This window comes from Dendronephthya gigantea, unplaced genomic scaffold, assembly GCF_004324835.1.
Source record: "Dendronephthya gigantea isolate DGI-Jeju-01 unplaced genomic scaffold, DenGig_1.0 000250F, whole genome shotgun sequence".
NCBI classification, from domain to species: Eukaryota; Metazoa; Cnidaria; class Anthozoa; order Malacalcyonacea; family Nephtheidae; genus Dendronephthya; species Dendronephthya gigantea.
Window position 1 is genome coordinate 87172 of NW_021163260.1, and position 128192 is coordinate 215363.

At 46.7% G+C, this 128192-nt stretch overlaps 35 non-coding genes and 8 pseudogenes across 35 annotated transcripts; all 43 read right to left on the reverse strand.

Moving 5' to 3' along the window:
- Positions 1-1354: 1354 nt before the first annotated feature.
- LOC114540867 lies at positions 1355-1535 on the reverse strand (annotated as a pseudogene).
- Positions 1536-17247: 15712 nt separating this feature from the next.
- Positions 17248-17411, reverse strand: LOC114540817. Its single transcript, XR_003689102.1, has one exon. It is a non-coding gene; the product is annotated as a U1 spliceosomal RNA (small nuclear RNA).
- Positions 17412-17866: 455 nt separating this feature from the next.
- Positions 17867-18047, reverse strand: LOC114540863 (annotated as a pseudogene).
- Positions 18048-23862: 5815 nt separating this feature from the next.
- On the reverse strand, positions 23863-24026 carry LOC114540830. The gene has a single exon (XR_003689113.1). It is a non-coding gene; the product is annotated as a U1 spliceosomal RNA (small nuclear RNA).
- Positions 24027-24451: 425 nt separating this feature from the next.
- Positions 24452-24643, reverse strand: LOC114540842. The gene has a single exon (XR_003689125.1). It is a non-coding gene; the product is annotated as a U2 spliceosomal RNA (small nuclear RNA).
- A 699-nt stretch (positions 24644-25342) lies between these two features.
- Positions 25343-25506, reverse strand: LOC114540841. Its single transcript, XR_003689124.1, has one exon. It is a non-coding gene; the product is annotated as a U1 spliceosomal RNA (small nuclear RNA).
- A 427-nt stretch (positions 25507-25933) lies between these two features.
- Positions 25934-26114, reverse strand: LOC114540860 (annotated as a pseudogene).
- Positions 26115-32175: 6061 nt separating this feature from the next.
- Positions 32176-32339, reverse strand: LOC114540853. Its single transcript, XR_003689135.1, has one exon. It is a non-coding gene; the product is annotated as a U1 spliceosomal RNA (small nuclear RNA).
- A 424-nt stretch (positions 32340-32763) lies between these two features.
- LOC114540869 lies at positions 32764-32942 on the reverse strand (annotated as a pseudogene).
- A 5756-nt stretch (positions 32943-38698) lies between these two features.
- Positions 38699-38861, reverse strand: LOC114540836. The gene has a single exon (XR_003689119.1). It is a non-coding gene; the product is annotated as a U1 spliceosomal RNA (small nuclear RNA).
- A 428-nt stretch (positions 38862-39289) lies between these two features.
- Positions 39290-39475, reverse strand: LOC114540850. Its single transcript, XR_003689133.1, has one exon. It is a non-coding gene; the product is annotated as a U2 spliceosomal RNA (small nuclear RNA).
- Positions 39476-40499: 1024 nt separating this feature from the next.
- Positions 40500-40663, reverse strand: LOC114540833. The gene has a single exon (XR_003689116.1). It is a non-coding gene; the product is annotated as a U1 spliceosomal RNA (small nuclear RNA).
- A 6610-nt stretch (positions 40664-47273) lies between these two features.
- LOC114540862 lies at positions 47274-47457 on the reverse strand. Its single transcript, XR_003689139.1, has one exon. It is a non-coding gene; the product is annotated as a U2 spliceosomal RNA (small nuclear RNA).
- A 1956-nt stretch (positions 47458-49413) lies between these two features.
- On the reverse strand, positions 49414-49577 carry LOC114540864. The gene has a single exon (XR_003689140.1). It is a non-coding gene; the product is annotated as a U1 spliceosomal RNA (small nuclear RNA).
- A 426-nt stretch (positions 49578-50003) lies between these two features.
- Positions 50004-50195, reverse strand: LOC114540843. Its single transcript, XR_003689126.1, has one exon. It is a non-coding gene; the product is annotated as a U2 spliceosomal RNA (small nuclear RNA).
- A 701-nt stretch (positions 50196-50896) lies between these two features.
- LOC114540819 lies at positions 50897-51060 on the reverse strand. Its single transcript, XR_003689103.1, has one exon. It is a non-coding gene; the product is annotated as a U1 spliceosomal RNA (small nuclear RNA).
- Positions 51061-51484: 424 nt separating this feature from the next.
- Positions 51485-51665, reverse strand: LOC114540865 (annotated as a pseudogene).
- A 5811-nt stretch (positions 51666-57476) lies between these two features.
- On the reverse strand, positions 57477-57640 carry LOC114540820. The gene has a single exon (XR_003689104.1). It is a non-coding gene; the product is annotated as a U1 spliceosomal RNA (small nuclear RNA).
- Positions 57641-58058: 418 nt separating this feature from the next.
- LOC114540858 lies at positions 58059-58240 on the reverse strand (annotated as a pseudogene).
- A 1055-nt stretch (positions 58241-59295) lies between these two features.
- LOC114540821 lies at positions 59296-59459 on the reverse strand. Its single transcript, XR_003689105.1, has one exon. It is a non-coding gene; the product is annotated as a U1 spliceosomal RNA (small nuclear RNA).
- A 424-nt stretch (positions 59460-59883) lies between these two features.
- On the reverse strand, positions 59884-60070 carry LOC114540847. Its single transcript, XR_003689130.1, has one exon. It is a non-coding gene; the product is annotated as a U2 spliceosomal RNA (small nuclear RNA).
- Positions 60071-61125: 1055 nt separating this feature from the next.
- LOC114540822 lies at positions 61126-61289 on the reverse strand. The gene has a single exon (XR_003689106.1). It is a non-coding gene; the product is annotated as a U1 spliceosomal RNA (small nuclear RNA).
- Positions 61290-61712: 423 nt separating this feature from the next.
- Positions 61713-61904, reverse strand: LOC114540844. Its single transcript, XR_003689127.1, has one exon. It is a non-coding gene; the product is annotated as a U2 spliceosomal RNA (small nuclear RNA).
- Positions 61905-62637: 733 nt separating this feature from the next.
- LOC114540823 lies at positions 62638-62801 on the reverse strand. Its single transcript, XR_003689107.1, has one exon. It is a non-coding gene; the product is annotated as a U1 spliceosomal RNA (small nuclear RNA).
- A 424-nt stretch (positions 62802-63225) lies between these two features.
- Positions 63226-63412, reverse strand: LOC114540849. Its single transcript, XR_003689132.1, has one exon. It is a non-coding gene; the product is annotated as a U2 spliceosomal RNA (small nuclear RNA).
- A 1056-nt stretch (positions 63413-64468) lies between these two features.
- Positions 64469-64632, reverse strand: LOC114540824. Its single transcript, XR_003689108.1, has one exon. It is a non-coding gene; the product is annotated as a U1 spliceosomal RNA (small nuclear RNA).
- A 425-nt stretch (positions 64633-65057) lies between these two features.
- On the reverse strand, positions 65058-65244 carry LOC114540848. Its single transcript, XR_003689131.1, has one exon. It is a non-coding gene; the product is annotated as a U2 spliceosomal RNA (small nuclear RNA).
- Positions 65245-66298: 1054 nt separating this feature from the next.
- LOC114540825 lies at positions 66299-66462 on the reverse strand. The gene has a single exon (XR_003689109.1). It is a non-coding gene; the product is annotated as a U1 spliceosomal RNA (small nuclear RNA).
- A 423-nt stretch (positions 66463-66885) lies between these two features.
- On the reverse strand, positions 66886-67066 carry LOC114540866 (annotated as a pseudogene).
- Positions 67067-72817: 5751 nt separating this feature from the next.
- On the reverse strand, positions 72818-72981 carry LOC114540827. The gene has a single exon (XR_003689110.1). It is a non-coding gene; the product is annotated as a U1 spliceosomal RNA (small nuclear RNA).
- Positions 72982-73427: 446 nt separating this feature from the next.
- On the reverse strand, positions 73428-73619 carry LOC114540845. Its single transcript, XR_003689128.1, has one exon. It is a non-coding gene; the product is annotated as a U2 spliceosomal RNA (small nuclear RNA).
- Positions 73620-74306: 687 nt separating this feature from the next.
- Positions 74307-74470, reverse strand: LOC114540828. Its single transcript, XR_003689111.1, has one exon. It is a non-coding gene; the product is annotated as a U1 spliceosomal RNA (small nuclear RNA).
- Positions 74471-74925: 455 nt separating this feature from the next.
- LOC114540851 lies at positions 74926-75108 on the reverse strand. Its single transcript, XR_003689134.1, has one exon. It is a non-coding gene; the product is annotated as a U2 spliceosomal RNA (small nuclear RNA).
- Positions 75109-81935: 6827 nt separating this feature from the next.
- On the reverse strand, positions 81936-82099 carry LOC114540829. The gene has a single exon (XR_003689112.1). It is a non-coding gene; the product is annotated as a U1 spliceosomal RNA (small nuclear RNA).
- Positions 82100-82545: 446 nt separating this feature from the next.
- On the reverse strand, positions 82546-82737 carry LOC114540846. The gene has a single exon (XR_003689129.1). It is a non-coding gene; the product is annotated as a U2 spliceosomal RNA (small nuclear RNA).
- Positions 82738-83394: 657 nt separating this feature from the next.
- On the reverse strand, positions 83395-83558 carry LOC114540831. Its single transcript, XR_003689114.1, has one exon. It is a non-coding gene; the product is annotated as a U1 spliceosomal RNA (small nuclear RNA).
- A 455-nt stretch (positions 83559-84013) lies between these two features.
- On the reverse strand, positions 84014-84196 carry LOC114540854. The gene has a single exon (XR_003689136.1). It is a non-coding gene; the product is annotated as a U2 spliceosomal RNA (small nuclear RNA).
- A 7189-nt stretch (positions 84197-91385) lies between these two features.
- LOC114540835 lies at positions 91386-91549 on the reverse strand. The gene has a single exon (XR_003689118.1). It is a non-coding gene; the product is annotated as a U1 spliceosomal RNA (small nuclear RNA).
- A 439-nt stretch (positions 91550-91988) lies between these two features.
- LOC114540857 lies at positions 91989-92168 on the reverse strand (annotated as a pseudogene).
- A 17441-nt stretch (positions 92169-109609) lies between these two features.
- Positions 109610-109773, reverse strand: LOC114540834. The gene has a single exon (XR_003689117.1). It is a non-coding gene; the product is annotated as a U1 spliceosomal RNA (small nuclear RNA).
- Positions 109774-115558: 5785 nt separating this feature from the next.
- Positions 115559-115751, reverse strand: LOC114540856. Its single transcript, XR_003689138.1, has one exon. It is a non-coding gene; the product is annotated as a U2 spliceosomal RNA (small nuclear RNA).
- A 6617-nt stretch (positions 115752-122368) lies between these two features.
- Positions 122369-122532, reverse strand: LOC114540832. Its single transcript, XR_003689115.1, has one exon. It is a non-coding gene; the product is annotated as a U1 spliceosomal RNA (small nuclear RNA).
- Positions 122533-122944: 412 nt separating this feature from the next.
- On the reverse strand, positions 122945-123127 carry LOC114540855. The gene has a single exon (XR_003689137.1). It is a non-coding gene; the product is annotated as a U2 spliceosomal RNA (small nuclear RNA).
- Positions 123128-128192: the final 5065 nt, after the last annotated feature.

A 128192-nucleotide genomic window follows, 5' to 3' on the forward strand; every position in this document is an offset into this window, starting at 1 on the left:
TCTAAGCAACCGTGGCCAAAGATGTTGCGTAAATGGTGAATTATCTGAGGCTGTTAAAATAAGTTGTGGTGTGCCTCAAGGTAGCAACTTGGGGCCACTATTGTTTTTAATTTACATTAACGATTTGCCTAATTGTCTGGAAAGAGCCTCTCCGAGAATGTTTGCTGATGCCAATATAAGTATTGCGGCAAAATCTGTAACAGAGCTTGAATCAATAATTAACTCTGAATTGAAAAATCTTAATCAATGGCTCATAGCTAACAAACTGAGTCTAAATGTCGCTAAAACGGAATTTATGATAATTGGATCTCGTCAACGGTTAATGATACACAATAATGAACAAATAAACATTGAAATTGACGGGAAGATAATCAAGAGAGTTAAAGATACGAAATCATTAGGATTACAAATTGATGAGCACCTAGTATGGGCGCGACACGTTGAAGGCATTTCCAAAAAGGTTGCGTCGGCAATTGGTGCTCTTAAAAGGATACGCCAGTTCATAGATACAAGCACTGCCCTCAAAATTTACGGAGCTTTGATTCAACCGTATTTTGTGTAGTTCAGTTTGGGATGGTTTAAATATCACGTTAAATGATAAATTGCAAAAACTGCAAAATAGAGCAGCGAGGGTAATTACCAAATCTGGATACGATGCAAGTTCCAGCGACCTTTTCACTAAACTAGGTTGGGACAATCTTTCGACACGCCGGAAAAAACACAAGGCTGTAATAATGTTCAAAATTCTTAACGATTTAACACCGAATTATCTCCGTAATTTATTTGATTCCACAGCACAGGATACAATTGAGAAACTCTAAAATGCTTTATTTGTACCAAAACCGCGAACAAATTATGCTAAACGAAGTTTTAGTTATAGTGGCGCGGTGTTGTGGAATGAGTTACCTCAAAATGTACGAGCATTATGCTCTCTTAACCAATTTAAAAGGGAGATTGACAACATTTTTTCCCTATAAAACAGACTCTCGCACGGCAATCTTGTCAATCAGTTTATATATCTGTATTTTAAATTGTATTGTATTGTGTTGTATTTAGTAATTTTGTCCCTAAATATCTAATGAATGTATATAATTATAGCCCACTTTTTATACTGTAGATTTTACCGTGCTTAAATAAAGTTTTGATTGATTGATTGAATTAAGTTATTGTATTGAATAACTTGATAATATATATAGGGCTGCATGGCTGAGTATAATAGATAGATAGCTACTATAGTGATCGGATACTATATATGATGTAATCACTATATACTGAGCGAGTTTTCATGCAGTGTTACTGAATTCATATTAATTTTTTGTTTCGATTCAAATGATTTGATTCTTCCCCCGTTGAGGGGAAGAGGGCCGTACTCAGATGTAGTGCAATACCGAGACAACCCGTGGCCAGGGCGAAGCAAGCTTCAATCCCAGGGCCGAAGGCCAAAAATCAGTTTAATATATGAGTTAGGCATTGCCTAACATATCAGATATTAAGCTGATAAGAACAGAGTTCTTATCTTGGGCCGAAACATTTATATCTGTTAAAAAGTTGTATTTTAACTTTTTGAGCCGAATGAAACATATGCCGAAAATAGGAGATATAAGCTCATAGTGCGTCTTATATTCCAGAGTGCCAATTGGGTGCCCTAGTGGCAACTTGGTGTTCATGATACTCATGTTAGTGCAGGAAAAACAAATAAGTGGGACTTAGTTGACCATGATAAATGGAAGAAAAAATACATAAAAAAGTGCCTGGGGTTGGCAAATAAAAAGTATAAACGGCTTGTCCATTAGTTGGAACGAGTATATTGTGATACAAGGTACGAACACAAGGATAAAGACGGAACATTACTAGACAGACGAAACAAAAACAGTCAAAACAGGACGATACTAAGAGGTGGGTAAACACAGAGGAGATTTAGGTTGGGATATCATCGCAGCCCAAGTGCTGACGATAGATGTCTGTGGAGCCTTGGATCACATCCGTGCAACAAAGTTTCCTGAACAGGTTCTTATATCGCCGAGACATGTTGAGAGCATTGAGGACACGTTCATTGCCAGGGAACCAGGCACCAAGAGCGCCAACAACGAAGCCGTATACATCGCATTGTTTGCCGAGGGATTCAAAGTGGGACTTTAGGTGGTCATACTTAAGTTCTTTGCGAGCAGCAGCCTCGTCGAGTGCCTCTTCACCATTCTCGAAAGGACAACAGACATCGATTATGGTGACTCTTTCGGGATGTTGGATCACAATGTCAGGGCGTACTGGCGAGTTGCTGTGTTCTACCGTGCGGTCCGTGGTAACTTCTCCTGATCTTATCGCTTTCGTGAGGCGTTCAACAATCTTATCATGGCGGGTTGTTATTGCTGGCATATTCAGTGGGCAGTGGCAGATAATGTGTGGTAGAGTTTCAGGTTGTTCGCAATGACGGCATGTGGGGTTAGTGTCTGACCATCCACTCTTCACAGCATTAGTTGGGAGGCAGTTGAGCCGGGCCTTGTGAATGAAGCGCCAATCTTTGAAACGCATGTTGAGGCCAGTGAACTGCCATGAGGATCCATTGGCATGGGAGTCGGTAGACAGAGCACGGGCGACTTTGCCTTGGTCACGAAGTTCGCACAGTTTCTTTGCGGAGTTGGAACGAGCGACGTTGTGGAGGAAACGGCATGCGTCTTTCGCTTTGACAGGTTCAGCATAGTCAGGGTTTGAGACTCTTGGAGGGCCTTGGTCTGGGACATCGATTGAGACGTTGACATGTTTTGTTGCACGTCGTGCTCTGGTCCACAAGGGACCCGTTCGATACCGAAGGGTGTCGAGACGGCGGTCCTGAGTATTCGAGAGGAAAGAAGATACAAGAGCGGGTGTGGGGTTTGACTGGGTTGAGAAGCGCACAGTTTGACGGAGTTCGCTCTTAGCTATGGCAGCAACAGTTGGATCGGCAGAGGCTAGCATTTTTACAGCTTGGACGATCGTTTGTAGGTGGTTTTCGTGGCAAGGATCAGTAACGCCTAGACCTCCGGCTTGTTTTGCACCAAAGATGTAGTGGGTGGTAGCTCGGGTCGGGAGGGAGCATATCGAACGGACTGTCCGTAGAAGTTGAGCTCTGTAACCTTCGAGCGATTTTGTGGTCGGGTCGGTGGACCGAAGAGCGTAGGTAAGGCATGGTTCTACGAAGGTGCGGATGGCATCCAGTTTTTGCCATGGGGCGAGGTAGGATTGTTCGATTCGCAGAAGTTCATCGGTCAGCTCATCCACTAGGGTCTCAATCTGGGTGATATCATGTAGCAGGCCGATAGGGATTGGTTGGTGTTATTCTGGACCAGGAAAGCATGATCTTCGACTCGTGGGTTTCGTTTAGCTAGGCTAAGAGAAGCTCACTTATCGGGGCGGAATTGGAGACCAAGAACATTCGCGGCAGAGGATACTGCATGAAGCAGCTCTTGCAGGGTCTCAGGACTGCGGGCCATAATTACAATGTCATCTGCATAGGCCAATACCGATAGGGCGATGCCATGGTGTTTGAGGGGTCCTCGTCGTGTGGATAGAGCTTTACTGGAACACTTGCGTAGTATGAGTTCTAATGCAAGGTTGAAAAGGATTGCGCTAAGAGGGCAGCCTTGTTTCACTCCGGAATGGATTGGAATAGGTGGTGTTTTGCCGAGGGGTGTTAGGATCTCAGTGGTGGCATTGGTGTAGACATTGCCGATCATGTCTACTAGCGGTTTTGGGAATCCCATGTGTGTTAATGTGGTGAGGAGGGCCGAGTGTGGGATGCTGCCGAACGCATTTCGGATGTCTAACCATGCAAGGTAGAGTGGTCGAGGTTGCCGTCGGGCATCGTTTACGATCGAGTCAAGCAGAAACGCATGTTCATAGCACCCTTCGCTTAAGCGGGCACTCTTTTGCTCGGCTGAGAGGAGGTTGTTGCGAATGGAGAAGTTGGTCATTCTTCTGGCTAGGATAGCCATTAGCAGTTTATACAAACAAGACATCAGTGCGATTGGGCGGAAATTGCTAGGGTCTTTGGTGGTATCCTTCTTGTGGATAAGGATCGTTGTAGCAGTCTTCCAATCTGGTGGGACATCACGGTGGGAGAAACAGTGACCATATATCTTAGCAAGCACTTCACATTTGGGGTCGAGTAGGCGTAAGTGGCGATATTCGATGCGGTCTTTTCCTGGTGCAGAGTTCGCCATGGATTTTAATCGTTGTGACAACTCGTCGGGTGATGGCGGGGAGAAGAGGCTATCATCTATGTCGGCAGAGGGAACAAATGCATTCAATTGTTCAGTAAGCTGGTCTAGGTTGCAATCTTTGGGACCAAAGCAGGTAGTGAAATAGTTGGTGGCTTCTTCAAGGGTCCCATCAAAGCCAGGGCTTGTGTTGCCAAAGATTGTACGTGCGGCGCGTTTTTTGGAAATTCGGTACAGGTGTTGCAGTCTCCTGGCAGCTGAAGGATCAGAGGATGAGGGTCGGCGACGGTCAATGGGGGGTCGGGCGCTTGGACGGTCTGGCCGACGTGGTGCAGGACGTGTTCGATGTTGGGAGGAGATTTCCCTGGCGGAGTTTAGCCCATCCGACGCAAATTTTTCAGTCAGGTGAGAGAAAGCTGTGAAATCCATCTCTTGGCTGAATTCATTCGACCAGTGCTGGCGGAAATCATGTAGCGAGGTAGATATATGTGGGGATGGGAAGTTTTCTGAAGATGGGTCTTCTCCAAGTGGACTGGGGCAGTGGGTTTCGGTCGGTTGTGGGGGTGGACACATCTCGGTCGGACTACCGATAGCATCATGTTGGATAGGAGCTCGAGGGTTGTGGACGGTTGGCAGATGTTGTGGCCGTGGTGGAGCTGTTGGGGGTTCATCATCGGGAGGGAGATCTTGTAAGGAGGGTGGTGGAGTGTTAGGAGCCGGTGTTGACTTTCGTGGTGGCTGGGTTTTGGGCTTTAATCCAGTGAAGAAATCAACAGCTCGGGGGCGTTGTTGTGGTTGGCAAGGTTGGCGAGTAAGTGGGGTGTCCACATCAGGTGTGGTGATAATGTTGGCCATCAAGGCAGGGATAGCTGGCGATGGTGTGGCAATTGGCCTTGTAGCAAGTGACTGCGATGAAGGGGGGGAGGTGGTGAGTGAGGGATTCTCCAGGAGGGACAACTGATCGCTTGAGGTCAGGTGGAGATCTGTTGGCTCAGGTGGAGGTGAGTCGTGGCATGCTTCCAGGAAGCGGCTAATTATTGACCTGCTATCTTCTGATGTTTGGGACAGGAAGTTCGGGGAGGAAGTGATTTGGGTTAAGAAAATGTCTGAATCTGGACTGGGTTGGGAAAGGTCAATGGTGAGGGAGGGTTGGGAGGAGGTGGATTCACCTGGGGAAGATGTGTTGGCATCGGAAGGTGAGGAGAGGGAAGGGGGGCTTGCGGGACTTCTGGGGCGGTTCACAGGGGGCGATTGGACTGGGGTAAGCGGTTGCTGGTCTTGGCGGTGCTTGTCTAAGTGCCCTTGCTTCTCGGCAGCAGAAAGGGAAAGATCACAAACAGCGCAATGGTAGACCATCTCTAGGGCATACTCGGGGTGTTGGCGTTTAAAATGGGTGAGAAAACCACGTTCTGTCATCACATGCTTCGAATGATGCTTGCAGAGAGGGCATTTAAGGTTTTGATGCCGGAGGTGTAGTTCGAAGGAAACAGTGACAAGATCCTGGTCCAATGGGACAATGTGGTTGAAACTCTCGATGTGAATCCGTTGGTTGCGCAGGGATGCGAAGGTGTTGGCGCATGTTCCACAGCCCAGCTTGCACTTCTTAGTTGGTTTACTTGCCGAGGGGTTATCTTTAGGATCCATCGTTGCCATAGAGCAAAAGGAAACTCAAGGAGAAAGGCTCTTAAAGGTTGGGACAGCTTGTCCGATAAAGATACTTAAAAGGGGATAAACATACACGTCTGGTGAAACCAATGGGCATGAAATGTTGTGTTTTAGTGGCAGAGAAACCGAAAAGCCAAATCCAAGCTAGGAGCGACCCCTATTCACAACAAATAGTGTCCCTCTAGAATTTCCTCAAACTCTGCAAGCGCAGAGGAGACCTAGCTTGGCAACTATTTTGCCCGATATTTGTGAACACCGTAGTCGAGGCACGGATGTACTAGTCCGGGTCACAAATATCGCGAATATAGCTTTGTGGGTCGAGGTCACAGGTATAGTTGACTGCCACTCGGAGATATTCGAAAAGGCACGGCAAAATAGTTGGTTCCGAACTCTCAAACGCGGCGTGAGCCGGGGAGAAACATACTGCTAAAGAGCCGAAAATCAAAACAAACCAAATTTTGAATAAATTAAGACCTTGAACTCGGAGCGAACCTACCGCAGTAGAAGTAGGTTGACTATATTTAACTCAAACCTTCGGATAAGGGAAACCGAGAACAAGAAATTGTATAGAAAGTATCGTTTGAATAGCCTCGCGGGAAAAAACCTTGCGGATCAAGGGAAAAACACGGCACTAAACGAACCTCACAAACTATACAATTTAGCCGGAAAATGCTCAAACAATTTAGATAAACACAACACAAGGCGGGAAAGCGTTCCTAAAGAAACGACCAAGTGTTATGAGGAGACCAAAAGGCGAACTGAGTGTCTCTAAAAGACCTCTCAGTATACTTGCACAATAATGTTAAGTATCTCTAAAAGACCACTTAACTGTGGCTGTGCCGATGGCTGAGTAGCGTTTTTTAGGCGTTCAAATAAATTGAACCGGACAGTAAACAAACTGTGCCCTAAATTTGCCAGCGATCACTAAAGAACAAATGCGGCTACACTTGATCTTATTTTGATTTATTTACGTTTAGAACATTACATAAAAGTGCAAGATGTAAGTTTTAAGTACAGGAAATAATAAGACCGACAGTTTATATATATACATAGTATCAGATCGAATGTAACTGGCTAGACTTGACCAGCAAGTCAATTGTCCGTTACTTTTTTCAGAACCCTAAATTACCGGAAATAAAATAATGTTCTACATTAATAAGTCAGAGCGTTCCCATTTGCTACGAGAGCAAAGAGAGAATCCTTGATATCAGGGTGAATGTCTTCAATATCGTTGATATACTCAGGATGTAAATAGGCGAAAAAGGTCAGGTAAGCAATCCGTGTTAATGGCTCAATCTGGTTGACGGTCTTCAGGTCGTCTGGCGGAGGAGGCTCCAACAACTCTGGCAATGCTTTTGCAGCGAAAAACCAAGCAGTGAACAACTCAAATTGAACATATGAGATCGCGGGATCTGGAGTTACATCGACCGGCACCGGTGCTTGGGTTAAACATTCGTCTGATAGGAAATCCAACTCTGGAGGGACAAAAGGCGATTTAATCGCCTCAATAACTGAGGGAAGGAGATCTTTCTCTTCTGAGGATAGTAGCGTTGGGTGGCGGAAAGCAAAAGCTTTCTTAAATAAGGGTAAATCTGTCAATAACACAAGTTCTTCCAGATTTGTCACCTTCTGCCTGTCTTCATCTGTAACCGTTTCGAGTGCTTCAAGGCGTAAACGGGAATGCTCGTATTCAAAATAGTCTACAGGACCATCATCTGACATATCTTCCTCAACAAACCCATCTGATGGAAGGGGAGGTAGAACAGAATCAGTATCTTCAGTGACTGGTTGATCTACGGGGGTGGCACGTTTTTGTTGTTTGGTGGGCTCGGACGAAACATCTACAAGTAAACGTTTCCCAGAATCGATATTTCGAGGAGTTTCTTCCGAAGTACCAGATGGTTGCAACGAGATACTATCATTCGGGAGAACATCAGTGGAAGCAGGTGGAGGAAGGACGACTTTTTGTGGTCCTGCAATCGGTAGAGGCAGGGTTGGCGTTTTCTTTTGGGGACAGTTGTTCGAGATATGCCCCGTTTGTTCGCAACGAAAGCATTGTTGGTTTTGGCCTCGGTAAAAAACGTTAACCGGGTAGTGGTTAATCGTAATGCGAGAAGGAATGGGCCGCTTTATGTCCATCTTAACGGTAAAGACAGAAATGCCAATACCCTTGACAAGTTCGCGACGAATTTTCAATACAGTTCCGAATTCGGAAAGGCGGGATTTCACGGAGTTATCAGTTGTACCAAACATCACTCTAGTCAACTTTACCCACTGGATACTCGGAACTGGCGATAACTTAATGGGATGACCTCGAAAAGTCAAACCATTGGCACTGAGTTCGGTGACAGCTTGAGAAGTCCGACAGTGAATTAGAAGGGACTTAGCGCCCGTCTGCATCACATTTTCGATCAATGCCGAAATATCCTCAACTTGACCACAAAAGTCATCAATCAACTCTTGTAAAGTAATCGATTTCTCAGGAACCAGCGACAGTTCAGCTAGAGTCCCGGCGAGAGCCCGATCGGCATGTGGTATAGAGGCCATTCTTGAGACACGAGAAACGCCTCTCCAACAAAGTCCCTGCAGCCAGCCAACCAATCACCAACGGAGATCAGCAACGACCAGAGGAACGATAGAACACCGGCAGACCACCAGACGAGACCAATGGACCACCAGAGAACACGACCAATAATGAACCAAACAGCAAATCTTGATCTTGCATCAAACTTGATTAACAACGAGATTATTCTTTTCAAGAATACCGGAATCACTTCTCCTACACTTGATCTTATTTCAATTTATTATACGTTTAAAAAATTACATTAAAGTGCAATATGTAAATTTTAAGCACTGGTAATAATAAGACCTGCGAGTATATATGTACATAGTATTCAAAAGAAAAAATTAGCTAGACTTGGCCAGCAAGTCAATTGTCCATCAATTCTTAAGAAATCTTAAAAAGTTCGAGAAATAAAAACAATGATCAACAAGTGTAACAGAGATCAGAGGAACTGGCTACTAGCTCGTATAACCGGAGTTTCATATCGTCATCCAGAGCATCAATGTCCATTATGTACTCTGGGTGCATATAAGCAAAAAAAGTCAAATAGCCTGATAAGGTTTCAGGATCTAAGTCTCGAAGGCATGACAGGTCCTCTTCGGTGGGCGGATTCAGTCTCTCTGGCAACATCAACGCAGCATAAAACCACGACATATAGAACTCGTATTGAGTATACGTAACATGATGGTTAGGATTCGAGCAGGGCGGCAAGGTAGGGTTCGTAAAATGTGGAGACCCTAGGAAATCAAGGGTCGGGGGTAACGCCAGGGTACGGAGTGCATCAAGAGCAGCAGGGTAGAAGTTTTCTTCATCAGGTGTCAAGAGGGTAGGATGGCGGTAAGCGAAGGCTTTTTTAAAGCGAAGCAAATTGGCCACAGGAATAAGTTCGGTGAGATCCTCAAGAGCTTTTAGGTCATCACTAGTCACATCATCAAGGGCTTCGAGCTTTAACCGGGTTTGTTCATAAGCAATATAATCAACGGGAGGATCTTCATCCATATCTGTCGAAGACTCCAAGGGTAAAGGCAATTTTTCAGGAGCATCTTTGGGAACCGTGTCAGGGGAGTCTTTAGGTAGTTCAACCGGGAGAGATTTTTGTTGTTTTTTCAGCTGAGTCGTGGATTCGGGATGCAAACGTTTCCCAGTATCGACGTGACGGAGGGTTTCCTCGGAAACCGTGGATTCCGCTGGAGCGTCAATCGGAGGGATAACCAATGAGGGGTCCTCAACGGGTACTGGTTCATGAACAATTACTTTGCTTGGGCCTGAAATCGGACCGACGGGAGGGGGAGTCTTCTTACGCGGGCAGTGTTTTGAAACATGCCCAGTCTGCTCGCAGCGAAAGCACTGTTGAGCCTGGCCACGATAAAAAACGTTTACCGGATGGTGGTCTAGGGTAATTCTGGAAGGAATTGGTTTCTTAAGATCCATTTTTACTGTATAGACCGAGATTCCAATACCGTTCACCAGCTCACGGCGAATTTTTCACACGTTACCGTAATCGGAAAGACGAGACTTGATCGTGTTCTCAGTTGTCCCGTACATTACTCGAGTCAGCTTCACCCATTGTACACTTGGGGCTGGCGAGAGTTTTAGCGGATGACCCCGAAAGGTCAAACCTGCTGCACGAAGCTCAGTGGCAGCCTGAGCCGAACGACAATGTATGAGCACGGACATAGCACCAGTCTGCATGACATTCTCGATAAATGCCGGAGCATTTTCGCACTGCTGACAGAAATCATCGACTAATTCCTGCAGCGTGATCGATTTGCCAGGTAACAGCGACAGATCCGCTAGATAACCGACAAGAGCACGTTCCGCATGTGGTATTGAGGCCATCTCAATAACCAATATGCACCACCACGGCCGAGCCAACCACCAAAGGAGACCAGCACGGACCAGAGGACACCAGCAGACCACCAGAAGAATGGACCACCAGCTGACAACCAAGACCAAGACAAACAACACACCAGAACTTGATCTTGAACAAATTTCTTTTACCAAATATTCTTTTCGAGATTAACCGGAACGAACAATCACTTCTACACTTGATCTTATTTTGAGTTGAACGACGATGGGCTTATCGACTCCGACGGTGCAATGGAGCCTGAACCCGTGATATCGCCGCACCCAAGGGGGTCACTACTTAGTGACGCAGATCGTCAGAGGATGTGAACCTCTCCCCTGTGCCATGATGCAACACACGAATGGTATTCTAATGATGATGAATGGCAGTAATGATGGTAAATTACACGATCAACGCGAGTAACCCCGAACACCGGGCCAAAAATTCATCCAAAAGGATGGTTACCTGTGCAACTCATCCTAACCAAAGTTAGAACAAACCACAGGCCAAAATTCAAAAGGACATTTAGACACAACATAAGTACAAGACATAACAAAAATAAAGGATTAGAGACAACAGCAGTACTTTCCCATAAGGCGACCGCTGCGTCTCAATCCAACACAAAAAAAGGATACTGTTTCACGTGATGAAGTCACGAGTAAAGTGGACCCAATTCTTATCGGTGACGGAACCAATATGTCCATCTGCCAACCATTCATGTTGAAAACGAGACGGAAGACAACGACGTTTCTGCATACGGACCAGAAAACGAAAGGTGGAACGAGTTTTCCGTAGGGTAGCAGGAACATCAGGAATAGTATGATCAAAGCGATGGGCATTTCGGGTAAGCCAGATCTGATGGCGAAGAATTCCCAACAAGGCTGAATAGGCAACGGGAAGGTCAGCTCCAGAAGGAAACCCAAACAGGATTATGCTTGAAGTTAAGGGACTGATGGATGGTCGAAACTGCTGGATGCGATGGAAAAACCATTCCATAACTTCCACAGCAAAAGGACACAAAGTAAAAAGGTGGATTAAATCCTCTACTTGACCACAGAAACAATTCGGATCAACACGCATACCAAAACGGACAAGACGATCTGCGGTAGGAAGAATGCCGTGAAAGGATAACCAGGAAGTATCTTGTACTGACCGAACAAAACGCCACAGAAAAAGGCTGGACCAAGCTTCTTTCCATTGTACAGGAATACCCCAATTCTGGAATTTGGCAAGACAACGGTGAGCCACCAGCTGCGCACAAGAGATGGAACGGTAGGAAAATGAAGACGTCAATTCATGTATAGGCAGAGGGACACCAGAGGGACGAGGAATAACCCAAATTCCTTGTTCGCGAGTACCATGAAGTGTGATCCAGGCACGAACAATGGAGGCGTAAAAAGGTGGTAATCTTTTAACAAGGTATTCCGGTATGTGTTGACGTATAAACAATTCGGATGGTGATGAGTCGAATACAGATCTCACATAATATTCGAAAAACACGGACCAAAGAGATGGCTGAGGGACAAAATAACGGCGGATCCAAACGACACGAAGGGAAGAAAGTTTACGGGCTACATCGACAACGCCAAGCCCACCAGAGGTGAGAGGATGGGTGAGGGAAGAACGAGCCAGCCATTCTCGCTTTTTCTGCCATATGAACGGGAAAAGAATCTTGTTGATTTGAAAGATAACAGTTTTTGGAATATCAAAAATGGTAGCCTGGTACCAGAACAGTGATAAGCCAAGAACATTGACAATCATAGCACGGCCGCGAAATGACAACTGGCGATGTTTCCACAAGTTCAGCTGGCTTTCAAATCGATCGAGAAGAGAACGCCAATCGACGGTATTGTCATTTGCCAAGCGACAACCAAGGACGATAATTTCTTCCTGAGACCATTTTAAAGGGACAGGAGGCTGGCGATCTTTCCAAGGGCCAAAAAGCAACCCATTACTCTTGGTGACATTGAGTTTAGCACCAGAAGCTTTTTCGTAACGTGCGAACAAGAAAAACAAGGCTTGAAGAGCTGCGTCAGATCGAACCAGTACGGTAGTGTCGTCAGCATATTGGAATAACTTGACCCGGTGACCATTTGGAAGGATAAAACCATCTATGTCTGTAGATTTCTGGATGGCACTTGAAATAGTCTTCGCAACAAGGATATACAAAAGCGGAGACAGGGGACATCCTTGGCGGACACCACGAGTTACACGGAAAGCCTCACTAGTAAAGCCATTGACGAGAACACGTGAAAAAATATCGGTATAAAGTAAGCGCACCCACGACCGAAAAACAGGGCCAAAGTTCATACGTTCTAAAACTTTTTGTAAAAAAGACCAATCCACACGGTCGAAAGCCTTTTCTTGATCCAAGGATAAAAGAGCACCACCAGTATTCGTAGCGTTTGCATAATTGATAATGTCTTGAAGGAGGCGGACATTCTCACCAGAAAAACGGCCTGGAACACCGCAACTTTGAACCGGAGAGATAACTGATGCAAGGACACCTTTGAGACGATTGGTCAGAACTTTAGACAGGATCTTGTAATCTGTACATAGTAAGGATATGGGGCGCCAATTCTTGGTATCCATACGATCATTCTTTTTATATAGCAAAGTAATTAGGCCAGTCCGCTGGGAGTATGAGAGAAAGCCAGATGACAAAGAATAATTATATACATTGACTAGATCAGTTCCGAGTATGTCCCAAAAATGTTTATAAAATTCATAAGGTAAACCATCAATACCAGGTGACTTGTTGGAATGAAAACTGTCAAGGGCAGCTCGACATTCAGCAAGAGTGATCTCTCTTTCACACAAGGCAGAATCACTATCGGAAAGACGGCGGTCCAAGGCATTGATAAAGTATTCTTGATCAAGCGGACACAGGAATGCGGCGGTAAATAACTGAACATAAAAAAGGCACCACACGCGAATTATGGCAGATATGGAATGGACGATCACACCATGGGCATTTCGGATACCAGTGAACAAACGGCGTGAAGCGCGAGATTTTTCCAATCGAAAAAAGTACGAAGACGACGTCTCACCTTCCTCAGCCCACTGCTCCCGAGCACGAATCTTAGCACCTTGAGCTGAGTGTTCATGTTCCAGGTCAAGAAGAACTTTCGTTTCTGTGATGAATTGACTAACATCATCCCCATTGTTCTCACGGCGAGTCAGATGATATAAGGTATTTTCCAACGACAAAATACGGGCTCGACGAGCGGCAGCTGCACGGCGAGAGTAACGTTGCATTAATTTCTTTAGTCTATGCTTGCCTTCATCCCACCATAGATCAGTATCCTCAAAAGAATCTTTTTTGGATTGCCATGAAGACCAGAATTCACGAACTTGAGCAGAAAAAGTTTCATCTGACAGCATAGAAGTGTTCAGTTTCCAAACACCAGGACCGCGGTCAGGAAGGCCTGGTAACTTCAGGCGGAGGAATACATATGAATGATCCGAACGAAAGAAAGGGAAGATGCCAATATCTAGCACGCTGTCAATAAGACAGGAGGAGATCCAAATCATATCCAAACGTGATGCTTGAGCACCATTAGCACGACGCCAAGTGTACTCTCGAGCAACTGGATGTTTAGTTCGCCAAACATCTTGTACGTCCAATTGGGTTGTAAGTGTTTCTAAGGAACGTGGCCAATTGTAAGCCCAAAGGGATGAGATATTGCAGCCACGACGATCCATGGACGCATCGACTACGGTATTGAAATCACCAGCAAGGAAAAGGGGAATAGAGTTGTCTATACTGGGGAGTATATCAGTAAAAAATTGTTCACCCTCCACTTTTTGTTTGGGCCATATAAGCATACCACTTGAAACTTAGTATCTTCTTTGGAGAATGTAGCAATGCAAAAACGACCATTGTTATCAACAGAGTGATTGACCAAGCTGAGGCTGGGTTTGAAGAGGACAGCAACTCCACGACTACGAACAGAACCAGGCGAAGAAAGAACAGAATAACACTGTGAATTATTGGCCTGATTATCTTCAGTTTTAAGCCAGTCTTCAAATTCAGCCGACGACGTAGAATGGGTTTCTTGAAGACACACAATTTCAGCTTTAACACAGTTCAACCAAGAGAAAAGGACTGCACGATTGGTAGAATCACGAAGACCTTGTACATTTAATGTGATTAAGGATATAGAATTATTAGACATAGTATAAAGTAAAATTAATACGACATTATAGTTAACAATTAATTTATAAGATTATAATCTACTTCAAGACCTCTCCTTTCGCAAAGGAGGGGATTCCTCAAAGAGGCGATGAACGAACAAAGATTCTTCAGATACCTGCGAAGGCACTGGTGCAGGAGAACGGGGAACATATGATTTACCAGGGAGGTTTGGAGGGAAATCCGATTCATATCCAGGATGCGAAGCAAAGAATTCAGTTACAGGGTCTTCATCAATTCCAGAAGTTGCAGTACGAGAAGTGTCCGACGCTACAACATCAGAATCACCATTTATGGTGACTACTGAGGATTCCGAATCCGACCCCGAAGCGGTACTGCCAGGAGTAGATCGTAAGGGCGACCTCGAACGACGACGAGAACGTGTTGGTGATAGCGATTTTGAACGCCTAGGTACCTATCAGCAGGTACTTATCTCGAGAAGGTCTTTTTGGAGGAACTTGCCGTTTTTCACGAGGTTTTATTGCGGGTTTCTTAGGAGGAAGTTTATCTTTTTCTGCAGACTCACCATCCACAGCTACTTCAGACGAAAGGGATTCCATCTCAGAGGAAAGGGTGGCAACCCCAGGAGTATTTTCACTGCTCGCATCTCCAGGAGGATCTGGCAAATTTTCCTTATTCTGGTCTGGCAAATTTTCCTTATTTGGGTCTTCAGCTTCAGGAGGAACTTCGTTATCGACAGTTGGGTCAACAACTTCCATATTGACCTTATCAGGACATCGACGACTAAAATGACCCTCCTGACCACAATTAAAACACTTCCGTGGTTGTCCTTTATAATAAATTGCGCACCAATGGTTAGAAATTCGTAAACGAGCTGGAATTTCATGATTAATTTCCATTAATACATTGCGAACTCCTGTGTAAACCCTTGAGTATGTTGCACTTTTTATTTGCTTTATGATACCAAATGGGGACAAAACTGTATGAATTTCGGCATCAGCGACACCATACGATAATCGCGTGATATTTACCCACTGATACTGGGAAACATGTTTAAAGATCACAGGGTGACCGCGAACACAATATGGAGTTTCTTCAACTGTACTTAGTTTTCGAGCACTTTTGCAGGTAACACGGAAACGCCCAGGCGCCATATAAACAATAGCTTCAAAAATGTCAAAAAAATTGTCACACTGACTGCGGAACTCGTCAATAACTTCCCGAACAGATACATCTCGAGCTTCCACAGCATCAGCTAATATAATATCTACCGTACGATTTATAAACGGAATCATTGTATATGTAGCAATGGAGCTGCCAGCTCCCACCAACTACCAAAAGAGACCAGCAAACGTCGAACCAAGGATTCGGGACCACCCGACTAACCGGACGTACAAATAAGAAAAGAAAAAAGTCCCCTCCTTTGAGGTACCTATAAGGTCCCTCGACAGGAACAACACGACACGTCAGGAATATGTATAAGAGTAGATATAACACAATTATTGTGGTGCACACCAATAAGCGCGAACAAATTAAATCGGTAAACAAAATCCGTCTAAAACGGTATAATATGATGTTCAATATAATGCACAATTTAGTATGAGACAAGGCTCTTCAATTGGCACTTAAACACTCACAAGTGTGAATATAACAAATCTATTTCAATGATGATAAAATAACCACCAATACACACAATTAATACCAAAAGCAGGTAAGAAAACACCCAGAAATAAACTCACGCAGTCCTTAAGCAACTGTTGTTGAATCAGCAATGCAGCTGTTCGTAGAATCCGGCGGTGGCGGTTCGTCAGTGAGCGACACTGAATTAGCACACCAAGGAACCACTGGACCAGGAGACTAGTACCAGGAACCACAGGAACACCAGGAACAACAGGAACAACAGGAACAACAGGAACAACAGGAACAACAGGAACAACAGGAACACCAGGAACAACAGGAACAACAGGAACAACAGGAACAAGAGGAACAACAGGAACACCAGGAACAACAGGAACACTTGCAAAATTCCACCAAAATCACTTCGGAAAATACTTGCTTCAAATAATCGAGAAATAAAATATTCTTTTCTTAGCCAAAAGGCCGAGAAGCGATAACCCGTTTTCGCCTCGCCACCAAGACTTTATTGCGCATCGGCGAGCCCGCTCGACCCGGTGGCGGGTGTGCGATCGAGTGAGCAGAATTGGCCGGCACGAGGAAGCCAACAAGCAATGTCGCTGCTGCTCGTTATTTGGTGAACGGGTTCGATGCAAGGCCGGCGGGCCGCCTACGCTTGCCGGGACGTCCTCGCGGTCACGCTTTGCTGCTGCCGCCGAGCCATTACTGTCGACAGTTAGGGTTAGGGGAGCTGTTTTTTCAGTTGCGGTTTTCGGTCATTTGCTTTCACAACAGTTCCGATAGATAGTTGGTTATTTATTTATCTACGTCGATTTGTTGCCTCGCAAGAGTTGTGGTGCATGGTGCCATATGCACAGTACTGCCGGCATATGTGCTATCCGAGACGTTGTTATATATAGTGTGACGAACCTCTCGACGCTGCGGTAGCGGTGGTAGTATAATGTATATGTATGTAGTACCGGCACGCCATCCGTCGATCGGTAGCAAGAGCTGATCAATAGGTGTCGAATTTCCAACGATTTTCCGAGATTCGGTTACACTTAATGATAACTTGTGACAACCGGCCGCCGTTGTTAAGAAATCAAGTTCTTATTGGCGTAATTCACACGCACGCTTGTGAGTGTTAAACTTGTTTTTCGATTTTTTTTTTGAATCATGAATATGATGAGGTGGCCGAACTGAATGGAGAAGGGGACAAGCGCGAACGCAGGTCCCCACTACCAGAAATTATACGCTCGAGTTACCCACATTAGGGGTAATCGCAGGAGTCAACCCAGTCGAAGTGCAATGAAAGGGCCTCATCCTGAGAGGACCTCCTAGTTGATCAAGGTGCCTCTCGCGTCAGGTAAGTATGCTTTTGTGGCAGCGCCGTTGACTTATAATTGTGGCGACGAAGCGTTTCGATCGCGGTCGTTCACCGCCGCCGCGTTACAGTAGTGAATAATATTCATACGTACGTACGGCGTTTGTTATATCAATGTGGCTGTTCGTAACTGGTTTCCCGATCGATCGAGGAGTCCGGCGACTGCGGTGGTTCGTCTGAAAATGGAAAGCCAGAGTTGATGTGAGGTTTAACTCTAACGAAACAGAATTTTAGAAAGAACAATGCCAATTAAGTTATTGCATTGAATAACTTGATAATATATATAGGGCTGCATGGCTGAGTATAATAGATAGATAGCTACTATAGTGATCGGATACTATATATGATAGAATCACTATATACTGAGCGAGTTTTCATGCAGTGTTACTGAATTCATATTAATTTTTTGTTTCGATTCAAATGATTTGATTCTTCCCCCGTTGAGGGGAAGAGGGCCGTACTCGGATGTAGTGCAATACCGAGACAACCCGTGGCCAGGGCGAAGCAAGCTTCAATCCCAGGGCCGAAGGCCAAAAATCAGTTTAATATATGAGTTAGGCATTGCCTAACATATCAGATATTAAGCTGATAAGAACAGAGTTCTTATCTTGGGCCGAAACATTCATATCTACGAAAATTTGTTGTTTTGAAATTTGAAAATTAATCGAAAATAGGAGATACAGGCTTATAGTGCGTCCTATATTCCAAGTGCCAAATGGTTTGCCTTAATGGCATCTCAGTGTTCATGTGACCTAATTTAGTGCAGTCAAAAGGATAAGATTGAGGGGACTCAGTTAACCATGAGATATGCAAAAGAAAAATTAGATAAAAAAGTGCCTGGGGATGGCAAAATAAAAGTATAAATGAAACTCTTCCGATAATCGGAAAAAACCATAAGCGTGAGGTGAGTAAAGGGGGTCAATCAAAGGTATAAAAGTGAAAATAACAGATATTTAAGGAAGGACATCATCGCAGCCGAGGTGCTGGCGATATATGTCGGTTGACCCTTGGATGACGTCGGAGCAGCATAATTTGCGAAAGAGGTTTTTGTAGCGTGGGGTCATCTTGAGGGCAGACAGGACACGTTCATTGCCAGGATGCCATGCACCGAGTGCGCCAACTGCGAAACCAAAGACATCGCAGGTTTTGCCTTGAGATTCGAAGAAGGTTTTAAGATGGTCATATTTGAGTTCTTTGCGTGAAACAGCTTCTTCGAGGGCTTCTTGACCGTTTTCGAAAGGGCAGCAGACATCGATTATGGTGACGTGGTTGTTGGAATCAATGACGATGTCAGGGCGAACTGAAGAGCCACTGTCTTGGACGGTTTTATCAGTGGAGATGGAGCCCGATCGGACAGCGTTGGTGAGGCGGTCAACGATTCTATTGTGCCGGGTGGTTATGGCGACCATGTTGGTTGGGCAGTGGCAGAGAACGTGAGGCAGGGTTTCGTCAGCATCACAGTGGCGGGCAGGTTTTCGAACAGTCGGACCATCGACTTTTGATGCTGTTGGTAGGGAGGCAGTTAAGGCGCGCACGGTGGATAAATCTCCAATCTTTAAAGCGGATGTTTAATCCGGTGTATAGCCAGTTGGAGCCATTGGCAAATTTATCAGTGGTGAGGGTGCGAGAGACTTTGCCTTGGTCGCGGAGATCCTGGAGGTTATGGGCGGCATGATCACGATCTAGGTTGTGTAGGAACCGACAAACATCTTTTGCTTGGATATGGTCAGGATAATCTGGCGCAGTGATGGTTGGGGGACCCACATCGGGCACGTGGATTGTGATGGGGATGGATTTCGTAGCCTGACGTGTTCGGGTCCAAAGGGAACCAGTTCGGGATCGAATTGTTTCAAGGCGACGATCGGGGGTGTTTGATAGGAAACAGGAGATTAGTGCTGGGGTAGGATCTGACTGAGATGCAAACCTAACAGTTTGGCGGAGTTCTCTCTTGGCAACAGCAGCTACCGTGGGATCATCAGAGGCGAGCATTCGAGTTGCTTGAACAATCGTTTGGATGTGGTTCTCACGAATAGGGTCGACAAGGGCAAGGCCACCCGCTTGCTTCGAGGCAAAGATGTAATGGGGTGATGCACGGTTTGGCAGGGAGCATATGGCTTTGACAGTTTTCGTGAGTTGGGATCGGTAGGCTTGAAGAGCTTTGGTGGGGGGATCGGTGGAACGTAGGACATAGGTGAGGCAGGGTTGAATAAAAGTTCTTATGGCATCCAGCTTCTGCCAAGGGGATAGCAAAGAGAGTTCGATTTTCTCCAGTTTGGATGTGAGTTTATCGACGAGGGTATGGAGGTCGGCGATGTTGGGGATAAGTCCAATGGGAACACCCAGGTAACGGTAGTGGTCTTCACGTTGCAAGGCAGGGATTTGTGTTCCATGAACTCGGAAGGTATTGCTCTGAACGCGAGGGGTAGTTTTGGCGAGCGAGAGGCTGGCACATTTGTCTGGTCGGAACTCCAGAGAGAGGCTATCAGCAGCTGATGTGACAGTATCTAGGAGGATTTGTAGGGTTTCCTTGTTTCGGGCGAGGATTACAATGTCATCCGCATAGGCTAGGATTGAGATAGGGCAGCCATTGTGTTTGAGAGGGCCGCGAGGAAGGGAGGAAGCTTTGGCAACACATTTCCGGAGGATTAGCTCGACGGCGAGGTTAAAGAGTATTGCGCTGAGGGGACAGCCTTGCTTTACGCCAGAGTGGATGTGGATTGGAGCTGTTTTGCCAAGAGGGGTGACGACTTCGGTTGTGGCGCCGGTGTACGCATTTTGTATCATTGATACAAGGTCAGAGGGGAAGCCCATGTGTGTGAGAGTGGTGAGTAAAGCTGAGTGGGGGATACTGCCGAAGGCATTGCGGATATCCAACCAGGCGAGACAGAGGGGTCGAGGTTGTCTGCGAGCATCGTTCACAATGGACTCAAGAAGAAAGGCATGTTCATAGCATCCTTCGCTTGGGCGGGCACTCTTCTGTTGTGGCGATAGGAGGTTGTTGGAAATGGCGAATGAGGTCATGCGTTTGGCAAGGATGGCCATTAATAATTTGTACAGGCATGACATGAGGGCAATTGGTCGGAAATTGCTGGGGTCTGAGGTGCTCTCCTTTTTGTGTATGAGTATGGTGGTGGCAGTTTTCCATGCCTGAGGGACGTCCTTGGCGAGGAAGCAATGTCGAAACATTTTGGCCAAGATTTCACATTTTGGGTCTAGGAGGCGTAGATGGCGATATTCAAGGCGGTCTTTGCCAGGTGCAGAGTTTGCCATCGATCGAAGTTTGGTGGCGAGTTCCTCAGGTGATGGTGGTGTGAAGAGGGATTCATCCGTGTCTGCAGTGGGTACGAAGGCAGCGAGTTCTTCTCGGAGTTTGGCAATGTTGCAATTTCGGGGGCCAAAAGTTTGGGTGAAAAAGGCTGTGGCTTCATCAAGGGTGCCATCAAAGCCTGGACTTTCATCTCCGAACACTTGTCGGGCAGCTCGTTTTTTAGAGATGCGGTAGAGGTGTTGCAGGCGTTTTGCCGCCGTGGGATCGCCTGGCAACGGACGCCGGCGGTCGATGGGAGGTCTGGCACTTGGTCGGTCAGGTCGTCTCTGGGTCGGACGTCGTCGCTGTTGGGAAGAGATGTTCCGAGCAAGGTCAACAGCTTCCGAGGTGAATTGCCGCGTAAGTTGTTCGAAATCATCGAAGGCTAGTTCCTGATCGAATTCTAGGGAGAATCGGTTTCGGAAATCGTGGAGGGATGTGGTAGTATTGGTGGATGGGAAGGAGGCGGTTGTGGGATCTTCGATGAGTGGACTGGGGTCAGGTGGAGGGTTGACTGGTGGAGGGATTACTGGTGGTTGGGTTGTTGGAAGAGAGCTGGGTCGGGGTGGGGGAGTTTGAGGTTCATCAGTGATCGGGAGGTCTTCAATGGTGGGTTGGGTGGGTTCAAAGTAATCCATTGCTCGTGGACGGTGGTTGAGGGGGGAAGGTTGGCGTGTGCTAGGGTAGTGAGGTGATTGCGATGTGCTGATGTTTGCCATCTGCGGTGGGGTAGCAGGGGAAGGGGTTGATGGATTGGCTTGTGGAAGAGGGGTGGGTTCAGGGATATCTTCACAAGCATCGAGAAACCGTTGGAGCAAGGCAGCATTGGTTTCAGGGGAAGGGGAAAGGAAAATAGGGGAAGGGAATGACGGGGAGAACGGTTGTTGCGTGTTCGGTAGCTCTTGGGTGGATTGGGATTCTGAGGGCTCGGAGGGTTGGGGGATAATGGGGAGGGAGGATGGTGGTGATGCGGGGGAGGAAACCGACGAGGAACCAGACGATGAGGAGCTCGACGGCGAGTTGCCAGCTGGTGCAGAAGGTAAGGCAGCAGAAGGTGTCAGTGGAAGCTTGTTGGTTCGGTGAGCTTCAAAATGTTTGGGAATTCACTTTCGTCCATCACTTCCATGCATACAGAGCACGTGTAGGCAATCGTAAGTTTATATGTAGGCAGATGCCGGGTGAAGTGGGTTATGAGACTTCGCGGTGACTTGGTTCTTTTCGCTTTGAAGGGACACAATGGACATCTGAGAGACTGCTGTCGGAGATGTAGCAGAAACGGGACTGTGATTTCAGCGGTTTCAGTCAGTTCGTGCTTATATCTCATCAGGTGGATATGTCGGGTCCGTTGGTTCGCGAAGGTTTTTTCGCAAGTGCCGCAACTAAGTCGATCCAATAGGGGTCGATTGCCGGGAAGAGTTGGCAAAGTATCATGTGGGGTTGCCATCATGATAGGACTTTACTTTCTTACGTAACCGAACAAAGAATTGTAGCCGAGGGGGGTATATAAAAAGTAAGCCAGGGATTCAAAAACGTCTGGTGAAACCAATGGGCATGAAATGTTGTGTTTTAGTGGCAGAAAATCGAAAAGCCAAAACCAAGCTAGGAGCGACCCCTATTCACAACAAATAGTGTCCCTCTAGAATTTCCTCAAACTCTGCAAGCGCAGAGGAGACCTAGCTTGGCAACTATTTTGCCCGATATTCGTGAACACCGTAGTCGAGGCACGGATGTACTAGTCCGGGTCACAAATATCGCGAATATAGCTTTGTGGGTCGAGGTCACACGTATAGTTGACTGCCACTCGGAGATATTCGAAAAGGCACGGCAAAATAGTTGGTTCCGAACTCTCAAACGCGGCGTGAGCCGGGGAGAAACATACTGCTAAAGAGCCGAAAATCAAAACAAACAAACCAAATTTTGAATAAATTAAGACCTTGAACTCGGAGCGAACCTACCGCAGTAGAAGTAGGTTGACTATATTTAACTCAAACCTTCGGATAAGGGAAACCGAGAACAAGAAATTGTATAGAAAGTATCGCTTGAATAGCCTCGCGGGAAAAAACCTTGCGGATCAAGGGAAAAACACGGCACTAAACGAACCTCACAAACTATACAATTTAGCCGGAAAATGCTCAAACAATTTAGATAAACACAACACAAGGCGGGAAAGCGTTCCTAAAGAAACGACCAAGTGTTATGAGGAGACCAAAAGGCGAACTGAGTGTCTCTAAAAGACCTCTCAGTATACTTGCACAATAATGTTAAGTATCTCTAAAAGACCACTTAACTGTGGCTGCGCCGATGGCTGAGTAGCGTTTTTTAGGCGTTCAAATAAATTGAACCGGACAGTAAACAAACTGTGCCCTAAATTTGCCAGCGATCACTAAAGAACAAATGCGGCTACACTTGATCTTAGCCAAAAGGCCGAGAAGCGATAACCCGTCTTCGCCTCGCCACCAAGACTTTATTGCGCGTCGGCGAGCCCGCTCGACCCGGTGGCCGCTGCTGGTGTGCGATCGAGCGAGCTGAATCAGTCGCCGGCACGAAGAAGAAGCGAAGCAATGTCGCTGCAGCTCTCGTTATTTCGTGAACGGGTACGATGCGAGGCCGGCGGGCCGCCTACGCTTGCCGAGACGTCCTCGCGGTCACGCTTTGCTGCTGCCGCCGAGCCATTACCGTCGAGAGTTGGGTTAGGGTTAGGGGAGCTGTTTTTTGCGGTTTTTTTCGGTCATTTGCTTTCACAACAGTTCCGAAAGGTAGTTGGTTATTTATTCATCTACGTCGATGTGTTGCCTCGCAAGAGTTGTGGTGCTGTGGTATGTGCTGATATCCGAGACGTTGTTATATATAGTGTGACGAACCTCTCGACGCTGCGGTAGCGGTGGTAGTATATGTATATACAGTAATGGCACGCCATCCGTCGATCGGTAGCGAGAGTTGATCAATGGGTGTCGAATTTCAAACGATTTTCCGAGATTCCGATTTTCCGAGTTATAAAATCAAGTCAAGTTGTTATTATCTTTCACACGCACGCACGCACGCGGCGGCGGCGGCACATTAATAATTGTCGCTGCTTCGCCGTTTTAGACTTGTTGTTTTTCGATTTTTCACTTTTGAATTACGAAGAAGGGAGAAGGGGACGAGCGCGAACGCAGGTCCCCACTACCAGAAATTATACGCTCGAGTTACCCACATTAGGGGTAATCGCAGGAGTCAACCCAGTCGAAGTGCAATGAAAGGGCCTCATCCTGAGAGGACCTCCTAGTTGATCAAGGTGCCTCTCGCGTCAGGTAAGTATGCTTTTGCGGCAGCGCCGTTGACTTATAATTGTGGCGACGAAGCGTTTCGATCGCGGTCGTTAACGTTACAGTAGTGAATAATATTCATACAAGTACGTACGTTCGCCGTTTCGGTTATCAATGCGGTGGCTGTTCGTAACTGGTTTCCCGATCGATCGAGGAGTCCGGCTTCGGCGGCGGCGGTTCGTCTGAAATGGAAAGCGGCCATGAGTTGATATGTGAGGTTTAACTGTAGCGAAACAGAATTTTAGAAAGAACAATGCGAATTAAGTTATTGCATTGAATAATAATAATAGAACCGGTTGCATGACTGAATATGAGATAGATAGTTACTAGATCGGATACTATAGATGATAAAATCACTTATACCGAGCGAGTTTTTTGTTTCGATTCAAATTGTGGTTATTATTCTTCCCCCGTTGAGGGGAAGAGGGCCGTACTCGGATGTAGTGCAATACCGAGACAACCCGTGGCCAGGGCGAAGCAAGCTTCAATCCCAGGGCCGAAGGCCAAAAATCAGTTTAATATATGAGTTAGGCATTGCCTAACATATCAGATATTAAGCTGATAAGAACAGATACTACACTTGATCTTAGCCAAAAGGCCGAGAAGCGATAACCCGTCTTCGCCTTGCCACCAAGACTTTATTGCGCGTCGGCGAGCCCGCTCGACCCGGTGGCCGCTGCTGGTGTGCGATCGAGCGAGCTGAATCAGTCGCCGGCACGAAGAAGAAGCGAAGCAATGTCGCTGCAGCTCTCGTTATTTCGTGAACGGGTACGATGCGAGGCCGGCGGGCCGCCTACGCTTGCCGAGACGTCCTCGCGGTCACGCTTTGCTGCTGCCGCCGAGCCATTACCGTCGAGAGTTGGGGTTAGGGTTAGGGGAGCTGTTTTTTGCGGTTTTTTTCGGTCATTTGCTTTCACAACAGTTCCGAAAGGTAGTTGGTTATTTATTCATCTACGTCGATGTGTTGCCTCGCAAGAGTTGTGGTGCTGTGGTATGTGCTGATATCCGAGACGTTGTTATATATAGTGTGACGAACCTCTCGACGCTGCGGTAGCGGTGGTAGTATATGTATATACAGTAATGGCACGCCATCCGTCGATCGGTAGCGAGAGTTGATCAATGGGTGTCGAATTTCAAACGATTTTCCGAGATTCCGATTTTCCGAGTTATAAAATCAAGTCAAGTTGTTATTATCTTTCACACGCACGCACGCACGCGGCGGCGGCGGCACATTAATAATTGTCGCTGCTTCGCCGTTTTAGACTTGTTGTTTTTCGATTTTTCACTTTTGAATTACGAAGAAGGGAGAAGGGGACGAGCGCGAACGCAGGTCCCCACTACCAGAAATTATACGCTCGAGTTACCCACATTAGGGGTAATCGCAGGAGTCAACCCAGTCGAAGTGCAATGAAAGGGCCTCATCCTGAGAGGACCTCCTAGTTGATCAAGGTGCCTCTCGCGTCAGGTAAGTATGCTTTTGCGGCAGCGCCGTTGACTTATAATTGTGGCGACGAAGCGTTTCGATCGCGGTCGTTAACGTTACAGTAGTGAATAATATTCATACAAGTACGTACGTTCGCCGTTTCGGTTATCAATGCGGTGGCTGTTCGTAACTGGTTTCCCGATCGATCGAGGAGTCCGGCTTCGGCGGCGGCGGTTCGTCTGAAATGGAAAGCGGCCATGAGTTGATATGTGAGGTTTAACTGTAGCGAAACAGAATTTTAGAAAGAACAATGCGAATTAAGTTATTGCATTGAATAATAATAATATAGAACCGGTTGCATGACTGAATATGAGATAGATAGTTACTAGATCGGATACTATAGATGATAAAATCACTTATACCGAGCGAGTTTTTTGTTTCGATTCAAATTGTGGTTATTATTCTTCCCCCGTTGAGGGGAAGAGGGCCGTACTCGGATGTAGTGCAATACCGAGACAACCCGTGGCCAGGGCGAAGCAAGCTTCAATCCCAGGGCCGAAGGCCAAAAATCAGTTTAATATATGAGTTAGGCATTGCCTAACATATCAGATATTAAGCTGATAAGAACAGAGTTCTTATCTTGGGCCGAAACATTTATATCTGTTAAAAAGTTGTATTTTAACTTTTTGAGCCGAATGAAACATATGCCGAAAATAGGAGATATAAGCTCATAGTGCGTCTTATATTCCAGAGTGCCAATTGGGTGCCCTAGTGGCAACTTGGTGTTCATGAGACTCTTGTTAGTGTAGGAAAACAAATAAGTGGGGACTTAGTTGACCATGATAAATGGAAGAAAAATACATAAAAAAAGTGCCTGGGGTTGGCAAATAAAAAGTATAAACGGCTTGTCCATTAGTTGGAACGAGTATAGTGTGATATAAGGTACGAACACAAGGATAAAGACGGAACATTACTAGACAGACGAAACATAACAGTCAAAACAGGACAATATTAAGAGGTGGGTAAACACAGAGGAGATTTAGGTTGGGACATCATCGCAGCCCAAGTGCTGACGATAGATGTCGGTGGAGCCTTGGATCACATCCGTGCAACAAAGTTTCCTGAACAGGTTCTTATATCGCCGAGACATGTTGAGAGCATTGAGGACACGTTCATTGCCAGGGAACCAGGCACCAAGAGCGCCAACAACGAAGCCGTATACATCACATTGTTTGCCGAGGGATTCAAAGTGGGACTTTAGGTGGTCATACTTAAGTTCTTTGCGAGCAGCAGCCTCGTCGAGTGCCTCTTCACCGTTCTCGAAAGGGCAACAGACATCGATTATGGTGACTCTTTCGGGATGTTGGATCACAATGTCAGGGCGTACTGGCGAGTTGCTGTGTTCTACCGTGCGGTCCGTGGTAACTTCTCCTGATCTTATCGCTTTCGTGAGGCGTTCAACAATCTTATCGTGGCGGGTTGTTATTGCTGGCATATTCAGGGGGCAGTGGCAGATAATGTGTGGTAGAGTTTCAGGTTGTTCGCAATGACGGCATGTGGGGTTAGTGTCTGACCATCCACTCTTCACAGCATTAGTTGGGAGGCAGTTGAGCCGGGCTTTGTGAATGAAGCGCCAATCTTTGAAACGCATATTGAGGCCAGTGAACTGCCATGAGGATCCATTGGCATGGGAGTCGGTAGACAGAGCACGGGCGACTTTGCCTTGGTCACGAAGTTCACACAGTTTCTTTGCGGAGTTGGAACGAGCGACGTTGTGGAGGAAACGGCATGCGTCTTTCGCTTCGACAGGTTCAGCATAGTCAGGGTTCGAGACTGTTGGAGGGCCTTGGTCTGGGACATCGATTGAGACGTTGACATGTTTTGTTGCACGTCGTGCTCTGGTCCACAAGGAACCCGTTCGATACCGAAGGGTGTCGAGACGGCGGTCCTGAGTATTCGAGAGGAAAGCAGATACAAGAGCGGGTGTGGGGTTTGCCTGGGTTGAGAAGCGCACAGTTTGACGGAGTTCGCTCTTAGCTATGGCAGCAACAGTTGGATCGGCAGAGGCTAGCATTTTTACAGCTTGGACGATCGTTTGTAGGTGGTTTTCGTGGCAAGGATCAGTAAAGCCTAGACCTCCGGCTTGTTTTGCACCAAAGATGTAGTGGGTGGTAGCTCGGGTCGGGAGGGAGCATATCGAACGGACTGTCCGTAGAAGTTGAGCTCTGTAGCCTTCGAGCGATTTTGTGGTCGGGTCGGTGGACCGAAGAGCGTAGGTAAGGCATGGTTCTACGAAGGTGCGGATGGCATCCAGTTTTTGCCATGGGGCGAGGTGGGATTGTTCGATTCGCAGAAGTTTATCGGTCAGCTCATCCACTAGGGTCTCAATCTGGGTGATATCATGTAGCAGGCCGATAGGGACACCAAGGTAGCGGTAGTGCTCTTCGCGTTTGAGTGAAGGGATGGTGTTATTCTGGACCAGGAAAGCATGGTCTTCGATTCGTGGGTTTCGTTTAGCTAGGCTAAGAGAAGCACACTTATCGGGGCGGAATTGGAGACCAAGAACATTCGCGGCAGAGGATACTGCATGAAGCAGCTCTTGCAGGGTCTCAGGACTGCGGGCCATAATTACAATGTCATCTGCATAGGCCAATACCGATAGGGCGATGCCATGGTGTTTGAGGGGTCCTCGTCGTGTGGATAGAGCTTTACTGGAACACTTGCGTAGTATGAGTTCTAATGCAAGGTTGAAAAGGATTGCGCTAAGAGGGCAGCCTTGTTTCACTCCGGAATGGATTGGGATAGGTGGTGTTTTGCCGAGGGGTGTTAGGATCTCAGTGGTGGCATTAGTGTAGACATTGCCGATCATGTCCACGAGCGGTTTTGGGAATCCCATGTGTGTTAATGTGGTGAGGAGGGCCGAGTGTGGGATGCTGCCGAACGCATTTCGGATGTCTAACCATGCAAGGTAGAGTGGTCGAGGTTGCCGTCGGGCATCGTTTACGATCGAGTCAAGCAGAAACGCATGTTCATAGCACCCTTCGCTTGGGCGGGCACTCTTTTGCTCGGCTGAGAGGAGGTTGTTGCGAATGGAGAAGTTGGTCATTCTTCTGGCTAGGATAGCCATTAGCAGTTTATACAAACAAGACATCAGTGCGATTGGGCGGAAATTGCTAGGGTCTTTGGTTGTATCCTTCTTGTGGATAAGGATCGTTGTGGCAGTCTTCCAATCTGGTGGGACATCGCGGTGGGAGAAACAGTGACCATATATCTTAGCAAGCACTTCACATTTGGGGTCGAGTAGGCGTAGGTGGCGATATTCGATGCGGTCTTTTCCTGGTGCAGAGTTCGCCATGGATTTCAATCGTTGTGACAACTCGTCGGGTGATGGCGGGGAGAAGAGGCTATCATCTATGTCGGCAGAGGGAACAAATGCATTCAATTGTTCAGCAAGCTGGTCTAGGTTGCAATCTTTGGGACCAAAGCAGGTGGTGAAATAGTTGATGGCTTCTTCAAGGGTCCCATCAAAGCCAGGGCTTGTGTTTCCAAAGATTGTACGTGCAGCGCGTTTTTTGGAAACTCGGTACAGGTGTTGTAGTCTTCTGGCAGCTGAAGGATCAGAGGATGAGGGTCGGCGACGGTCAATGGGGGGTCGGGCGCTTGGACGGTCTGGCCGGCGTGGTGCAGGACGTGGTCGATGTTGGGAGGAGATTTCCCTGGCGAGGTTTAGCCCATCAGACGCAAATTTTTCAGTCAGGTGAGAGAAAGCTGTGAAATCCATCTCTTGGCTGAATTCATTCGACCAGTGCTGGCGGAAATCGTGTAGCGAGGTAGATGTATGTGGGGATGGGAAGTTTTCTGAAGATGGGTCTTCACCCAGTGGACTGGGGCAGTGGGTTTCGGTCGGGTGTGGGGGTGGACACATCTCGGTCGGACTACCGATAGCATCATGTTGGATAGGAGCTCGAGGGTTGTGGACGGTTGGCAGATGTTGTGGCCGTGGTGGAGCTGTTTGGGGTTCTTCATCGGGAGGGAGATCTTGTAAGGAGGGTGGTGGAGTGTTAGGAGCCGGTGTTGACTTTCGTGGTGGCTGGGGATTGGGCTTGGATCCAGTGAAGAAATCAACAGCTCGGGGACGTTGTTGTGGTTGGCAAGGTTGGCGAGTGGTTGGTAAGCCAGCATCGGGAGTTGTAATAATGTTGGCCATCAGGGCTGGAATGGCCGGTGATGGTGTGGCTATTGGCCGGTTGGTAGGCAGGTCACATAATTGGGGGGAGTTGAGTAGTGAGGTATCCTCGAGCAGAGACAGCTGGTCAGCAGCAGTAGGTTCAGAGGAAGGTTCAGGTGATGGTTTACACGCTTCTAAAAACCGGCTGATGATCGATTGGCTATCTTCTTGCGAGGGTGACAGTAGGTTTGGGGTGGAATCAATTTGGGTCATGGGATGGTCAGAATCCGGGCTGGGTTGGGAAAGGTCAATGGTGAGGGAAGGTTGGGAGGGGGTGGATTCAACTGAGGAAGATGTGTTAGCATCGGAGGGTGAGGAGCGGGTCGAGGAAGGGGGGCTTGCGGGACTTCTGGGGCGGTTCACAGGGGGCGATTGGACTGGGGTAAGCGGTTGCTGGTCATGGCGGTGCTTGTCTAAGTGCCCTTGCTTCTCGGCAGCAGAAAGGGAAAGATCACAAACAGCGCAATGGTAGACCATCTCTAGGGCATACTCGGGGTGTTGGCGTTTAAAATGGGTGAGAAAACCACGTTCTGTCATCACATGTTTTGAATGATGCTTGCAGAGAGGGCATTTAAGGTTTTGATGCCGGAGGTGTAGTTCAAAGGAAACAGTGACGGGATCCTGGTCCAATGGGACAATGTGGTTGAAACTCTCGATGTGAATCCGTTGGTTGCGCAGGGATGCGAAGGTGTTGGCGCATGTTCCACAGCCCAGCTTGCACTTCTTAGTTGGTTTACTTGCCGAGGGGTTATCTTTAGGATCCATCGATGCCATAGAGCAAAAGGAAACTCAAGGAGAAAGGCTCTTAAAGGTTGGGACAGTTTGTCCGATAAAGATACTTAAAAGGGGATAAACATACACGTCTGGTGAAACCAATGGGCATGAAATGTTGTGTTTTTGTGGCAGAGAAACCGAAAAGCCAAATCCAAGCTAGGAGCGACCCCTATTCACAACAAATAGTGTCCCTCTAGAATTTCCTCAAACTCTGCAAGCGCAGAGGAGACCTAGCTTGGCAACTATTTTGCCCGATATTCGTGAACACCGTAGTCGAGGCACGGATGTACTAGTCCGGGTCACAAATATCGCGAATATAGCTTTGTGGGTCGAGGTCACACGTATAGTTGACTGCCACTCGGAGATATTCGAAAAGGCACGGCAAAATAGTTGGTTCCGAACTCTCAAACGCGGCGTGAGCCGGGGAGAAACATACTGCTAAAGAGCCGAAAATCAAAACAAACAAACCAAATTTTGAATAAATTAAGACCTTGAACTCGGAGCGAACCTACCGCAGTAGAAGTAGGTTAACTAACTATAACTCAAACCTTCGGATAAGGGAAGCCGAGAACAAGAAATTATATAGAAAGTAGCGTTTGAATAGCCTCGCGGGAAAAAAAAACCTTGCGGATCAAGGGAAAAACACGGCACTAAACAAACCTCACAAACTATACAATTTAGCCGGAAATACTCAAACTCGGACAGGAGCTCCGAGGAATTAAAAATTTAGATAAACACAACACGAGGCGGGAAAGCGTTCCTAAAGAAACGACCAAGTGTTATGAGGAGACCAAAAGGCGAACTGAGTGTCTCTAAAAGACCTCTCAGTTAACTTGCACAATAATGTTAAGTATCTCTAAAAGACCACTTAACTGTGGCTGCGCCGATGGTTGAGTAGCGTTTTTTAGGCGTTCAAATGAATTGAACCGGACAGTAAACAAACTGTGCCCTAAATTTGCCAGCGATCACTAAAGAACAAATGCGGCTACACTTGATCTTAGCCAAAAGGCCGAGAAGCGATAACCCGTCTTCGCCTCGCCACCAAGACTTTATTGCGCGTCGGCGAGCCCGCTCGACCCGGTGGCCGCTGCTGGTGTGCGATCGAGCGAGCTGAATCAGTCGCCGGCACGAAGAAGAAGCGAAGCAATGTCGCTGCAGCTCTCGTTATTTCGTGAACGGGTACGATGCGAGGCCGGCGGGCCGCCTACGCTTGCCGAGACGTCCTCGCGGTCACGCTTTGCTGCTGCCGCCGAGCCATTACCGTCGAGAGTTGGGGTTAGGGTTAGGGGAGCTGTTTTTTGCGGTTTTTTCGGTCATTTGCTTTCACAACAGTTCCGAAAGGTAGTTGGTTATTTATTCATCTACGTCGATGTGTTGCCTCGCAAGAGTTGTGGTGCTGTGGTATGTGCTGATATCCGAGACGTTGTTATATATAGTGTGACGAACCTCTCGACGCTGCGGTAGCGGTGTAGTAATGTATATACAGTAATGGCACGCCATCCGTCGATCGGTAGCGAGAGTTGATCAATGGGTGTCGAATTTCAAACGATTTTCCGAGATTCCGATTTTCCGAGTTATAAAATCAAGTCAAGTTGTATTATCTTTCACACGCACGCACGCACGCGGCGGCGGCGGCACATTAATAATTGTCGCTGCTTCGCCGTTTTAGACTTGTTGTTTTTTCGATTTTTCACTTTTGAATTACGAAGAAGGGAGAAGGGGACGAGCGCGAACGCAGGTCCCCACTACCAGAAATTATACGCTCGAGTTACCCACATTAGGGGTAATCGCAGGAGTCAACCCAGTCGAAGTGCAATGAAAGGGCCTCATCCTGAGAGGACCTCCTAGTTGATCAAGGTGCCTCTCGCGTCAGGTAAGTATGCTTTTGCGGCAGCGCCGTTGACTTATAATTGTGGCGACGAAGCGTTTCGATCGCGGTCGTTAACGTTACAGTAGTGAATAATATTCATACAAGTACGTACGTTCGCCGTTTCGGTTATCAATGCGGTGGCTGTTCGTAACTGGTTTCCCGATCGATCGAGGAGTCCGGCTTCGGCGGCGGCGGTTCGTCTGAAATGGAAAGCGGCCATGAGTTGATATGTGAGGTTTAACTGTAGCGAAACAGAATTTTAGAAAGAACAATGCGAATTAAGTTATTGCATTGAATAATAATAATAGAACCGGTTGCATGACTGAATATGAGATAGATAGTTACTAGATCGGATACTATAGATGATAAAATCACTTATACCGAGCGAGTTTTTTGTTTCGATTCAAATTGTGGTTATTATTCTTCCCCCGTTGAGGGAAGAGGGCCGTACTCGGATGTAGTGCAATACCGAGACAACCCGTGGCCAGGGGAAGCAAGCTTCAATCCAGGGCCGAAGGCCAAAAATCAGTTTAATATATGAGTTAGGCATTGCCTAACATATCAGATATTAAGCTGATAAGAACAGAGTTCTTATCTTGGGCCGAAACATTCATATCTACGAAAATTTGTTGTTTTGAAATTTGAAAATTAATCGAAAATAAGAGATACAGGCTCATAGTGCGTCCTATATTCAAGTGCCAAATGGTTTGCCTTAATGGCATCTCAGTGTTCATGTGACCTAATTAGTGCAGTCAAACGGATAGAGAGGGGACTCAGTTAACCATGAGATATGCAAAAGAAAAATTAGATAAAAAAGTGCCTGGGGATGGCAAAATAAGTAAAATGAAACTTGTCCGATAATCGGAAAAACCATAAGCGTGAGGTGAGTAAAGGGGGCAATCAAAGGTTAAAAGTGAAAATAACAGATATTTAAGGAAGGACATCATCGCAGCCGAGGTGCTGGCGATAGATGTCGTTGACCCTTGGATGACGTCGGAGCAGCATAATTGCGAAAGAGGTTAGCGTGGGGTCATCTTGAGGGCAGACAGGACACGTTCATGCCAGGATGCCATGCACCGAGTGCGCCAACTGCGAAACCAAAGACATCGCAGGTTTGCCTTGAGATTCGAAGAAGGTTTAAGATGGTCAATTTGAGTTCTTTGCGTGAAACAGCTTCTTCGAGGGCTTCTGACCGTTTCGAAAGGGCAGCAGACATCGATTATGGTGACGGGTTGTTGGAACAATGACGATGTCAGGCGAACTGAAGAGCCACTGTCTTGGACGGTTTATCAGTGGAGATGGAGCCCGATCGGACAGCGTGGTGAGGCGGTCAACGATTCTATTGTGCCGGGTGGTTATGGCGACCAGGGTGGCAATGGCAGAGAACGTGAGGCAGGGTTTCGTCAGCATCACAGTGGCGGCAGGTTTTCGAACAGTCGGACCATCGACTTTTGATGCTGGTTGAGGAGGCAGTTAGGCGCGCACGGTGGATAAATCTCCAATCTTTAAAGCGGATGTTAATCCGGTGTATAGCCAGTTGGAGCCAGGCAAATTTATCATGGTGAGGGTGCGAGACTTTGCCTTGGTCGCGGAGATCCTGGAGGATGGGCGGCATGAACGACTAGGTGTAGGAACCGACAAACATCTTTTGCTTGGATATGGTCAGGATAATCTGGCGCAGTGATGGTGGGGACCCACATCGGGCACGTGGATTGTGATGGGGATGGATTCGTAGCCTGACGTGTTCGGGTCCAAAGGGACCAGTTCGGGATCGAATTTTCAAGGCGACGATCGGGGGTGTTTGATAGGAAACAGGAGATTAGTGCTGGGGTAGGATCTGACTGAGATGCAAACCTAACAGTTTGGCGGAGTTCTCTCTGGCAACAGCAGCTACCGTGGGATCATCAGAGGCGAGCATTCGAGTTGCTTGAACAATCGTTTGGATGTGGTTCTCACGAAGGGTCGACAAGGGCAAGGCCACCCGCTTGCTTCGAGGCAAAGATGTAATGGGGTGATGCACGGTTTGGCAGGGAGCATATGGCTTTGACAGTTTTCGTGAGTTGGGATCGGTAGGCTTGAAGAGCTTTGGTGGGGGGATCGGTGGAACGTAGGACATAGGTGAGGCAGGGTTGAATAAAAGTTCTTATGGCATCCAGCTTCTGCCAAGGGGATAGCAAAGAGAGTTCGATTTTCTCCAGTTTGGATGTGAGTTTATCGACGAGGGTATGGAGGTCGGCGATGTTGGGGATAAGTCCAATGGGAACACCCAGGTAACGGTAGTGGTCTTCACGTTGCAAGGCAGGGATTTGTGTTCCATGAACTCGGAAGGTATTGCTCTGAACGCGAGGGGTAGTTTTGGCGAGCGAGAGGCTGGCACATTTGTCTGGTCGGAACTCCAGAGAGAGGCTATCAGCAGCTGATGTGACAGTATCTAGGAGGATTTGTAGGGTTTCCTTGTTTCGGGCGAGGATTACAATGTCATCCGCATAGGCTAGGATTGAGATAGGGCAGCCATTGTGTTTGAGAGGGCCGCGAGGAAGGGAGGAAGCTTTGGCAACACATTTCCGGAGGATTAGCTCGACGGCGAGGTTAAAGAGTATTGCGCTGAGGGGACAGCCTTGCTTTACGCCAGAGTGGATGTGGATTGGAGCTGTTTTGCCAAGAGGGGTGACGACTTCGGTTGTGGCGCCGGTGTACGCATTTTGTATCATTGATACAAGGTCAGAGGGGAAGCCCATGTGTGTGAGAGTGGTGAGTAAAGCTGAGTGGGGGATACTGCCGAAGGCATTGCGGATATCCAACCAGGCGAGACAGAGGGGTCGAGGTTGTCTGCGAGCATCGTTCACAATGGACTCAAGAAGAAAGGCATGTTCATAGCATCCTTCGCTTGGGCGGGCACTCTTCTGTTGTGGCGATAGGAGGTTGTTGGAAATGGCGAATGAGGTCATGCGTTTGGCAAGGATGGCCATTAATAATTTGTACAGGCATGGACATGAGGGCAATTGGTCGGAAATTGCTGGGGTCTGAGGTGCTCTCCTTTTTGTGTATGAGTATGGTGGTGGCAGTTTTCCATGCCTGAGGGACGTCCTTGGCGAGGAAGCAATGTCGAAACATTTTGGCCAAGATTTCACATTTTGGGTCTAGGAGGCGTAGATGGCGATATTCAAGGCGGTCTTTGCCAGGTGCAGAGTTTGCCATCGATCGAAGTTTGGTGGCGAGTTCCTCAGGTGATGGTGGTGTGAAGAGGGATTCATCCGTGTCTGCAGTGGGTACGAAGGCAGCGAGTTCTTCTCGGAGTTTGGCAATGTTGCAATTTCGGGGGCCAAAAGTTTGGGTGAAAAAGGCTGTGGCTTCATCAAGGGTGCCATCAAAGCCTGGACTTTCATCTCCGAACACTTGTCGGGCAGCTCGTTTTTTAGAGATGCGGTAGAGGTGTTGCAGGCGTTTTGCCGCCGTGGGATCGCCTGGCAACGGACGCCGGCGGTCGATGGGAGGTCTGGCACTTGGTCGGTCAGGTCGTCTCTGGGTCGGACGTCGTCGCTGTTGGGAAGAGATGTTCCGAGCAAGGTCAACAGCTTCCGAGGTGAATTGCCGCGTAAGTTGTTCGAAATCATCGAAGGCTAGTTCCTGATCGAATTCTAGGGAGAATCGGTTTCGGAAATCGTGGAGGGATGTGGTAGTATTGGTGGATGGGAAGGAGGCGGTTGTGGGATCTTCGATGAGTGGACTGGGGTCAGGTGGAGGGTTGACTGGTGGAGGGATTACTGGTGGTTGGGTTGTTGGAAGAGAGCTGGGTCGGGGTGGGGGAGTTTGAGGTTCATCAGTGATCGGGAGGTCTTCAATGGTGGGTTGGGTGGGTTCAAAGTAATCCATTGCTCGTGGACGGTGGTTGAGGGGGGAAGGTTGGCGTGTGCTAGGGTAGTGAGGTGATTGCGATGTGCTGATGTTTGCCATCTGCGGTGGGGTAGCAGGGGAAGGGGTTGATGGATTGGCTTGTGGAAGAGGGGTGGGTTCAGGGATATCTTCACAAGCATCGAGAAACCGTTGGAGCAAGGCAGCATTGGTTTCAGGGGAAGGGGAAAGGAAAATAGGGGAAGGGAATGACGGGGAGAACGGTTGTTGCGTGTTCGGTAGCTCTTGGGTGGATTGGGATTCTGAGGGCTCGGAGGGTTGGGGGATAATGGGGAGGGAGGATGGTGGTGATGCGGGGGAGGAAACCGACGAGGAACCAGACGATGAGGAGCTCGACGGCGAGTTGCCAGCTGGTGCAGAAGGTAAGGCAGCAGAAGGTGTCAGTGGAAGCTTGTTGGTTCGGTGAGCTTCAAAATGTTTGGGGACTTCACTTTCGTCCATCACTTCCATGCATACAGAGCACGTGTAGGCAATCGTAAGTTTATATGTAGGCAGATGCCGGGTGAAGTGGGTTATGAGACTTCGCGGTGACTTGGTTCTTTTCGCTTTGAAGGGACACAATGGACATCTGAGAGACTGCTGTCGGAGATGTAGCAGAAACGGGACTGTGATTTCAGCGGTTTCAGTCAGTTCGTGCTTATATCTCATCAGGTGGATATGTCGGGTCCGTTGGTTCGCGAAGGTTTTTTCGCAAGTGCCGCAACTAAGTCGATCCAATAGGGGTCGATTGCCGGGAAGAGTTGGCAAAGTATCATGTGGGGTTGCCATCATGATAGGACTTTACTTTCTTACGTAACCGAACAAAGAATTGTAGCCGAGGGGGGTATATAAAAAGTAAGCCAGGGATTCAAAAACGTCTGGTGAAACCAATGGGCATGAAATGTTGTGTTTTAGTGGCAGAAAATCGAAAAGCCAAAACCAAGCTAGGAGCGACCCCTATTCACAACAAATAGTGTCCCTCTAGAATTTCCTCAAACTCTGCAAGCGCAGAGGAGACCTAGCTTGGCAACTATTTTGCCCGATATTCGTGAACACCGTAGTCGAGGCACGGATGTACTAGTCCGGGTCACAAATATCGCGAATATAGCTTTGTGGGTCGAGGTCACACGTATAGTTGACTGCCACTCGGAGATATTCGAAAAGGCACGGCAAAATAGTTGGTTCCGAACTCTCAAACGCGGCGTGAGCCGGGGAGAAACATACTGCTAAAGAGCCGAAAATCAAAACAAACAAACCAAATTTTGAATAAATTAAGACCTTGAACTCGGAGCGAACCTACCGCAGTAGAAGTAGGTTGACTATATTTAACTCAAACCTTCGGATAAGGGAAACCGAGAACAAGAAATTGTATAGAAAGTATCGCTTGAATAGCCTCGCGGGAAAAAACCTTGCGGATCAAGGGAAAAACACGGCACTAAACGAACCTCACAAACTATACAATTTAGCCGGAAAATGCTCAAACAATTTAGATAAACACAACACAAGGCGGGAAAGCGTTCCTAAAGAAACGACCAAGTGTTATGAGGAGACCAAAAGGCGAACTGAGTGTCTCTAAAAGACCTCTCAGTATACTTGCACAATAATGTTAAGTATCTCTAAAAGACCACTTAACTGTGGCTGCGCCGATGGCTGAGTAGCGTTTTTTAGGCGTTCAAATAAATTGAACCGGACAGTAAACAAACTGTGCCCTAAATTTGCCAGCGATCACTAAAGAACAAATGCGGCTACACTTGATCTTAGCCAAAAGGCCGAGAAGCGATAACCCGTCTTCGCCTCGCCACCAAGACTTTATTGCGCGTCGGCGAGCCCGCTCGACCCGGTGGCCGCTGCTGGTGTGCGATCGAGCGAGCTGAATCAGTCGCCGGCACGAAGAAGAAGCGAAGCAATGTCGCTGCAGCTCTCGTTATTTCGTGAACGGGTACGATGCGAGGCCGGCGGGCCGCCTACGCTTGCCGAGACGTCCTCGCGGTCACGCTTTGCTGCTGCCGCCGAGCCATTACCGTCGAGAGTTGGGGTTAGGGTTAGGGGAGCTGTTTTTTGCGGTTTTTTTCGGTCATTTGCTTTCACAACAGTTCCGAAAGGTAGTTGGTTATTTATTCATCTACGTCGATGTGTTGCCTCGCAAGAGTTGTGGTGCTGTGGTATGTGCTGATATCCGAGACGTTGTTATATATAGTGTGACGAACCTCTCGACGCTGCGGTAGCGGTGGTAGTATATGTATATACAGTAATGGCACGCCATCCGTCGATCGGTAGCGAGAGTTGATCAATGGGTGTCGAATTTCAAACGATTTTCCGAGATTCCGATTTTCCGAGTTATAAAATCAAGTCAAGTTGTTATTATCTTTCACACGCACGCACGCACGCGGCGGCGGCGGCACATTAATAATTGTCGCTGCTTCGCCGTTTTAGACTTGTTGTTTTTCGATTTTTCACTTTTGAATTACGAAGAAGGGAGAAGGGACGAGCGCGAACGCAGGTCCCCACTACCAGAAATTATACGCTCGAGTTACCCACATTAGGGGTAATCGCAGGAGTCAACCCAGTCGAAGTGCAATGAAAGGGCCTCATCCTGAGAGGACCTCCTAGTGATCAAGGTGCCTCTCGCGTCAGGTAAGTATGCTTTTGCGGCAGCGCCGTTGACTTATTAATTGTGGCGACGAAGCGTTTCGATCGCGGTCGTTAACGTTACAGTAGTGAATAATATTCATACAAGTACGTACGTTCGCCGTTTCGGTTATCAATGCGGTGGCTGTTCGTAACTGGTTTCCCGATCGATCGAGGAGTCCGGCTTCGGCGGCGGCGGTTCGTCTGAAATGGAAAGCGGCCATGAGTTGATATGTGAGGTTTAACTGTAGCGAAACAGAATTTTAGAAAGAACAATGCGAATTAAGTTATTGCATTGAATAATAATAATATAGAACCGGTTGCATGACTGAATATGAGATAGATAGTTACTAGATCGGATACTATAGATGATAAAATCACTTATACCGAGCGAGTTTTTTGTTTCGATTCAAATTGTGGTTATTATTCTTCCCCCGTTGAGGGGAAGAGGGCCGTACTCGGATGTAGTGCAATACCGAGACAACCCGTGGCCAGGGCGAAGCAAGCTTCAATCCCAGGGCCGAAGGCCAAAAATCAGTTTAATATATGAGTTAGGCATTGCCTAACATATCAGATATTAAGCTGATAAGAACAGATACTACACTTGATCTCTTTTTGTGAAATCGAATCGGCTACTAGGATCTGCCACGGGCATATGGCGATGCAATGATCCCATACCGATCAGTGCTGATTCACTTGACCTCGTAAGTGCACTGAGGACCAAGATTTGATACGCCACGTGCAAACTCGTTTACATCACAAAGCCCGTGATTGCCCTCTGTCATCCATTGCTATCAGATTAGGCGCATCAGTTGAGTCATCTGCAAATTGTCAGATTCCACTTCCTTTGCTACCTTAACCATCAGCAACTTCCGAGTCCTAAGATCAACACTAGTAACTTGTGGTACCACAAGCACTACACTTGATCTTAGCCAAAAGGCCGAGAAGCGATAACCCGTCTTCGGCTCGCCACCAAGACTTTATTGCACGTCGGCGAGCCCGCTCGACCCGGTGGCCGCTGCTGGTGTGCGATCGAGCGAGCTGAATCAGTCGCCGGCACGAAGAAGAAGCGAAGCAATGTCGCCGCAGCTCTCGTTATTTCGTGAACGGGTTCGATGCGAGGCCGGCGGGCCGCCTACGCTTGCCGAGACGTCCTCGCGGTCACGCTTTGCTGCTGCTGCCGCCGCCGAGCCATTCTATATTGTCGAGAGTTGGTTAACAACGATGATCGTGAAGCTGTTTTTTGCGGTTTTTTTATCAGTTCCGATAGATAGTTGCTTATTCATTTATCTACGTCGATGTGTTGCCTCGCAAGAGTTGTGGTGCTGTGGTATGTGCTGATATCCGAGACGTTGTTATATATAGTGTGACGAACCTCTCGACGCTGCGGTAGCGGTGGTAGTATATGTATATGTATGTAGTACCGGCACGCCATCCGTCGATCGGTAGCGAGAGCTAATCAATAGGTGTCAAATTTCAAACGATTTTCCGAAATTCGGTTACACTTAATAACTTGTGACAACCCGGCGGCGGCACCGTTGTTAAAAAATCAAGTTGTTATTAGCTTTCACACGACGCACGCTTCTGAGTTTTAGATTTGTTTTTCTTTTTTGTTTGAATCATGAATAAGATGTGGTTGACGAAGGGGGAGAAGGGGACGAGCGCGAACGCAGGTCCCCACTACCAGAAATTATACGCTCGAGTTACCCACATTAGGGGTAATCGCAGGAGTCAACCCAGTCGAAGTGCAATGAAAGGGCCTCATCCTGAGAGGACCTCCTAGTTGATCAAGGTGCCTCTCGCGTCAGGTAAGTTTTATTTTGAACTTGGTAAATCCTTTCCTACTGAGGAAAGTGCAATGGATTTAACCAAAATCGAGGAGGGTGCGACCGGCACGCAAACGAGCTAGGGGGACGATCCCTACCACCTCTTTAAATACACCCGCTATTATTTATTGACGCGGTGGGCATATTTAAACCTATTGGTAAAAATAAGAAAAAATATGAAGAGTTAAGATATTAATATATAGAGTTAAAAAAGAAGACCAGCTTCTCGCCTTCAAAGTGCCCAAAAGTTTTCTTTGCAAGCCATTCCATCTCAAAGGTCTTAAAATCATTAACAGAACGGCAACGGCGAGCAAGGACACGAAGAAGAAATTTGATTCTCTCTATCACAGCTTGTAAAATCTCTGCCTCCGTCCGCACGATGTTCCGAAATCGAAAATCGCACCTTGAAACCCATAAGTGATGTTTGACCACCTGAAGCATCCACTTGATGACGATAGGGACGTCGGGACGACTCTGCTTACAGAGGCCAAACAACAACTCTTTGACGGTGAACGGTTCCGCATTCTTGTCGACCAGCAACAGATGGTAATGTACCCATCCCAGCAGAATTTGGGCATACGAGCACTCGAAGAAAAGATGTTCCGGAGTTTCGTCAGCTGCACGGCAATGGCATTGGAGGTCTATGTTGGCCATCCCGAAAGAAGTAACGAGACGGGAGGCCGTGTACAGAACTCCGTGCGCGATCTTCCAGTTCACATCAACTATGGGCCGGTCCAGGGATGTAGCATGGATTTGATTCCATGTCTCAGACCAGTAAAGGTGGCCATAGGATGGTAAGAACTTGCCGATACAGTGAGGCTCGTGCTGAATTCTGTTTCGACCGATGACGTAGGTCGAACGGGAGGTGACATCAAACAGGACGCGAGGTCTTGGAGTAGAGACCCTAAGTGATGGAACGCCCGATATAGTTCCACCGTCGAAAGTGGACCAGGCACGTGCGATTTGTTGATAGTATGGAGGGAGGAGAGAAAGTAACTGACGAGTGTGGTTACTCGTAGCGAAAAATTGTGCTGGATAGAGAGAAGTACAAGAAATCAGAAAGAAACTAAAAAAGGCCTTCCAATTGCCAGGGGTGAGCATGAAATAGCGGCGGACCCATTGAACAGAGAACGCCAGCGCTTTCAGTTCAAAGTCTATTACTCCAAACCCACCCTGACTCTTGGGAAGACAAACGGTTTTCCTGGCCACAAGCTCCTTGCGACCAGACCAAAAGAAACCCCAGACTGCCTTTTTCAAGCGGCGACAAGCCCAATCTGGGATCACAAAGTTATGACAAAGATGCCAAATTTGGCTGAGAGCAAGGGTATTTATAACAGTTGCCTTGCCCTGCAAGGTCAATTGACGACCCTTCCATGAGGCCAGGCGAGACTCGACTTTCGCAACCGGAGCTTCCCAGGTGGCGACGGAATAGTCACCAGCGCTGAAGGTTGCTCCAAGAAGTGGGAGTTCTTTAACCCACTGGATACCCCATGGAGAGTCTTGGCGATCCTTCCAAGCTCCCAACCAAAGACCCTTAGATTTTGTGCGGTTTAGCTTTGCACCGGAGGCGAGCTCGTACTGTGCATAGACTCCGAAAGCAGCCTCGAAAGAACCGTCCGTCGTGATGGCAATTGACGTGTCGTCGGCATAGCCGGAACACTTGAAGAAAGTATCACGCCCCGGCAAGGCTACTCCCGGAATATCTGGGCAAGCACGGATGGCAACAGCTAAAACCTCGATGCAAAGCACGTAAAGAAGGGGTGATAACGGACACCCTTGTCGAACACCCCTAGAGGGGGAGAAAAAAGAAGAAGTCCAACCATTGATGACAACGGCAGACTCAATGTTTGTATAAAAAAGGTTGATCCATCGCCGGAAGGACTCGCCAAAACCGAAGCGCTCCAGAACCCGCTGGAGGAAAGCCCAGTTAACGCGATCAAAGGCCTTCTCTTGGTCTAGAGAGAGAATGGCCAAGGGCATGTCGGATCGGTCGGCGTACTCGATAAGGTCTCTCACCAGCGAGAGATTTTCCGAGATTGTGCGGCCAGGAATGCCACACGTTTGATCCGAACCGACGATGGATCCTAAAACACGCAACAGCCTACCACTCAAAGCTCTGGTGGCAATCTTATAATCCACGTTGAGGAGGCTGATGGGACGATAGTTCTTTGTTTCCAAATGGTCACCTTTTTTATATAGCACTATGATGAGGCCACGTTTCTGAGATGTAGATAAGCAGCCCTCATCATAGGCAATATTCAAAACACGGACAAGATCTGCTCCGAGGTCATCCCAAAAGTGGAGGAAAAACTCCATCGGGAAGCCATCCGAACCTGGGGTCTTGCCACGTGACATGCCAGAGAGAGCCCGAAAACACTCCTGGCTTGATAATTTTCCCTCGCAAGACTCCATGTCTGCCTTGCTGAGGGAGCGTTTCAAATTTCTCAACATTTCCTCCTGCGCGGTGGTGTCACACACCTCGGTGGTAAAGAGCCGCTCGTAGTACCGCTGCCACGTACCCAAAATGTCAAAAGGGTCGTGATGAATGATGCCAGAGTCGGGGTCACGTATCTTGGCGATGGATTGCTTAGCCCTGTGCTTCTTCTCCAAACTGAGAAAGAAGCTGGACGACGTCTCCCCCTCCTCTGCCCAGCGTACACGAGAGCGAACTTGGGAGGCCTTTGCCTCCCTGAGGTGAATGGCACGCAGCTGCTCTTGCAGCGAGCAAAGTTGGGCAAAAGCAGAAGAATCACCCGCATCGAAAAGAGACTGTAGGCTCTTGATTTGCCTCTCTAAATGCTTCTTCTCCTTCGACTGACCGGCAGCCTTGGAGCGAGCGAAGGAACGAGTGATCTCCCGCAGATAAAACTTCCCCTGATCCCACCAATCACGGGAGGAACTATAGATAGAAGGGTTTTCCTGGCCCTGCCAAAAAGACCAAAAGGATCGCACAAGCTTGCCATAGTCTGGATCCTCCAATAGGGAAGTATTAAATTTCCAAACCCCTGGACCACGAACAAAAAAGTCACCGACGTTAAAATTAACCAATAGATAACGGTGGTCAGAAAAGAAACAGGGTTGATATTCGCAGCTAACAATGGACTGCTCAAAAATAGTGGGAGCCCACACCATGTCAATACGGGAGGAGAATTCTCCTGAAGCATGGTCCCAAGAAAAGGTGGTGTCTGAAGGGTGAAGGGTCCTCCACACAGGATATGTTTGCGTGGCAGATAGCAGAGACTGTAAGGCTGCAACACTCTCCTGCCTCAGCGAGTTCTTTGATGTTCCAGTATAGGACCTGCGACGCCGGCGATCCAAATTCGGATCAAGCACGGCGTTAAAATCGCCACCAATATACGTTGGTGATGAGAGGTCCATCAGATCGGCAACTGAAGCAAAGAAGGTGTTGCGCGCCGGGTTTGTGTTCGGCGCATATAGCGAGACGAAACGAATCTTATTATCATCTAGCGTAATTTCTGCCTGAACAAAACGACCCTGGTCATCCCTACGGACTTCACAAATCGAAAACTTTTTGTTTACTATAACAGCAACCCCACAACGTTTCGTTGAAATGGAAGATGAGGCTACTGAGAAATCGGTATTGCGGAACCAACTCTTAATGACGGCATGAGAGGCGGCATGAGTTTCCTGCAAACATACCACATCAACTCTCATGCATTTCAACCAGTCAATAAAAGCGGTCCGCTTCAAATGGTCATTAAGACCATTAATGTTCAGGCTCAGCAGCCTGTACATTAGAAAATGAAGATAAAACACCAGACTCCTGCGAAGAAGCAGGAAGTGCTGGGAAAGCAGAGGGGGGAGAAACGAACTCCGCCTCAGAAAAATAATGGTCGCTGGCCTCCTGATGGAAAAGAAGGTTCAGCGACGACTCCTCAGTAGAGGAGAGGGAACGAATTGAGCCTGGGTGGAAAGAAGGCGTCGATAAAGGTCCTTCGGAATGAACACTCCGAGGACCGGAAACTATAAAAGGAGACTCGACCTGCGAGTCAAGGCCACGCAATGATGGCACGGAAGAAGATGCTGCAGATGATGCCCCGGCAACAGGAGCAGAAGAACGAACCAGCATTCCCCCCACTGATTTCGGAGTACCGTCCTCATCAGAGAAACGGTAATCCAAGGGGACAATTGCCGATTCGGCGTCAACCACTCGAGGTGTAGCTGGGGGTGAGGAAAACTCTCCCTCTGAAGCCTGCGAGGATGATTCCGAGAGCACTGGCTGAGGTGTTGAGACAACCGGTGTTCTCTTTGGAGAAGGCAAGGCTTTCAACTCCGCGGATTGAACAGTCGGAGAGACGACCAATATGGTGTCAACGACCGACTGTCCAAGGACATCCAAATCGTTTAGGTCCTCCAGACGGTCTTGGAGGGCCTGAAAACGATTAGCTGTTGGAATAGCTGGGATGTCCAACGTAGCAGGAAGAGGAAGAGAAACAGCACTATTTGTGGCCGTAGATGGAGCAGCAGGTGAAGCACGCTTTGTCTCAATAAGAGAAGAGCGATTGATTTTACGCCGCTTAGTGATCCCTTTATGGATAAGGTTATCCTTCTTAGGGGGGCGAGGCTTAACAACCCTATGCTCCACTATAGATACCTGACGTACACAGGTAAAAGAGCCATCGAGGGTGACCGACTCTGAGCTGGAGAACTGGCTGATGCAGATTGATAGCCCCGACCTATTATCCGATGGAGCTTCCGAAGAAAACTCCATCGGCACAGCGGAAGTCTGAGATGGAGTTGCAGACTCTACCACACGTAAAGGTACGGGGTGGGCTTGAGCATCAGCCACAATAGCGTCCTCGCGGTCACAAGCATCCATCGCCCGACCGGCGGACAAGGAAGATTTTGCACGCTTGGAGCGAGGAGGAAGAGACAATCCCTTGGAGGCAGGCCTATCGGATTTGTCTTTAACAACTGGACACTGACGAGGCAAGTGTCCAAAAGACTTGCAGCCAAAACAGTACTTTGGCTGGCCACGATACTTCACTGCACAGGAAAAGTTAGCAATTTGAAGCACGGGCGGGATAGGCTTTAATACAGACATTGTCACCATACGGGTCCCTGTTTTGATATTCGGATATTTGCGAACAGCAAGGTGCTGAACGCGAGAGACACGACCGAATGGTGACAACGCATTAACAAAATAATTGTCCGGCATATGGATTGGCGCACGGTCAACAATGACACGTGTTAGTGTTTCATATGCCGGTGTGGGTGTGATGGTAACGCCACGAAAACTTAAACCATTAATTTGGTAGTTTGAATTAACAGACTCTGCCTTAAAATCAACGCGGAAACAATGTTCCGGCAGAGCCTGCACACACAAAACCTTGTTTGCACCAATGGCATCAATCAAGGCCACTCTAACATCTTTAATGCCCTCCTTTGATATTAAACGGGCCGGGATTTTGAAAATGGATGATGTTTTATTCCACTTTGCAAAATCCTCGGCGGTGAAATTAGGGCAAGACATTTTAAAAATTATTAAACAAACAACGGCCACAGACAAAAACAGAAATACCAGAAACTGGTGTAGTAAAAGGCCGAGAAAAGAACAAACGGTGTTTAAAACAAAAGAGGCTTTAAAACAACCTCAAAAAAACGCAAGGCAGTCCGGCAAAGGCAAGGACTTTGCCACCCAAATGGACACAGAAAAGGAGGTCCAGCAAAGGCTAGTCCTTTGCCCCCCTTGAAAATAGAAAACGAAAGGAGGTCCAGCAAAGGCTAGTCCTTTGCCCCCCTTGAAAAAAGACACGAAAGGAGGTCCAGCAAAGGCAGTCCTTTGCCCCCCAAGAAAAACCACACAGAAATAAGGGAGTCCAGCAAAGGCTAGTCCTTTGCCCCCCCTGGAAAACACAGAAAGGGAGTCCAGCAAAGGCAGTCCTTTGCCCCCCCAAAAAGAAACAACAAAGAAAGGGGTCCAGCAAAGGCTAGTCCTTTGCCCCCCAAATAAAATAAAATAAAATACAATAAAATTAACGAAAAGACCTACAGGGAGTCCAGCAAAGGCCGTCCTTTGCCCCCCCTGAATAAATAATCAAAGAAGAGAAAACAAGGGCCAGTAAACCTAGTGTTCACCCCCTTGGGAAAAGATACTCACTAGACTAGACACCCTAAAATTACAAGGTGCCTCTCGCGTCAGGTAAGTATGCTTTTGCGGCAGCGCCGTTGACTTATAATTGTGGCGACGAAGCGTTTCGATCGCGGTCGTTAACCGCCGCCGCGTTACAGCAGTGAATAATATTCATACAAGTACGTACGTACGCCGTTTCGGTTATCAATGCGGCTGTTCGTAACTGGTTTCCCGATCGATCGAGGAGTCCGGCGACTGCGGCTGTTCGTCTGAAAATGGAGAGCGGCATGAGTTGATGTGAGGTTTAACTCTACCGTAACGGAATTCTAGAAAGAACAATGATGCATTACATTAAGTTATTGCATTGAATAATAAATAATATAAGGGTGCATGGCTGAATATAATAGATAGATAGCTACTAGATCGGATGCTATAGATGATAAAATTACTTATACCGAGCGAGTTTTTTGTTTCGATTCAAATGATTTGATTCTTCCCCCGTTGAGGGGAAGAGGGCCGTACTCGGATGTAGTGCAATACCGAGACAACCCGTGGCCAGGGCGAAGCAAGCTTCAATCCCAGGGCCGAAGGCCAAAAATCAGTTTAATATATGAGTTAGGCATTGCCTAACATATCAGATATTAAGCTGATAAGAACAGAGTGTTTCTTATCAGTTAAAAACTTTAATGTCCAATTGGTCCGTGTGGTCCTAAGTTTTGGAAAAAAGGTCATAACAAAAAATAAAATAAAAATTGAAAAGGGATATATAGGCTCATGGTGCGTCCTATTATCCGTGAGCTAGATTCATGTTAGAAAACTGAATTTGGTTGCCGAAAAAGGATCAAACGCACCGTGTATATATGCTCGCAGTCATGGACGTGTGGCCATATATACAAGGGGATTGTAATGGTAGTGAGTTAATCGAGTGGACAAACATACAAAGATTGAGAACTAACATGTGACAAGACGTTACGGAGACATTACAACATAAGACGATTTAGGGGAGAGCATCATCGCAGCCAAGGTGCTGGCGATAGATGTCTGTGGAGCCCTGAATAACGTCAGTGCAACAAAGTTTTCGGAAAAGATTCTTGTAGCGACGTGACATGCCAAGAGCAGAGAGGACTTTCTCGTTACGAGGGTGCCAAGAGCCGAGTGCACCAACAGCAAAGCCAAAGATTTCGCAAGAGAGGCCTTGTGCCGTGAAAAACTCGCGAAGGTGCTCGTACTTGAGTTCCTTTCGGTCTATGGCATCGTCAAGGGCTTCGGCTCCATTGTCAAAGGGACAACACACATCAATGATGGTAGCACAAGTGTTGGCAGGGTCGGTAATGACGATATCCGGGCGAACGTTGGAGCCAGAGTCTGCGACTGTCTTGTCAGTGGTGACATTACCTGCGCGAACAGCATTGACAAGGCGGGAGACGATTTTATCGTGACGAGTGGTGATCGCAGGCATGTTCTGGGTACAGTGGCATAGGATATGTGGGAGTGTTTCATCCTCATTGCAATGGCGGCAGGAGGGATCGGTGTTAGACCAACGGCTTTTGACTGAGTTTGTTGGGCAGCAGTTGAGTCGGGCACGATGGATGAAACGCCAATCTTTGAACCGGACATTAAGGCCTGAGAAATGCCAAGAGGAACCATTGCCATATTGGTCGTTCTGAAGGGAGCGAGCAAGTTTGCCTTGATCGGGGAGGTCTCTGAGGATGGTAGCAGCTTTATCACGGGTTATGTTATGGAGAAAACGGCAGGCATCACGTGCTGAAACTGGCTCGGTGTATTCAGGAGTGGTTATGGTGGGAGCGCCGACATTTGGGAGGTTGATTTTGACTTGCAGACGCTTAGTGGTGGTGCGGGTACGAGTCCATAAGGAGCCGGTTCGGTACCGTAGGGAGTCAAGGCGCCGGTCTGGAGAGTTTGATCTTAGCCAAAAGGCCGAGAAGCGATAACCCGTCTTCGCCTCGCCACCAAGACTTTATTGCGCGTCGGCGAGCCCGCTCGACCCGGTGGCGGGTGTGCGATCGAGTGAGCAGAATTGGCCGGCACGAAGAAGGCAACAAGCAATGTCGCTGCAGCTCGTTATTTCGTGAACGGGTTCGATGCGAGGCCGGCGGGCCGCCTACGCTTGCCGAGACGTCCTCGCGGTCACGCTTTGCTGCTGCCGCCGAGCCATTCATTACTGTCGACAGTTAGGGTTAGGGTTAGGGGAGCTGTTTTTTGCGGTTTTCGCTCATTTGCTTTCACAACAGTTTCGATAGATAGTTGGTTATTTATTTATCTACGTCGATGTGTTGCCTCGCAAGAGTTGTGGTGCTGTGGTATGTGCTGATATCCGAGACGTTGTTATATATAGTGTGACGAACCTCTCGACGCTGCGGTAGCGGTGGTAGTATATGTATATGTATGTAGTACCGGCACGCCATCCGTCGATCGGTAGCGAGAGCTAATCAATAGGTGTCGAATTTCAAACGATTTTCCGAGATTCGGTTACGCTTAATAACTTGTGACAACCCGGCGGCGGCACCGTTGTTAAAAAATCAAGTTGTTATTAGCTTTCACACGACGCACGCTTCTGAGTTTTAGATTTGTTTTTCGATTTTTTTGTTTGAATCATGAATAAGATGTGGTTGACGAAGGGGGAGAAGGGGACGAGCGCGAACGCAGGTCCCCACTACCAGAAATTATACGCTCGAGTTACCCACATTAGGGGTAATCGCAGGAGTCAACCCAGTCGAAGTGCAATGAAAGGGCCTCATCCTGAGAGGACCTCCTAGTTGATCAAGGTGCCTCTCGCGTCAGGTAAGTATGCTTTTGCGGCAGCGCCGTTGACTTATAATTGTGGCGACGAAGCGTTTCGATCGCGGTCGTTAACGTTACAGTAGTGAATAATATTCATACAAGTACGTACGTTCGCCGTTTCGGTTATCAATGCGGTGGCTGTTCGTAACTGGTTTCCCGATCGATCGAGGAGTCCGGCTTCGGCGGCGGCGGTTCGTCTGAAATGGAAAGCGGCCATGAGTTGATATGTGAGGTTTAACTGTAGCGAAACAGAATTTTAGAAAGAACAATGCGAATTAAGTTATTGCATTGAATAATAATAATATAGAACCGGTTGCATGACTGAATATGAGATAGATAGTTACTAGATCGGATACTATAGATGATAAAATCACTTATACCGAGCGAGTTTTTGTTTCGATTCAAATTGTGGTTATTATTCTTCCCCCGTTGAGGGGAAGAGGGCCGTACTCGGATGTAGTGCAATACCGAGACAACCCGTGGCCAGGGCGAAGCAAGCTTCAATCCCAGGGCCGAAGGCCAAAAATCAGTTTAATATATGAGTTAGGCATTGCCTAACATATCAGATATTAAGCTGATAAGAACAGATACTACACTTGATCTTAGCCAAAAGGCCGAGAAGCGATAACCCGTCTTCGCCTCGCCACCAAGACTTTATTGCGCGTCGGCGAGCCCGCTCGACCCGGTGGCCGCTGCTGGTGTGCGATCGAGCGAGCTGAATCAGTCGCCGGCACGAAGAAGAAGCGAAGCAATGTCGCTGCAGCTCTCGTTATTTCGTGAACGGGTACGATGCGAGGCCGGCGGGCCGCCTACGCTTGCCGAGACGTCCTCGCGGTCACGCTTTGCTGCTGCCGCCGAGCCATTACCGTCGAGAGTTGGGGTTAGGGTTAGGGGAGCTGTTTTTTGCGGTTTTTTTCGGTCATTTGCTTTCACAACAGTTCCGAAAGGTAGTTGGTTAAATAAATCTACGTCGATGTGTTGCCTCGCAAGAGTTGTTTGTGGTGCTGTGGTATGTGCTGATATCCGAGACGTTGTTATATATAGTGTGACGAACCTCTCGACGCTGCGGTAGCGGTGGTAGTATATGTATATACAGTAATGGCACGCCATCCGTCGATCGGTAGCGAGAGTTGATCAATGGGTGTCGAATTTCAAACGATTTTCCGAGATTCCGATTTTCCGAGTTATAAAATCAAGTCAAGTTGTTATTATCTTTCACACGCACGCACGCACGCGGCGGCGGCGGCACATTAATAATTGTCGCTGCTTCGCCGTTTTAGACTTGTTGTTTTTCGATTTTTCACTTTTGAATTACGAAGAAGGGAGAAGGGGACGAGCGCGAACGCAGGTCCCCACTACCAGAAATTATACGCTCGAGTTACCCACATTAGGGGTAATCGCAGGAGTCAACCCAGTCGAAGTGCAATGAAAGGGCCTCATCCTGAGAGGACCTCCTAGTTGATCAAGGTGCCTCTCGCGTCAGGTAAGTATGCTTTTGTGGCAGCGCCGTTGACTTATAACTGTGGCGACGAAGCGTTTCGATCGCGGTCGTTCACGTTACTACATTGAATAATATTCATACAAGTACGTACGTTCGCCGTTTCGGTTATCAATGCGGCGGCTGTTCGTAACTGGTTTCCCGATCGATCGAGGAGTCCGGCGACTGCGGCGGTTCGTCTGAAATGGAAAGCGGCCGTGAGTTGATATGTGAGGTTTAACTCTACCGAAACAGAATTTTAGAAAGAACAATGCCAATTAAGTTATTGCATTGAATAATAATAATATAGAACCGGTTGCATGACTGAATATGAGATAGATAGCTACTAGATCGGATACTATAGATGATAAAATTACTTATACCGAGCGAGTTTTTTGTTTCGATTCAAATTGTGGTTATTATTCTTCCCCCGTTGAGGGGAAGAGGGCCGTACTCGGATGTAGTGCAATACCGAGACAACCCGTGGCCAGGGCGAAGCAAGCTTCAATCCCAGGGCCGAAGGCCAAAAATCAGTTTAATATATGAGTTAGGCATTGCCTAACATATCAGATATTAAGCTGATAAGAACAGAGTTCTTATCTTGGGCCGAAACATTCATATCTACGAAAATTTGTTGTTTTGAAATTTGAAAATTAATCGAAAATAAGAGATACAGGCTCATAGTGCGTCCTATATTCCAAGTGCCAAATGGTTTGCCTTAATGGCATCTCAGTGTTCATGTGACCTAATTTAGTGCAGTCAAACGGATAAGATTGAGGGGACTCAGTTAACCATGAGATATGCAAAAGAAAAATTAGATAAAAAAGTGCCTGGGGATGGCAAAATAAAAGTATAAATGAAACTTGTCCGATAATCGGAAAAAATAAGCGTGAGGTGAGTAAAGGGGGTCAATCAAAGGTATAAAAGTGAAAATAACAGATATTTAAGGAAGGACATCATCGCAGCCGAGGTGCTGGCGATAGATGTCGGTTGACCCTTGGATGACGTCGGAGCAGCATAATTTGCGAAAGAGGTTTTTGTAGCGTGGGGTCATCTTGAGGGCAGACAGGACACGTTCATTGCCAGGATGCCATGCACCGAGTGCGCCAACTGCGAAACCAAAGACATCGCAGGTTTTGCCTTGAGATTCGAAGAAGGTTTTAAGATGGTCATATTTGAGTTCTTTGCGTGAAACAGCTTCTTCGAGGGCTTCTTGACCGTTTTCGAAAGGGCAGCAGACATCGATTATGGTGACGTGGTTGTTGGAATCAATGACGATGTCAGGGCGAACTGAAGAGCCACTGTCTTGGACGGTTTTATCAGTGGAGATGGAGCCCGATCGGACAGCGTTGGTGAGGCGGTCAACGATTCTATTGTGCCGGGTGGTTATGGCGACCATGTTGGTTGGGCAGTGGCAGAGAACGTGAGGCAGGGTTTCGTCAGCATCACAGTGGCGGCAGGTTTTCGAACAGTCGGACCATCGACTTTTGATGCTGTTGGTAGGGAGGCAGTTAAGGCGCGCACGGTGGATAAATCTCCAATCTTTAAAGCGGATGTTTAATCCGGTGTATAGCCAGTTGGAGCCATTGGCAAATTTATCAGTGGTGAGGGTGCGAGAGACTTTGCCTTGGTCGCGGAGATCCTGGAGGTTATGGGCGGCATGATCACGATCTAGGTTGTGTAGGAACCGACAAACATCTTTTGCTTGGATATGGTCAGGATAATCTGGCGCAGTGATGGTTGGGGGACCCACATCGGGCACGTGGATTGTGATGGGGATGGATTTCGTAGCCTGACGTGTTCGGGTCCAAAGGGAACCAGTTCGGGATCGAATTGTTTCAAGGCGACGATCGGGGGTGTTTGATAGGAAACAGGAGATTAGTGCTGGGGTAGGATCTGACTGAGATGCAAACCTAACAGTTTGGCGGAGTTCTCTCTTGGCAACAGCAGCTACCGTGGGATCATCAGAGGCGAGCATTCGAGTTGCTTGAACAATCGTTTGGATGTGGTTCTCACGAATAGGGTCGACAAGGGCAAGGCCACCCGCTTGCTTCGAGGCAAAGATGTAATGGGGTGATGCACGGTTTGGCAGGGAGCATATGGCTTTGACAGTTTTCGTGAGTTGGGATCGGTAGGCTTGAAGAGCTTTGGTGGGGGGATCGGTGGAACGTAGGACATAGGTGAGGCAGGGTTGAATAAAAGTTCTTATGGCATCCAGCTTCTGCCAAGGGGATAGCAAAGAGAGTTCGATTTTCTCCAGTTTGGATGTGAGTTTATCGACGAGGGTATGGAGGTCGGCGATGTTGGGGATAAGTCCAATGGGAACACCCAGGTAACGGTAGTGGTCTTCACGTTGCAAGGCAGGGATTTGTGTTCCATGAACTCGGAAGGTATTGCTCTGAACGCGAGGGGTAGTTTTGGCGAGCGAGAGGCTGGCACATTTGTCTGGTCGGAACTCCAGAGAGAGGCTATCAGCAGCTGATGTGACAGTATCTAGGAGGATTTGTAGGGTTTCCTTGTTTCGGGCGAGGATTACAATGTCATCCGCATAGGCTAGGATTGAGATAGGGCAGCCATTGTGTTTGAGAGGGCCGCGAGGAAGGGAGGAAGCTTTGGCAACACATTTCCGGAGGATTAGCTCGACGGCGAGGTTAAAGAGTATTGCGCTGAGGGGACAGCCTTGCTTTACGCCAGAGTGGATGTGGATTGGAGCTGTTTTGCCAAGAGGGGTGACGACTTCGGTTGTGGCGCCGGTGTACGCATTTTGTATCATTGATACAAGGTCAGAGGGGAAGCCCATGTGTGTGAGAGTGGTGAGTAAAGCTGAGTGGGGGATACTGCCGAAGGCATTGCGGATATCCAACCAGGCGAGACAGAGGGGTCGAGGTTGTCTGCGAGCATCGTTCACAATGGACTCAAGAAGAAAGGCATGTTCATAGCATCCTTCGCTTGGGCGGGCACTCTTCTGTTGTGGCGATAGGAGGTTGTTGGAAATGGCGAATGAGGTCATGCGTTTGGCAAGGATGGCCATTAATAATTTGTACAGGCATGACATGAGGGCAATTGGTCGGAAATTGCTGGGGTCTGAGGTGCTCTCCTTTTTGTGTATGAGTATGGTGGTGGCAGTTTTCCATGCCTGAGGGACGTCCTTGGCGAGGAAGCAATGTCGAAACATTTTGGCCAAGATTTCACATTTTGGGTCTAGGAGGCGTAGATGGCGATATTCAAGGCGGTCTTTGCCAGGTGCAGAGTTTGCCATCGATCGAAGTTTGGTGGCGAGTTCCTCAGGTGATGGTGGTGTGAAGAGGGATTCATCCGTGTCTGCAGTGGGTACGAAGGCAGCGAGTTCTTCTCGGAGTTTGGCAATGTTGCAATTTCGGGGGCCAAAAGTTTGGGTGAAAAAGGCTGTGGCTTCATCAAGGGTGCCATCAAAGCCTGGACTTTCATCTCCGAACACTTGTCGGGCAGCTCGTTTTTTAGAGATGCGGTAGAGGTGTTGCAGGCGTTTTGCCGCCGTGGGATCGCCTGGCAACGGACGCCGGCGGTCGATGGGAGGTCTGGCACTTGGTCGGTCAGGTCGTCTCTGGGTCGGACGTGTCGCTGTTGGGAAGAGATGTTCCGAGCAAGGTCAACAGCTTCCGAGGTGAATTGCCGCGTAAGTTGTTCGAAATCATCGAAGGCTAGTTCCTGATCGAATTCTAGGGAGAATCGGTTTCGGAAATCGTGGAGGGATGTGGTAGTATTGGTGGATGGGAAGGAGGCGGTTGTGGGATCTTCGATGAGTGGACTGGGGTCAGGTGGAGGGTTGACTGGTGGAGGGATTACTGGTGGTTGGGTTGTTGGAAGAGAGCTGGGTCGGGGTGGGGGAGTTTGAGGTTCATCAGTGATCGGGAGGTCTTCAATGGTGGGTTGGGTGGGTTCAAAGTAATCCATTGCTCGTGGACGGTGGTTGAGGGGGGAAGGTTGGCGTGTGCTAGGGTAGTGAGGTGATTGCGATGTGCTGATGTTTGCCATCTGCGGTGGGGTAGCAGGGGAAGGGGTTGATGGATTGGCTTGTGGAAGAGGGGTGGGTTCAGGGATATCTTCACAAGCATCGAGAAACCGTTGGAGCAAGGCAGCATTGGTTTCAGGGGAAGGGGAAAGGAAAATAGGGGAAGGGAATGACGGGGAGAACGGTTGTTGCGTGTTCGGTAGCTCTTGGGTGGATTGGGATTCTGAGGGCTCGGAGGGTTGGGGGATAATGGGGAGGGAGGATGGTGGTGATGCGGGGGAGGAAACCGACGAGGAACCAGACGATGAGGAGCTCGACGGCGAGTTGCCAGCTGGTGCAGAAGGTAAGGCAGCAGAAGGTGTCAGTGGAAGCTTGTTGGTTCGGTGAGCTTCAAAATGTTTGGGGACTTCACTTTCGTCCATCACTTCCATGCATACAGAGCACGTGTAGGCAATCGTAAGTTTATATGTAGGCAGATGCCGGGTGAAGTGGGTTATGAGACTTCGCGGTGACTTGGTTCTTTTCGCTTTGAAGGGACACAATGGACATCTGAGAGACTGCTGTCGGAGATGTAGCAGAAACGGGACTGTGATTTCAGCGGTTTCAGTCAGTTCGTGCTTATATCTCATCAGGTGGATATGTCGGGTCCGTTGGTTCGCGAAGGTTTTTTCGCAAGTGCCGCAACTAAGTCGATCCAATAGGGGTCGATTGCCGGGAAGAGTTGGCAAAGTATCATGTGGGGTTGCCATCATGATAGGACTTTACTTTCTTACGTAACCGAACAAAGAATTGTAGCCGAGGGGGGTATATAAAAAGTAAGCCAGGGATTCAAAAACGTCTGGTGAAACCAATGGGCATGAAATGTTGTGTTTTAGTGGCAGAAAATCGAAAAGCCAAAACCAAGCTAGGAGCGACCCCTATTCACAACAAATAGTGTCCCTCTAGAATTTCCTCAAACTCTGCAAGCGCAGAGGAGACCTAGCTTGGCAACTATTTTGCCCGATATTCGTGAACACCGTAGTCGAGGCACGGATGTACTAGTCCGGGTCACAAATATCGCGAATATAGCTTTGTGGGTCGAGGTCACACGTATAGTTGACTGCCACTCGGAGATATTCGAAAAGGCACGGCAAAATAGTTGGTTCCGAACTCTCAAACGCGGCGTGAGCCGGGGAGAAACATACTGCTAAAGAGCCGAAAATCAAAACAAACAAACCAAATTTTGAATAAATTAAGACCTTGAACTCGGAGCGAACCTACCGCAGTAGAAGTAGGTTGACTATATTTAACTCAAACCTTCGGATAAGGGAAACCGAGAACAAGAAATTGTATAGAAAGTATCGCTTGAATAGCCTCGCGGGAAAAAACCTTGCGGATCAAGGGAAAAACACGGCACTAAACGAACCTCACAAACTATACAATTTAGCCGGAAAATGCTCAAACAATTTAGATAAACACAACACAAGGCGGGAAAGCGTTCCTAAAGAAACGACCAAGTGTTATGAGGAGACCAAAAGGCGAACTGAGTGTCTCTAAAAGACCTCTCAGTATACTTGCACAATAATGTTAAGTATCTCTAAAAGACCACTTAACTGTGGCTGCGCCGATGGCTGAGTAGCGTTTTTTAGGCGTTCAAATAAATTGAACCGGACAGTAAACAAACTGTGCCCTAAATTTGCCAGCGATCACTAAAGAACAAATGCGGCTACACTTGATCTTAGCCAAAAGGCCGAGAAGCGATAACCCGTCTTCGCCTCGCCACCAAGACTTTATTGCGCGTCGGCGAGCCCGCTCGACCCGGTGGCCGCTGCTGGTGTGCGATCGAGCGAGCTGAATCAGTCGCCGGCACGAAGAAGAAGCGAAGCAATGTCGCTGCAGCTCTCGTTATTTCGTGAACGGGTACGATGCGAGGCCGGCGGGCCGCCTACGCTTGCCGAGACGTCCTCGCGGTCACGCTTTGCTGCTGCCGCCGAGCCATTACCGTCGAGAGTTGGGGTTAGGGTTAGGGGAGCTGTTTTTTCGGTTTTTTTCGGTCATTTGCTTTCACAACAGTTCCGAAAGGTAGTTGGTTATTTATTCATCTACGTCGATGTGTTGCCTCGCAAGAGTTGTGGTGCTGTGGTATGTGCTGATATCCGAGACGTTGTTATATATAGTGTGACGAACCTCTCGACGCTGCGGTAGCGGTGGTAGTATATGTATATACAGTAATGGCACGCCATCCGTCGATCGGTAGCGAGAGTTGATCAATGGGTGTCGAATTTCAAACGATTTTCCGAGATTCCGATTTTCCGAGTTATAAAATCAAGTCAAGTTGTTATTATCTTTCACACGCACGCACGCACGCGGCGGCGGCGGCACATTAATAATTGTCGCTGCTTCGCCGTTTTAGACTTGTTGTTTTTCGATTTTTCACTTTTGAATTACGAAGAAGGGAGAAGGGGACGAGCGCGAACGCAGGTCCCCACTACCAGAAATTATACGCTCGAGTTACCCACATTAGGGGTAATCGCAGGAGTCAACCCAGTCGAAGTGCAATGAAAGGGCCTCATCCTGAGAGGACCTCCTAGTTGATCAAGGTGCCTCTCGCGTCAGGTAAGTATGCTTTTGCAGCGCCGTTGACTTATAACTGTGGCGACGAAGCGTTTCGATCGCGGTCGTTACGTTACTAATTGAATAATATTCATACAAGTACGTACGTTCGCCGTTTCGGTTATCAATGCGGCGGCTGTTCGTAACTGGTTTCCCGATCGATCGAGGAGTCCGGCGACTTGCGGCGGTTCGTCTGAAATGGAAAGCGGCCGTGAGTTGATATGTGAGGTTTAACTCTACCGAAACAGAATTTTAGAAAGAACAATGCCAATTAAGTTATTGCATTGAATAATAATAATATAGAACCGGTTGCATGACTGAATATGAGATAGATAGCTACTAGATCGGATACTATATGATAAAATTACTTATACCGAGCGAGTTTTTTGTTTCGATTCAAATTGTGGTTATTATTCTTCCCCCGTTGAGGGGAAGAGGGCCGTACTCGTAGTGCAATACCGAGACAACCCGTGGCCAGGGCGAAGCAAGCTTCAATCCCAGGGCCGAAGGCCAAAAATCAGTTTAATATATGAGTTAGGCATTGCCTAACATATCAGATATTAAGCTGATAAGAACAGATACTACACTTGATCTCTTTTGTGAGATCGAATCGGCTACTAGGATCTGCCACGGGCATATGGCGATGCAATGATCCCATACCGATCAGTGCTGATTCACTTGACCTCGTAAGTGCACTGAGGACCAAGATTTGATACGCCACGTGCAAACTCGTTTACATCACAAAGCCCGTGATTGCCCTCTGTCATCCATTGCTATCAGATTAGGCGCATCAGTTGAGTCATCTGCAAATTGTCAGATTCCACTTCCTTTGCTACCTTAACCATCAGCAACTTCCGAGTCCTAAGATCAACACTAGTAACTTGTGGTACCACAAGCACTACACTTGATCTTAGCCAAAAGGCCGAGAAGCGATAACCCGTCTTCGGCTCGCCACCAAGACTTTATTGCGCATCGGCGAGCCCGCTCGACCCGGTGGCGGGTGTGCGATCGAGTGAGCAGAATTGGCCGGCACGAGGAAGCCAACAAGCAATGTCGCTGCTGCTCGTTATTTCGTGAACGGGTTCGATGCGAGGCCGGCGGGCCGCCTACGCTTGCCGAGACGTCCTCGCGGTCACGCTTTGCTGCTGCCGCCGAGCCATTCATTACTGTCGACAGTTAGGGTTAGGGTTAGGGGAGCTGTTTTTTGCGGTTTTAGCCGGTCATTTGCTTTCACAACAGTTCCGATAGATAGTTGGTTGGTTATTTATTTATCTACGTCGATGTGTTGCCTCGCAAGAGTTGTGGTGCATGGTGCCATATGCACAGTACTGCCGGCATATGTGCTGATATCCGAGACGTTGTTATATATAGCCTGACGAACCTCTCGACGCTGCGGTAGCGGTGGTAGTATGTATAAATAGTACCGGCACGCGATCCGTCGATCGGTAGCGAGAAGTGATCAATAGGTGTCAAATTTCAAACGATTTTCCGAAATTCGGTCACACTTAATAACTTGCGACAACCCGGCGGCGGCACCGTTGTTAAAAATCAAGTTCTTATTTATTAGCTTTCACACGCAGCACGCACGCTTCTGAGTTTTAGACCTGTTGTTTTTCGATTTTTCAGTTTTGAATTATGAATAGGAGGTCGCCGAAGGGAAGGGAGAAGGGGACGAGCGCGAACGCAGGTCCCCACTACCAGAAATTATACGCTCGAGTTACCCACATTAGGGGTAATCGCAGGAGTCAACCCAGTCGAAGTGCAATGAAAGGGCCTCATCCTGAGAGGACCTCCTAGTTGATCAAGGTGCCTCTCGCGTCAGGTAAGTATGCTTTTGTGGCAGCGCCGTTGACTTATAACTGTGGCGACGAAGCGTTTCGATCGCGGTCGTTCACGTTACTACATTGAATAATATTCATACAAGTACGTACGTTCGCCGTTTCGGTTATCAATGCGGCGGCTGTTCGTAACTGGTTTCCCGATCGATCGAGGAGTCCGGCGACTGCGGCGGTTCGTCTGAAATGGAAAGCGGCCGTGAGTTGATATGTGAGGTTTAACTCTACCGAAACAGAATTTTAGAAAGAACAATGCCAATTAAGTTATTGCATTGAATAATAATAATATAGAACCGGTTGCATGACTGAATATGAGATAGATAGCTACTAGATCGGATACTATAGATGATAAAATTACTTATACCGAGCGAGTTTTTTGTTTCGATTCAAATTGTGGTTATTATTCTTCCCCCGTTGAGGGGAAGAGGGCCGTACTCGGATGTAGTGCAATACCGAGACAACCCGTGGCCAGGGCGAAGCAAGCTTCAATCCCAGGGCCGAAGGCCAAAAATCAGTTTAATATATGAGTTAGGCATTGCCTAACATATCAGATATTAAGCTGATAAGAACAGATACTACACTTGATCTCATTTTGTGAGATCGAATCGGCTACTAGGATCTGCCACGGGCATATGGCGATGCAATGATCCCATACCGATCAGTGCTGATTCACTTGACCTCGTAAGTGCACTGAGGACCAAGATTTGATACGCCACGTGCAAACTCGTTTACATCACAAAGCCCGTGATTGCCCTCTGTCATCCATTGCTATCAGATTAGGCGCATCAGTTGAGTCATCTGCAAATTGTCAGATTCCACTTCCTTTGCTACCTTAACCATCAGCAACTTCCGAGTCCTAAGATCAACACTAGTAACTTGTGGTACCACAAGCACTACACTTGATCTTAGCCAAAAGGCCGAGAAGCGATAACCCGTCTTCGGCTCGCCACCAAGACTTTATTGCGCATCGGCGAGCCCGCTCGACCCGGTGGCGGGTGTGCGATCGAGTGAGCAGAATTGGCCGGCACGAGGAAGCCAACAAGCAATGTCGCTGCTGCTCGTTATTTCGTGAACGGGTTCGATGCGAGGCCGGCGGGCCGCCTACGCTTGCCGAGACGTCCTCGCGGTCACGCTTTGCTGCTGCCGCCGAGCCATTCATTACTGTCGACAGTTAGGGTTAGGTTAGGGGAGCTGTTTTTTGCGGTTTTAGCCGGTCATTTGCTTTCACAACAGTTCCGATAGATAGTTGGTTGGTTATTTATTTATCTACGTCGATGTGTTGCCTCGCAAGAGTTGTGGTGCATGGTGCCATATGCACAGTACTGCCGGCATATGTGCTGATATCCGAGACGTTGTTATATATAGCCTGACGAACCTCTCGACGCTGCGGTAGCGGTGGTAGTATGTATAAATAGTACCGGCACGCGATCCGTCGATCGGTAGCGAGAAGTGATCAATAGGTGTCAAATTTCAAACGATTTTCCGAAATTCGGTCACACTTAATAACTTGCGACAACCCGGCGGCGGCACCGTTGTTAAAAAATCAAGTTCTTATTTATTAGCTTTCACACGCAGCACGCACGCTTCTGAGTTTTAGACCTGTTGTTTTTCGATTTTTCAGTTTTGAATTATGAATAGGAGGTCGCCGAAGGGAAGGGAGAAGGGGACGAGCGCGAACGCAGGTCCCCACTACCAGAAATTATACGCTCGAGTTACCCACATTAGGGGTAATCGCAGGAGTCAACCCAGTCGAAGTGCAATGAAAGGGCCTCATCCTGAGAGGACCTCCTAGTTGATCAAGGTGCCTCTCGCGTCAGGTAAGTATGCTTTTGTGGCAGCGCCGTTGACTTATAACTGTGGCGACGAAGCGTTTCGATCGCGGTCGTTCACGTTACTACATTGAATAATATTCATACAAGTACGTACGTTCGCCGTTTCGGTTATCAATGCGGCGGCTGTTCGTAACTGGTTTCCCGATCGATCGAGGAGTCCGGCGACTGCGGCGGTTCGTCTGAAATGGAAAGCGGCCGTGAGTTGATATGTGAGGTTTAACTCTACCGAAACAGAATTTTAGAAAGAACAATGCCAATTAAGTTATTGCATTGAATAATAATAATATAGAACCGGTTGCATGACTGAATATGAGATAGATAGCTACTAGATCGGATACTATAGATGATAAAATTACTTATACCGAGCGAGTTTTTTGTTTCGATTCAAATTGTGGTTATTATTCTTCCCCGTTGAGGGGAAGAGGGCCGTACTCGGATGTAGTGCAATACCGAGACAACCCGTGGCCAGGGCGAAGCAAGCTTCAATCCCAGGGCCGAAGGCCAAAAATCAGTTTAATATATGAGTTAGGCATTGCCTAACATATCAGATATTAAGCTGATAAGAACAGATACTACACTTGATCTTAGCCAAAAGGCCGAGAAGCGATAACCCGTCTTCGGCTCGCCACCAAGACTTTATTGCGCATCGGCGAGCCCGCTCGACCCGGTGGCGGGTGTGCGATCGAGTGAGCAGAATTGGCCGGCACGAGGAAGCCAACAAGCAATGTCGCTGCTGCTCGTTATTTCGTGAACGGGTTCGATGCGAGGCCGGCGGGCCGCCTACGCTTGCCGAGACGTCCTCGCGGTCACGCTTTGCTGCTGCCGCCGAGCCATTCATTACTGTCGACAGTTAGGGTTAGGGTTAGGGGAGCTGTTTTTTGCGGTTTTAGCCGGTCATTTGCTTTCACAACAGTTCCGATAGATAGTTGGTTGGTTATTTATTTATCTACGTCGATGTGTTGCCTCGCAAGAGTTGTGGTGCATGGTGCCATATGCACAGTACTGCCGGCATATGTGCTGATATCCGAGACGTTGTTATATATAGCCTGACGAACCTCTCGACGCTGCGGTAGCGGTGGTAGTATGTATAAATAGTACCGGCACGCGATCCGTCGATCGGTAGCGAGAAGTGATCAATAGGTGTCAAATTTCAAACGATTTTCCGAAATTCGGTCACACTTAATAACTTGCGACAACCCGGCGGCGGCACCGTTGTTAAAAAATCAAGTTCTTATTTATTAGCTTTCACACGCAGCACGCACGCTTCTGAGTTTTAGACCTGTTGTTTTTCGATTTTTCAGTTTTGAATTATGAATAGGAGGTCGCCGAAGGGAAGGGAGAAGGGGACGAGCGCGAACGCAGGTCCCCACTACCAGAAATTATACGCTCGAGTTACCCACATTAGGGGTAATCGCAGGAGTCAACCCAGTCGAAGTGCAATGAAAGGGCCTCATCCTGAGAGGACCTCCTAGTTGATCAAGGTGCCTCTCGCGTCAGGTAAGTATGCTTTTGTGGCAGCGCCGTTGACTTATAACTGTGGCGACGAAGCGTTTCGATCGCGGTCGTTCACGTTACTACATTGAATAATATTCATACAAGTACGTACGTTCGCCGTTTCGGTTATCAATGCGGCGGCTGTTCGTAACTGGTTTCCCGATCGATCGAGGAGTCCGGCGACTGCGGCGGTTCGTCTGAAATGGAAAGCGGCCGTGAGTTGATATGTGAGGTTTAACTCTACCGAAACAGAATTTTAGAAAGAACAATGCCAATTAAGTTATTGCATTGAATAATAATAATATAGAACCGGTTGCATGACTGAATATGAGATAGATAGCTACTAGATCGGATACTATAGATGATAAAATTACTTATACCGAGCGAGTTTTTTGTTTCGATTCAAATTGTGGTTATTATTCTTCCCCCGTTGAGGGGAAGAGGGCCGTACTCGGATGTAGTGCAATACCGAGACAACCCGTGGCCAGGGCGAAGCAAGCTTCAATCCCAGGGCCGAAGGCCAAAAATCAGTTTAATATATGAGTTAGGCATTGCCTAACATATCAGATATTAAGCTGATAAGAACAGATACTACACTTGATCTCTTTTTGTGAGATCGAATCGGCTACTAGGATCTGCCACGGGCATATGGCGATGCAATGATCCCATACCGATCAGTGCTGATTCACTTGACCTCGTAAGTGCACTGAGGACCAAGATTTGATACGCCACGTGCAAACTCGTTTACATCACAAAGCCCGTGATTGCCCTCTGTCATCCATTGCTATCAGATTAGGCGCATCAGTTGAGTCATCTGCAAATTGTCAGATTCCACTTCCTTTGCTACCTTAACCATCAGCAACTTCCGAGTCCTAAGATCAACACTAGTAACTTGTGGTACCACAAGCACTACACTTGATCTTAGCCAAAAGGCCGAGAAGCGATAACCCGTCTTCGGCTCGCCACCAAGACTTTATTGCGCATCGGCGAGCCCGCTCGACCCGGTGGCGGGTGTGCGATCGAGTGAGCAGAATTGGCCGGCACGAGGAAGCCAACAAGCAATGTCGCTGCTGCTCGTTATTTCGTGAACGGGTTCGATGCGAGGCCGGCGGGCCGCCTACGCTTGCCGAGACGTCCTCGCGGTCACGCTTTGCTGCTGCCGCCGAGCCATTCATTACTGTCGACAGTTAGGGTTAGGGTTAGGGGAGCTGTTTTTTGCGGTTTTAGCCGGTCATTTGCTTTCACAACAGTTCCGATAGATAGTTGGTTGGTTATTTATTTATCTACGTCGATGTGTTGCCTCGCAAGAGTTGTGGTGCATGGTGCCATATGCACAGTACTGCCGGCATATGTGCTGATATCCGAGACGTTGTTATATATAGCCTGACGAACCTCTCGACGCTGCGGTAGCGGTGGTAGTATGTATAAATAGTACCGGCACGCGATCCGTCGATCGGTAGCGAGAAGTGATCAATAGGTGTCAAATTTCAAACGATTTTCCGAAATTCGGTCACACTTAATAACTTGCGACAACCCGGCGGCGGCACCGTTGTTAAAAAATCAAGTTCTTATTTATTAGCTTTCACACGCAGCACGCACGCTTCTGAGTTTTAGACCTGTTGTTTTTCGATTTTTCAGTTTTGAATTATGAATAGGAGGTCGCCGAAGGGAAGGGAGAAGGGGACGAGCGCGAACGCAGGTCCCCACTACCAGAAATTATACGCTCGAGTTACCCACATTAGGGGTAATCGCAGGAGTCAACCCAGTCGAAGTGCAATGAAAGGGCCTCATCCTGAGAGGACCTCCTAGTTGATCAAGGTGCCTCTCGCGTCAGGTAAGTATGCTTTTGTGGCAGCGCCGTTGACTTATAACTGTGGCGACGAAGCGTTTCGATCGCGGTCGTTCACGTTACTACATTGAATAATATTCATACAAGTACGTACGTTCGCCCCGTTTGGTTATCAATGCGGCGGCTGTTCGTAACTGGTTTCCCGATCGATCGAGGAGTCCGGCGACTGCGGCGGTTCGTCTGAAATGGAAAGCGGCCGTGAGTTGATATGTGAGGTTTAACTCTACCGAAACAGAATTTTAGAAAGAACAATGCCAATTAAGTTATTGCATTGAATAATAATAATATAGAACCGGTTGCATGACTGAATATGAGATAGATAGCTACTAGATCGGATACTATAGATGATAAAATTACTTATACCGAGCGAGTTTTTTGTTTCGATTCAAATTGTGGTTATTATTCTTCCCCCGTTGAGGGGAAGAGGGCCGTACTCGGATGTAGTGCAATACCGAGACAACCCGTGGCCAGGGCGAAGCAAGCTTCAATCCCAGGGCCGAAGGCCAAAAATCAGTTTAATATATGAGTTAGGCATTGCCTAACATATCAGATATTAAGCTGATAAGAACAGATACTACACTTGATCTCATTTTGTGAGATCGAATCGGCTACTAGGATCTGCCACGGGCATATGGCGATGCAATGATCCCATACCGATCAGTGCTGATTCACTTGACCTCGTAAGTGCACTGAGGACCAAGATTTGATACGCCACGTGCAAACTCGTTTACATCACAAAGCCCGTGATTGCCCTCTGTCATCCATTGCTATCAGATTAGGCGCATCAGTTGAGTCATCTGCAAATTGTCAGATTCCACTTCCTTTGCTACCTTAACCATCAGCAACTTCCGAGTCCTAAGATCAACACTAGTAACTTGTGGTACCACAAGCACTACACTTGATCTTAGCCAAAAGGCCGAGAAGCGATAACCCGTCTTCGGCTCGCCACCAAGACTTTATTGCGCATCGGCGAGCCCGCTCGACCCGGTGGCGGGTGTGCGATCGAGTGAGCAGAATTGGCCGGCACGAGGAAGCCAACAAGCAATGTCGCTGCTGCTCGTTATTTCGTGAACGGGTTCGATGCGAGGCCGGCGGGCCGCCTACGCTTGCCGAGACGTCCTCGCGGTCACGCTTTGCTGCTGCCGCCGAGCCATTCATTACTGTCGACAGTTAGGGTTAGGGTTAGGGGAGCTGTTTTTTGCGGTTTTAGCCGGTCATTTGCTTTCACAACAGTTCCGATAGATAGTTGGTTGGTTATTTATTTATCTACGTCGATGTGTTGCCTCGCAAGAGTTGTGGTGCATGGTGCCATATGCACAGTACTGCCGGCATATGTGCTGATATCCGAGACGTTGTTATATATAGCCTGACGAACCTCTCGACGCTGCGGTAGCGGTGGTAGTATGTATAAAAGTACCGGCACGCGATCCGTCGATCGGTAGCGAGAAGTGATCAATAGGTGTCAAATTTCAAACGATTTTCCGAAATTCGGTCACACTTAATAACTTGCGACAACCCGGCGGCGGCACCGTTGTTAAAAAATCAAGTTCTTATTTATTAGCTTTCACACGCAGCACGCACGCTTCTGAGTTTTAGACCTGTTGTTTTTCGATTTTCAGTTTTGAATTATGAATAGGAGGTCGCCGAAGGGAAGGGAGAAGGGGACGAGCGCGAACGCAGGTCCCCACTACCAGAAATTATACGCTCGAGTTACCCACATTAGGGGTAATCGCAGGAGTCAACCCAGTCGAAGTGCAATGAAAGGGCCTCATCCTGAGAGGACCTCCTAGTTGATCAAGGTGCCTCTCGCGTCAGGTAAGTATGCTTTTGTGGCAGCGCCGTTGACTTATAACTGTGGCGACGAAGCGTTTCGATCGCGGTCGTTCACGTTACTACATTGAATAATATTCATACAAGTACGTACGTTCGCCGTTTCGGTTATCAATGCGGCGGCTGTTCGTAACTGGTTTCCCGATCGATCGAGGAGTCCGGCGACTGCGGCGGTTCGTCTGAAATGGAAAGCGGCCGTGAGTTGATATGTGAGGTTTAACTCTACCGAAACAGAATTTTAGAAAGAACAATGCGAATTAAGTTATTGCATTGAATAATAATAATATAGAACCGGTTGCATGACTGAATATGAGATAGATAGCTACTAGATCGGATACTATAGATGATAAAATTACTTATACCGAGCGAGTTTTTTGTTTCGATTCAAATTGTGGTTATTATTCTTCCCCGTTGAGGGGAAGAGGGCCGTACTCGGATGTAGTGCAATACCGAGACAACCCGTGGCCAGGGCGAAGCAAGCTTCAATCCCAGGGCCGAAGGCCAAAAATCAGTTTAATATATGAGTTAGGCATTGCCTAACATATCAGATATTAAGCTGATAAGAACAGAGTTCTTATCTTGGGCCGAAACATTCATATCTACGAAAATTTGTTGTTTTGAAATTTGAAAATTAATCGAAAATAAGAGATACAGGCTCATAGTGCGTCCTATATTCCAAGTGCCAAATGGTTGCCTTAATGGCATCTCAGTGTTCATGTGACCTAATTTAGTGCAGTCAAACGGATAAGATTGAGGGGACTCAGTTAACCATGAGATATGCAAAAGAAAAATTAGATAAAAAAGTGCCTGGGGATGGCAAAATAAAAGTATAAATGAAACTTGTCCGATAATCGGAAAAACCATAAGCGTGAGGTGAGTAAAGGGGGTCAATCAAAGGTATAAAAGTGAAAATAACAGATATTTAAGGAAGGACATCATCGCAGCCGAGGTGCTGGCGATAGATGTCGGTTGACCCTTGGATGACGTCGGAGCAGCATAATTTGCGAAAGAGGTTTTTGTAGCGTGGGGTCATCTTGAGGGCAGACAGGACACGTTCATTGCCAGGATGCCATGCACCGAGTGCGCCAACTGCGAAACCAAAGACATCGCAGGTTTTGCCTTGAGATTCGAAGAAGGTTTTAAGATGGTCATATTTGAGTTCTTTGCGTGAAACAGCTTCTTCGAGGGCTTCTTGACCGTTTTCGAAAGGGCAGCAGACATCGATTATGGTGACGTGGTTGTTGGAATCAATGACGATGTCAGGGCGAACTGAAGAGCCACTGTCTTGGACGGTTTTATCAGTGGAGATGGAGCCCGATCGGACAGCGTTGGTGAGGCGGTCAACGATTCTATTGTGCCGGGTGGTTATGGCGACCATGTTGGTTGGGCAGTGGCAGAGAACGTGAGGCAGGGTTTCGCAGCATCACAGTGGCGGCACGGATCGACTTTTGATGCTGGGTAGGGAGGTTAAGGCGCGCACGGTGGCTCCAATCTTTAAAGCGGATGTTTACCGGTGTATAGGGGAGCTTGGCAAATTTTCAGTGGTGAGGGTGCGAGAGACTTTGCCTTGGTCGCGGAGATCCTGGAGGTTGGGCGGCATGATCACGATCTAGGTTGTGTAGGAACCGACAAACATCTTTTGCTTGGATATGGTCAGGATAATCTGGCGCAGTGATGGTTGGGGGACCCACATCGGGCACGTGGATTGTGATGGGATGGATTTCGTAGCCTGACGTGTTCGGGTCCAAAGGGAACCAGTTCGGGATCGAATTGTTTCAAGGCGACGATCGGGGGTGTTTGATAGGAAACAGGAGATTAGTGCTGGGGTAGGATCTGACTGAGATGCAAACCTAACAGTTTGGCGGAGTTCTCTTGGCAACAGCAGCTACCGTGGGATCATCAGAGGCGAGCATTCGAGTTGCTTGAACAATCGTTTGGATGTGGTTCTCACGAATAGGTCGACAAGGGCAAGGCCACCCGCTTGCTTCGAGGCAAAGATGTAATGGGGTGATGCACGGTTTGGCAGGGAGCATATGGCTTTGACAGTTTTCGTGAGTTGGGATCGGTAGCTTGAAGAGCTTTGGTGGGGGATCGGTGGAACGTAGGACATAGGTGAGGCAGGGTTGAATAAAAGTTCTTATGGCATCCAGCTTCTGCCAAGGGATAGCAAAGAGAGTTCGATTTTCTCCAGTTTGGATGTGAGTTTATCGACGAGGGTATGGAGGTCGGCGATGTTGGGGATAAGTCCAATGGGAACACCCAGGTAACGGTAGTGGTCTTCACGTTGCAAGGCAGGGATTTGTGTTCCATGAACTCGGAAGGTATTGCTCTGAACGCGAGGGGTAGTTTTGGCGAGCGAGAGGCTGGCACATTTGTCTGGTCGGAACTCCAGAGAGAGGCTATCAGCAGCTGATGTGACAGTATCTAGGAGGATTTGTAGGTTTCCTTGTTTCGGGCGAGGATTACAATGTCATCCGCATAGGCTAGGATTGAGATAGGGCAGCCATTGTGTTTGAGAGGGCCGCGAGGAAGGGAGGAAGCTTTGGCAACACATTTCCGGAGGATTAGCTCGACGGCGAGGTTAAAGAGTATTGCGCTGAGGGGACAGCCTTGCTTTACGCCAGAGTGGATGTGGATTGGAGCTGTTTTGCCAAGAGGGGTGACGACTTCGGTTGTGGCGCCGTGTACGCATTTTGTATCATTGATACAAGGTCAGAGGGAAGCCCATGTTGTGAGAGTGGTGAGTAAAGCTGAGTGGGGGATACTGCCGAAGGCATTGCGGATATCCAACCAGGCGAGACAGAGGGGTCGAGGTGTCTGCGAGCATCGTTCACAATGGACTCAAGAAGAAAGGCATGTTCATAGCATCCTTCGCTTGGGCGGGCACTCTTCTGTTGTGGCGATAGGAGGTTGTTGGAAATGGCGAATGAGGTCATGCGTTTGGCAAGGATGGCCATTAATAATTTGTACAGGCATGACATGAGGGCAATTGGTCGGAAATTGCTGGGGTCTGAGGTGCTCTCTTTTTGTGTATGAGTATGGTGGGGCAGTTTTCCATGCCTGAGGGACGTCCTTGGCGAGGAAGCAATGTCGAAACATTTTGGCCAAGATTTCACATTTTGGGTCTAGGAGGCGTAGATGGCGATATTCAAGGCGGTCTTTGCCAGGTGCAGAGTTTGCCATCGATCGAAGTTTGGTGGCGAGTTCCTCAGGTGAGGTGGTGTGAAGAGGGATTCATCCGTGTCTGCAGTGGGTACGAAGGCAGCGAGTTCTTCTCGGAGTTTGGCAATGTTGCAATTTCGGGGGCCAAAAGTTTGGGTGAAAAAGGCTGTGGCTCATCAGGGTGCCATCAAAGCCTGGACTTTCATCTCGAACACTTGTCGGCAGCTCGTTTTTAGAGATGCGGTAGAGGTGTTGCAGGCGTTTTGCGCCGTGGGATCGCCTGGCAACGGACGCCGGCGGTCGATGGAGGTCTGGCACTTGGTCGGTCAGGTCGTCTCTGGGTCGGACGTCGGTCGCTGTTGGGAAGAGATGTTCCGAGCAAGGTCAACAGCTTCCGAGGTGAATTGCCGCGTAAGTTGTTCGAAATCATCGAAGGCTAGTTCCTGATCGAATTCTAGGGAGAATCGGTTTCGGAAATCGTGGAGGATGTGGTAGTATTGGTGGATGGGAAGGAGGCGGTTGTGGGATCTTCGATGAGTGGACTGGGGTCAGGTGGAGGGTTGACTGGTGGAGGGATTACTGGTGGTTGGGTTGTTGGAAGAGAGCTGGGTCGGGGTGGGGGAGTTTGAGGTTCATCAGTGATCGGGAGGTCTTCAATGGTGGGTTGGGTGGGTTCAAAGTAATCCATTGCTCGTGGACGGTGGTTGAGGGGGAAGGTTGGCGTGTGCTAGGGTAGTGAGGTGATTGCGATGTGCTGATGTTTGCCATCTGCGGTGGGGTAGCAGGGGAAGGGGTTGATGGATTGGCTTGTGGAAGAGGGGTGGGTTCAGGGATATCTTCACAAGCATCGAGAAAACCGTTGGAGCAAGGCAGCATTGGTTCAGGGGAAGGGAAAGGAAAATAGGGGAAGGGAATGACGGGGAGAACGGTTGTTGCGTGTTCGGTAGCTCTTGGGTGGATTGGGATTGAGGGCTCGGAGGGTTGGGGGATAATGGGGAGGGAGGATGGTGGTGATGCGGGGGAGGAAACCGACGAGGAACCAGACGATGAGGAGCTCGACGGCGAGTTGCCAGCTGGTGCAGAAGGTAAGGCAGCAGAAGGTGTCAGTGGAAGCTTGTTGGTTCGGTGAGCTCAAATGTTTGGGGACTTCACTTTCGTCCATCACTTCCATGCATACAGAGCACGTGTAGGCAATCGTAAGTTTATATGTAGGCAGATGCCGGGTGAAGTGGGTTATGAGACTTCGCGGTGACTTGGTTCTTTTCGCTTTGAAGGGACACAATGGACATCTGAGAGACTGCTGTCGGAGATGTAGCAGAAACGGGACTGTGATTTCAGCGGTTTCAGTCAGTTCGTGCTTATATCTCATCAGGTGGATATGTCGGGTCCGTTGGTTCGCGAAGGTTTTTTCGCAAGTGCCGCAACTAAGTCGATCCAATAGGGGTCGATTGCCGGGAAGAGTTGGCAAAGTATCATGTGGGGTTGCCATCATGATAGGACTTTACTTTCTTACGTAACCGAACAAAGAATTGTAGCCGAGGGGGGTATATAAAAAGTAAGCCAGGGATTCAAAAACGTCTGGTGAAACCAATGGGCATGAAATGTTGTGTTTTAGTGGCAGAAAATCGAAAAGCCAAAACCAAGCTAGGAGCGACCCCTATTCACAACAAATAGTGTCCCTCTAGAATTTCCTCAAACTCTGCAAGCGCAGAGGAGACCTAGCTTGGCAACTATTTTGCCCGATATTCGTGAACACCGTAGTCGAGGCACGGATGTACTAGTCCGGGTCACAAATATCGCGAATATAGCTTTGTGGGTCGAGGTCACACGTATAGTTGACTGCCACTCGGAGATATTCGAAAAGGCACGGCAAAATAGTTGGTTCCGAACTCTCAAACGCGGCGTGAGCCGGGGAGAAACATACTGCTAAAGAGCCGAAAATCAAAACAAACAAACCAAATTTTGAATAAATTAAGACCTTGAACTCGGAGCGAACCTACCGCAGTAGAAGTAGGTTGACTATATTTAACTCAAACCTTCGGATAAGGGAAACCGAGAACAAGAAATTGTATAGAAAGTATCGCTTGAATAGCCTCGCGGGAAAAACCTTGCGGATCAAGGGAAAAACACGGCACTAAACGAACCTCACAAACTATACAATTTAGCCGGAAAATGCTCAAACAATTTAGATAAACACAACACAAGGCGGGAAAGCGTTCCTAAAGAAACGACCAAGTGTTATGAGGAGACCAAAAGGCGAACTGAGTGTCTCTAAAAGACCTCTCAGTATACTTGCACAATAATGTTAAGTATCTCTAAAAGACCACTTAACTGTGGCTGCGCCGATGGCTGAGTAGCGTTTTTTAGGCGTTCAAATAAATTGAACCGGACAGTAAACAAACTGTGCCCTAAATTTGCCAGCGATCACTAAAGAACAAATGCGGCTACACTTGATCTTAGCCAAAAGGCCGAGAAGCGATAACCCGTCTTCGGCTCGCCACCAAGACTTTATTGCGCATCGGCGAGCCCGCTCGACCCGGTGGCGGGTGTGCGATCGAGTGAGCAGAATTGGCCGGCACGAGGAAGCCAACAAGCAATGTCGCTGCTGCTCGTTATTTCGTGAACGGGTTCGATGCGAGGCCGGCGGGCCGCCTACGCTTGCCGAGACGTCCTCGCGGTCACGCTTTGCTGCTGCCGCCGAGCCATTCATTACTGTCGACAGTTAGGGTTAGGGTTAGGGGAGCTGTTTTTTGCGGTTTTTTTCGGTCATTTGCTTTCACAACAGTTCCGAAGGTAGTTGGTTGGTTATTTATTATCTACGTCGATGTGTTGCCTCGCAAGAGTTGGGTGCATGGTGCCATATGCACCAGTACTGGCATATGTGCTGATATCCGAGACGTTGTTATATATAGCCGAACCTCTCGACGCTGCGGTAGCGGTGGTAGTATGTATAATAGTACCGGCACGCATCCGTCGATCGGTAGCGAGAGCTAATCAATAGGTGTCGAATTTCAAACGATTTTCCGAGATTCGGTTACACTAATAACTTGTGACAACCCGGCGGCGGCACCGTTGTTAAAAAATGAAGTTCTTATTTATTAGCTTTCACACGCGACGCACGCTTCTGAGTTTTAGATTTGTTTTTCGATTTTTGTTTGAATCATGAATAGAGGTGGGGAAGGGAGAAGGGGACGAGCGCGAACGCAGGTCCCCACTACCAGAAATTATACGCTCGAGTTACCCACATTAGGGGTAATCGCAGGAGTCAACCCAGTCGAAGTGCAATGAAAGGGCCTCATCCTGAGAGGACCTCCTAGTTGATCAAGGTGCCTCTCGCGTCAGGTAAGTATGCTTTTGTGGCAGCGCCGTTGACTTATAATTGTGGCGACGAAGCGTTTCGATCGCGGTCGTTCACGTTACAGTTGAATAATATTCATACGTACGTACGCGGCGTTTGTTATCAATGTGGCTGTTCGTAACTGGTTTCCCGATCGATCGAGGAGTCCGGCGACTGCGGCGGTTCGTCTGAAAATGGAAAGTGGCATGAGTTGATGTGAGGTTTAAGTCTACCGAAACAGAATTTTAGAAAGAACAATGCCAATTAAGTTATTGCATTGAATAATAATATATATAGGGCTGCATGGCTGAGTATAATAGATAGATAGATAGCTACTATAGTGATCGGATACTATATATGATAGAATCACTATATACTGAGCGAGTTTTCATGCAGTGTTACTGAATTCATATTAATTTTTTGTTTCGATTCAAATGATTTGATTCTTCCCCCGTTGAGGGGAAGAGGGCCGTACTCGGATGTAGTGCAATACCGAGACAACCCGTGGCCAGGGCGAAGCAAGCTTCAATCCCAGGGCCGAAGGCCAAAAATCAGTTTAATATATGAGTTAGGCATTGCCTAACATATCAGATATTAAGCTGATAAGAACAGATACTACACTTGATCTTAGCCAAAAGGCCGAGAAGCGATAACCCGTTTTCGGCTCGCCACCAAGACTTTATTGCGCATCGGCGAGCCCGCTCGACCCGGTGGCGGGTGTGCGATCGAGTGAGCAGAATTGGCCGGCACGAGGAAGCCAACAAGCAATGTCGCTGCTGCTCGTTATTTCGTGAACGGGTTCGATGCGAGGCCGGCGGGCCGCCTACGCTTGCCGGGACGTCCTCGCGGTCACGCTTTGCTGCTGCCGCCGCCGAGCCATTCTATATTGTCGAGAGTTGGTGAACAACGATGATCGTGAAGCTGTTTTTTGCGGGTTTTTTATCAGTTCCGATAGATAGTTGGTTATTCATTTATCTACGTCGATGTGTTGCCTCGCAAGAGTTGTGCTGCTGTGGTATGTGCTGATATCCGAGACGTTGTTACATATAGTGTGACGAAGCTCTCGACGCTGCGGTAGCGGTGGTAGTACATGTATATGTATGTAGTACCGGCACGCCATCCGTCGATCGGTAGCGAGAGCTAATCAATAGGTGTCGAATTTCAAACGATTTTCCGAGATTCGGTTACACCTAATAACTTGTGACAACCCGGCGGCGGCACCGTTGTTAAAAAATGAAGTTGTTATTAGCTTTCACACGACGCACGCTTCTGAGTTTTAGATTTGTTTTGCGATGTTTTTGTTTGAATCATGAATAAGATGTGGTTGACGAAGGGAGAAGGGGACGAGCGCGAACGCAGGTCCCCACTACCAGAAATTATACGCTCGAGTTACCCACATTAGGGGTAATCGCAGGAGTCAACCCAGTCGAAGTGCAATGAAAGGGCCTCATCCTGAGAGGACCTCCTAGTTGATCAAGGTGCCTCTCGCGTCAGGTAAGTATGCTTTTGTGGCAGCGCCGTTGACTTATAATTGTGGCGACGAAGCGTTTCGATCGCGGTCGTTCACCGCCGCCGCGTTACAGTAGTGAATAATATTCATACGTACGTACGGCGTTTGTTATCAATGTGGCTGTTCGTAACTGGTTTCCCGATCGATCGAGGAGTCCGGCGACTGCGGCGGTTCGTCTGAAAATGGAAAGTGGCATGAGTTGATGTGAGGTTTAAGTCTACCGAAACAGAATTTTAGAAAGAACAATGCCAATTAAGTTATTGCATTGAATAATAATATATATAGGGCTGCATGGCTGAGTATAATAGATAGATAGATAGCTACTATAGTGATCGGATACTATATATGATAGAATCACTATATACTGAGCGAGTTTTCATGCAGTGTTACTGAATTCATATTAATTTTTTGTTTCGATTCAAATGATTTGATTCTTCCCCCGTTGAGGGGAAGAGGGCCGTACTCGGATGTAGTGCAATACCGAGACAACCCGTGGCCAGGGCGAAGCAAGCTTCAATCCCAGGGCCGAAGGCCAAAAATCAGTTTAATATATGAGTTAGGCATTGCCTAACATATCAGATATTAAGCTGATAAGAACAGATACTACACTTGATCTTATTTTGAGTTGAACGACGATGGGCTTATCGACTCCGACGGTGCAATGGAGCCTGGACCCGTGCAATCGCCGCACCCAAGGGGGCCACTACTTAGTGACGCAGATCGTCAGAGGGTGTGAACCTCTCCCCTGTGCCATGAAACAACACGTGAGTGATATTCTAATGATGGTGAATGGCAGTAAATGATGGTAAGTTACACGATCAACGCGAGCAACCCTAAAAACACCAGCGCAACTCATTCAAACCGAAGTCGAAATGAGCCACACAAAAATTCACCTAACGGTGGTCACCTGTGCAGCCCAGCCGAACCGAAGCTCGACTAAACCACAGGCCAAAATTAAAAGGACAATTACGTACAAAGTACACAACATACCACATGACAAAACAAATTACGTAGCAACACAACTTCGAAGACAACGGCAGTACTTTCCCATAAGGCGACCGCCGCGTCAACGAAGAACAAATAAAGACAAGGAAGATACAATAGAACTAAGAGATGAAATCACGAGAAAATTGAATCCAGTTCAAGTCATTTACGGAACCAATGTGGCCGTCTGCTAGCCAATCATGTTCAAAACGAGTCGGACGACAATGACGCTTCTGCATGCGAACCAAAAAACGGAAGGTGGACCGAGCTTCCCGTAAAGAGATTATAACATCAGGAGCAATGTGCTCAAAACGGTAAGCATTTCGAGCAATCCAGATACGATGACGAAGGATCCCCAACAAGGCCGAATATGCTACCGGAACATTTGCTCCTGAGGAAAAACCAAATAAAATAACATTTGGAGACAATGGAGAAATGGATCGTCTAAATTTGCAAAGGCATTGAAAAAACCAATCAAAAACGGCTATAGCAAAAGGACATGTCGTGAAAAGATGTAACAAAGTTTCTTGTTGGCCACAAAAACAATTGGGATCAACTTGCATTCCAAAGCGAACGAGACGGTCTGCAGTGGGTAGAATGCCATGAAAAGATAACCAAGAACTATCTTGCACCGATCTAACAAAACGCCAAAGATTAAGACTCGACCAGGCATCGTTCCAGTGAACAGTAACCCCCCAGTCTTGAAATTTTGCAAAGGCACGATGAGGCACTAGCTGGCCACGAGAAAAGGAACGATAAGCAAACGAAGCGGTTAATTCACTGATAGGTAAAGGAGGACCAAAAGGACGAGGAATCACCCAAACACTTTGCACACGAGTGCAGTGGAGCTCAACCCACGCTCGAACAATGGAGGCATAAAAGGATGGTAACCTCTTAATGAGATATACAGGTATATGATCACGTGAAAAAAGATCATGTACAGAAGAACCAAATATAGAACTGATGTGATAATCAAAAAAAGTAGACCAATGCGAGGGATGAGGCACTAAGTAACGACGAATCCAGACTGCTCGTAAAGACAGGAGCTTACGTGCAACATCTACCACCCCGAGGCCCCCTGAGGACACTAGTTGAGTAACCGAAGAACGAGCTAACCATTCGCGCTTCTTCTGCCATACAAAATGGAAGAGGATCTTGTTAATCTGGAAAATAATTGTCTTTGGGATGTCAAAAATAGTAGCTTGATACCAAAATAAAGAAAGACCAAGGGTATTAGCAATCAAAGCTCTACCTCGAAACGACAGTTGTCTGTGTTTCCACAGGGTTAATTGATCTTCGAATTTATCTAGAAGAGATTGCCAATCAACTTGATCATCATTAGCCAGACGACAACCCAGAACAATGACTGATTCATTTGACCACTTTAAGGGGACAGCAGGACGATGATTTTTCCAAGGACCAAAAAGGAGCCCATGACTCTTAGAAATATTCAATTTGGCACCCGACGCGTTCTCATATCTGGCAAAAAGGGAAAAAAGTGCTTGAAGGGCCGAGTCGGATCTCACCAGCACAGTAGTGTCATCCGCATACTGGAATAACTTTACACATCGGCCGTCTGGAAGTATGAAACCATCAATATCAGAAGCTTTCTGAATTGCGCTCGAGATTGTCTCAGCAACAAGTATATATAAAAGTGGCGATAACGGACAACCTTGACGAACACCGCGGGTTACACGAAAAGCTTCGCTGGTAAAACCATTGACAAGCACACGTGAAAAAATACTAGAATAAAGTAAGCGAACCCAGGAACGAAAAACCGGACCAAAATTCATCCGAACCAAAACTCTTTCAAGAAATGACCATTCAACCCTATCAAATGCTTTTTCTTGGTCTAACGAAATCAATGCCCCACCAATATTAGTTTTATTTGCATGATTAATAATATCCTGTAGCAAACGAACATTCTCTCCAGAAAAACGACCAGGAATCCCGCAAGTTTGAACAGGGGATATCACAGATGCAAGAACAACTTTAAGACGATTTGTCAATACTTTGGAGAGGATCTTATAGTCGGCACAGAGCAGCGAGATGGGACGCCAATTCCGAGTATCCATGCGATCATTCTTTTTATATAATAAAGTAATTAAACCAGTCCGTTGAGTATATGAGAGAAAACCAGACGATAGAGAAGAGTTATAAACATCAACCAAATCAGAACCGAGAATGCTCCAAAATTTCTTATAGAATTCATATGGTAAACCATCTATCCCAGGAGACTTATTAGATTTAAAACTATCAAGAGCAACACGACATTCCTCAAGAGTAACTTCTCCTTCGCACAATGCGGAATCACGATCAGAAAGACGACGATCTAGAGAATTTATAAAGAAATCTTGATCAGATGAACACAGCACTGCAGCAGTGAACAACTGTACATAGAAAAGGCACCAAACCCGAATGATAGCAGAAACCGAGTGAACAATAACACCTTGAGCGTTCCGAATACCTGTAAAAAGGCGACGGACGGCACGGGATTTTTCTAACCGAAAAAAGTATGATGACGACGTTTCACCCTCTTCTGCCCACTGTTCTCGAGCACGAATCTTGGCTCCCTGAGCCGAATGTAAATGCTCCTGGTCAAGAAGATCCTTTGTCTCTTTAATAAACCGCCCAACATCATCTCCGCTATTCTCACGGCGAGTAAGATGATAAAGAGTATGCTCCAACGACGAAATGCGGGCACGACGGGCAGCAGCTAAATGACGAGAATAACGGCGAATTAATTTCTTAAGGCGGTGTTTTCCTTCGTCCCACCAAAGGTCAATATAGTCAAAAGATTCTTTTTTAGATTGCCAAAAGCACCAAAATTCGCGAACTTTGATAGAAAGGTTCTCATCGGACAACAAAGATGCATTCATTTTCCAGACACCAGGGCCGCGATCTGGTAAACCAGGAAGTTTCAGACGAAGAAAAACATACGAATGGTCTGAACGAAAAAAAGGATATATATCAATGTCAAATACTTTGTCTACCAGAAAGGAAGATATCCAAACCATATCTAGGCGAGAAGCTTGAGCCCCATTAGTGCGACGCCAAGTGAATTCACGAGCTGTTGGGTGTTTAAAACGCCAAATATCTGTGACATTCAATTCAGAAGTAAGAAGCTGTAAAGAACGTGGCCAATTATAAGCCCAAGGGGACGAAGTATTGCAACCACGACGATCTATTGATGCATCAACAACTGTATTAAAATCACCAGCCAAAAAAAGAGGAAGAGATGCATCGATGCAAGGCATTAAATCAGCAAAAAATTTTTCCCCCTCCACCTTCTTATTCGGACCATAAAGACAAACGACTTGAAATTCGGTGTTATCTTTAGAAAATGTAACAATACACCATCGACCAAAATCATCGGAAGAAGATGAAACCAAACGAAAGCTAGGTTTGAACAAAATAGCCACACCTCGACTGCGAATTGAACCAGGAGATGAAAAAACCGAGTAAGATTGCAAATTATTACCATTATCTTCTTCAGATTTTATCCATTTAGTAAACTCAACTGATGACGAAGAATGAGTTTCTTGGAGGCAAACAATGTCTGCTTTAACACAATTAAGCCAAGAAAATAAAACAGAACGATTCGTCGAATCGCGAAAACCTTGTACATTCAATGTAATTAGGGATATAGTATTCTCAGCCATAATAAATTTAGAATAAAACAACAATTAATTAAACAATATTATTGGTAACAATTAAATTATAAGATTAATTAATCTATTCAAGACTGCTCTTCCCCAAAAGGAGAAGATTGTTGAAAGATTCGATGAATAAATAAAGATTCTTCAGAAGCCTGGGATGGCTCTGGTACAGTAGGAGGGGGAGCATAAGTTTTCGTAACCCGAGGAACATTTGGGGGAAAGTCTAATTCAAGAGAGCCAGATTCGTGTCCAGGATGACTAGCAAAAAAGGAAGTCATAGAATTCTCATCTTCCACGCCAGAAGTTACTGTACGGGAAGTATCAGAACACCAAGTATCCGACTCGCCATTGGTCATATCATCAGAAGGTTCAGAATCCGACACTGAACCAGGACCAGTTGAAAAATCAGTACGTAAAGGTGACCGGGAACGACGACGCGATAAGCGTACTGGAGATACTGACTTTGAACGGACAGATTTTCCAGAATTGTCATTTCGAGAAGGCCTTCGCTTACGAGTCTTTACTGAAGACTTAGCAGTAGCTAAAAGAAGCTGTTTGGAGGATTCAACTCCCACAGGAGGATCTGCTGCATCAACCGAATGTTCTTCACTAGATTTTTCCTTAATTTCAACTTGATCAGGATTTTTATGAGAATCATCCACATTAGGAGGATCATCATTATTAGAAGGGTCATCATTAAGATCATTAGGAGGATCTTCAGGATGTGGATCAACCACTTCCATACGAGATGGTGGCCTATCAGGGCAACTACGACTAAAATGACCTTCGTTACCACAAATGAAACACTTCCGAACCTGACCTTTATAATAGACAGCGCACCAATGATCTGCAATGCGTAGTCTGGCCGGGATCTCAGTCGTGATATCCATTAAGACATTTCTAGCACCTGTGTATATTTTAGAATACGTCGCACTTTTAATTAATTTTATGGAACCATAAGGGGATAAAGCAGTTTGAATTTTATCATCCGGGATACCATAAGACAGACGGGTAATATTCACCCATTTGTATTGCGACACAGGTTTAAATGTTACAGGAAAACCTCGAACCAAATGATTGTTTACGAGAACTTTTGCAAGTTATGCGAAAACGGCCAGGCGCCATATAAACAATCGCCTCAAAGGTTTCAAAAAAATTTTCACATTGTCCACGGAATTCATCTATTACCTCGCGAACATTAACGTTGCGAGCTTCGATTTCCTTGGACAAAACAATGTCAACAGTACGGTTTATGAACGGAATCATATCCAAAATACCCACTGTTTGTGGCAGATTACCAATATATAACAATTATACAAAACTTGTTCAAACAGTAATAATATATTTGAACAGAATAAAGCTCAGACAAAAAATACAATCAAATAGTATACACTTAATTCACCTCAGCTCAAACTACAGCCAAAAGACAGTAAAAGCAAAGGCGAGACCCTTGCCCAAAAGAAAGACAGAGAGTCCAGCAAACTTCACACTCTCAAAATACAGAAAAAAATGCAGTCCAGCAAAGAGGCTAACCCTTTGCCGTCCAAAAGACAAAGAAAGAGAGTTAAGCAAAGACTGAGCTTTGCCTCCCAAAAACACACAGAAAAAGGAAAGCAAAAAGCTTTACCGCCCCGAAAGAGAAAGGGGAGTCCAGCAAAGGCTGAGCTTTGCCCCCGTAAAAACACACAGAGAATAGGGAGTCTAGCAAAGGCTGAGCCCTGCCCCCCCTAAAGATACACAGAGAATAGGGAGTCCAGCAAAGGCTAAGCCTTGCCCCCCCAAAAGAAGAAGAAGAAGGGAGTCCAGCAAAGTCCCAGCTTTGCCCTCCCAAGAGAAGAAAAAGGGAGTCCAGCAAAATCCCAGTTTTGCCCTCCCAAGAGAAGAAGAAGGGAGTCCAGCAAAATCCCAGTTTTGCCCTCCCAAGAGAAGAAGAAGGGAGTCCAGCAAAATCCCAGTTTTGCCCTCCCAAGAGTAAAGAAAGAGTATAGTAAATAAATATCACGGAGAACCAGAAAAGGCAGACTATTCCTTTTCCCTCCACTAACAAAATAAAGAAGGACCAGCAATTAATTGCCCCTTCACCAAAATTCTCGACCAATTGATCTTAGCCAAAAGGCCGAGAAGCGATAACCCGTTTTCGGCTCGCCACCAAGACTTTATTGCGCATCGGCGAGCCCGCTCGACCCGGTGGCGGGTGTGCGATCGAGTGAGCAGAATTGGCCGGCACGAGGAAGCCAACAAGCAATGTCGCTGCTGCTCGTTATTTCGTGAACGGGTTCGATGCGAGGCCGGCGGGCCGCCTACGCTTGCCGGGACGTCCTCGCGGTCACGCTTTGCTGCTGCCGCCGCCGAGCCATTCTATATTGTCGAGAGTTGGTGAACAACGATGATCGTGAAGCTGTTTTTTGCGGGTTTTTTATCAGTTCCGATAGATAGTTGGTTATTCATTTATCTACGTCGATGTGTTGCCTCGCAAGAGTTGTGCTGCTGTGGTATGTGCTGATATCCGAGACGTTGTTACATATAGTGTGACGAAGCTCTCGACGCTGCGGTAGCGGTGGTAGTACATGTATATGTATGTAGTACCGGCACGCCATCCGTCGATCGGTAGCGAGAGCTAATCAATAGGTGTCGAATTTCAAACGATTTTCCGAGATTCGGTTACACCTAATAACTTGTGACAACCCGGCGGCGGCACCGTTGTTAAAAATGAAGTTGTTATTAGCTTTCACACGACGCACGCTTCTGAGTTTTAGATTTGTTTTGCGATGTTTTTGTTTGAATCATGAATAAGATGTGGTTGACGAAGGGAGAAGGGGACGAGCGCGAACGCAGGTCCCCACTACCAGAAATTATACGCTCGAGTTACCCACATTAGGGGTAATCGCAGGAGTCAACCCAGTCGAAGTGCAATGAAAGGGCCTCATCCTGAGAGGACCTCCTAGTTGATCAAGGTGCCTCTCGCGTCAGGTAAGTATGCTTTTGTGGCAGCGCCGTTGACTTATAATTGTGGCGACGAAGCGTTTCGATCGCGGTCGTTCACCGCCGCCGCGTTACAGTAGTGAATAATATTCATACGTACGTACGGCGTTTGTTATCAATGTGGCTGTTCGTAACTGGTTTCCCGATCGATCGAGGAGTCCGGCGACTGCGGCGGTTCGTCTGAAAATGGAAAGTGGCATGAGTTGATGTGAGGTTTAAGTCTACCGAAACAGAATTTTAGAAAGAACAATGCCAATTAAGTTATTGCATTGAAAATATATAGGCTGCATGGCTGAGTATAATAGATAGATAGATAGCTACTATAGTGATCGGATACTATATATGATAGAACACATATACTGAGCGAGTTTTCATGCAGTGTTACTGAATTCATATTAATTTTTTGTTTCGATTCAAATGATTTGATTCTTCCCCCGTTGAGGGGAAGAGGGCCGTACTCGGATGTAGTGCAATACCGAGACAACCCGTGGCCAGGGCGAAGCAAGCTTCAATCCCAGGGCCGAAGGCCAAAAATCAGTTTAATATATGAGTTAGGCATTGCCTAACATATCAGATATTAAGCTGATAAGAACAGATACTACACTTGATCTTAGCCAAAAGGCCGAGAAGCGATAACCCGTTTTCGGCTCGCCACCAAGACTTTATTGCGCATCGGCGAGCCCGCTCGACCCGGTGGCGGGTGTGCGATCGAGTGAGCAGAATTGGCCGGCACGAGGAAGCCAACAAGCAATGTCGCTGCTGCTCGTTATTTCGTGAACGGGTTCGATGCGAGGCCGGCGGGCCGCCTACGCTTGCCGGGACGTCCTCGCGGTCACGCTTTGCTGCTGCCGCCGCCGAGCCATTCTATATTGATCGTGAAGCTGTTTTTGCGGGTTTTTTATCAGTTCCGATAGATAGTTGGTTATTCATTTATCTACGTCGATGTGTTGCCTCGCAAGACTGCTGTGGTATGTGCTGATATCCGAGACGTTGTTACATATAGTGTGACGAAGCTCTCGACGCTGCGGTAGCGGTGGTAGTACATGTATATGTATGTAGTACCGGCACGCCATCCGTCGATCGGTAGCGAGAGCTAATCAATAGGTGTCGAATTTCAAACGATTTTCCGAGATTCGGTTACACCTAATAACTTGTGACAACCCGGCGGCGGCACCGTTGTTAAAAAATGAAGTTGTTATTAGCTTTCACACGACGCACGCTTCTGAGTTTTAGATTTGTTTTGCGATGTTTTTGTTTGAATCATGAATAAGATGTGGTTGACGAAGGGAGAAGGGGACGAGCGCGAACGCAGGTCCCCACTACCAGAAATTATACGCTCGAGTTACCCACATTAGGGGTAATCGCAGGAGTCAACCCAGTCGAAGTGCAATGAAAGGGCCTCATCCTGAGAGGACCTCCTAGTTGATCAAGGTGCCTCTCGCGTCAGGTAAGTATGCTTTTGTGGCAGCGCCGTTGACTTATAATTGTGGCGACGAAGCGTTTCGATCGCGGTCGTTCACCGCCGCCGCGTTACAGTAGTGAATAATATTCATACGTACGTACGGCGTTTGTTATCAATGTGGCTGTTCGTAACTGGTTTCCCGATCGATCGAGGAGTCCGGCGACTGCGGCGGTTCGTCTGAAAATGGAAAGTGGCATGAGTTGATGTGAGGTTTAAGTCTACCGAAACAGAATTTTAGAAAGAACAATGCCAATTAAGTTATTGCATTGAATAATAATATATATAGGGCTGCATGGCTGAGTATAATAGATAGATAGATAGCTACTATAGTGATCGGATACTATATATGATAGAATCACTATATACTGAGCGAGTTTTCATGCAGTGTTACTGAATTCATATTAATTTTTTGTTTCGATTCAAATGATTTGATTCTTCCCCCGTTGAGGGGAAGAGGGCCGTACTCGGATGTAGTGCAATACCGAGACAACCCGTGGCCAGGGCGAAGCAAGCTTCAATCCCAGGGCCGAAGGCCAAAAATCAGTTTAATATATGAGTTAGGCATTGCCTAACATATCAGATATTAAGCTGATAAGAACAGATACTACACTTGATCTTATTTTGAGTTGAACGACGATGGGCTTATCGACTCCGACGGTGCAATGGAGCCTGGACCCGTGCAATCGCCGCACCCAAGGGGGCCACTACTTAGTGACGCAGATCGTCAGAGGGTGTGAACCTCTCCCCTATGCCATGATACAACGCGTGAATGGTACGATGAATGACAGTGATGATGGTGAATCACACGATCAACGCGAGCAACCCTGAAAGATCAGTGCAGCTTGTCCGCAAACAAGCTACACTCTAAAAATTCACCGTAAAGGTGGTCACCTGTGCAGTCCAGTCGAACCGAAGTCCAACCGAACCACAGGCCAAAATTAATTGGACAGGACTGTCCACGAGACAGATTACAAGACAATACATCTTCGAGGCCGACGGCAGTACTTTCCCATAAGGCGACCCCCGTGACCACGAAGAACAAAAAATAAAAAATTATTTGATCAAGCTATGAAATTCGATGGAATCAACTGGAGTAATGAAGCCAAATACTTCACCAGCGAGCCATTGTTCAGAAAAATGTTGTGCTAAACAATGACGACGTTGAATTTTCAAAGTGAAGCGAAGGGTGGATTTAACCTTGTCCCGTGAAGCGATAAAGTCAGGATTTATGCGATTGAAACGAAAGGAGTTTCTAGCAAGCCATATTTGATGTCGTATGACTCCTAGGAGACAAGAAAAGACCAATGGGATATGTCTGGAGTCAACATATCCAAGTAGGATCTCACTAGAAGATGGCAATGCAGATAATGGATTATATCGCTTGATGATAGAGTGGTACCAACGTATTAACTTTAGAGCAAAGGGACAGGCTGTAAAGAGGTGAACTAATGTCTCTTCTTTGCCACAATGACAACGAGCGTTGACGTTTATACCGAAACGGATCAAACGGTCAGCAGTTGGAAGGATGCCGTGAGCAATAAGCCATGATGTGTTTCGGACGTTTCTAATAAAACGCCATAGAAGTAAGTTACGCCAAACTGTAGGCCAATCACATGACAGACCCCAGTTGCGATATTTCTCAACACAACGATGTTGTGTGCGTTCGCTCATTGATAGAATGTCATAAACGTATTTGGCAGATAATGATGATAACTTACAAGAATTGTTTTTGCGTCCTTCTATAATAAATTCTCCGTCGACATATTTTCTTGGCAATCTAAACCATGATTCTAATACGGAGCGATAAAAAGTTGGTAAAGCATCCATAGCATACTTAGGTGGAGATGGTAGAGATAAAACCTGAACAACAGTGCGACCCGGAAAGGCTCGACGTAAATACATACGGAAAAAGGTAGCCCATGGCAGGTTCTGGTGTAAGAAATATCTTTTAATCCATAATACGTGTAAAGATGATATTTTCCATTTGATGTCAACTACGCCGAGTCCCCCTAGGGTAGAAACGTTGGGTGACTGAAGCCCGGGCAAGCCATTCTCGTTTTTTCTGCCATATAAAGTTAAAGACTTTTGAATTAATCGCTTTGATAGTATTTGCGGGAACGGTGGAAAAGGATGCTAAATACCAAAAGATGCTTAAGCCTAACATGTTGGAGATCAACGCTCGACCATGGTATGAAAGCTTCCTGGTTTGCCATGTGGAGAAGATGGAATCAAGGCTCTGAATTTTGGAAGTCCAATCTTGTGACTCCAAATTACTCAGTTTGGAACCTAGTACTGTAATGGAGGTACTTGACCAATCTAATGGTATTGGTAAGTCATTTCGGTGTTTCCAGGAACCAAATAGTAAACCATGCGATTTTTTGGTATTAAGCTTGGCTCCAGAGGCCAGTTCGTAGCGATTAAAAAGGGAAAACAAAGCTTGTAAGGCACGGAAAGAACAAACGATAACGGAAGTATCGTCGGCATATTGGCATAATTTAACCTTTTGACTATTTGGCAAAGAATAGCCATCAATAGCAGGATCCTTCCGAATTGCGCATGCAATCGTTTCAGCCACAATGACATATAGCAATGGAGATAGAGGGCATCCTTGACGAACACCTCTGGAAACAGGAAAGAGAGCGGATTGTTCGCCATTAATGAGGACACTAGAGAATATATTGGTATAGAGTAATGCGACCCAACTACGAAAAGAAGGGCCGAAATTCATATTTTCCAAGACACGGGCGAGGTACGACCACTCAACCCGGTCAAAGGCTTTCTCTTGATCTAAGGATATGACTGCTCCTCCAGCATTCCTCACATTTGCATGCGCTACAACATCGTGCAGCAGGCGAACATTCTCGGCACAATTTCTACCAGGAACTCCACAAGATTGGTCGAAATGAATGACCGAGTCAAGAACTCCAAGAAGACGATTTGCGAGGGATTTTGCGACAATCTTATAGTCTACGCATAATAAAGTTATCGGCCTCCAATTTTTCATATCCTCTCGATCTCCTCGTTTGTGCAAAAGAGTGATTACACCTGACCGTTGGCTTATAGAGAGACTTTTTTGTTGAAAACAAAAATTAATGACTTCAACAAAGTCGTCACCAAGAATTGGCCAAAAACGCTTATAAAATTCAGCCGGAAAGCCATCAAGGCCAGGAGACTTGCCAGAGGCCATGCCATCTAAAGCTCGTTTACATTCGGCATTTGTAAGCGGCCCTTCGCACTGTGATTTCTCATCATCAGACAGACGCATATTAATGTTCTTTAGAAAAAAGTCTTGATGTTCGCGATCTAGAGGCTGTGCAGTGAAAAGGAGTGCATAGAATTGAATCCATGCTAGAGCGATGGATTTTGCAGTGGAGACTACAACTCCTGCTAAGTTGCGCACAGAAGAAATAATTCGTCTTCGTGCTCGTTTTTTTTCCAAACGAAAAAAATATGCGGTAGAGGCTTCTCCCTCTTCAGCCCATTGAATGTTGGATCGGATACGGGCACCTCTGGCTCTCTTTAAGTGGGCTTCTTCTAACTCAGATTTTGTGTCAGCAATGTCTGACTTTACATCTTCACCGGCTGCAGCACGGCGATCGAGATGGAATAGAGTTTTCTCTAATGAGGAAATTGCATGTCGATCATTGATAGCTTTTGAACGGGAAAATTTGGCTATGAGGTGACGAAGACGGGATTTACCGGCATCCCACCAAGCACTCATAGAATGGAAGGAAGCCTTATATGTTCGCCAAGATGTCCAGAAATCTTGTACTAGCTCATTAAGAGCCGGGTCACTTAAATGAGACGTGTTGAATTTCCAGAGACCTCTACCTCGATTGACGCTGGAAGGTATGCCTAGTTCTAGATACACATAAGAATGGTCAGAACGAAAAAAGGGTAAAATATTAACTTCCAAAACCATAGGGAGAAAAAAGGAAGAGAGCCAATACATGTCAAGTCTGGATGCTTGTTGTCCGTTAGGACGACGCCAAGTATACTCATTCTTATTAGGGTGATGAAGTCGCCACACATCATGCAGATCATAAGAGGTCATCAGATCTGTAAGAGTGTCGACCAATTATATGCCCAAATGGAGGTTGGATTACAACCCAATCGATCTTTGGAAGCATCAACAACCGTATTAAAATCCCCACAAAGAACAATGGGTGTATCTCGATCGAGAATAGTATATAGCGATTCAAAGAAATCAATACCCGGAGCTTTTTTATTTGGACCATACACGTTACAAAGCTGTATTGAAAAATTCTCCTGTTCGAACTCTGCACATATTAACCTGCCAGATTGATTTTTAAAGGAATGGACTATAGAGTAATCAGGTTTGTAAAGAATAGCGACACCTGAGCTACGATTAGTGCCAGGAGAGGAAATTGCTTTGTAACCTATTTTGTTAAGACCACTTGAGGTGGCGTCAGAAAGCCATTTTGAAAATTCGGCTTCCGAGATTGAATGGGTCTCTTGCAGACAAATAAAGCTGGCCTTACAACAATTGATCCAAGAAAAAAGTGTGTCTCGATGGTCAGAGGTCCGTAGACCCTGGCAGTTCAATGTAATAAAGGATACTTTAGCTGCCATTATAAAAAGCAAAAAAGAAGCCATTGTTCATTTCTTCTTTGTGGAACCAACAACTGGAGCAGGTGCCGTTTTTCGTGAACATAGGAAGGAGGCGAGAACGTCAGAACTCTCTAGAGAACTTTTACTTTTTGATCGATTTGTTCGTGGGAGATTAGGGGTAAAGGGGGTAAGCCGAGTCTCTACTTCTGAAGGTAATATTTGGGAAGTAGAGGAAGACAGATTTCCTTCATCACCAGCCTCATAAGAGGAATCAAGAGAGCTTGAAGCGTGTTTAGCTGCTTTTAGCTGTGCACGGACGCTTAGTGGAATGCTATCACCATTGCTCTCCTCAACATCATCTACAACCTCTTCAATTTCGTTATTATCAACTTCCTCAGTAGCATCGACGTATTCTTGATCAACCTCATCATCGTAATCATCATCATCATCGTTATCATCATCATCATTATCATCATCATCAGCATCCTCATCATCCTTATCAACATCGCTATCGTCGTCATCATTATCCTTATCATCATCAACTCGCTCATTATTTTGATCATCCTTAGTGTTGTTATCGTTGGTTTCAAGTTGAGTGTTGATAGGTAAATCATTTTCGACACCAACTTCCATATTATTATTTTCCATCTCAGCAGCCTCATCTTCTAATGTCGAGAAGAGATTCGGCGAGGCCAAGTCGGAAAGGGGTTTTCCGCGTTTGCCATCGTGTGAAGCAGAACCTGCAGATGACTCGTCATCAGATCGAGTGCGTTTTTTTGCGCGGTTAACCTTCACGGGTTGGAAAGGAACATCATCATGCTCCATAACACTGTCATTTACAACAGCTGCAAAGGTCTTACAAGCAGTTGCTGTTGTGATAGTGTTATCCGTTACAACGGCTGCAGAGGTCTTAGGAGCAGCTGCTTTCGTTGTAGTATTTTGTGTTATAACAGCTGCAGAGGTCTTAGGAGCAACTGTTGTCGAGGTAGTTTCAGTTGGGAGGGGAACGTTTGAATTATCAACCTCAGGAGGATCAATTATTTCAATTTCCTGTTCGTCTTGAATAACGGGATGTCTTGCTGGACAATCCTTAACAGCATGACCAGGCTTATGACAATGAAAACATGTTTGAACCTGACCAACATGAAAAACATTACACCAGTGCCCTGCTATGTGCACTCGTGATGGTATTGACTGACGTATTTCCATCAATACGTTTCGTACGCCAGTATAAACATTATAAAGGGTATCCATCTTCACATGAAGAATGGTACCATAGGGGCGTAAGGCCTCCCGAATGGCATCATCCGGGATACCATAGCTCAATCGAGTAACATTTACCCATTTGGCTGTTTTACACGGCTTGATTGTTAAAGGCTTTCCCCGAAAGGTCAAGCCAGAGTGAGAGAATTCCTCACATGCAACCTCCGAGCGACAAGTCACTCGAACAAGACGCAACGATAGGAGAACACATGCTTCACAAAGACCCGAGAAATTGTCTTTCAGTTGCTCTCGGAATTCCGTCATCACACTCTTGACGGTAATTCTCACTTCACCTGCATCAGCAGGCAAGCCAACATCAACCGTTCGATTCGCAAAAGGAATCTTCATGGTTTGAAACAAAACAAAAACAAAGAGAAGAAAAGGGGTCCAGCAGAGGCTAAACCTCTGCCCCCCGAGAAAATATAGAAAAGGGGTCCAGCAGAGACCAATGCTCTGCCCCCTGAGAAAATATATAAAAGGGGACCAGCAGAGACTAAACCTCTGCCCCTCGAGAAAATATAGAAAAGATGTCCAGCAGAGACCAATGCTCTGCCCCCTGAGAAAATATATAAAAGGGGACCAGCAGAGACTAAACCTCTCCCTCCGAGAAAATATAGAAAAGAGTTTCAGCAGAGATCAATGCTCTGCCCCCCGAGAAAAAATATAAAGGGGACCAGCAGAGACTAAACCTCTGCCCCCCAAGAAAATATGGAAAATATAGAAGGGGGTCCAGCAGAGACCAATGCTCTGCCCCCCGAGAAAATATAGAAAAGGGGTCCTGCAGAGACCAATGCTCTGCACCCCAAGGAAAGAAGGAATACAAATAAGGAGTCCAGCAAAGACAATCCTTTGCCCTCCAAATTAATTAGAAAAGAGAATAATAAAAAAATTTTAACCTACAGGAAGTCCAGCAAGGCTAGCCCTTGCCCTTCCTGATAAATGTCAAAAAACACTTTAGGGCACCAGCCCGAACACCAGCTAACAACACGAGCCACGAGCCACGAGACGCAAGCCACGAGACACCAATGAGACACCAGACACCAACGAGACACCAGGGCTCCCAAGAGCCGACTGGCCCCAAGGCCACGACACCACCAAGCCAACCACGAGGGAGACCAGCAGCGGAGGCAGGAGACAAGCCAGAGACCAGAGACACCAGAGCCAAGACCTCCTCTTCTTTGCTTCCTCTTCTGTGCTTCCTCTTCTTAGCTTCCTCTTCTTTGCGTCTACTTGCAATCGAGATTTCGGAATTCTTCTCTTAGCCAAAAGGCCGAGAAGCGATAACCCGTTTTCGCCTCGCCACCAAGACTTTATTGCACATCGGCGAGCCCGCTCGACCCGGTGGTGTGCGATTGAGTGAGCATGCAGGATTCGCGGCACGAAGGAGCCAAGCACCGATGTCGCCGCAGCTCGTTATTTCGTGAACGGGTTCGATGCGAGGCCGGCGGGCCGCCTACGCTTGCCGAGATGTCCTCGCGGTCACGCTTTGCTGCTGCCGCCGAGCCATTCTATATTGTCGAGAGTTGGTGAACAACGATGATCGTGAAGCTGTTTTTTGTGGTTTTCGGTCACTTTTGCTTTCACACAGTTCCGATAGATAGTTGGTTATTCATTTATCTACGTCGATGTGTTGCCTCGCAAGAGTTGTGGTGCTGTGGTATGTGCTGATATCCAAGACGTTGTTATATATCGTGTGACGAACCTCTCGACGCTGCGGTAGCGGTGGTAGTATATTTATATGTATGTAGTACCGGCACGCCATCCGTCGATCGGTAGCGAGAGCTGATCAATAGGTGTCGAATTTCAAACGATTTTCTGAGATTCGGTTACACTTGATAACTTGTGACACAACCCGACGGCGTACCGTTGTTAAAAAATCAAGTTGTTATTAGCTTTCACACGCACGCACGCACTCTTCTGAGTTTTAGATTTGTTTTTCGATTTTTTGTTTGAATCATGAATAAGATGTGGTTGACGAAGGGAGAAGGGGACGAGCGCGAACGCAGGTCCCCACTACCAGAAATTATACGCTCGAGTTACCCACATTAGGGGTAATCGCAGGAGTCAACCCAGTCGAAGTGCAATGAAAGGGCCTCATCTTGAGAGGACCTCCTAGTTGATCAAGGTGCCTCTCGCGTCAGGTAAGTATGCTTTTGTGGCAGCGCCGTTGACTTATAATTGTGGCGACGAAGCGTTTCGATCGCGGTCGTTCACGTTACAGTAGTGAATAATATTCATACGTACGTACGGCGTTTGTTATCAATATGGCTGTTCGTAACTGGTTTCCCGATCACTCGAGGAGTCCGGCGACTGCGGCGGTTCGTCTGAAAATGGAAAGTGGCATGAGTTGATGTGAGGTTTAACTCTACCGAAACAGAATTTTAGAAAGAACAATGCCAATTAAGTTATTGCATTGAATAATAATATATATAGGGCTGCATGGCTGAGTATAACAAATAGATAGCTACTAGATCGGATACTATATATGATAGAATCACAATATACTGAGCGAGTTTTCATGCAGTGTTACTGAATTCATATTAATTTTTTGTTTCGATTCAAATGGTGGTTATTCTTCCCCCGTTGAGGGGAAGAGGGCCGTACTCGGATGTACTGCAATACCGAGACAACCCGTGGCCAGGGCGAAGCAAGGTTCAATCCCAGGGCCGAAGGCCAAAAATCAGTTTAATATATGAGTTAGGCATTGCCTAACATATCAGATATTAAGCTGATAAGAACAGATACTACACTTGATCTTATTTTGATATATTTACGTTTAAAACATTACATCATAGTGCAATATGCAAGTTCTAAGCACCGGAAAAGACCTTCATGTAATTATGTACATAGTGTCTAATCGAGATAGTTAGCTAGGCTTGACCAGCAAGCTATTTGTCCACGTAAAACAATTAGAACCTGAAAACAACAGGAATAAAAATAATGATCTACATTAATAGGAGAGAGCAGACCCATTTGCGACAAGCACATAAAGGGACTCCTTGACCTCAGGTTCAATATCTGGAATATCGTCAATGTACTCTGGGTGCATATAAGCAAAAAAGGTGAGATAAGCTTTTTGAGCAACAGGTTCTATATTATCAATAAATGAAAGCGCTTCATCAGAAGAAGGTTCCAACAAGTCAGGCATCGCTGCCGCCGCATACTCCCAAAAGCGAAACAGTTCATAATGAGCGTAAGTCACATTAGGGTCTTGGTTCACATTCTCAGGAACTGGAGCTTGAGTGAAACAAGGATCTTCTAAAAACTCGAGACCTGTCGGTCTTACAGGAGAAAGGATATCATCGAGGACTGTAGGAAGGAGGTGTTGCTCCGCAGGGTTTAACAAGGTGGGATGCCTGAAGGCAAAAGCTTTTTTGAAGCTTGGCAAATCAGACAACAGGATAAGTTCTTCCGTATCTTCTATCTCTTTTAAAACTTCATTGGTTAGTTCTGCAACACATTCTGCTTTCAACCGTACATGTTCGTAATCAAAATAATCAATCGGGGCATCATCCTCCATAGTCTCAACTGACGTATCAGAAGGGAGGGAGGGCAAGGTTTCAACAGGAGGGACATTGTTAGCTTGATCTTCGATCGATCGTTGTTGTTTATCAACAGGAGGGGCATTTTTAGTGTTATCAACAGGAGGGACATCTTTAGTTTGATCTTCTTTGGTGGCTCGTTGTTGCTTATCAACAGGAGGGACATCCTTAATTTGATCTTCTTCAATTGTTCGTTGTTGCTTAGGCAGCGGGAGAGAAGCAGCTGATGGCAAACGCTTCCCTGAATCAATATGACGGGGAGTTTCTTCCGACGTAACAGATGGAGGTACGGTATGCTGAGACTGAGCATCAATGGCGATAGATTGGACATCAACACTCGAATCCAGTACAGGATTTTGTAGAGGTACATCCACTTTCTGCGGGCCAACAATTGTGTTAGACTCAACTAGAAATTTCTTACCTGGGCAATTCTTCGAAATGTGTCCTGTCTGTTCACACCGGAAGCACTGTTGTGCCTGTCCCCGGTAAAACACATTAACCGGATGATGGTTAATGGTGAGGCGTGAAGGAATCGGTTTTTTGAGATCCATTTTCACCGAGTAAACGGAAATACTGATACCTTTAACCAACTCGCAACGCATTTGCAAAACGTTTCCATATTCTGTTAGACGAGATTTTATCGAGTTTTCAGTTGTACCAAACATTACTCGTGTTAATTTCACCCACTGAACACTCGGTGCAGAGGACAGCTTAATGAGATGACTTCGGAATGTTAATCCCTCCGCTCGTAACTCGGTAGCAGCTTGTGCAGATCGACAGTGAACGAGTATGGACATTGCGCCCGACTGCATAACATTTTCTATGAACGCTGAAGCATTCTTGGATTGTTCGCAAAAATCATCGACTAATTCTTGCAACGTGATCGGATGACCAGGTGACAAAGAAAGCTCAGCTAAAAGACCAACCAGGGCACGTTCAGCATGTGGGATGGCAGACATCTCGGGGACGCACGCGCACCAACGGACACGGAGACCACAAGACACTGCTCGACGGACAGTCCCAAGGCCAGCCAACCACCAAAGGAGACCAGCAAGCCAGAAACAGGAAAGAACACCAGCAGAACACCAGAAGGACCAATGGACCACCAGTACAGATTGCAAAACCAAGATAAAACCAATTGATCTTGCACCACAATATCAACAATTCTTTTCAACAATAATACTTCTTCGAGATTTCAAAAACTTCTACACTTGATCTTATTTTGATTTATTATACGTTTGAAATTATGTACATGAGAGTGCTATATGTAACATTCCAAGAACTGGATACAATAAGACCTGCAGGTATAATTACATAGTCGCGATCAAATTTAAAAGCTACACTTGACCAGCAAATGATTTGTCCTCTAAATTATCAAGAGACCGAGATAACGTTCAGCAATAAAAATGAATGATCAACATTCATAATTAAAATCGAGATTTTTAGCAACTAAATCATAAAGTTCGCATTTTAGATCCAAGTCAATAGCATCTATATCATCAATGTATTCCGGGTGCCTTAAGGCGAAAAAGTTCAGGTAACCCCTCAGGGTCTCAGTGTCCAGGTCTTTTAATACTGATAAATCATTCTCCGTTGGAGGGTCCAGAAGTTCCGGCAGAACCAAAGCGGCGTAGAACCAGGACATAAACAGCTCGTATTGAGCATAGGTAACAGGATGGTCGGCTTTAGCCTTAGAAGGTAATGGAGGTTCAACAAAGAAAGGATCGTTAAGTAAATCTAGGTCAGGAGGCAATGCAGGGGTACGTATAGCAGCGAGTGCAGCTGGACGAAGGTCACTTTCTTCCGGGGATAATAAGGTTGGATGACGGAAAGCAAAAGCTTTCTTAAAACGGGGCAGGTTTATCAAAGGAATCGATTCGGTCATATCTTCAATAGCTTTCTTGTCATCGGCAGTCACTTCTTCCAAAGCGACAAGTCTGACGCGAGCTTGTTCATAATCGATATACTCCACTGGAGCATCATCAGTCATGCTGGAATCATCACGGTCAGGTGGAGGCAAGTCTTTGACTTGCTCCTCAGGAGACTTGTCGTCCACGGGAGCATCATCAACATCAGGCAAAATTAGAGGCAAGTCAATGCCTTGCTCCTCAGGAGAAGTTCGCTGCTGTTTTGTCAACTGGTCATTTAATTCTGGACCCAAACGTTTCCCAGAATCCACATGACGTGGGGTTTCTTCAGAAACGTTCGAAAGGGTGGAATCGTCGGATGGCTTTGTCACTGTCACCTCTGTCGAGGGCAAATCTGGCGTAGGCAGAACCATTTCCATCGGTCCCGTAATTGGGTTTGGGAGAGTGGGACCTCTTTTGCGAGGGCAGTTTTTAGAAACATGCCCCGTCTGTTCACACCTAAAACACTGTTGAATCTGACCGCGATAGAAAACATTCACAGGATGATGATCGATGGTTATACGAGAGGGTATTGGCCTTTTCAAATCCATCTTAACGGTAAACACTGAGATACCGATACCGTTCACGTCGTATCTTCAGCACATTACCATAATCTGATAACCGAGATTTTATCGTATTCTCAGTCGTGCCAAACATGACACGAGTCAGCTTTACCCATTGAAGACTAGGAGCTTGAGAAAGCTTGATCGGGTGACCTCGAAACGTCAACCCCTGAGTTCCAAGCTCGACAGCAGCCTGAGCCGTACGACGGTGGATGAGCACTGATGCAGCACCTGACTGCATTACATTTTCAATCCAAGATGGAATACTCTCTGATTGATGACAAAAGTCATCAACCAACTCTTGTAACGTGATGGACTTGCCAGCGACCAGCGACAGATCAGCCAGAACACCAACAAGAGCCCGTTCAGCATGGGGAACAGAAACCATCCTGAAACACCGGTAGACCACCAGAAAGACACCAATGGACCACCAGCACACAACACCAACTTGATTTTGGACAGATTATCGAGAATTCTTTTCAATACACTTCTTTCACGAGTACGAAAACTAAATCACTTGATCTTATTTTAATTTATTAAACGTTTAGAAATTACAATAAGTGCAATTTGTACTATCTAAGCTCAGGAAATAATAAGATCGACAGGTATATGTACATAGTTTCTAATGAAAATTAACTAGCTAGACTTGGCCAGCAAGTCATTTGTCCGTCAATTCTCGCAGAACCAAACAAAATCCGGTACTAAAAATAATGATCAACACTAATAAGTTAAAGCGTTCCCATTTGCTATAAGAGCAAAGATAGAGTCCTTGAGCTCGAAATCAATGTCATCTATGTCATTGATGTATTCCGGATGAAGATATGAAAAAATTTAGGTAAGCTTTGCGAGTAAGAGGATCCAGATTATTTACAAGCTTCATGTCAGCTGCAGGAGGAGGTTCAAACAGGTCAGGCAACAGTTGTGCAGCATAAAACCAGGCAGAAAACAATTCGAATCGAGTATACGAGATGATGGGATCCGGCTGTGCATCTTCAGGTAGCGGAACTTGCGTTAACCAGTGCTCGGACAGGAATTCCAAATCCGGTGGAACATAAGGTGATTTAATCGCTTCCATAACGGAAGGAATGAGGTCTTTCTCTTTAGAGGTTAACAACGTGGGATGTCGGAAAGCAAATGCTTTTTTGAAACGTGGCAGATCTGACACTACCACAAGCTCAGCGATGTCTTCTACTTCTTTTCGATCTTCATCGGTAACCATGGAAAGGGCTTCGACACGTAAACGAGAATGTTCATAATCGAAATAATCAACAGGACCATCATCAGACATATCCTCCACGACAACGTCAGACTCACTCGACGGGAGGGGAGGTAAGTCAGAAGGGATTTTGGAGACGGAATTGTCATCAGGGGTGGTTTTTTGTTGTTTGACGGACTGAGTAGAAACATCTATATGTAGACGTTTCCCAGAGTCAGCATGTCGAGGGGTTTCTTTAGAAGCGGTCGATGACTGCGTTTGAACACCGTCTTTAGGGAGATCCGCAGCAGGCACGTCAGTAGAAACTGGTGGAATGTCACTGGAAACAGGTGGAGGCAAGACCACTTTCTGTGGCCCTACGATCGACATTGTTTCAATTGGTTGTTTCTTGCGAGGACAACTCTTAGAGATATGTCCCGTCTGCTCACAACGGAAGCATTGCTGGTTTTGACCACGGTAAAAAACATTAACTGGGTGGTGATTGATCGTAATACGGGAAGGAATCGGCTTTTTCAGGTCCATTTTAACAGTATAGACAGAGATGCCTATACCATTAACTAGTTCACGACGAACTTTCATCACGTCGCTGTACTCAGAAAGACGGGACTTTATCGAATTTTCGGTTGTACCATACATGACTCTGGTCAGCTTTACCCACTGGACGCTTGGGGCTGGCGACAACTTGATGGGATGGCCCCTAAAGGTCAAACCCTGGGCACGGAGTTCGACGACAGCTTGCGTAGTACGACAGTGAATCAGGACAGACCTGGCTCCTGTCTGCATTACATTTTCTATAAACTCTGGAGTACTCTCTGATTGATGACAAAAGTCATCAACAAGCTCTTGCAACGTGATCAATTTGCCAGGAACCAAAGACAACTCAGCTAAGAGCCCAACTAGGGCTCGATCAGCATACGGTATGGAGGCCATTCTCCAACGGAAAACAACACCCCACGAAAAGTTCTAAGGCCAGCCAACCACCAATGGAAAAAAGTTCTAAGGCCAGCCTTCGCCTGTCTTCGCCTGTGGGTCTATTCTTTTCAAATGTCGATATTCGACTCGATCACAGCCCGGGGAGGTGTTGGCGGCGGATCAAAGTTTCTGCGAGATTTCTTGTTGGGTCATCTCGTCATATAGAGCTTCGTTGTCGGAGTCAGTGATTGGGAAAGTCTCTTTCAGGGCGGTGGTGAGGGCATCTTGGTTGCAATCTTTGGCAGAGAACACATCTGTGAAGAAGGACTGGGCTTCATCCCGTGAGCCAGTGTAGGTCACATTGTTGGTGGATAGGATCTTTCGGGCTGCGCGTTTCTTCGAGTGGCGGTAGAGGCCTTGGATCTTACGGGCTTCGGTAGGGTTGAAGTTTGCGATTCGTCTGCCGTGAGGGGGCGACGTGGGTCTTGTGCTTGTGGAGGATTAGTTGCTCGTGCTGGCCGGTTGCGGGAGTTAATTTCGGAAGCTAGTGTGCGACATGAGTCAGCAAACAGGTCCGGTGAGGTCGGGGGTATTACATCATTAGTTGAGAGGTGGTTGGTACGAGGGACTTGGGGGGAAGGTTGTTGCGGAGGTGAGGGTTGTGATGGGGTGAAAAGGGTTGGTGATGGATTATTAGGGGACATAGGGTTGTCGGTTGATGGTATCGGGGAGTCGCTGAGGGGTTCAGGGATAGGGACCTGTTGGGTCTGGGAGGGGTTTGGGAAGAAAGGTCATCTGAGTCAACATCCTGTAGGGTAGCTCGTAAGCGATCGAGGTTGGTGTTGATATTCTGGAGGGTGTCGGAGGGAAGGTGGTTCGTGGTGGGGGTAGGAGGCGGTGAGGGCGAAGTGGGAGATGGCATTGAACTTTTCGAGGGCTTTCGCCGATAGTGTCGAATCAGTTGTCTCACTTCTCTCTCGGGATGGGGACATATTGTGGAGCGACGGTTAACTGGGATGGGGGGAGGGAATTCTGGTGAGGGAGGTCTTGGGGATGAGGTCGAGGATGTAGGAGTGGGTTCAGCACTTGTTGAGGAGATGTATTTCGAGGAGATTGTGGGGGAGCGTTGTTTTCCAATATCTGCCGGATGAGTTTCCTTGTTGATGCTGGGGTAGCCTTGGCCGGTTGATTTGGGTGGTCATGCGTGTTGATGATACTGGCTACGACTTTGGCTACTTCGGGAGTTTTAGCTGGCGGCGGTGTTTTGAGGGTTTGTTGGGGAACCGTCAGGCGTTGAGGAAGCATCGAAGTGTTTTCGAGAGTAGTGCGCCGATCCAGCACGGAAAGAATCGCGTTGGGTTTTGTGGCAAATAGGACAGGGAAGGCCGGTGATCGGAAACGGCACAACACACTCTAGTTTCGCCGTTCGCGGGCAAGCCATCTTGCTAGGAAGCTGGCGGCTAAGAGGAGAGCCCAACAACTCCTCAGGACCTTCAGTGGTTTTGGTTCAACTCGCAGAGTCTATGAACTGAGCAAGAGGTTCCCCAGAGTTGAAGATCCTCAAGCCCAGAACATATCCTCTTTGAGAGGAAGGCCATGAAGCCACTTACCAGCACGCGGATCTTCTTCTTGCTGCCAAAAACTTGCTTGAAACTTGCTTAGTATTGTTCTTCGGTCGACGATTAAGCTGATAAGAACAGATACTACACTTGATCTTATTTTGAGTTGAACGATGATGGGCTTACGACTCCGACGGTGCAATGGAGCCTGGACCCGTGCAATCGCCATACCCAAGGGGGCCACTACTTAGTGACGCAGATCGTCAGAGGGTATGAACCTCTCCCCTGTGCCATGAAACAACACGTGAGTGGTAGACTAATGATGGTGAATGACAGTAAACGATGATTAATTACACGACCAACGCGAGCAACCCTAGAAACACCAATGAAAAATTCATCCAAAAGGACGGTTACCTGTGCAACCCAGCTGGCCCAAAAGCCAGCTAAACCACAGGCCAAAATTGAAAGGACAATCCTATACAAATTACAAAACAAACAAAATAAACAATATTACAACAAAGAAGACAAGTTACTAGTCTCAACCAACAAAAGGCAGAAGAGACTCGCAATTACATAACAATACATCTTCAAGGACAACGGCAGTACTTTCCCATAAGGCGAACCCCGTGCTCTCGAAGAAACAAAAAACACACTAAAGGCAAAATTTACACAATAAAATCCCGAGAGAAACGAATCCAATTCGCATCAGTGATTGAACCAACTATCCCATCTGCCAACCAGTCATGCTGAAAACAACCAGAAGGAACATGCCGCTTTTGTAGGCGAACCAAGAAACGAAAGGTAGATTTTGCTAATCTAAGGGTGTTTTGAGCATCGGGAGGAACTCGCTCAAACCGATGCTTGTTTCTGGCTAACCATAGATGATGACGAAGGATACCCAAAAGGGCATTAAAAACGATTGGCAACCTTGAAGTCGAAGGGAGACCAAAGTAAATGATATCGTTCGTGAGAGTTAATCCAGGATCAGCTTTATGTAACTGAGAAGAGAACCAATTCCAAATTTCCCAAGCAAAAGGGCATAAGATAAATATATGTACGGTTGATTCCGCTTGACCACAGTGGCACAAGGGATCCATGTTCATTCCAAAACAGATCAAACGATCCGCAAGAGGAAGAATTCCATGAAAAGACAACCATGATGTATCTTGGACTGAACGCGTAAACCTCCACAAGCGACGGCTTGCCCAGACATGACTCCACTCTACATTAAAGCCAAGGTCAGAAAACTTGGCATTTGCTCTATGGTCACGTCGAGTGGAGACCAATAATAAACAGTAAGCAATTTGAGCAGTCAATTGGTCAATGGGAAGTGGATCTAGTGGAGGACGGGGAATAGACCAACCTTGGTCCATTCTTTCTCCTTTTAGAGAAATCCAAGCACGAACCACCGATGCATAAAACGAAGGTAGGCGCTTAACTCGATAAGCAGGGATTGATGCCCTTGCAAGAAGGGAATGTGCATCACAGTCAAAAACTGCAGACACATGAAAATTGAAAAAGGCTACCCACGGAACTGTATATTCTTCCATTAGAAAGCGACGAAGCCAAATGACTCGTAAGGATAAAAGTTTCTGAGCAACGTCGACAACAGCTAATCCTCCAAGCGACAAAGGCTGGACCAAAGAAGACCGAGCTAGCCACTCTCGTTTTTTTCCCCATATAAAGGAGAAGAGAATTTTGTTGATTTGTGCTATAACCGTTTTAGGAATATCAAAAATGGTTGCCTGATACCAGAAGATCGATAAGCACAGGGTATTAGCAATAAAAGCTCGACCACGGAAGGACAACTGTCGTTGCTTCCACAAAGTCAACTTCTCCTCAAAACGTTTTATCAACTCAGACCAATCAACTTGGTTATTATTACTCAGACGACAACCCAGTACCGTGATAAAAGAATTCGTCCATTTTAAGGAAACCGGCAAATCTATTCGATTCTGCCAAGTGCCGAATAGCAAACCATAACTTTTACTAACGTTGAGCCTTGCACCTGATGCTTGTTCATATTGATTAAATAAAGAAAAAACAGCCAGTAATGCTTTGTCCGAACGAACAAGTATACTGGTGTCATCAGCATATTGGAAAATCTTTACTTGTTGTCCATCAGGAAGGACAAAACCATCAATATCTGACGCTTTCCGGACTGCACAAGAGATTGTCTCTGCAACCAAAATGTACAATAAAGGCGATAAAGGGCAACCTTGACGAACTCCACGCGACACACGAAAAGCATCACTAACATGACCATTTACCAAAACTTGCGAAAAGATGTTTGCATATAAAAGAGCCACCCAAGCTCGAAAGGATCGACCAAAATTCATTTTCTCTAGCACTTGTTGAAGAAAATGCCAATCTACACGATCAAAAGCTTTTTCCTGATCTAAGGAGATTAAAGCACCTCCTATGTTATTATCATTAGAATGATTGATGATGTCTTGAAGCAAACGAACTCCCTCACTTGAGAACCGTCCAGGAACACCACCACATTGGACAGGAGACACAACTTTGCTAATGACCAGCTTTAAACGATTCGTAAGTACTTTTGACAAGATCTTATAGTCCGTACAAAGTAAGGAGATCGGCCTCCAATTTTTTGGGTCCATTCTATCATTCTTTTTATAAAGCAGAGTAATCAAGCCAGTGCGTTGCGAAAATGAAAATGATAATGATCCAGACAGTCATTAAAAACATCGACTAAGTCATTACCCAAAAGATTCCAAAAGCATTTGTAAAACTCGTAAGATAAACCATCTATCCCTGGGGATTTGTTAGATTGAAAACTTTTCAAGGCTACCGAACACTCTTCGAAGGATACATTACCATAACATAGAGCAGAATCTAGATCACTCAGAGAAAATTTAAGAGCATTAATAAAACGATCTTGTGCTGTTGAAGATAACACATCAGCAGTGAAAAGTTGAACATAAAACAAACACCAAACTCTAAGAATAGCCGATATGGACCTAACAATTAAACCATTGACATCTTTAATCCCCGTACATAATTTTCGCACCGCTCGCGATTTCTCTAATCTCAAAAAGAATGATGTAGATTGTTCTCCTTCTTCCGCCCATTGTTTCTTTGCCCTCGTTCTTGCTCCATCCGCCGCATGGATATGCTCCAATCGAATGTTCGATTTTGTCTCAGCAATTAAGGACTCAACATCATCACCATTACGGCGACGACGATCCAAATGTAATAAAGTACGTTCTAAGGATTTTAGACGATTTCTCTGCAAACGAGCTTCCCAAGAACAAAAGGAACGTGTTAGATATTTAATACGCTTCTTTCCGGAATCCCACCATACCGCAAGAGAAGGAAAAGAATCCCTTTCCTTTTGCCACATTTTCCAAAAAGACTTAATTTCTTCATTGTACGCCTCATTTGCTAAAATTGACAAATTCAACTTCCATACTCCCGGACCACGCTGTGGTATTGAAGAAACAGAAAAACGCATATAAACATACGAATGATCCGAGCGAAAAAAAGGAAATATGTCTACCTCGCGAATAGATTCTAAAAGACAAGAAGAGACCCAAAACATGTCCAAACGCGATGCCTGTAGGCCATTTGGACGACGCCAAGTAAAATTAAGTTCAGTTGGATGACGATCCCTCCACACATCTACTAAATTTAAGTTTGTGGTAAGTAAAGAAAGGGAGCGAGGCCAATTATATGCCCAAGGAGACAAAGGATTACATCCCATCCGGTCGATAAAGGGATCCACTACCGTATTGAAATCTCCACATAAAATGGTAGAGGGAGCAGGATCAATCGCCTGCATCAAGGCAGAAAAGAAATCTTCACCAGGCTGCTTTTGATTAGGACCATACACATTTATTACACAAACCAAAAGTGTATCAGAGGACGCATCCACCACATCTGCAATAACAAAACGACCCTCTGCATCTGTAACTACCGACTCCATTTTTAAGAAAGGCTTAAAAAGAATTGCCACACCACGACTACGCTCAGAACCAGGAGAAGACACAACTCCATATCGCTGGATATTGTTACCGGCCTCAGATTCTGCAAAGACCCAATCCTCAAACTCCTTTTCACTAGTCGAGTGTGTCTCTTGCAAACACACGATATCTGCCTTGACACAATTGAGCCAAGCAAACAAAGTGGCACAATTTTCATGAGACCGTAAACCTTGTACATTTAAAGTTGAAATTGATATTTCTTTGTACGCCATTTTTTAGGTTTAAGATAAAATCTACACATTTAAATTATAAGATCAAAAAGAAGATCCACTACACAAAGCTCTCCCCCTTTTTAGCGGGATCGTTTGACTCTTGAAAAAAAGCAGCAATAAAATTTGATTCATCAGATGCTTGGGAATCATCTGGTCCAGAGGGAAAATGAACTCTCTCTTGAGTATCACAAGGGAGATTCGGAGGAAATTGAGATGAACTATTATCTTGTCCGGAAAAATTAGCGAAAAAATTGTCAGCCAGATTATCAGTACTGTCTCCCGAGGTGTATCCATGTGACACATCCTCAGATTCGAGAGAGAACCCTTCCGACTCTACAGATTCTTCGGATTCCGAAGGCAAAGGAATCGATTTACCATCTATAGCACGTAAAGGAGATCGAGATTTTTCTCTCAAAGACGAACTGTTCCGCCTAGAGGACCTATGAGGACGAGGAGGAACAATTTTACTGAGATTACTCTCATTTGGAGCTGATTTCTCAGCCTCATCAACTGGCTCTAAAGTAACCGGAGGTAAGATTTCTTGTTCAGAAGCCTCCAAAACATCAGACGGCAACTGAGAATCAGAAACTTCTTGAGCAACCATTTCCTGATCATTAGATGTTTGGACATCTTGACCAACTTGAGTGGTAACCACTATCTGAGGGTCAGAAACGTCTTGAACAACCATTTCCTGATTGCTAGATGATAAGACTTGTTGATCAACCACTTCTTGATTTTTAGATGTTTGGACATGTGTATCAACTGGAGTGGCAATCACTGTCTGAGGATGTTTGGGCATCTTTAACAACTTCAGTGCCAACCACCGTCTGCTTATCTGGACATTTATTACTGAAATGTCCTTCCTTACCACAAGTAAAACACATGCGCTTTTGACCCTTGTAGTATACCCCACACCAATGATTACTAATGCGAAGGCAGGCAGGTATCTCGGTTAAAACTTCCATCAACACGTGCCGTACTCCAGTATAGACCTGAAGATATTGCTCCGATTTAAAAAGTTTAATATTCCCGTATGGATTAAGCGCATTTCGAATTTCCTCATCAGGAACACCATATGAAAGACGAGAAATATTAACCCACTTAAAATCGGACACAGGTTTAAAATTAACTGGTAACCCACGAACAGTGTAACCAAAATTTTCGGCTATTTCTAGCTTCCTGGCACTTTTACAAGTTACCCGAAAGCGGCCAGGAGCCATGTACACAAAAGCTTCAAAAACCTCAGGGAATTTATCAATCTGGCTCCGAAATTCTTCAATAACTTCCCTAACATTAACATCTTTCACATCCAAATGGTCTGAAAGCAAAATATCAGACGTCCTATTAATAAAAGGGATCATACCTTAACTCAAAAGGTATCCACCCCTACACTACCGAAAAAAACCAAAGAACGTAAAAACGCACAAAGAATCCAGCAAAGACCAAAGGCTTTGCCCCCCACACGAGAGAAAAAAAGAAAAGAGAAAAGGCTAATCCTTTTCCCCCACACACGCGGAAAGTGGAGACCAGAAAGGCTAATCCTTTCCCCCCACAAGAAAAAGGGAGTCCAGCAAAGACCAAAAGCTTTGCCCCCCCCGGAAAACACACGGAAAGTGGAGTCCAGAAAGGCTAGTCCTTTCCATCCACAAGAAAGAAAGAAAAGGGGGTCCAGCAAAGACCAAAAGCTTTGCCCCCCCGGAAAACACACGGAAAGTGGAGTCCAGAAAGGCTAATCCTTTCCCCCCACAAGAAAAAAGAAAACGGACTCAAGCAAAGGCTGAGCTTTGCCCTCCAAAAAAGGAGAAGAAGAGAGTCCAGCAAAGACTAAGCTTTGCACTCAAAAGAGTAAAGAAAGAGAATAATATAATAAATAATCCGGAGAACCAGAAAAGACAGACTATTCCTTTTCCCTCCACTAACAAAAAAAGAAGGACCAGCAATTAAATTGCCCCTTCACCAAAATTCTCGACCAATTGATCTTATTTTGATTTATTATACGTTTGAAATTATATACATGAGAGTGCTATATGTAACATTCCAAGAACTGGATACAATAAGACCTGCAGGTATAATTACATAGTTGCGATCAAATTTAAAAGCTACACTTGACCAGCAAATGATTTGTCCTCTAAATTATCAAGAGACCGAGATAACGTTCAGCAATAAAAATGAATGATCAACATTCATAATTAAAATCGAGATTTTTAGCAACTAAATCATAAAGTTCGCATTTTAGATCCAAGTCAATAGCATCTATATCATCAATGTATTCCGGGTGCCTTAAGGCGAAAAAGTTCAGGTAACCCCTCAGGGTCTCAGTGTCCAGGTCTTTTAATACGGATAAATCATTCTCCGTTGGAGGGTCCAGAAGTTCCGGCAGAACCAAAGCGGCGTAGAACCAGGACATAAACAGCTCGTATTGGGCATAGGTAACAGGATGGTCGGCTTTAGCCTTAGAAGGTAATGGAGGTTCAACAAAGAAGGGATCGTTAAGGAAATCTAGGTCAGGAGGCAATACAGGGGTACGTATAGCAGCGAGTGCAGCTGGACGAAGGTCACTTTCTTCCGGGGATAATAAGGTTGGATGACGGAAAGCAAAAGCTTTCTTAAAACGGGGCAGGTTTATCAAAGGAATCGATTCGGTCATATCTTCAATAGCTTTCTTGTCATCGGCAGTCACTTCTTCAAAAGCGACAAGTCTGACGCGAGCTTGTTCATAATCGATATACTCCACTGGAGCATCATCAGTCATGCTGGAATCATCACAGTCAGGTGAAGGCAAGTCTTTGACTTGCTCCTCAGGAGATGACTTGTCGTCCACGGGAGCATCATCAACATCAGGCAAATTGGAGGCAAGTCAATGCCTTGCTCCTCAGGGAAGTTCCTGCTGTTTTGTCAACTGGTCATTTAATTCTGGACCCAAACGTTTCCCAGAATCCACATGACGTGGGGTTTCTTCAGAAACGTTCGAAAGGGTAGAATCGTCAGAAGGCTTTGTCACTGTCACCTCTGTCGAGGGCAAATCTGGCGTAGGCAGAACCACTTCCATCGGTCCCGTAATTGGGTTTGGGAGAGTGGGACCTCTTTTGCGAGGGCAGTTTTTAGTAACATGCCCCGTCTGTTCACACCTAAAACACTGTTGAATCTGGCCGCGATAGAAAACATTCACAGGATGATGATCCATGGTTATACGAGAGGGTATTGGCCTCTTCAAATCCATCTTAACGGTAAACACCGAGATACCAATACCGTTCACAAGTTCACGTCGTATCTTCAGCACATTACCATAATCTGATAACCGAGATTTTATCGTATTCTCAGTCGTGCCAAACATGACACGAGTCAGCTTTACCCATTGGAGACTAGGAGCTGGAGAAAGCTTGATCGGGTGACCTCGAAACGTCAACCCCTGAGCTCGAAGCTCGACAGCAGCCTGAGCCGTACGACAGTGGATGAGCACTGATGCAGCACCTGACTGCATGACATTTTCAATCCAAGATGGAATACTCTCTGATTGATGACAAAAGTCATCAACCAACTCTTGTAACGTGATGGACCTGCCAGCGACCAGCGACAGATCAGCCAGAACACCAACAAGAGCCCGTTCAGCATGGGGAATAGAAACCATCCTGAAACACCGGTAGACCACCAGAAAGACACCAATGGACCACCAGCACACAACACCAACTTGATTTTGGACAGATTATCGAGAATTCTTTTCAATACACTTCTTTCACGAGTACGAAAACTAAAACACTTGATCTTATTTTGATATATTTTCGTTTAAAACATTTACAAAAAAGTGCAATATGTAAAGTCTAAGGTCTGGAGAAATAAGATCAGCAGGTTAATATTTACAAATTACCCAATTGAATTAGCCAGCTAGGTTTGACCCGCAAACCATTTTTCCATTTAAAACAATTAGGACCAAGAAGAAACCGGAATAAAAATTAATGATCTACATTAATAACAAAAAGCGTTACCCTTTGCAACCAAGGCAAAGAGTGCATCTTTCAAGTCATCATCAATGTCTTCAATAGCGTTTATATATTCAGGATGAGTATACGCAAAAAAGTTTATGTATGCAGAGTGAATAGTTGGATCTAGCTCTCTAATAAACAAAAGATCTTCCTGAGTTGGACTATCCAAAAGCTTGGGCATTGCCTTCGCGGCATAATACCAGGAGAAAAATAATTCAAACTGAGTATAAGGAACATTAGGGTCAGGTTGTAGATCTGCTGGAAACGGTGGTTGCGTGAGAGCCTTATCATCAAGGAACTCAAAATCAGGGGGTGATGTCAAAGGAATTGCCTCAAGGGCCTCAGAGAGATATGCATCTTCTTTCGAAGTTGTCAACGTGGGATGACGAAAAGCAAAGGCTTTTTTGAAACGCGGCAAGTCAGCCAATACCACCAGTTCGTTCAACTCTTCAATCTCTTTACGACATCTTCGGTCACCTCAGCAAGAGCTTCAAGTTTCAGCTGAGCTTGCTCGAAGTCAACATAATCAACAGGACCATCCTCGTCCATATCATCAGCAGACGCATCGAAAGGAAGCGGAGGCAAGGGATCATCAGATTGTTTGTCAGTTCTTTGTTGCTTAGCAAGCTGTGAGGAAGCGGTGACATGCAAACGCTTCCCAGACTCGACGTTGCGTGGAGTTTCTTCAGAGGAAAGAGACGGAGATAGGTCTACTTGTGTTGAAACCACATCATCAGGAATCGGATCTTTTTGGATCACATCTATTTGTAGCGGACCAACGAAAGGGGGAGGCAGGGACGCTGACTTCTTACGTGGACAGTTTCTTGAAATGTGCCCGGTTTGTTCACAGCGGAAACATTGCTGTATCTGGCCCCGGTAAAAAATATTTACTGGATGGTGGTTTAACGTGATGCGGGAAGGTATTGGTTTTTTGGGGTCCATCTTAACTGTGTAGACGGAGATGCCAATACCTCTTACACTCTCTCGACGCATTTTCAGAACATTGCCATATTCTGAGAGACGAGATTTGATCGAATTTTCCGTCGTGCCGTACATAACCCTCGTCAGTTTTACCCATTGAATACTTGGTACAGGCATCAGCTTAATGGGATGGCCTCTAAAAGCCAAACCCTCAGCACGTAGTTCGACAGCAGCTTGAGCTGAACGACAGTGGATAAGTAACGATGATGCACCAGTTTGCATGACATTTTCAATCCACGTAGAGGCGTTTTCCGATTGCTGGCAGAAGTCATAAACGAGTTCTTGTAAAGTGATCGATTTCCCCTCCAGTAGGGACAATTCTGCTAAAAGCCCCACCAAAGCACGATCGGCATGCGGTATAGCGGCCATCCCAATGAAGCGTGCGCACTGATGCACACCAGGACACCACACCAGAACAGCCCGAGACCAGTCAACCACGCAAGGCGATCGATACCAGAGGACTACGAAACAACAGTGAACCACCAGAGGACCAATGGACCACCAATAGAAACCAAGACCAAGACAAAAACAAGCCCAATCTTGATCTTGCACCACAACAATAATTCTTTTCAAAACAGATATATTCTTTTCGAGTAAACACCGAATTCCTTCAAAACTTAGCCAAAAAACCGAGAAGCGATAACCCGTCTTCGCCTCGCCACCAAGACTTTATTGGCGTCGACGAGCCCGCTCGACCCGGTGGCCGCTGCTGGTGTGCGATCGAGCGAGCTGAATCAGTCGCCGGCACGAAGAAGAAGCAAAGCAATGTCGCTGCAGCTCTCGTTATTTTGTGAACGGGTACGATGCGAGGCCGGCGGGCCGCCTGCGCTTGCCAAGATGTCCTCGCGGTCACGCTTTGCTGCTGCCGAGCCATTACCGTCGAGAGTTGGGGTTAGGGTTAGGGGAGCTGTTTTTTGTGGTTTTCGGTCATTTGCTTTCACAACAGTTCCGAAAGGTAGTTGGTTATTTATTTATCTACGTCGATGTGTTGTCTCGCAAGAGTTGTGGTGCTGTGGTATGTGCTGATATCTGAGACGTTGTTATATATAGTGTGACGAACCTCTCGACGCTGCGGTAGCGGTGGTAGTATATGTATATACAGTAATGGCACGCCCTCTGTCGATCGGTAGCGAGAGCTGATCAATAGGTGTCGAATTTCAAACGATTTTCCGAGATTCCGATTTTCCGAGTTATAAAATCAAGTTGTTATTATCTTTCACACGCACGCACGCACGCGGCGGCACATTAATAATTGTCGCTGCTTCGCCGTTTTAGACTTGTTGTTTTTCGATTTTTCAGTTTTGAATTATGAGGCTGAACCTCCTAAGGGAGAAGGGGACGAGCGCGAACGCAGGTCCCCACTACCAGAAATTATACGCTCGAGTTACCCACATTAGGGATAATCGCAGGAGTCAACCCAGTCGAAGTGCAATGAAAGGGCCTCATCCTGAGAGGACCTCCTAGTTGATCAAGGTGCCTCTCGCGTCAGGTAAGTTTTATTTTGAACTTGGTAAATCCTTTCCTACTGAGGAAAGTGCAATGGATTTAACCAAAATCGAGGAGGGTGCGACCGGCACGCAAACGAGCTAGGGGGACGATCCCTACCACCTCTTTAAATACACCCGCTATTATTTATTGACGCGGTGGGTATATTTAAACCTATTAATAAAAATAGAAATAATAAAAATAGAAATAAATTTAATTAATTAATTAAAAGAGAAGACCAGCTTCTCGCCTTCAAAGTGTCCTAAGGTTTTCTTTGCTAGCCATTCTTTCTCGAAAGTTTGAGAATCCGTAACAGAACGGCAACGGCGAGCAAGGACACCAAGAAGAAATTTGATTCTCTCAATCACAGCCTGTAAGATCTCTGCCTCCGTCCGCAAAACATCCCGGAATCGATAGTCGCACCTAGAAACCCATAAGTGATGTTTGACCACCTGAAGCATCCACTTGATGACGATAGGGACGTCGGGACGACGCTGCTTGCAGAGGCCAAACAACAACTCTTCAACGGTGAAGGGTTCCGCATTCTTGTCAACCTGCACGAGATGGTAATGCACCCATCCCAACAGAATTTGAGCGTACGAGCACTCGAAGAAGAGATGCTCCGGAGTTTCATCAGCTGCACGGCAATGGCATTGGAGATCTATATTTGCCATCCCAAAAGAAGTAACGAGACGGGAGGCGGTGTAGAGAACTCCATGCGCGATCTTCCAGTTCACATCAACTATGGGTCGGTCCAGGGATGTTGAATGGATCTGATTCCATGTTTCGGACCAGTACAGGACCATATGTTGGTAAGAACTTGCCAATGCAGTGAGGCTCATGCTTAATTCTGTTTCGACCGATGACGTAGGCCGAACGGGAGGTGACATCGAAAAGAGTGCGTGGTCGTGGAGTGGATACCTGAAGAGATGGAACGCCTGATATAGTTCCACCGTCAAAAGTGAACCAGGCGCGTGCGATTTGTTGGTAGTACGGAGGGAGGAGAGACAGTAACTGACGAGTATGGTTACTCGTAGCAAAGAATTGTGCTGGATAGAGAGAAGTACAAGAAATAATATAAAAGCTAAAAAAGGCCTTCCAATTGCCAGCGGTGAGCATGAAGTAGCGGCGGACCCATTGAACGGAGAACGCCAGCGCTTTCAGTTCAAAGTCTATAACTCCAAACCCACCCTGACTCTTGGGAAGACAAACGGTTTTCCTGGCCACAAGCTCTTTCGGCCAGACCAAAAGAAACCCCAGACTGCCTTCTTCAGCGACGACAAGCCCAATCTGGGATTACAAAGTTGTGACAAAATGCCAAATTTGGCTGAGAGCAAGGGTATTTATAACAGTTGCCTTGCCCTGCAAGGTCAACTGACGACCTTTCCATGAGGCCAGGCGAGACTCAACCTTTGCGACCGGAGCTTCCCAGGTGGCAACAGAATAGTCTCCAGCGCTAAAGGTGGCTCCAAGAAGTGGGAGTTCTTTGACCCACTGGATACCCCATGGCGAGTCTTGGCGATCTTTCCAAGCTCCCAACCAAAGGCCCTTCGATTTTGTACGGTTAGCTTTGCACCAGAGGCAGCTCGTACTGTCCATAGACCTTGAAAGCAGCCTGAAAGAGCCGTCCGTCGTGATAGCAATCGACGTGTCATCGGCATAGCCGGAACACTTGAAGAAAGTGTCACGGCCCGGCAAGGCTACTCCTGGAATATCTGGACAGGCACGGATGGCAACAGCTAAGACCTCGATGCAAAGCACGTAGAGAAGGGGTGATAATGGACATCCTTGTCGAACTCCCCTGGAGGGAGAGAAAAAGGAAGAAGTCCAACCATTTATGACAACGGCAGACTCAATGTTGTATAAAAAAGGTTGATCCATCGCCGGAAGGAATCGCCAAACCGAAACGCTCCAGAACCCGCTGGAGGAAAGCCCAGTTAACGCGATCAAAGGCCTTCTCTTGATCTAATGAGAGAATGGCCAAGGGCATGTCTAATCGGTCGGCGTACTCGATGAGATCTCTCACCAGCGAGAGATTTTCCGAGATCGTGCGGCCAGGAATGCCACACGTTTGATCCGAACCGACGATGGATCCCAAAACGCAACAGCCTACCGCTCAAAGCTCTTGTGGCGATCTTATAGTCCACATTGAGCAGGCTGATGGGACGATAATTTTTGGTTTCCAGATGGTCACCTTTTTTATATAAAACTATGATGAGGCCACGTCTCTGAGACACGATAAGCAGCCCTCATCATAGCAATGTTCAAAACACGGACAAGATCAGCTCCGAGGTCATCCCAAAAGTGGAGGAAAAACTCCATGGGGAAGCCATCCGAACCCGGCGTCTTGCCACGTGCCATTCCAGAGAGAGCCCGAAAGCACTCTTGGCTGGATAATTTTCCCTCGCAAGATTCCTGTCCGCCTCGCTGAGGGAGCGTTTAAGGTTACCCAACATTTGCTCCTGTGCGGTGGTGTCACACACCTCGGTGGTAAAGAGCCGCTCGTAGTATCGCTGCCACGTACCCAAGATGTCAAAAGGGTCGTGATGGATAATGCCAGAGTCGGGGTCACGATCTTTGTTATAGACTGTTTAGCCCTGTGCTTCTTCTCCAAACTGAGAAAGAAGCTGGACGATCTCCCCCTCCTCGGCCCAGCGGACACGAGAGCGAACTTGAGAGGCCTTTGCCTCCCTGAGGTGAATGCCACGCAGCTGCTCTGCAGCGAGCAAAGTTGGGCAAAAGCAGAAGAATCACCCGCATCAAAGAGAGACTGTAGATCTTTAATTTTCTCTCTAAATTTCTTCTCCTTCGACTGACCCGCAGCCTTGGAGCGAGCAAAAGAACGAGTGATCTCCCGCAGATAAAACTTTCCCTGATCCCACCAATCACGGGAAGAACTATATATAGAGAGATCTTCCTGGCCTTGCCAGAAAGACCAAAAGGACCGCACTAGCTTGCCATACTCTGGATCCTCTAAAGAGAAGTGTTAAACTTCCAAACCTGGACCACGAACAAAAAAGTCACCAATGTTAAAGTTAACTAGGAGGTAACGGTGGTCAGAAAAGAAAGAGGGGTGATATTCGCAGCTAACAATAGACTGCTCAAAAATAGTGGGAGCCCACACCATATCAATACGGGAGGAGAACTCTCCCGAAGCATGGTCCCAAGAAAAGGTGATGTCTGAAGGGTGAAGGGTCCGCCAAACAGGGTATGTTTGCGTGGCAGAAAGCAGAGACTGTAAAGCTGTAACACTCTCCTGCCTCAGCGAGTTCCTTGATGTTCCAGTGTAGGACCTGCGACGCCAGCGATCTAAATTAGGATCAAGCACGGCGTTAAAATCGCCACCAATGTATGTTGGTGCGAGTCTAGGCCACGCAAGGATGGCACGGAAGAAGATGCCGCTGAGGATGTCCCAGCAGCAGGAGCAGAAGAGCAGAGTAGCATTCCCCCCATTGATTTAGGAGTACCATCCTCATCAGGGAATCGATAATCAATGGGGACAATTGCTGTTTCAGCGGCAGTCACCCGAGGTGTAGCAGGAGGCGATGAGAACTCTCCCTCTGAATCCTGCGAAGAAGATTCTGAGAGAGCCGGTCGAGGTGTAGAGGCAACCGGTGTTCGCTCCGGAGAAGGCAAAGCCTCCGCCTCCGCAGAATGAACAGTGGGGGAAACAACCAACTCGGTGTCTACCACCGACTGTCCAAGGACGTCCAAATCGTTAAGGTCCTCCAGATGGTCTTTGAGGGCCTGAAAACGATTAGCTACTGGAATAGAAGGGACATCCAAAGTAGCAGGAGGAGGAAGAGGAACGGATAGAGCAACGGGTGAAACACGCTTCGTCTCTATAAGGGTAGAGCGGTTGATCTTACGCCTCTTATTGATCCCCTTCCGGATAAAGTTATCCTTCTTTGGGGGACGAGGCTTAACCACTCTATGCTCCATGACAGTAACTTCTCTCGAGCAAGAGAAAGTGCCATTGAAGGAGACAGACTCCGAAATTTTGGAAAACTGGCTGATGCATATGGACAGCCCAACCCTACTATCCCTAGATACCTCTGAAGATACCGTAGAAGATATCTCCATTGGCACACCGGAGGTCTGAGGTGGAAAAATAGACTTTGGTAGAGATAGCTTTGCGTTTTGGGCTGGTACATCAACCACAGCAACCCGCTCATTACTTTCAGAGCCAACTGTCTTGCCAGCAGTCTCAGAAGGCTTGACCGAAGATGAACGGTTTGGGACCTTACGCCCTTTATCCTTATGATTTGGGCACTGACGAGGCACATGCCCAAAGGACTTGCAGCCAAAGCAGTAATTTGGCTAGCCCCGGTACTTCACTGCACAAGAAAAGTTTGCAAGTTGAAGCACTGGCGGGATAGGCTTGTTAATGGACATTATCACCATGCGGGTCCCGGTTTTAATATGGGGGTATTTTCGAACAGACAAGTGCTGAACGCTAACCACACGACCATATGGTGACAATGCCGCAGAGAAATACTTATCCGGCATCTGGACAGGGGCGCGGTCAACAATCACCCTAGTTAATGTCTCATATGCCGGAGATGGGGTGATGGTGATTCCCCTAAAAGATAAACCATTAGTTTGGTAGCCAACATTGTAAGACTCTGCCGTAAATTCAACACGAAAACATTTATCTGGCAGGGCCTGCACACACGAACCCGGTCGGCACCAATGGCATCGATCAATGCTATCCTAAATCCTTGATAGCTTCCTTTGCAATCAAACGTGCTGGAATTTTGAAAATGGATGATGTTTTATTCCATTTGGCAAAATCAGCAGCAGTGAAGTCAGGACAAGACATCGTGAAAATTAAGAGGTTTATAAACACAGAAATATATACAAATCAACCTCTGAAAAAAAGGATACTAATAAAAAGTATCACCAGAAAGGTCTGTGCCAAATATAGACACAAAGAAATATAGACACAAAAGAGTCCAGCAAAGGCTAGTCCTTTGCCCCCCAAGAAAAAACACACAGAATAAGGGAGTCCAGCAAAGGCTAGTCCTTTGCCCCCAAGAAACAGAAATAAGGGAGTCCAGCAAAGGCTAGTCCTTTGCCCCCCCTGGAAAACACAGAAAGGGAGTCCAGCAAAGGCAGTCCTTTGCCCCCCAAAAAGAAACAACAAAGAAAGGGGTCCAGCAAAGGCTAGTCCTTTGCCCCCCAAATAAAATAAAATAAAATAAAATAAAAAGACCTACAGGGAGTCCAGCAAGGCCGTCCTTTGCCCCCCTGAATAAATAATCAAAGAAGAGAAAACAAGGGCCAGTAAACCTAGTGTTCACCCCTTGGGAAAATACTCACTAGACTAGACACCCCTAAAATTACAAGGTGCCTCTCGCGTCAGGTAAGTATGCTTTTGTGGCAGCGCCGTTGACTTATAACTGTGGCGACGAAGCGTTTCGATCGCGGTCGTTAACGTTACGTAGTGAATAATGTTTATACAGGTACGTACGTTCGCCGTTTCGGTTATCAATGCGGCTGTTCGTAACTGGTTTCCCGATCGATCGAGGAGTCCGGCGGCGGCGGCGGCGGCGGCGGTTCGTCTGAAATGGAAAGCGGCCGTGAGTTGATATGTGAGGTTTAACTCTACCGAAACAGAATTTTAGAAAGAACAATGCCAATTAAGTTATTGCATTGAATAATAATAATATAGAACCGGTTGCATGACTGAATATGAGATAGATAGCTACTAGATTGGATGCTATAGATGATAAAATTACTTATACCGAGGGAATTTTTGTTTCGATTCAAATGATTTGATTCTTCCCCCGTTGAGGGGAAGAGGGCCATACTCGGATGTAGTGCAATACCGAGACAACCCGTGGCCAGGGCGAAGCAAGCTTCAATCCCAGGGCCGAAGGCCAAAAATCAGTTTAATATATGAGTTAGGCATTGCCTAACATATCAGATATTAAGCTGATAAGAACAGATACTACACTTGATCTTATTTTGGATCGAACGACAACTGGCTTGTCGTCTCCGACGGTGCAATGGAGCCTGAACCCTTCGTGTTGCCACACCCAGGGAGGCCGCTACAAGCGACGCAGATCGACAGAGGTTGTGAGCCTCTCTCCCATGCCATGAAACAACCGTGGATGGTGGATGGATGATGTAAAGCACGTGGTAAGCGTGAAACGACATGAGCGGCCCATGGGCCCAAAACCAGATCGAAATTCTGCTTCCCGAAAAGGAAGCCCAAGGCTAAGCAGAGACACCCAATAGGGCACCCGTCTCAACCCCGGTTACAAATTGCAATCTACCTGAAAGCAAGCCAAGAATGGCTACTCCCAAGTAGGATCCCTGACAAAACAAAAACAAACATTAAACAAACATTAAACAAAAACTGGGATCACAAACAGGCAACAGCAGTACAACTAGTAAAAGCGACCGCTGTGTCTGCAAGAAAAACCGGACTTGACAAAAAAACGGACAAAGGCTGGAAACGCACGCGGGGGCATGCAGAGAGAAAGGGAGGCCGGGTAGACCACCCCTTCCTGGGGCAGGAGACGCTACCTCCATTTACGGGGCAAGGGCATGACCCTATAACCTAAAAAGAAGGTATACGGCTTAAAGAGGACGTGCCAAACAAAAATTCAACACGCCGTTGCTCGGCTAATCTCCTTACGGAGAAAACACCGAGCCGTTAACCAGAATTAACCGACCACAGGAGGGGTGGGAGTCGACTCTCTTGGACGAGAAGCATCAGAGACCGTCAACAAAGACTTCAGCACTCCCCCAGCAAGCCACTCGTTAGTGTAAAACACTTCACTTGTTTGACGCCGTTGGACCTTGAGACAAATCGGAATGAAGACACGATTTTCTCAACCAAGCCCCAGGGATCTGGACGGATATCCTCAAATTGCCAGGCATTTCTAGCGACCCAGATGTAATGTCTGAGGGTTGCCAAGAGAAATTTATATCCGGCTGGAATTTTGACCGAAGCCGCAAAACCAAACCGGACTTCTGCGTTCGAAAGCTGGCGCCCGAAACGAGGCCAGCGGCTTAACAACCCCTCGAACCAGTCAACCATTTCTTTAGCCACAGGACAGGACTCATAAAGGTGTTGCTGAGACTCCAAAGCACCACAATGACAGTTCATATGATTAAAGATTACTCCCCACTTGGATAAACGGTCCGCAGTTGGCAGGATACCATGACATATTAACCAATTCGTTTTCCATACCGGACGATCGATAAACAGCAGAGATAAGTCCTTCCAAATATTTGGCCAATGGAGTTCATACTGCTGAAACTTGCCCAAACAACGATGAGCCACTGACGGTTGCAATGCTAAGTACGCAACTTTAGCAGTAAGATCAAACAACTGCATTTGTTGATTGTTCACAGGGACCACCATCATTAAGGCCACCTCCTAATCGTAGCCATGCTAGGATGACTTGATGGTAAAAGTCTGGGAGGCGACGTAGAGTTGATGATCCCACGTGCTTGAGGTTGAATACACGATTGACTGGTTCGGCAAGAAATGCCCGGCGGAGGAAGTGTCGGAAAAAACACTTCCACTGGATGCTCTGTACCAACAAGGAAGCGTTTCACCCACATCACCATGAGTGATGCTAGCTTCAGAGACACTTTGACAACACCTAATCCGCCATTGGAAAAGCTGACAGACTGAGACCCTCTTGAGCCACTCCCCTTTATTGTCCCACACGAAGTCAAACATAAGTTTATCTATCCTATGTACCAGATGTGAACTTACCGATACCGTGGAACCCAAGTACCAGAAACGGCTCACACCCAGTACGCATGCAATTATCGCGCGACCTCGGTATGATAACTGACGGCGTTGCCAGGAATGAAAGATTGCTTCCAGCGTTCGTAACGCAGGCTCCCAGTCCTGATCACCCCCTGCGGAGATTCTCGTTCCTAGGACCTTGATGTGGCTGGAAGACCACCGAATATCCACTGGTAGCGAAGTACGATTACGCCAGGAACCAAGAAGTAAACTGTATTTGCTCCTGAGCATTTGCCCTGATTCAGCCTAGCGCCGCTTGCACGCTCATACTTCGCAAACAAACCAAAAAGTGCGATGAGAGAACCATCGCGGCAAACGAGACAAGACGTATCATCGGCATATTGTGACAGTTTCACGACGTTGTTTCCTCCGGGGAGAGGAAAACCGTCGATGTTTGGATCACCGCGAACTGCACATGCCAAAGATTCCATCACCAAGACATACAATAACGGCGAGAGCGGACACCCTTGACGTACTCCCCGAGTCACCGGAAAGAAATCCGTGAGGAATCCATTCACAGAGACTGCAGAAACCACATCGGTGTAAAGAAGTCTTATCCAGCGCCTAAACGACGAGCCAAATCCCATGCGGTCAAGGACTTTCATCATGAAGGAAAATTCCACACGATCAAAGGCCTTTTCTTGATCCAGGGAGACATTGCTCCCGGAACGGTGTAACGGTCTGCATAATCGGCGACATCTAACAGAAGTCGCACATTCTCACCACAAAAGCGACCCGGAATTCCACAGGACTGATCGGGCGAAACAACGGTCGCAATTACGGCAAGAAGTCGATTAGCTAAAGCTTTTGCGGCGATCTTGTAGTCCACACACAAGAGTGTTATCGGACGCCAATTCACTGCATCAAGACAATCCCCCTTCTTAAAAAGAAGCGAAATTGCACCGCATCTTAGGGATTTTGGTAGAACACCTTGATGGTAACAGGAGTTAAGCACCTCAACCAAATCTGGGCCCAACAGCTTCCAGAACCGAATAAAAAATTCAGCCGGGAAACCATCTACCCCGGGCGTTTTGGCTTGGACATCTTGGAGACAGCTCTCCAACATTCCTCGATCGTGAGGTCACCTTCACATAACTCCGAATCTTCTGGCGACAGAGTACGTTCTATGCTGTTCAGGAACAGCTCTTGATCTTCTTCAACTAATTCTTGAGATGAGAATAAGTCCGAAGTAGAAATCTCGCCAGACGTTCAAGACATCTTCGTGCTCGTTGCCGTGGAGCCATGTTTCCGCCTAATGGCATCAATCAGTCTCCGCTGACCACGAACCTTTTCCTGTCTCAGGAAATAAGATCGATCTCTCCCCTTCTTCAGCATCCTGGATTCTCGCCCGTAACCGAGCACCCTGAGCCCGATGAAGCAACAGTTCATCAAGTTCAGCCCTCGTTCCTCAAGAAGCACGGAGAGATTGTTACCATCATGGGCCCGTTTCTCGAGATCTTTAAGCTGGACGTTCAACAACAATACGTTCGTTCTTTCCCTAGCAAGTTGCTTTGAAAAATCCCGAACCAAAGCGCGGAGCTTTGTCTTGCCTGCTTCACCAATTCGAAAGCCGGACAAACCGACTGCGCTCTCGGCGCCAGCTGTGCCAAAATTTTCAACTTCAGCACAAAAGGCTTCGTTCTGAAGAAGCGAAACGTTGAACTTCCAACAACCTGGTCCCGTTCCACCCCACTGGGAGGTCCAACTCCAGATACACACAACTGTGATCAGAGCGAAGAAAAGGAGCTATATCTACAACATGGACCCGAATCCATCTTTTCGACAGCCAAATCATATCGATTCTAGACCCCTGGGAACCATTCGTCCTCCTCCAGGTGAACTCCTTAACTCCCTGATGTAAAGCACGCCAGGTGTCATACAGTTCGAATGTACTCATCAGATCGTGATGAGTGGAGGCCCAATTGTTTGCCCATGGGGAGTCGGGATTACAACCGAAACGATCAATACGAGGATCAACTGTCGCGTTGAAGTCACCGCACATCAACAAAGGGATGTCAGGATCGATTGCTTGGTAAAGGGACTCAAAAAAATGTTTCCCTTCGGTTTTATCGTTAGGCGCGTAGAGGCACATGACTTGGAAATCACCAGTCACCAGAGAACTCGGCAACAACGAGTCTTCCCCTCATCATCCCTCTTCGTACACTCCACCTGGAATTTAGAACGGTAAAGAATGGCAACACCCGAGGAACGCGCGCTACCCGGGGAACTAACACATTTATACTGGGTGGAATTAGAAGCACAATTATGTGAGTCTAACCAACCCTGGAATTCGGCGATAGAGGTCGCGTGCGTTTCCTGCAGACAGACAATGTCCGGACAGAAACAAGTTAGCCACAAAAAAAAGACAAGTCGAGCATCCAGGGACCACAGTCCCTGACAATTAATTGTTACGATCTTATTGCGATTCTCCTTCATCGGTTAAGGTGGAAAAAATGTTCGGAGACGTAGGAATTACACCGCAGCCGGTAGGTAGCGGGCTTGGGCGAGTAGATTTGCGACCAGAAAGTGGTGAAGCTATAACAGATCCAGACACGTTCCTGCGAGTTTTTTGCACAATCTTCTTCTCACTGGAGGAGGAACCAGAAGATGACGACGATGGTGGTAGGGTAGGCCGGGGAACCAGGGTTTTTTTGGAACCCTCCATTAACTTTCTGACTAAATCAGTACCAGAAGACACCTTTGCTTTATCAGATTCTTGAGATTCAGCTGGATCGGTTGGTGGAGTGACAAACTCAGCAGGTGGATCCGGCGGATCAGCGGGTAAGGGCACGTCTACACCCGACTCAGGGGATGAACGGGACGGATTGGAAGCATCCAAACCGACTGCAGGGTCCTCAGACTCTGCTTCCATGACAGGCTTTGTCATGGAGACATCCATTGCTACAGTCTCCACAGGAGGCACAAACTCGTTTTCCACCACTATTTCCCCAGAAATAGATTGTTCATGGGGAAGGGCTGTAGATGGATTTGTCCCCTTGGGCGGAACCTCTTTGACTACCGGTGGATCATTAGGAGAGGGAGTTTTCGAACGGGGCGGTGGTGGGGGGTGCCACGAAGAGTTACCATTAACCACCTCAGAAAATGACAAAGCATCGTCATCATCTGACAAAACTACACGAGCACGCTTTCGATTGTCCGAAAGAGGAGAAATATCCTTAACGGGGGTGGTTTTGTCTTTCTGAGGACCCAGATCCTCATTACGACGCGGCCCCTTTTTTGTTGGGCAGAACTTGGCCTCATGGCCTGCTTGTCCACATACGAAACAGGATCGGGGTTGTCCTTTGTAGAAGACATTAACAGGGTTGCCTTGGATAAAGATTCTGCTTGGAATACACTGCTTTAGTTCCATTTCCAATACAACCTTAGAGATTGATAAGCCTTTATATTTGGAAGACTTCGAACCCTTTACAACGCCAAAGGGTTTAAGTTCTGCCTCTATGACCTGAGTATTAAGGCCATAAGGAACCCGCTCTAAAACGACAGTTGTCGTTCCCTTTGCAGCAGTCAATTTGACCGGATGACCTCTAAAATTGATTCCATTCGCCACAAATTCGGGAACCTGTTCAGGTTTTACAAGATGGACAATAAACGATTTTGCCGAATGTTGCATTATGTTGACCATCAGGCCAGTTAAACCAGCTGGACCCAACTGGCTTTCAAAGTCATCAATTAGTTCGGTCAGACTAGGTTTCGGTTTTAAGGCCAAGTCAGGGATAGTACCCACCACCGCACGCTTTATCTCGTAGATGGGCATACCAATAAATCAACACACACGAAAAAAAATAAAATGTTACCCCGTCTGCGACAATTTGTCTACAGACGTTGTTGTCCACACGCGACGCCAAAGGAAACGCAAAATAGGACAGATAATACCACACTAAGTAAGAGACACCAACAGCCCCCAGGCTAGTGGACCAGCGAGGGACCACCAAGGCCTAGGAGCAGCAACCAAACAGCAGTACACACCAAGACACAGAGAAAAAAGCAACACCAGAAAAGAACTTGAGACCAACAGGAACAGAAAAACACCAACTTTCTTGAATCACTTGAGAACTTGCTTGAAAAACCATTATTCTTTTCAAAAAACTAACTGTACTTAGCCAAAAGGCCGAGAAGCGATAACCCGTCTTCGCCTCGCCACCAAGACTTTATTGCGCCGCGGCGAGCCCGCTCGACCTGGTGGCCGCTGCTGGTGTGCGATCGAGCGAGCTGAATCAGTCGCCGGCACGAAGAAGAAGCGAAGCAATGTCGCTGCAGCTCTCGTTATTTCGTGAACGGGTACGATGCGAGGCCGGCGGGCCACCTACGCTTGCCGAGACGTCCTCGCGGTCACGCTTTGCTGCTACCGCCGAGCCATTACCGTCGAGAGTTGGGGTTAGGGTTAGGGGAGCTGTTTTTTGCGGTTTTCGTTCATTTGCTTTCGCAACAGTTCCGAAAGGTAGTTGGTTATTTATTTATCTACGTCGATGTGTTGCCTCGCAAGAGTTGTGGTGCTGTGGTATGTGCTGATATCCGAGACCTTGTTATATATAGTGTGACGAACCTCTCGACGCTGCGGTAGCGGTGGTAGTATATGTATATATAGTAATGGCACGCCATCCATCGATCGGTAGCGAGAGCTGATCAATAGGTGTCGAATTTCAAACGATTTTCCGAGATTCCGATTTTCCGAGTTATAAAATCAAGTTGTTATTATCTTTCACACGCACGCATGCGGCGGCGGCACATTAATAATTGTCGCTGCTTCGCTGTTTTAGACTTGTTGTTTTTCGATTTTTCAGTTTTGAATTATGAGGCCAAACCGAAGGGAGAAGGGGACGAGCGCGAACGCAGGTCCCCACTACCAGAAATTATACGCTCGAGTTACCCACATTAGGGGTAATCGCAGGAGTCAACCCAGTCGAAGTGCAATGAAAGGGCCTCATCCTGAGAGGACCTCCTAGTTGATCAAGGTGCCTCTCGCGTCAGGTAAGTATGCTTTTGTGGCAGCGCCGTTGACTTATATTGTGGCAACGAAGCGTTTCCGATCGCGGTCATTAACGTACAGTAGTGAATAATGTTCATACAGGTACGTACGTTCGCCGTTTGGTTATCATTGCGGCTGTTCGTAACTGGTTTCCCGATCGATGGAGGAGTCCGGCGGCGGTGGCGGTTCGTCTGAAATGGAAAGCGGCCGTGAGTTGATATGTGAGGTTTAACTCTACCGAAACAGAATTTAGAAAGAACAATGCCAATTAAGTTATTGCATTGAATGATAATATAGAACCGGTTGCATGACTGAATATGAGATAGATAGCTACTAGATCGGATACCATAGATGATAAAATTACTTATACCGACCGAGTTTTTTGTTTCGATTCAAATGATGATTATTCTTCCCCCGTTGAGGGGAAGAGGGCCGTACTCGGATGTAGTGCAATACCGAGACAACCCGTGGCCAGGGCGAAGCAAGCTTCAATCCCAGGGCCGAAGGCCAAAAATCAGTTTAATATATGAGTTAGGCATTGCCTAACATATCAGATATTAAGCTGATAAGAACAGATACTACACTTGATCTGATTTTGAGTTGAACGACGATGGGCTTATCGACTCCGACGGTGCAATGGAGCCTGGACCCATGCAATCGCCTTACCCAAGGGGGCCACTACTTAGTGACGCAGATCGTCAGAGGGTATGATTCTCTCCCCTGTGCCATGATACAACACGTGAATGGTATTCTAATGGTAATGAATGGCAGTAATGATGGAAATTACACGATCGACGCGAGCGGCCCAAAGTCACCAGTGTAACTCGTCCGCAGGCGAGCTACACTTTAAACACAACGACAGTACAGGACAGTCCATATGAAAGAACAATACGCCGAAGGGACAACAAAATTACAAGTCTCCTTGACAGATGCCAAGAGAGACACGGAGTTACATCACAAACATTGTCGAGAACAACGGCAGTACTTTCCTCTAGGGCGACCACCAAGTCCACGAAGAACAAAAAGACAGCTCGCCGGACACCATTGGCATACCAACGAAGGATGCTGCAGGGCCTTTGAGGTACAAAATAACAAACATTAAAAGGCAATGGAATGTCCCGGGTGTTTAGGAACAAAGGATCTGGGTACATCAGCCAGAACCATGCTCTCTGGACCACAATGTCCGTCCCAAGCATGGGCAACCAAGGAAGCTTAGAAAGACACACTGCTAGCTTGGGGGATATTCCGGAAGACCCATCCCCCGACGCAGCCAAACATGATACTTGACCCGCAATGAGAATATTTACATATAGGTGTGCGTTAACATAAGTCATTTTAAGAATGGGCTAAATGCTATAGTTTCAGCCGAGGTGATGGAGCCAAATGTGTCGTTAACTAGCCACAGGTCGGAGAATTGTTTCGGCGAACAGTGTCGATGTTGTATTTTTAGTTGGAATCGAAGAGTTGATTTGATCTTATCTCTGGATATCTCAAACTTGGGAAACACTTTGTCGAAACGATATGAATTTCGAGCGGTCCACACGTAATGTCTGATGATGCCTAAGAGGCAGGGATACACAGGCGGAATTTGAGTAGAGCTTTTGTAGCCAAACAGGATCTGACTGGGAGTGGGGAATTGTGATGCTGGGGAATACTTTCGGAGAATGGCGTGGTACCAGCAAACAAGTTGAAGGGCGAGACAACAGGTGGTGAATATATGGACTAGAGTTTCATTTTGGCCGCAATGGCAGAAGGGATTGACGTTCATGCCGAATCGGAGTAGACGATCTGCTGTAGGAAGGATACCGTGAGCTACCAACCACGATGTATTTCTGACAGGACGAATATAGCGCCATAAGGATAAATTGTGCCAGACCATCGCCCATTCACACTGAAGACCCCAACCACGATACTTCTCCACGCATCGATGTTGTGTACGTTCACGAATTGATAGTAGCTTATAGACAAAGTTGGCTGACAAGGAAGATAAAGTGCAAGAGGAACCATTGGTGCCTTCAATAGTAAATTCGCCATTGATGAACTTTCGAAGAAGCGAGAACCAGGACTCCATAACAGAGCGGTAGAAAGGAGGAAGGTTGACCATAGCATATTTTGGAGGCGTTGCCAAGGATAAGATCTGTTGGATGGAACGGCCAGGAAAGGCAGGGCGAAGATACATTGCAAAATAGATTGCCCACGGTAAGTCTGGATGGAGGACAAGACGCTTTATCCATAATACGTGTAGAGAAACGGCTTTCTGTTTGATGTCAATAATACCAAGACCCCAGAGTAGAGTGCTGTGTGACAGAGGAGCGGGCCAGCCATTCTCTCTTTTTTTGCCATATAAAACCGAAAACCGATGAGTTGATTTCCTTAATAACGTTGTTGGGATGCAGGAAAAGGATATCAGGTACCAAAAGAGGCTCTGGCCTAGTACATTTGAAAGAAGAGCACGACCGTGGTATGATAACTTTCGAGTTTTCCAGGTGGAGAACAAGGAGGAGAGGGTTCTGATTTTTGATGCCCAATCTTCAGATCCTGAGTTACGAAGGGATGAGCCAAGTACAGTAATGGAGGTGCTGGACCATAGTAGAAGGATAGGAAGGTCATCGCGACCTTGCCAGGTGCCGAATAGGAGGCCATGTGACTTCTTGGGATTTAATTTTGCTCCAGATGCGAGTTCATAACGATTAAATAACTTGAAGAGGGCTTCTAAGGCAGGCTGGGATAGGACTATAACGGAGGTGTCATCAGCATACTGACAAATTTTTACACGTTTGCTGTTAGGTAGAGGGTAGCCGTCGATACTAGAGTCTTGTCGAATTGCACAGGCAATTGTTTCAGCAACTATGACATATAATAAAGGTGAGAGGGGACAGCCTTGTCGTACCCCCCTAGAAACAGGGAAGAGTTCACTTTGTTCCCCATTCAGCAGGATGCCTGAAAATATTTCGTGTAGAGTAACGAGACTCAATTACAGAAGAAAGGACCAAAGTTCATTTTTTCGAGAACGTTTCTGAGGTAAGACCAGTCTACACGATCAAATGCTTTCTCTTGGTCGAGAGAGATTATGGCACCGCCAGTACCTCATTTGTTAGCATGATCAACGATATCGTGGAGTAATCTTACATTTTCAGCACTGTTTCGTCCTGGGACTCCACAGGACTGGTCGGGACAGATAACACTGTGGAGGACGCCGAGAAGCCTATTAGCAAGGGCTTTGGCTGCTATTTTGTAGTCGACACATAAGAGGGTGATGGGTCTCCAGTTTTTCATGTCTAATCGATCTCCTTTCTTGTGTAATAGGGTGATAACACCGGATCTTTGGCTGGGGGATAAACATTTGTTCGTAAAGCAAAAGTTCATCATTTCGACATAATCGTCACCGAGGATGGGCCAGAATTGTTTATAAAATTCGGCTGGGAGACCGTCCAAGCCAGGGGACTTATTGGAGGCCATACCATCAAGGGCTTTACGACATTCAGCGTTTGTAAGCTTTCCATCGCGTGGTGTTTTCTCTTCGTCTGACAGACGCATGGTGATACAATTGTGGAAGAAGTTTTGATGTCTGGGGTCCAAAGGTTGGGCTGTGAAGAGGAGTGCGTAAAACTGGATCCACGCCAAGGCAATGGACTTAGCGGAGGATACGACGACTCCGGCAATATTACGTACAGAAGAGATAATTCGTTGACGGGCACGTTTCTTTTCTAATCGGTAAAAGTACGCCGAGGAAGTTTCACCTTCTTCGGCCCATTGGACCTGTGATCGTATTCGGGCACCACAAGCTCTTGCTAGATGAGCAGACTCCAACTCCTCTTGTGTTTCCGAGATAAGTTGCTTGACATCTTCTCCGGCTGATTCACGTCGGTGTACGTGAAATAATGTTTTTCTAGTGATGATATAGTAGCACGGCTTGTTTTAGCTTTAGATAGGGAATATGAACATGCGTGTTGACGAAGGCGAGTTTTTCCGGCATCCCACCAGGCACTCAGAGAGTGGAAGGAGGGTTTCAGTTGGCGCCATGATAACCAGAAATCAGTAATCAGTTCAATAAAAGCAGGGTCTCTTAAATGGCTGGTGTTGAGTTTCCATAAGCCTCTACCACGTTTAATACCGGGTGAACTCAGTTCGAGGTAAATATAAGAGTGATCTGAGCGGAAAAAAGGGAGAATATCCACTCTCGATACATTTGGTACGAAGAAGGATGAAATCCAGTACATGTCTAGACGAGAGGCTTGCTTCCCATTAGGACGACGCCAGGTAAGTGTTTTGTCATTAGGGTGCTTCATTCGCCAAATGTCATTTCAATTGTACGAGGTCATCAGATCAGTAAGGGTGTTAGACCAATTGTATGCCCAGGCTGAGTCCGGATTACAGCCAAATCGATCTTTAGTTGCATCGACAACTGTATTGAAGTCACCACAGAGGACAATAGGAGTGTTAGGATCAAGTACAGCATATAGTGATTCGAAGAACTCGGATCCAGGTGTCTTCTTTCTGGGGGCATAAATGTTGCAGAGTTGAATAGAAAAGTCACCTTTTTCGAACTCAGCACAAATGAGACGACCGCTTTGATCTTTAAAGCTATGAACAAGAGTGTATTCGGGATGATACAAAATGGCAACCCCCGAGCTACGACTGGTTCCTGATGATGAAATTACTTTATAACCAATGTTGATTAGTCCAGAGGAAGTAGCATCTTATAGCCACTGTGAAAATTCAGATTCAGAAATACTATGAGTTTCTTGAAGGCAAATCAGGCTTGCCTTGCAGCAGTTAAGCCAAGAGAATAAAGTGTCACGGTGATTTGTTGTTCGTAGGCCTTGACAATTCAAGGATATAATCGAGATTTTAACAGCCATTAGGAAAAAAAGGAATAAACTTAGAAACACAGCCATTGTTTACGATTTTTTCCAGAACCAAAAACTGGCGTGGGCGCCGTCTTCTTCAATGAGAGGAAGGATGCAAGGATCTCTTGGGTGTTTCTAACAGGAATTTTGCTTTTACGGGGAACATTTGGGGTGAAAGGAGTCGGAGGAGGTGAACGGGTTAGTGTCTGGAAAGACGTTGTTACTTCTGAACTTGCGTTAGAAGAAGAAACATTTTCTGAGCTATCTTTTGCAGTAGGAAATTTACGACGTATTCTAAGACCTTTAGCTCGACTTTTAGCGCTTTCGGATTTTTGGGAGGAATGGCGCTTGCTTCTTTTCTGTGGTCTTCTTCATAGATAAGTTTTTCTGTAGTAATGATTACTTCTTCTTGAGTGCTTTCAGATTCTGTGGGGGGAATAACGCTTGCTTGTGTTCCAGGGTCTTCGTCGTAGATGAGGTCTTCTGTATTAATGATTACCTCTGGTTTGACTTATCATTGGTATTGGTATTTTGGACAGCATTATTCTTGTTAGTGGTGTTATTCATGTCGACTTCCCGACTATCATTTCGGTTATGATCACGATTGTCCTGAATTTCGTCATCAATATCTTCCTTGTCATCATCATCACCAATCACTCCATCATCATCGTCAACCTTGTTATCGTCATCATCATCTTCGTCAGCATCATCATCATCACCATCATCATCATCATCATCGTCATCATCGTCATCTTCGTCATCATTATCATTCATCTCGTTGACATCTTCAATTTTGTCATCAGCCCATCATTGTCGTCGT